Source organism: Meles meles, chromosome 11 (genome assembly GCF_922984935.1).
Source record: "Meles meles chromosome 11, mMelMel3.1 paternal haplotype, whole genome shotgun sequence".
Lineage (NCBI taxonomy): Eukaryota > Metazoa > Chordata > Mammalia > Carnivora > Mustelidae > Meles > Meles meles.
The window spans coordinates 19,094,467-19,238,645 of NC_060076.1; the positions used below are offsets into that span (position 1 = coordinate 19,094,467).

At 43.4% G+C, this 144,179-nt stretch overlaps 1 protein-coding gene, 1 long non-coding RNA gene and 1 pseudogene across 2 annotated transcripts; 2 read left to right on the forward strand and 1 right to left on the reverse strand.

The window, feature by feature from the left end:
- Window positions 1-28,675: 28,675 nt before the first annotated feature.
- On the reverse strand, window positions 28,676-60,438 carry LOC123952504. The gene is made up of 3 exons (XR_006820674.1): window positions 60,309-60,438; window positions 29,230-29,308; window positions 28,676-28,898 (listed from the first exon to the last, which is right to left on the reverse strand). It is a non-coding gene; the product is annotated as an uncharacterized LOC123952504 (long non-coding RNA).
- A 4,094-nt stretch (window positions 60,439-64,532) lies between these two features.
- On the forward strand, window positions 64,533-81,724 carry TNFSF15 (TNF superfamily member 15). Its single transcript, XM_046023555.1, has 4 exons — window positions 64,533-64,795; window positions 75,447-75,489; window positions 76,261-76,308; window positions 80,066-81,724. Exons 1-4 carry the CDS (start codon window positions 64,574-64,576, stop codon window positions 80,518-80,520), a joined length of 768 nt encoding a protein of 255 aa, XP_045879511.1. The 5' UTR covers window positions 64,533-64,573; the 3' UTR covers window positions 80,521-81,724.
- An 18,521-nt stretch (window positions 81,725-100,245) lies between these two features.
- LOC123953617 lies at window positions 100,246-100,354 on the forward strand (annotated as a pseudogene).
- The last annotated feature ends 43,825 nt before the right edge of the window (window positions 100,355-144,179 follow it).

A 144,179-nucleotide genomic window follows, 5' to 3' on the forward strand; every position in this document is an offset into this window, starting at 1 on the left:
TTCCCATTACCCTTGTTACCCTGTTCCTCTGTTACCCTTGTCACCACCTAACTCACAACCTGGATCCTCTTTTACCCCTCACAAATCCCATCCTTAGACGACACCGTCATTCTGGGTACTGAGAACAATCATGGCCACTTTGGAAGCTCTTACATGTTCTGCACTTCTCACATACTCACTCACTCATTTAATCTTAAACAGCTTGGGAGGTAGGTATTCTACTCCCCACATTGCCGACAGTGACATTGAGTCTCTGAGATGTTGAGTAGCATGGCCAACATCCCACAGCCAGTGGGTAGTAGAGCCGGAATTCAAGCCCCGCTGTGTGAACATCCCCACTCCGACATTCCATTCTCCAACCACTGTGGACCCAGCCTTCCTAAAATCTAAGCTCTCTCCTTCCCCATCAAGCTCTTTCCTTCTTCTCTTTTTCATGCCCCCCTCCTACCTTATGCCTGATATTCAAATAACATTGAATTTCTCCCAGTTCCTGAAACCTTCTGTGCTCAGCCTTGCCACTCAGTGTTTGCAGGTGCTCTTCTTTCTGCCTGGAATATTCATTTCACTCTCTTTGCCTGGTTAACTCCTGTCACTGTTCCAATCTCCTTAAAGAAGTCTTCCTGACTCTTCTGGCCTCACCTAATTCCCTGCTGTCTTCTTCCCCACTTGTCCCATTCTTTAGTACATGATGCCCTTCACTCTAGCCCTCTCTGTACTTTCTTTCCAGCATCCAAAGGCCTGGAAAGCAGGAATCCTATCAATCTTATTGAGCACTGGGTCCTCACAGCCCAGCACAGCTCCTGGGACATAATAGCCGTGCAATTATTTCTTAAATGAAAAATTAAAGAAAATCTCTTTAAACACAGGCCACATTCTAGAGGAAAGATACCAAATAAGCCATTCAAAAGAGCCCAGCACAGCTCCTGGGACATAATAGCTGTGCAACTATTTCTTAAATGAAAAATTAAAGAAAATCTCTTTAAACACAGGCCACATTCTAGAGGAAAGATACCAAATAAGCCATTCAAAAGAGAAAAAAAGGACTATGAACTCTTTAAAAAGTGTGGAAATGTGAATTGAAAGCCATCTTTTTTTCTTAGAAATGTTTTTCAGCACTCAGGAGAGTAAGACAGCTATTAAAGAAAGGGGATGTTTCCAGATGCCGGAACCCATCTGTGCCATCTGAGAATTTGAAAGGGAGAAAAAAAACAAACCTTCACTTGGTTTATTGAACTGTCTCTGTGAGCTAGGTGTAGTATATTTGCCATATAATCTATCTCCCTCTTGTCCCTATAAGACATTTCTGTGTAGTTCTAATCATTTTGTAGGTGGGTATACTCTCCCTAGAGTTTAAATCCAATTTTGGTGTACCTTAGAATCAACTGAAAGACTTTTTAATTCCTGGTCCCCAGCAAACAGCCCAGACCAATTAAATTAGGATCTCTGAGGTTCGAGCCCAGGAGTCAGGATTATGTTTAAGCTCCCCAGCTTCAAGAGTCAGTGGTTTAAATCCTCATTATCCATACTGTGTCCTGAACCCAGCAGCCCTGTCATCACCGGAGAGCCTGCTAAAAATGCAGAATCTCACATCTACCCAGACCTACTGAAACAAAATCTGCATTTTGATAAGATCTACAAGACTGAGATTCATGGACACCTAACAGTTTGAGGGCTGCTGGTTCAGATGATTTTCCCTGAAAATCATCTGATGATTTCTCTGAATCCATTATGCTTCCCTGTTTCCTCCCAGGTGACTTGGGGAAATGGATTCTCCCTCCTCTTCTACTCTTTCTGTAGATACGAGGGTCTAGACACTACCGTAAGTGTCAGTAGGTCACCATGATGGTCTTCTTTTGTAATTATCACTGAATTTTTAAAAATTGCTTTTGGTCCAGCTCTTTCCCTTGGGTATCTTGGGCAAGAGCTGGGGTAACCAATATGTTGAAGGAATATGTTGAAAGCTTGGGATGTCATCTAGAGCAAGGGATGTACTTTCCTGATGGCCAAGGAAAGAGAGAACCACGTCTGGAGGTGGCAGATGGAAATGGCTGGTGTGGAAACCTGGGTTTGAATCGTAACTCAGGCAGTGATTAACAGGAGGCTCTTTATGAGTCACGGATGCTCTAAATTTCCTCAACGGTAAAATAAGGAGTGTAATCCTTTCTAAAGCTGTGGGAAGAACATACAGTAAGCTTGAAAAGCATACAAATGTGAGGTCTTATATTTCATATCTGCAAAGGAGTTTCACTGCGGGAGAGGAGCAGAAAGAAACTCAAGGGCAAAGACGAGAGGAATGATATTTCCTCAAACTCACCGAAGCCTGCGTCATCTGCATCTGGAAAAACCGGCCATTGGACGAACAAATGTGTTCATGAGGCAAATGCCCAATGAATGCTTTCATACTTCAGGGAAAACTAGCCTGAATAAGCTTACTCAATAGCTGAGCAATGGAGTACTGGGGGGACCCTGCGTCTCCCTCATGGCCACCCTATTCACACAGTGAAATGTTGGCCTTGGCATGTCTCTTTTTCCACTTAAAGTGGTGTCCCTAGAAGCAAGAATCCACTCAGAGCCCCAGCAACCAGATTGGAGGCTGGCACAGAGTCAGCCCTCAGGAAACGTGTAGACTCACTCGCAAGCGAGGTAAGGAATTAACAGCCGAGGGTGTCCGTTAGACTAGTTAAGATCATGCTGAATTGGAGTCTGATCCCCCTTTGTCAACAAAAAGCTCCAAGGGAAAACCAGCTGAGGTATTTCATCATTCCATTCCCACTGCTGGGCGCACAGAGAACATAACTGCTGTGACCTTTCTGAGTCCTCCTTCCGCTCTCGCAACTAGTTTCATTTTAACAGCTGGCCTGGTGCAGTCAGCATCAGGCGCAGAAGCAGTCAAGGGAAAAAAGGCCATGACCCGTCATGGGATTGACACATCGCAATGAGGAGAAAGCCAGAAAATGCTAAGGAAGCTTAATTCCTATGGCCAAAATTACTTTCATACACTCAAATACACAGCCCTCGACTGAACGTGACCTTTTCATTATTGCTCCTTCATCAATTCTGGTGTGTTTACTTAAGTAGCTTTATATTACATATTTGCTAACTCTGACTGAGAGCTTCCTTACCAGGTTCCAGGCATCAGACTGAAGCCTTCAATACTGTTGTCTATTTCATCTTCAACACTGTTTTATGAGATCAAGAGTGCCATTCCCATGTAAGATGAGGAAACAAAGGTTCAGAGAAATGCATTAGCATGTCAAAGGAGCTGAGAGGCCAGGATTTAATGCCCATGGTCTGACTCCAGATTCACATCCCTAATGACGTTGCACTGTTCCCTCCAAAGCCACTTGACCTTGCACATGTTGATCCCTCTGTCTGCCCGGTCCTTGCCCTCCCTTCTCTGCTTGGTTAACCTGACCCCATTCATAAAATCTCAACTCAGACCTTATGGCTCAAGAATCATTCCCAGGCTAATTTAAGCATCCGATTTCTGCCTTGACATCTCTCTTCCATCTAAACACTTACCAAAATTGTTTTGGTAACAAAACAATTACCCTGTACCAAAATTGTTTTATTGTAAGAACAATGTTTACACATTGTTCACTTTCTGCCAGTATCTATAAAATAAAGTGATTCTCGCTTCCAAATTATTTTGATTTGGTTCTGCACCATATACACCCTATTCTGGATACTGGATGGACTATTGCTTTTTGGAGGCCAACAACTCTCTAACCCTGAGCCTTCACACTGGCTATTCCAGAAATTCTGGTTGCTTCTCCCATTGGTTGCAGGCTCCATTAAGTAAAAAATCATGAACTTGATGATACTAATCACTAGAGGCCTAACTCCACGTAGCTAAGAAATATCTCATTTCCCAGTGAGATTTAATTAAGCCTTTCTGTACTTAGGACCCAACTCTTCCCAGGCCCAAAGAGAGAAAGAAGTATGAACACCCCCAACCCAAAGTGCCAACTCATTTCCTGCCCAGAATGAACCACTTCCCAAAATGAGTGACTGTGTGAACATGAATTCCTTCCAGAAGAACCCCCCACTCCCACCAGGCTGTCATCTTACCCTATGACCTCAACCTAACAATCACCCAACAGCCTGATATTGTTACCCTTCCCAAAATTTATGTGACTCATTCTTACCTACTACCACTTCGTTGTTCTAGGGCAGTTCTGGACACACAGTGGGCATTTGATATATATTTGTTGAATAAATGAATGATTGAGCGAACACCATCTTATATGTTGGTATAGTATTTTAGATCTTACAAAAATGATGATTTCAAGTGACACGAGAGAATTAAGCTGTTTACTAGGCTGGTAAGGGGCAAAGCTGGGATCCCCTGGCATTATGATTTCTTGTCCAGACTCTACTATATTTTGGGGTCAGCAACCTATAGCCTCTGGGGTGTCTGCATGTTTTTATAAATGAGGTTTTATTGGAACACAACTGTGTCCATTCATGTACTTACAGTCTATGGATGCTTTTGTGCTATGATGACAACAAGTGAAGCAATTGTGCCAGAATTCAGAACAGTCCCCATAGCCTGCCATGCCTAAAACGTTTACTGTTTAAAATGTTGTAGACTCTGCTATATATTACTGATGGCTCCATGTATGTTCAGATGTACACACTTACATAAAATACATCCTAAACTCACCCACAAAGAGAACCATTTGGCCACTGCCTTGACCTGAACCTTTCAATGTTGTCTGTGAGGGAGGAATGTGAAGTGTTTTAAAATCATGTAAAGACCATGTCTGTAAGTGCCAAGTAATAGGTTCTATGGACACATGCATGGGCTTTGGCCCATCGTAGTATCTACCTTAACAGTATAAAGAAGTGGCACACCAAAAAAAGGTCTTAGATTCAAGTCCACCAAAAGCAATGAGAAGGTATCACTTCCAATAAAACAGGACAGAAAAACCAGGATAAAAAGAATAGTTTTAAAATCACAACTTGGGGGATGCCTGGGTGGCTCAGTGGTTTAAGCCTCTGCCTTTGGCTCAGGTCATGATCTCAGAGTCCTGGAATCGAGCCCCGCATCGGACTCTCTGCTCAGTGGGGAGCCTGTTTCTCCCTCTCTCTCTGCCTGCCTCTCTGTCTACTTGTGACCTCTCTCTCTGTCAAATAAATAAATAAAATATTAAAAAAAAAATCACAACTTGGACCCCTTAGCTCCAGGAAATTCCTGCACACCATTATAATAACCCAATGCTGTCTAATTGTACATAATAGAGTAGCTGAAATTGAAACAAGGTCTTGTATTATTATTATTATTATCATTATTATTTAATTTTGATGATTAAACCTGCCAAGAACTTCCTGATATCAGAAGTTTAAGTTAAACTTTGAGGACAAAAGGGGGTTTTTGTTGTTGTTTTTAGAAAAAAAGACAAACCTTGACAGACTCCTGACTCTAGGAAACAAACAGAGGGTTGCAGAAGGGGAGGTGCGTGGGGAGATGAAGTAACGGAGTGGTGGGCATTAAGGAGGTCACGTGATATGATGAGTACTGGGTGTTATATGCAACCGATGATTCACTGAGCACTACACCAGAAACCAATGATATACTAATAAGCTGTTGGCTAGTTGAATACAAATTTAAAAAAAAAAAAACATTATTTGACCTTTTCGTTACACAGAAACAAAGTAAAGACCATGTTTTAATTAAAAGATATGTCTCCAAAGGCCAAGGAAACAAAAGCAAAAATGAACTTTTGGGACTTAATCAAGATCAAAAGTTTCTGCACAGCAAAGGGAACAGTCAACAAAACAAAAAGGCAACCCACGGAATGGGAGAAGATATTTGCAAATGACAGTACAGACAAAAGGTTGATATCCAGGATCTATAAAGAACTTCTCAAACTCAACACACACAAAACAGATAATCATATCGAAAAATGGGCAGAAGATATGAATAGACACTTCTCCAACGAAGACATACAAATGGCTATCAGACACATGAAAAAATGTTCATCATCACTAGCCATCAGGGAGATTCAAATTAAAACAACATTGAGATACCACCTGACACCAGTCAGAATGGCCAAAATTAGCAAGACAGGAAACAACGTGTGTTGGAGAGGATGTGGAGAAAGGGGAACCCTCTTACACTGTTGGTGGGAATGCAAGTTAGTGCAACCACTTTGGAGAACAGTGTGGAGACTCCTGAAGAAATTAAGAATAGAGCTTCCCTATGACCCTGCAATTGCATTGTTGGGTATTTACCCCAAAGATACAGATGTAGTGAAAAGAAGGGCCATCTGTACCCCAATGTTTATTGCAGCAATGGCTACAGTCGCCAAACTGTGGAAAGAACCAAGATGCCATTCAACGGATGAATGGATAAGGAAGATGTGGTACATATACACAATGGAGTATTATGCTTCCATCAGAAAGGATGAATACCCAACTTTTGTAGCAACATGGACGGGACTGGAAGAGATTATGCTGAGCGAAATAAGTCAAGCAGAGAGAGTCAAGTATCATATGGTCTCACTTATTTGTGGAGCATAACAAAGAACATGGAGGACATGGGGAGATGGAGAGGAGAGGGAGTGGAGGGAAACTGGAAGGGGAGATGAACCATGAGAGACTATGGACTCTGAAAAACAACCAGAGGGTTTTGAAGGGGCGGCGGGGGGGGGGGGGGGAGGTTGAGGAACCAGGTGGTGGGTAATAGGGAGGGCACGTACTGCATGGAGCTCTGGGTGTGATGCCAAAACAATGAACACTGTTATGCTGTAAATAAACAAATAAACGAATAAAAAAAAAGTGGTTTGAGATGTGAGGAGCTGACTTCTTTGTAATAATGAAAAGATTTTTAATGAAGATGTATCTTTCTACATTATGGATTCGGAATGTACTCTTCCAGGACAATTGTCTGCCTTTAAATTTGTCTATTTTTCTTCCATCAGCCTGCCGGGGGGAGTTCGGAAGTAAAGGCAAGATGATAACTGGAGGGTCTTCCATTTACATTAGTAAAGGGGACTTAAGTGAACGCTCTTTGAATTAATGGAACCCTCTTTCTGGCTGTTTTCTAGCCTGAACAATCTATACTTCTATAAGTATGCTATCAGGCATGGGTTCTTATGCAAATATGGGGTGAAACCCAATACCATGGATGGTAGGATATTGTAAGTTCCCCTGAAAGACAAGGTACCATTATTCTTCTTTGAATCACAAAGTAGGTACTTATGAAAAATTTGTTGATTTGAATAGAAGCTAAAATCACCTTTTAAAAAAAACTTGCTATGTTGAATTTTTCCCTTGTAGTTCAGTATCTTTCAAACTGAAGATGTTCTATCCAAATACTCATTAAATGAGTTATATGTGCATGTATTTTTAAGTTAATTAATGCCAGGCTCCTGTTAAATAAAAGATTAGAAGGGATAGCATTCTGTTTGAGAAGATGTGGTATAGGGAAAAATTGTGAAAAACTGAAATTTTGAGAGACTACTGACTAGTTCATGAATTCAGATTATTTTGTTTTCATTGTGTCTGAGATATTTTACCACCCTGAAATTGGCAAAAATTGATAGTAATGCAAATAATTCTCATCCATAAATATGCAAATTGGGTCCCATGCACTGTAACTGATTATCATTCTGTGGTTATTGACCACTTTTGTAAGTTTTTCATCTATTTGTAACCCTCTCCCCCACCCAGGAGCGTCTATTAGTATCTCCAGAGAAACTTCTTTGATGAACATTGGTCTATACCCTTTTCTGCAATTAATTCAACAATGCCAGATACACACACACACACACACACACACACACACCCCACACATGTTTACAGTACAGATGTATAGTACTCTAGTGGTTCAGTCACTTTTAAGTAATGTTTTAATTGAAGAAATATTATTATTTTGGTGTTTTATTTTATTTATTTTTTTTTAGAATTTTTAGAATTTATTTATTTATTTGACAGAGAGAGAGATCACAAGTAGGCAGAGAGTCAGGCAGAGAGAGAGGGGGAAGCAGGGCCCCCGCTGAGCAGAGAGCCCGACGCGGGGCTCGATCTCAGGACCCCGAGATCATGACCTGAGTTGAAGACAGAGGCTTTAACCCACTAAGCCACGCAGGCGCCCCTATTTTGGTATTTTAATCTGAATATTGAAATATGGAAGAAAGCTCAGTGTTGCCCTAAAATGGAGGTATCACTAGGCGCATCTTATTGATACAGAGAAATTGGGACTCAGAGATGAAAATCACCTAGCTAATAAATAAATGGAAAAACCAAGACTCCAATTGAGATTTTCAGCAAACGAATTCGTTTTTATTCTATTTCTTGAAAGTATTCTTCATCTCTTTCTCTGAATACTTACAGAAAGTAAAATCTCTGCATATTAGAGACACAACTATGAGACCCAAAATATCACCACTTCAACAAAGATCAGGACAGTGCTATTTCAGAAATACACGTAGAAAAAAAAAATCCCAATACTTTGATTTTGCTGTGCTATTGCAGACGATAAATTTGATTAGCACAAAGGAAATCTGAGAAAAGCACAAGACTCGGATTTGCTTTTATAGAGCTTAAAAACTAATTTGGAAAATAAGCTGTATGTACCCAAAACATCCTGATTAAAGTATAAAATTATATATTGAAAAACCTAACAGATGCAAAAAAAAAAAAAAAACCAGCTAATTAAAGTAAAAGCTAACATATAAGAGCTAACTCTGAACCAGGCATTAGTGTTAGTGCTTTTACATTCAAATAGCTCTTTTAATCTTCACAGGTATCCAATAAGCATGGTTCTATTACTAGCTCCCACTTAAAGAGATGGAAGCAAAGCCCTGAGATGTTCATTTACCTTAAGGTCTGTCTGGGAATGCCCAAGTAAAGATGAAACACCTGAAATAACTGTGAGATTTGGCTTTGCAGAGCCTCCTCCCCCATGACCCATCAGAGGACAAGTTAGTTGCAGATACACAATGGTGCATACTCAGTGGTGAAACAGTAAACATTTGTCCACTGGTTGTTAACAAAGCAAGGAAGCCCATTATTTCCACTTCTATGGAATACTGAACTGGAGTCCTAGCCAAAGCAATAAGGGAAGAATAAAATATTTTTAATGTCTTTAAATCTTACTATTAAAATGTTTTGATAGTATAAGAAGACAGAACCATAAAAGAATGATAAATTGGCATTCATATAACTTAAGAACTTCTGTTAATGAAAAGACACCATTATGAAAGTGAATAGACACAGACCAGTGGAACAGAGTAGAGAGCCCAGATATGGACCCACAACTCCATGGTCAAATAATCTTCAACAAAGCAGGAAAAAATATACAGTGGAAAAAAGACAGTCTCTGGGAAAATTGGACAGCAATATAGAAGAATGAAATTTGACCATTCTCTTACAACATAAGATAAACTCAAAATGGATAAAATACCTCATTCTGAGGCAGGAATCTATGAAAATCCTAGAGGAGAACATACGCAGTAACCTCTTTGACATTAGCCACAGCAACTTTTTTCAGGACATGTCTCCAAAGGCAAAAGAAACAAAAGCGAAATGAACTTTTGGGACTTCATCAAGGTCAAAAGCTTCTACACAGCAAAGGAAATAGTCAACAAAACAAAGAGACAGCCCACAAAATGGAAGAAGATTCGCAAATGACACTACAAAGGGCTGATGTCCAAGATCTATAAAGAACTCCTCAAACTCAACACACACGAAACAGATAATCATGTCAAAAAATGGGCAGAAGTCATGAACAGATACCTTTCCAAAGAAGACATACAAATGGCTAACAGACACTTGAAAAAATGTTCATCATCATTAGCCATCAGGGAGATTCAAATCAAAACCACATTGAGATACCACCATACACCAATTAGAATGGCCAAAATTAACAAGACAGTAAACAACAAGTGTTGGAGAGGATGTGCAGAAAGGGGAACCCTCTTATACTGTTGGTGGGAATGCAAGTTGGTGCAGCCACTCTGGAAAACAGTGTGGAGATTCCTTAAGAAATTAAAAATAAAGCTACCCTATAACCCTGCAATTGCACTACTGGGTATTTACCCCAAAGATACAGATGTAGTGAAAAGAAGGGCCACCTGTACCCCAATGTTCATAGCAGCAATGGCCACAGTCACCAAACTGTGGAAAGAGCCTAGATGTCCTTCAACAGACGAATGGATAAAGATGATATGGTCCATACATATACGGTTCATCCATCAGAAAGGATGAATACCCAACTTTTGTATCAACATGGATGGAACTGGAGGAGATTATGCGGAGTGAAATAAGTCAAGCAGAGAGAGTCAAGTATCATATGGTTTCACTTACTTGAGGAGCATAAGGAATAACACAGAAGACAGTGGGAGAAGGAGAGGAGAAGTGAGTTGGGGGAAATCAGAGGGGGAGACAAACCATTAGAGGCTGTGGACTCTGAGAAACAAACTGAGGGTTTTGGAGGGGAAGGGGGTGGGAGATTGGGTGAGCCTGGTGGTGGGTATTAAGGAGGGCACATATTGCAAGGAGCACTGGGTGTAGTGCATAAACAATGAATTTGGAACACTGAAAAATAAAATTAAATTAAAAAGAAAAGAAAGTGAAAAGAAAAGCCACAGATATTTGGGAAGATGTTTGTTATGTATATATGACAAAGGATTCACATCCACAATATATAAAAACTTCTATAAGTCAACTGAAATAAACAAACCAATCTAATCTTTAAATGGGCAAAAAATGGAACAGAACTTCAGAAAAGAGAATATCCATATGGCCAATAAGGATATGAAAGGTGTTTGATATCATTAACAGTCAGAGAAATGGAAACTAAAACCACCACGAGATATCACTATACATGCACCAGAATTGCTAACTTTAGGATGGTGGACAACATCAAGTGTTGGTGATGGTGTGAAGTAACTGGAAATCTGATTCAGGGGGGAAGTGAAAGTGGTAAAATCACTTCGGAAAAATTATTTGGCAATATCTACGAAAGCTAAACATATGTTTGTCCTATGATCCAACCATTCTATTCTTAGGCATAGTCATTCCTAAGGGAATTAAGGTCATATAGTATGTCCAGAAAAAGGTACATGAATGTATCAACCTAATTTGTAATAGTCCCAAAAAGCAAAAATAACTCAAAAGTCTTTCAACAGAATGATGGATAAATAAATAGCAATATACTCATACAATGTAATCCTAGGCATCAACGAAAGAAAGAAAAGCTACTGCCACACAAATAACATGAATGAACCTCAAAGACATTACATTCAGCAAAAAGAAACCAGACACAAAAGAGTATATTTCATTTTATTGCATTTGATGAATGGGATGCACTCATGTATGATTGCATTTATATAATATTCAGAATTGTTGAACTAATCTGTGTGGACAGAAGACAAAATAGAGTTTGTGGAGAGAAGGGGTGAGTATTGATTGTTTGGGTATGAAAGAAACTTCTGGGGAGATGAAGATATTCTAAATCTATTCTGAGTAATGGTTACACAGGTCATATGCATCTATGAAACTCATCAAAGTGTTCAATTAAAATTTAGGCATTTTAACCACAAGTGAAAATTGTAATTAAATTTAGAAATATTTGTAAAAAGAGGAAAGGAAAAAACCCCACCTACTGTCATTTTAACCCTATCCCTAAAGATAACTCTAGCAATTATCTGATGTGTATTCTTTTTCCTATGCTTATACATTGTTATCTTTCTTTCTCTCTACTCATCTATTTAACCTGCCATATTTCATAACACTCAAATCTCTGTCATTTGTAAATTGTGCCACCAATTTCTGTACCACCAAGGAAGAAAGAAAGGAATATCACTATCAATTAAACTGTAACATAGCATACATTAAAAGATATATCTCGATTTCAGAGACATGAAAAATATGAAAAGTTAAGTCTTAGAATTGGCAATATACATATAAACATATGTATCCACATATATACATAAACACATTTATGTATATATATAGCACATACACATTTTCTTTTACAAAAATGCAATCATGCCTTACATACTGGTCTGCAATTTACTTTGTTTGCTTAAGAATATAGCAAAGACATCCTTTCACAGCAGTGCTTGCAGATCTGTCCTTGCTGTCATTGTTCTTTATTCTTGTAAATTGACTGTCTAGTATTTCTTTGTGAAAAGGTAATTTTCAAACCATTTCTCCATTGATAAATACCTTCTTTATGGCTTTTGCTATTTCAACAGACCTGCCATCAACATCCTTGAAAAATATATCACTATCTTCATAAAATACAGTGAGAATTATTTAAAGAGTTCAGTTAATTAGTTATTTGGGAGAGAGAGAAAGGGAGAGCATGAGTGAGGGGAGGGGCAGAGGGAAAATCAGACTCCCCTCTGAATGGGGAGCCAGACAGTTGAGAAAAATATAAATTACTTTAGGATCATTATCTGAACTGAAGGCAGATGCTTAACTGACCAAGCCACCCAGGTGCCCCACATAGATTAGATTCCTGAAAGTGGAATTTAATATCAATGGATATGGGCATTTAAGATTTTAAGATATCATGAATTATCATTCACAAATTTTAAACCAAACACTCTCCGCCCAATAGTATAGAGTGGTGCCCACCTCCCTCACTTACACCAGCTGCGAGTACAACCAATCTGTATTATTTTTGCTAATCTAAGAGGGTTTATATGACCTTTCACTGACATTTTATTTGGCATTTAAAAATAGCTTTGTCACATATCTATGCTAATACAAACTAGACTCTAGAAATATTACCATATTAATGAAGCATGCTTAAGCATGAGCTACTGACCATGCTATAGAGAAGGCTTCTGTTCTGAAAAGCAATTGGGATTGGATAAGGTTTTCTATGGGAATTCATTGCCCTAAGAGTATCTGTCCTGTCATTAGCCTTTGCTGAGGAACATAGTTCTTGGTAGCTTCTTAAGCACAGGAAGCCATATTCTGTACCCAGTTCATTGCCATTTGGCTTTAGGGGACTTGACTAGGGACAGGTTACCCTTTATTGAGCCAACCACGGAACAGTTGGTTACCTATGATTTGCAAGTTTAACTGGGTATACAACTCTATGCTGCTTTGTACATCTCCTAATCTCACTCAGTCCCTCCCCAACAAACTCTCCCACTACAACCCTATAAAAATCCCACTCTGGGGCCAACAAATATCTGTAAATCTCCACTTTTCTTAGTAAATTCTTTTTGCCTTTTGCCTTAGCTGAAATCAGGCTATTCTCTGAGACACCATTTCTCCTATAGCTTCTTGAAAGGAAGGTGCTTTGTTTTCTCATACCCCACACCATCAGAGTCTTAAGGTGGAATAGGTGTCCTCCTTGCTCCCCATTTCTTCTTCCATATCCTTCTTTACCCTTACTCTTATAAAACACTCAGGTTCTAGTGAACTCACACCTCCTTATTGTTGCTGACTGACCTCCTAATCACTCCCTCAATCCTTAGAGACCTGAGCTCCGAACTGCTTTCCTCTTCACACCAATTCCTATATCATTTTCACTGGTCTCAACATCCATACACGAACCCACTCAGCACTTTGGTCTCCTACAGTCCTTCACCATTTCCTCCCTTTTATCTAGTCTACCCACAGCCATGGTCACATCCTGGATTTTACCACCAACAGAAATGATACCATATGTAAAATACCAATGTATACACCCCATACCCTGGCCATCCACTTCCCAACATTCCGAATCACATTTCACAGCAGCCCCCTCCCCTCACCATAATTCTTTGAACTTATCCTTTAATCCTTACCATTTTCTCACCACCCTGACTTCTCTCTTTGCCCATCCTAGAGTACATCAACATTTGTTTTAATTACTTCCTGACAAATCTCCTCAACTCCCTTTCCCATAACCTCCTCCACTGTTCTGGCCTCCACACACCAGCCATCCCTCTCTCTATGGTGTTCCCAAGCAGCTGTATGTTGCTGGAGAAAACAATCACAAAACTGAGCTGACAGGGTTCATATTAATGTAACAATCCCAGGTATCAATAGGCTTTCACAATGGCCCAGAGGGCTGACCATTTTTCTCTCACAGTTTAACTTTCCCACTCACTGAGGTGAATGATTTATCTCTCCTCATGCTTCCCACACTTCTTCCTCAATCCACAATTTCCTCTGATGACCTTGCCTCATACTTAGTTGAGAAAAATATAAATTACCAGAAGCAAACTCCCTCAACTTCTCACCACCCATGCTCAAGCCTACAGTATTTATGGTCATTTTCTCCTTCTTTTAGCCTACCATGATGGAGGAAGTGTTCTCAAGCCTACTAAAGGCCAACCCTCCTCTTGTGTTCTGAATTCCATCTGATGGCTTATCTCTCACCTTCCATAATACCACCAATCACCTAGGTTTTTTTTCTCCCACTTCACTGGAGCCTTTTATTCAGATACCTGGTTGGATTCTCCTCACCTCCCTGAACTTGTCATTCTTCAGAAGATCTTTTTCATCTCCTATAGTCCTTCCCTCCATTATGTCTTCTATGACAATGGCTACAAGTGCCATCTATATGCTAAGACTAACTTTATATCTCCACTCTAGATAACTCCTCTGAGATCTACTCTTACAAATTCAACTGACTAGTTAACAGCTTCTCCTTGATATTTCAAATATAAAATGTACCAAATTCCTTCACATCTTCTATTCCCCACCTCAGCTCCCATTCTCTAGACTTCTTCAGTTATCCCATCAGCAAAATTGTTCAAACAAAAAAATCACCCTTTCACTAATGTCCAACATCCAAGCAACCAATAAGTGGCTCATGCTACCCACTAATCCCATAGTGAGTCCTTACATTTTTCTTCATCTCTACCGTCAGCACTGTAATCCAAGACATCATTCTCACCTGGATTATTAGAATAGGCTCATGCCTGTTCTCACTTCTTCCTTGCTGCCTCCTCCCCACCCCTGAGGCATCCTCCACTTAAGAGAAAGGATATTTTTAAGATAAAAATTGGATCTGGGGTGCCTGAGTGTCTCCATAGGTTAAGTATCCAGCTCTTGATTTTGGCTCAGGTCATAATCTCAGGGTTGTGAGAAGGAGCTCCTTAAGTTTCTCACTCTCTCTCTCCCTCTGTCCCTCCCCACCTCCCTCTCTAAAAAAAAAAAAACAAAAACAAAAACAAAAACATAATAATAAAAAATAAAATAAAATAAAAATTGGATCATGTGGGCTTACTGGTCTCTCTCTTCCTCTCTCTCTCGCACACACACACTTTAGGACCCACCACTGGCCCATTAAATTTGGAAATTCCAGAACCCAGCTCAGTACTGGCACTTAACAGGAGGACCATAAATATTGGTTAGACGAAGCAGTGAAGTGAAGCTATCAAAGAATTCTATGATCATCTGAAATCCAGGCACAGTGAGCTGAGAAATTTATAACAGAACCAGAAACCAAAGCACATATGTAAAGGAAAGTAAAATCACAGCCAAGAATGAGCAAACAAGCTGAAAAAGAGAAATAATCAGAATTAGAAAGTGTTTGGCATAGTGCCCGACCCTTAGCAGACAAGAGTATGATTAAAGAAAAATTTGTATATGGTAGCTGAAACAGCAGAGGTGGTCAAGTGCTATTCTGGGAAGCTCCTGACATTTCCAGTACTTTCATGATGAGCCAGTCTTTTAGGAGTCAGCTATGTGACTTAGATTCTATTCTTCCTGATTCCTATGCATGTTCCTATAGCAGGCTGAAGGATCTCCTGAGTTTCCTGAATTTGGGTTTTCTATCCAAGGCGTACCCTAATCTTGAATATCCCCTGAGTTGACCTGTTTTTACAGCTGGAAAAATAACACACTGATAGAGTCTATATGGTCCCTCCCTGAGTGACTGTTATATCTCATTCATAGCTCTGTCCCTGGGGCCAACACACTCCAGGATCCTGGAAAGCATATGTTGAAATGAATTCAACTGACCAGAAAGCTCCAAGGAATTGATTAGTTCTGGATTTTTGTATGATTTCCCCCTTTTTCTTAAAATAAGAGGAAATAAATTCTAGGAACATTTATTTTGTAGTTAATGAAGATTTAACTGCAAAGTATACAAATGTGAAGTCACTAGTAGAGTCTTCCTTGGACATACAAACCAAACTCATAGAAACTTAATGGGACACATTTGAGGACTGCCTCCTCCATGCAACTGCATGCTGTAACCATGACAAGAGGACTTTTCTAGCAGTAACCAGTGGTAGCCATCACATACTAGAAAAGCTGACCTGCCCAAAGTGCTTCTCATTGCCACCTTTCAGAAGGGGCCTTAAACAATCACCTATTGTTATTATCTCCTAAAGGAGAAGACTAAAGTTCCTCAAACTAAACCAAGATATACCAACCAAATCAAGGCAAATGTAATGATTTGGGTTCTTCAATTATCTCACCTCCCAATGTCTATCCTGTAACCTGTGGACTTTCAATCATGTCGCTGCCCATTTTATGGAACCAGTGTGATGGCCTGGAAGCGGCATGGGCATTACAACAAGAATTCCAATCATACACTTACTATTTTGCCTTGAGGTCTTAAAGCCACTTAACCTGGTTGAGTTTGTTTGGTCATCTGAGAAGTGGGTATAATTATGCCAAACTTGTAGTGTGTTTGAAAGGATTACAGGTGATATAGGAGAGGTCCTGCTGCCGGGCCCACAGCGGGTGATCAATACTAAGAGTGATTAGATACTTATTGTACAGTGGTAGGTGTCTTTCTCTAGTTTGACTGTAGACCTTGGGGACAGCATAGTTGTTTTTTTTTTTTTTACTTTTTTTGAATTTCTTTATTTTCTACTTTCAACTTTATTTTCTAATGTAAGTATTCAATAGCCAGATACAAATCATAGCTACTTTATTGGACAACCTTGGTCAATATTCTTTTACTTTGAAGAAATTATTAGGGTCTTTTTAGGTTTAAAATATGGTAAGTTTTGTTCCATGGATGCTTTCATAATGATTTGTCCTTTGTAGTGTTCAATACACTTGTACTAAAAATAGCTTATAAACTATGTTTACATTCTTTATCCTACCTTCGTATCTGCTGGATCTGCCCATGTTCCAAAGAGGTGTAACAATTTTTCCACTACAAATTTGATTCTGTCAGGGTCCCTCCTTTCTCCCTCCCTTCCTTCCCCTTCCTTTCCTTTCCTTCCTTCTTCTTCAACTTCTTCTGCCTCTCCCTCTCCTCTCTCTTTCTCATTCTCCTTCCCCCCTTCTTCTTTCCCCCTCCTTCTCCTTTCTTCCTCCTCCTCCTCCTCCTCTTCCTTCTCCTCCTCTTCTTCTTCTTCCTCCTCCTCCTCCTCTTTCTTCCTCTTCTTCTTCTTCCTTGTATTTTCTGAAGATTTTTCTTCCTACATCTTAGTATTATGTTCTTTGGTGCATAACTATTCATGACAATATATTCCCTTATGGACCACATACTCCATTGTTATAAAGGGTTCCTTTTTTGACCTATTCAGTATCTTTTCCCTTGAATTACACTTTCCCAATATTAATACTGAGATCCTTCTGTATTCTTTTGGATTGCCTTGGCTTGTATACCTCTACTTAGTCTTATAATTTCAATTCTCCATATTTCCTTATTTTAAATCTGTTCTCTTTAAATCACTTTAAAGTGAGCTCAGTAGGGGCACCTGGGTGGCTCAGTGGGTTAAAGCCTCTGCCTTCGGCTCAGGTCATGATCTCAGGGTCCTGGGATCAAGCCCCGCATGGGGCTCTCTGCTCAGCAGGGAGCCTACTTCTCTCTGCCTGCCTCTCTGCCTACTTGTGATCTCTGTCAAGTAAATAAATAAATAATATTTTAAAAAATAAATAAATAAATAAAGTGAGCTCAGTAGTGAATCTGTGGGCCTAGACACACTGATGAAAGAATCTTCTCTTCTATAGCCATATTATCTATTGAGCTTTGAAGAACGATGAAGTTACTCAGCATATTCCTCTTAATAACATTAATTCCCTATATATTCATAGCACTGCAACCTGAAAATCACTTTTTAATATATTATCCCTTTACACTTCACAACCACCTTTGAAATAGTAGAAGAAGATACTGTCACCCGTGGTGAATCTACGTATAAGGTAGTGCAAGCTGCTCAAGTGTTATAGTAATGGGTGTGAATTAGCCCAGGTATTTCTGGGACAAACAGACTAATTCAGCAGAGGAAGCTAGGTCAGGCAGACATGCAGATCAGCGGACCAGGGTGTCTTCTGTAGAGCTGAACCTTTGCTCTTTTTTTGGTTAAGTATAAAGGTTTGGCCTTTTATCCATTCAAAAAACATTTATTGACTACACTGTATACTAGGAACTATGTCAAGCAGTAGGAATATGAAGTTGAAAATACATAATCTCTGCTCCATGGTATTCACGGTGTAGTTTAGTTCTCAAATTTGGCCGATTATCACAATTGACTAGAAAGAAATTTATTACAGATTCCCTTGGTCCTCTTCCAGGCACACCCAACAACCATGGTCTAAGACCCAGAAATCTAAAGTACTAAAGCTCCATAGTCCCAAATGGAGTTGACACTGGACATTCAAGTAAAACAATAAACTATTGACATATTTAGCAATTCCTACAACATTTTTGCTTATACCACTCCATATAATTCTCATAACAACAGTGAGTCAGGACTTGGTTATATTCACTTCATAAATGTGAAAAATAAAAAGAAAAGTGGTTTTCCAAATGCACAACCAGTGAATGACAAAGCTCGGTCTGGAACCAAAATTCATTTCTCTAAGTTCTGCCATCTTTGCTCTCCACCCACACATCATGAAACCAAAGAAGGAATGGTAGTACCAAATAAACTCACCTGCCTTTGCCTCAGGCTTTGCTTTCAGGAAGAACCCAAACTCGAATACTAGTTTCTTGGAAAGTAGCTCTTGATCATATATAAAGATATCAACCTGTGGAAATGTACATCTTCATTAACTTCCTTACCATAAAGAAAGGACTCACATTTGTTTCTCTCTGAGACCTTCAGACAGATCCTCGTGGCTCACTGGAGACCTATAGACCACACTTCCAGAGCCACAGCCTGGGTGACAATCATGTGAAAAAGAAAATTTACTTGAGTTCTCTCATATTCCAATAGGTGGGTAAGTCATGTCACACATACCACAAATGAAAGACATCTAGGACTTTATGTGTGCAAGTGCTTTGGGACAGAAGTCGTGATTCATATCACTTCTCAGCCTTTTGGCTAAGATCAAGTGTAGAAGTAGTGATTCATAAGAACAACTCACCTTTGGCTTTTCTGAACCGTAACCTCTGAGAGTGAGGTCTGGACCTGTGTATTTTTAACAAAATAACTTCAGGTACTTCTGCACATCCAGTCTAACCTGCCCATTCATAGGTGCAGATCCTGAGTGAGGCTGATGGGCAAGAGACCCCTTCAAGGACACATGGTGAATAAGCAGCTGAAGAACTAGAACTAGATCCCAAATCTGGACTTCCAGACCTGGCAGCTGTGTTCCAGCTGTGGACTCATCACCAGCACCGTTCCTCTCCAAAGGACTGTGCTGGGCAGGTGAGAGGTGGAAGGAAAAGACTGGAAAGCTTTAATTGCTGCCTTGCTCTAGGAAGCTGCTTTGGAGAGAACCTGAATGTCCTTTAACTCATGCCAATGGTTTAAACAGAAAGTTCTTACTCAGGAAATGATGGTCATAAAGTACAGTGCTGGGGAGGGTAGGCCTTCATCCAGAAATCTGCTCCCCCATACATATCTTGAACTTTACCTCTGTCTTCGTTTGACAGAATAAAATACTGGTGGTTTGTCACCTGTTTTGACTCTTACATAGTTTTTTTTTTTTAACAATTGACCCCTTAAAAAATCTTTCCCTTAGGTGAACCAAGCCTAAATAATAACAGAATAGAAAGGCAATAAAGATACTTTAACACAATGAAGCTAGAACAGTACTAAGAGATATACCAAGGAAAGGAAAAAACACCCATGGGGACCAAAATTATAAGGGGAAAATAATGACATCAAATTTTTATTGAAATCTTAAGTTACATTATTTTATCTACTTACCAGAACAACCTCATGAGACAGATATTATTATCTTTATTCCCATTTCATGAATGAAAAAGATGAATTTCATAAGAATAATTCCCAAGCCCAAGACAATACAACCCAATAGAGTGCTGAATCAAGAAGGCCAACCCTCAGACCCTTTCTTTCTTCAGAGTATCAGACAAAGTTTCCTGAATACTAAGAGTGTTCTCTAGGTCACTGAGCAGATCCTGTTCAATCTGGCCCACATAACAAATATAGCTCTTTCTAGATGTGGTAGACCCTCTATAAACTAGGTGTCCTTTGCCTAGGAAGGTGCCAAACCAATGCCATGACAGAGTCTTGTACTTTTGCAAGGTTCCACCTAGAAGAGCTCAACAAATTGAAGCACATCTTTCTTCGAACAGATGGGGAAGCTGAGGCCCAAAGAGGGCAAGAGGCTTGCCCAAAATCCCGCAGCAAGCCAGTGCTAGACGCAACTTAAAGTTTGCATCTCCTGGTACCCAGTCCAGCCTACACGAGGAAAGACGAGTATGTTAGCAGTAGAGCCGAGTGGCCTCTGAAATGTTTTCTGGCTCTGCAACTTCACAAAACTTGGGACTCCATGATTTCATAAATGGAAAAACACGAACACTTTCCCAGTAAAAACAGAATTGATTTTCCTGTGGGATGAAATAGCACATGCTTTGAATTTACTCAGAAAGTTCTCAGTAACAATGAGAATTCTAGTGGGATTATTGTTTCTCTGCTTCCTCCTATAGGTTCCTCCTGTAGTAGAAACAAGAGGATGCTTTCCCATGTGGTCCCAGTGGGCTGCTCTTAACATTTGCTCTGACCTGAACAGGTAGTGAGAGCCCAGAATAACCATAAATGTTCTTTTCTTTTTCTCCAAAACAAGTTATGTCACTCCCCACCTACATCAGCACCAGCAATCAAACCCTTAGTTTGCAATGCCATAGTCTTTAACATCTTAGAACAAGAAAAACACTGTTAATGGAGCTAGATGTTATTTTCTTAGCTAATTCTGGGGCTATGGAGAATATGGTACAATTGAAGGAACAACTGTGGACCAAAATTGCTCATAATTGCATTCTGATTATTGTTAGTTATCTTCATTTTTATCATTTTTTAAATTAAATTAGGTCATTGTGAATAAGCCTGAGCAGTGGGCTTTTGTTGTTGTTTGGTTTGTTTGTTTGAGTTTCCCATTATGCAGCTTTAGGATTGAAACCATCAGTAATGGTCTGAGTTGTATTTCCCAAACTTACCTATAATAAAAAAAAAAGAAAAGAAAATCACCTGACATGACTTAAAGGTACAGAGCCTTAGGCCCCTCCCCAGATCAGTATAGCTTGGATGAAACCCTGAAATCTGTGTCCTTAACAAGTATTTCCAGATAATTCTGGCTATTTGGGGAAATCTAGGATCTGGCAAGTTTGGGAAACACAGAATGATGGCATGGACTTTTAATCACACCCAAGAGATACTCACTTACCAATAGTTTAGAAGACATAGGAGCTCTTTGTCAGTACAAAATAAAACTCAGTCTTGGACCAGGGGATTCTAGCCATAAGCATCTTTCTCCATGGAGGCAGGTCCTTGCCCTTCCCTACATCCTACGCAGTGAGCAATGAATGACCTAACTCCATAAGCCTGCTCATCTCTTCCCCACCCAGCCTGCCCCCTTCCACTCTACTTAGCTGTCTTAAGCACCTGTGTTTCTGGATTAAAGTCCAGTCCCAGAATCCTTTATCTTACCATCTCACACGATCGATCTCTTCTCTGAGCTCCTGCTCATGAGAATGGCTAATGGTAACATCTTAACTCCATTCACTCTGATTTGCTTAAGGATTCCATACAAGTCTCTTGCCTCCCTGAATTAAAAGCTCCTTGGGGGCTGTGCAAGGACTAAAGTGGACCCTGAGTGTAACTGCTAAAGGGAAATCTACAGGAATTAATGCCAAGGTTAGGCTCTGGGAAGGCAGGCTGTCTTGTTCCCCAATGCTTCATCCAGCATCCGGCACACAACATCTCTTCAATAAATATCCTTTGAATGCATGAATAAATAAATGAATACAGTTCAAGCTATAAATACTTCAGCACATACAGAGTTGAAATTAAGATCTTAGAAGCTAACCTAGATATAACTTATGACTTGGGTTTGTTCTCGTCTCTCTACACTAGCGATCCTCACCCTCTGGTCTCAGAACCTCTTTTTAAGGGTTTCAATTTTAAGAATGAAAATTATGGAGGATCTTAAAGAACTTTTGCTTATGTGGACTATACCTGTTGATATGGGCTGTATTAAAAATTAAAACCGATCATTTAAGAATATTTATTTCTTTTAAAATAACAGTAATAAACCCATTATGTGTTAATGGATTAACACAAATAACGTATTTCTATGAAAAGAAAGGTATTTTTCAAAAACAAAAATAATTTAATGAGATGAGTGGCACTGTTTTACATTTTGCAAATCTCTTTAATGTTCCATGTAATGGAAGTTAACTGGATTTTCAGGTCTGTTTCTGCATTCAACCTGTTGCCTCTGGAAAACTCCACTAGGTACTTGTAAGAAAATGAGAGTGACAAAGGAAAATGAAAATGACATCTTAATGCCATTATGGAAATAGTCTTGGCCTCTTGGACTCTCCGATAGTGTCTTAGGGACCCCCAGGGATCCCCAGACCATACTTGGAGAACCATTGCCCCACACATTTCATAATACAAGTTCTACACGCAGGAGGGAAAATTAATCAAAGGATCTGTTTATCCTACTAGGATAAATCCTTATATATGAGCATGTCATAGCAGAGAGATTCAAATGAACATTCTCATTAAATGACAAAAATACCATAGATGATAAAATTCACAAAAAGTTTATCTTCATGAAACAGAATATTTATAGCAGCAGCACAAAACCACAGATTCTGTAATGCCCTTCTAATTTATACTTTATCATCTTTCTGCATCTTTTCCTGGGGCTCCCAAATCAGCAGGTGTTCTAGCAAGGAAAGCAATATGGCCTAAAATGGTAAATGAATACAATTTTTCATTCCCATAGCTATAGATGAAGCCCAAAGCTTTCATCATCTAGCTCCTCTCCTTTTTGTCATCCTGTCCCTTGCAGCCGAAGGTTGTTGAAAAGGTAATTTATATTGAATGGCCTCGAACTACTTGTCTCCTTGGTAGTCAGTAAAAACACAGCTTGGAGCTCACCATGGAATGCAAGTTCAGAAATCTAACTGCCTGAATTTAAATCCTGGTTTTTCCACTTACTAACTGCTTGAATTAAAGCAAATTACTTAAGCTCTCTTGCCTCAGTTTCCCCCATCTAAGATGAAAATGGTCTTGATACCTATTTCTTAGAAGTGTTAGGAGGATTAAATAAATTAATACATGTAGAGTGCTCAGAACAGAGCATGACAAATAGCAAATTGTCAATAACTATTGGCTATTAGATGTCTTTTAAATTTTCTTAAAAAGAACAAGAAAAGTAAATTTCTGTGATTAACTTCCCTCTCCATAATTCACCGTAACTTTTTAAAAGATTTGTTTGTAGTAGTAATTTTAAGGCTGAATTCACACTTAAAATAAACTTTCCCTAAAAAGATCAATTAATTGAGGCACCATTATAGAGTCATATGCTAACAAATAAAAAAAGGGGGTTAGAAAATCCATACTACTATAAACAAACTATGGAAAAATACTGCCTTTCCCCAAAGCATCTGTGTTTACATTAACAATCAGCGTTGCTCTAGCAAATGCTAAATGGCAATTAAATTTAAGTTAGCCCTTGGGTTAATTGTACACCAAGAGGAATTGTTAATGCCAAGCATTTACTGAGCACTAACAGATTCAACAAGCACACATTGAACATCACTCCACATAAACCCCAGAAGGTGATGAAGACACCTTAGAGCAGCAGACAAGAGTCCTGTGCTTAGGAACTGGTGGAGAGCTCCATGTGTATGGAACAATGATGCAAGCAAGATGTCCTAAATACTCAAGCACAGACAACAAAACTTCTTATGAAAGAGGAAAGAGAAGGTCATTCTGACTTGAGGAATCTGGGAAGACTTTGCCAAGGTGGTAGCTTTTGAGGTGGGTGTTGAAAGATGGATGCAATTTCACCAAAAACATGTGAAAGAAAGGGAAACCATGCTAGCAGAAAGCAAGAGTGGGCATGGCAGATGATTTAATAAGAGCATAAGGCCAGAGTGAAACTGAATGGAGCAGGTGTTACGTGCTAGGCTATGAAATCTAGACTTCACTCGACAGGGAAAAAGGCAGCCTGAGCAACAATAGGTATAAAACTATGTCATCCACACCTCGGTGTTTTATCAGTAATTACTGCAGGATGGGTGAAAAGGAAGGCATTAAGGGAAAGGAAACCAATTATGAAGCCATGACAACAGTCCAAAGGGAGGAGTGTTGGAGCCATTTGTGATGGGAAGAGGAAAGGGGGGTATGACATTTATTTTAAAAGAAGAATCCGTAAGACTGGGGTCTAAGTAGATGTGGGTGGGAAGCTACTCTATGCTGGACCAGGGCTGTGTTATAAAAGGATTTTTTAGACATCTCCAAAAGGCAAATTTAGAAAGTACATTGGACTGAAGAAAAGAAAGAACTCAGGATTACCTGATTCGGAGTAAAGGAATAGGGAAGGAAAGAATTCCACTAGAAAAATAATAAACAAATTTACTGATCAATAAGAAAAAGGAATGTATCAATAGAAAAATATGCCATGGATATGAACAGGAATTCATTAAAGAAAAAATAAAAAATGGTCAAGAAATATGGAAGAAAATGTCTAGCTGGATTGAGAAGCGAACAAAAATATGAGCTCTCACTTTTTACCTCTAATATTTGGTAAGGTAGACTACACAACAGCATCCTTCCTTGCCAACAAAACTCTAGATATGTTTTCATTTATTCAGACTCTTCCAGTTAGCTCTATTTTCCTAGGTCCTAATCCAGTCCCTCTCCCCCAATAGGGAAGAACTTTGATTAGTCTGAGCCAAAATTGATGAATCCATTCTCTATTGGTGACTAGCTTGAGAGGGGATATATATTTTAATTCTAGGTAATGGTGTGTGACAGAAACATATTGAGATGGATGAGAACGGTCTTAAAAATAGTCTCTTAGATCTTAAAGAGAGAGCTGAAGGCATTTCAATCCCCACTCTATTTGCCCCTACCTGCCTGAGGATCCAACAATGGCTGGAGTTGCTGCAGCTGTGCTGAGAAAATGAGGAGACCAAACGAACATGCTGAGAAGGACATGGAGGAACCTGATATTTGCTGTCCGTTCAGCATTGGAATTAACCTATCTCAGAAATTTCTTATCTTGGGATATCTTGCAAGAATTTTTTTTTTTTTTTGGTCTTAATATTTAAGTCACTTTTATTTGGGAGTCTTTGTTTCTTGAAAAGAAACTCAGTTCTCAATGATTCTCAATACCATTTGAGCTACTTATAACAACAAATTTCTACCTACACAGTAGCTGCTTAATTAGTATTTGGTGAGTGAATGAATGAATGCCTGAAGCCTATGAGAAGGACAATAGGAAGTGCCCAGAAGGATTATAAACTTCAAATTGGGAAGGTCTTGGAGATCCCGCAGAATTTTTAGTATGTTCAAATTCACCCAAGGAATCAGTGAGAAAATGGAAACTAGAACAGTTTTGGGACTTCCAGACCAGTCTCCATCTAACTCATTACTCTCTTTCAAGACTATTGCTCCCCCAAGTCCTGTTCTCATTTAGCATGGGCTGAACCACATAAGGTTATAAAGTCAAGGTCTCCCCTAATGACTCTCAGGATTGGATCTTCACCAAAGGATGCAATGACATTAATCCTGAGAGGGGATGGATCTCCACCCATGAGAACTGAGAAATTCCCCAAATTTGGTATGCACAGGAGAATCCCTTCTTTCATTCTTCCCTGGGTGTTGCAGTAGAACATGGTGGCAGAAGTCCAAGTGGGCGAGCTTGCTGGGAGTGGCCCTGTGGATTCCTCTTTCAACACATAAGTTTGTTCAAACTAGTCCTGTTAAAAGTTGTGGATTCTACTGGTGAGATCATGAGGACATTCACTTTCTCTCACAGAAGCAGCTCCTTCTCATTCCCTCCAGATGAAGCATCAGCTCTTTTTTGTTGCTGCATCATTAATTCCCTTGGGTTCTGCAATCAGATATGAAATATGCTCTGTCTTCTCTCCAAATTTAAAATTCAAACGTTGGTTAACTGAGAAAAAAAAAAAAGGACCTTATTTCATGCCATAAGTAAAAATAAATTCCATAAGATTGAAAATTTAGATCTTAGAAAACTATAAAATCTGTGAGAAAAATAAATGAATATTCATAACATCTTAAAGTAATGAGATATTTTCTAAATATGGAACTCTTTAAAGTAGTAGCCACAAAAGAAAAGACATATGGATTTGCTGAGAAAAAAAAATTTAACTTCTGGAGTAGAAAACTGAAGTCTGAAGGCCAGGAGTAAGAATGCAAATAACTTGTAATTGTGCTTTTTTATGTCTGTAAGTTAGCTTTGGAAAGAAGAAAATAATAGTTCAAAAATTTAAACTTTTATAGTCAAAAGAATAAGATACAAATAATATGCCGAAAGGAAAATATATTTTGCAACATCTACCACACACATAACTATTGTATTTTGTTTATGAAAAGCTTATGAATATTAATAATTCCACGGAGACTTTGGCTCAAAAATGGACTTTACAGACAGAGAGGTCAAGTCAGCTCCAAGGCTGCCTCTTGCCAAATGTATGATTTGCCCCATATTCTCTCTTTGCCTCAGTTTCTTTCTCTGAAAAATGAGGATGATGCTCTTCTGTGGTATAATAAGAAAAATATTTGATCTTTGTCCCCAACTCTTGGTACAGAGCTCCTTAAAACCTTGAGTAATGAGGGCGATAGCAGCATCTTTTGTCTTAATGAGGCAACTCTTGGTGGGCTCCTCGATAGCTTCAGGATGGGAACTGATCCCTAAAAAGACCAAGTCTTGATTAAAGGTTTGGAGCTATCAGCCCCAGCCTCCAGTCTCCAGGGAGGGGAGGGAGCTGGAGCCAGAGTTAATTACCAATGTGCAGTAAGTTAATCAATCACGTGTAGTAATGAAAACTCCAAAATACAGAGTTGTGAGAGCTTCACAGTTGGTGGACACATCAAGGTGCTGGGAACCTAAAACACCCACAGGAACACCCACCTAAAAAACTCCGCAAGAACAGGGGCTCCTGCATTCCAGACCATTTTGAACCTCACCGTATGCACCTCTGTATCTGGCTGTTCTCTTATATCCTTTATAATAAACCAGTAACTGTAAGTAAAGGGCTTCCCTGAGTTTTGCGAGCCATTCTAGCAAATCATCAAACCTGAGGAAGTCATAGTGGGAGTCCCCAATTATAGCAGGTCTACCAGTTGACCCGATACTTGTGACTAGTGCTAGAAGTGAAGGCACTCACCTAGAACTAAGCTTTTAAACCTACTAAGTCTAATGCTAACTCTGATGTTTAGTGTCAGAACTGAATTGAACTTTACGACACCTGGTTGTTGTGGAAAGTTAGAGAAGTGGTGTTGTAAAAGACACTATCTGATCCCAGGAGGAAAATACCTCTTACCTCCTCCAGAGTTCTAAGAGAACTGATGTAAGACATTTAGCAAATAGTGGACCCCAATCAAATATTAGTATCATGATCGATAACTAGAGGGGAAAAAAGGTGAACCCAGCAGTTGGAAAGAAGAAAAAGATCATTTAACAGGTAAAACAGGAAAGAAGAAAAGCAAATGATCAACCAGCAAAAATAGGCTGTTGAACCTCATCAATCATCGAAGAAATGCATCTTAAAATAAGATACCATTTCTATTCATTTAACTGCCAAATATTAAAAATAATGGCAATGCCCAGTGTTGACAAGAGGTTGCTTCAAAGATAGTATAAATACTATGAACTTCCTCAATAGCAAAGAGACAAGATGTGCCAAAAATCTTAAAAATTATATGCATACTCTTTGACCCCACTATTTTATTTCTGAGAATGTATCCTAAAGAAGGAAAGAGAAACATAAACAGACACAACTATTTTTCTTTATAAATGCTCATTATGGCACTAGTCAAAATAGAAAAAAAAAAACAAAGGAAAAAAATAGAAGCATCTAAAAGATCAGCATCCAGGGGAAGCATTAAATAAATTGTAATTCATCTTTAATATAGTGCAGCTACTACAACAAAAATATTTGATACCAGGAATCATTGTCATGAACTAGCAAGGGGGATTAAAAGATTTTTCATTTGGCAGTACATACAGTACATACAGTTAACCCCAGCATAATACAGGATACTGTATCATAGGATTCTCTGTGTTGCAGACTTAACCATGTCTTCCCATGAGGGAAAGAGGGCCAGAGCTCTCTGAGATTCCTTGGGGCGCCTGGGTGGCTCAGTGGGTTAAAGCCTCTGCCTTCGGCTCAGGTCATGATCTCAGGGTCCTGGGATCGAGCCCCGCGTCGGGCTCTCTGCTCCGCGGGGAGCCTGCTTCCTCCTCTCTCTCTGCCTGCCTCTCTGCCTACTTGTGATCTCTCTCTGTCAAATAAATAAATAAAATCTTTAAAAAAAAAAAAAAAAAACACTGATCCCAATCACAAGACTCTACCCTCAGGACCCAATCACCTCCTAAAGCCTCCCCCCCTCCACCAATCATTATAGTATGGGTTAGGATTTAGGATTCCAACATGAAATTTGGAAGGACCCAAACATTCGATTCAGTCCACTGGAGATAAGTTCCCTGCAGAGGTTCCTTCGCTCTTGTAAAGATTACAAGGCATGAAGTTTTCTGTTTCGTTAAACATGCTGCACTGCCAGAGTCAGCCACTTGATCGAAAAGAGGAAAACCACAATTAGAATTTTTGGCAGAGCAGTACTGTGGTGCGTAACACTGCTTCCTACCTCCATCGCCCTTAACATGCACATTTTTATTTCAGGGGATAAAAACTCAGGGAGAGGGGATTAAAATGTGTACAGGAACCCAGAGTGGCATTCAAGGAGTCACGTCTGCTTGAAATCTCTCAGTCAAGAATGAGGAACTTTCCAGTGAGAAAGAACAAAAACCCTGTGGAGTAGCCTTCCCATGTATTTAACTTGAGCCTGGGTAGGGCTGCAGTTTTTTCCTGTGGTTGAAACCCAAAGAATAATTTTACTTTACCTCTATGCCTTGCCCTTCACTGCCAACAATGCGCCAGGCTCTGTGCCCAGCCCAGCTGAGGCTCTCTCCAAGGAGGACCCTAGAGAAATGCAGAGAATTTCAGAAAACTCCAACTGCAAGCAGTGGTCACTAATCAGTGCATTAGCAATTCAAAGGCAATGAATGACAATCCAGTCTGCCCTTTCTCAGCTCTAGGGGCCAGTACCTTGCTAGGTGGTCTGCACCTTGCTAGGTGGTCTGCAGGCTTATCTCATTTCATCCTCACAACTACGCTGGGCAGCAGGTCTGCTGCTGTTGTGGTTATTGTTATCTCCACTTCAAGATGAAAACCCAAGCCTCAGTGATGTCATTCAAGACCTCAGGATCCTTGCCACCTCCCCAGTCTCTCTTTTGGGACATTCTTCCCTACCCCCAGTCTATTTTCTAGTCTGGCTGAGCCATTTGAGTTTTTGCTGAAGACACCAGGCATTTCTTTTCTCTGTGTCTTTGTTGAAGCCGTGGACCCTGCTCAGAGAGCCCTGCCCTCCCACCCCCTTGTTGGGCTCCCTGCATTCCTGCCCATCATTTAAGGCCAGCTCAGCAGTTACTGCCTCCAGGAAAACCTCCTAAGCCTCAGGCTCTTTGGGTAAAATTAAACACAGAGATATGGTTGCCCTTCTCTGAAAGTGCCACAACCATATTTTATGAATACGGTTTTCCGTCCACTGAAAATACTCTTTATTCACAGGCACACACTCGGGCACAAACATGCATATACATAGACACTCACACGTGCACACCAATGCCTCTTTCCCCTAATCTTACTCATCCTTCAGGTATCTTAGAGGTCAAGTTTTCTAAGAAAGCTTCCCTGTTAGGTGCCTAGAGCCCCCTCCCCAGAGGGCGGCATCTCTGCTTTGTAGCCCCAACACAAGGGCTTTCTTCCTATCATACTTCATACTGGTTTGTCTTTGCTTCCACATCCTGATTAAACTTTGTTAGAGTGATAACTGTTTCACTGTCCCCTGGGTCAGAGCCAGTCACATAACAGATGTTCAATAAATACTTGTTAAATCAGTGAATGTTCACCCTGCCTGCATCCTTCTTGGCTTGTGCCCCTAGACTAAGGAACTTGAGAATTACGCGCTCTAACATCTTGTTTCAGCTTTGGTTGGTATTATCTTAAAACTGGAGGCCCCATGCTTTTATGGCAGGAAATGAAGAATCCTGGAAGAATATAAAGAAATTCTTGCCAGGGGTGCTTTTGAGAATGAAACATGCTGGCTAGAAAAATACTGTGTTTCTAACAATTAGAAGTAACTTTGGGTGGAGGGAAGCATTAGTCGAGAGGAGGAAAGAAAGCTCTTCCTGAAAATTGAAGCCCTGCTACTATACAAAGTCATCATGAGAAGTTGTTTATTTACAGGAAACTTCTGCATGAGCTACGCCCTCCACTACAATGGTTCAACAATCACCTTGACGCTGAAACACTTTGGTAGCTTTGGGAAATTGTCTTGACTCACCTTATACTTGTTAAGAGAAATTAAACTGAATTATCATGCATATAATACTTATACTCACTGACTTGAGAGCTCACATTCCTGGTCGTATTTAATTTGAGTATTTGAAATGGTTGAGAGTCTCCTTGTTCTTCCTTGACATCACAGGGTGAAAATGATGCTTTCCCTCTGTGGTCTTCCTCTTCCAAACCCATAACTCTAGGCTAATCATGAGGAAAATGTCCAACAAACTCTGACTGGGGGGTATTCCACAGAACATCTGACCAATCCACCTCAAAATTGTCAAGGTCATCAAAAACAAGAAAGCCCAAAAAACTGTCATAGCCAAGAGGAGCCTAACACAAGATGACTAAATGTAATGGGACCCCCTGGATAGGACCCTGGAAAAGAAAGAGCATGCTAGAGAAAAACTGAGGAAATCCATGAAGAATTCGATAATATTGTAACAATACTAGTTCATTAATTATGATTAATATACCATATTAATGTCAGATGTTAATAAGGGGGGGAAATTGGTTATAGGTATATGGGAACTCTCTATTCTAGCTTTGTAATTTTCCTATAAATCTAAAATCATTCTAAAATCTCTAAAATAAAAGGTTTGTTTAAAAAAAAACCCCACGTAGAATCATAACTTCTTTCCATAATATGTCCTTTCTTTCCCTCTTCTCTCAAAATGAATGCTATCCTGTTTTTTTCTCCACTCCTTTTTCCTTTCTTTGCTTTAATGAGCACAGTCTTCAAGCAACTCCTGCGAGTGATCATGCAAATGTCTTGTAGCAGAAGGATGACAGGAGAATACATATGGTAGACCAGTTGGATTCATGATCCAATTCTTCCTGCATTCATATCCTGAGCCCTTGGTCATGTGCTTCTTGGTTTATTTCCCCACCCCTTGAATTCGGGCTGGCCTAGTTACATGCTTTGGCTAAGGAGATGTTAGCAAACAGGATGCCAGCAGAGGCTTGAGAAAGGGCTTAAGCATTTCAACTTGTTTCTGTAACATCTGCTGTTGCCATGTGACCTGGTCTGAGCTGGAGGATGAAAATCATGTGGAGTGGAAGCAAGCAGAGGCACCCACCCTTGATCAACTAACAGTCGTCTTACTCCCAGACATGTGAGCAAGCTTATCCAAGATCAGCAGAGCTACTACCTGACTCACATCTGACCACAAATGTATGTGCAAGCCCAGGCAAGATCAAGTCTAACCCAGATCATCTGAATCCCATTGACTCCTGAGCTAAAGTAGTATTCAATGGTTGGTGGTTACACTGCACTTTTGTGGCAATAGAAGACAAGGGGGGTAGTACCTATCTCATAAGGTCGAGAGGTTCCAATGAGGTATAAATTGCTTTAAACAGAGGCAGGTACATACAGTAAGTATACCCTCAGTAAATGTTAACTAGTAGTTTGGGTAGTAGTAGAAATCGTAGTAGTAGTAGTAATTGTAGTCGTACTAGTGGTGGTGATGGTGGTATTCTCAGACTAACCTGTCCACCCAGAATGCTAAAAGAACTCTTCTTCACCTGGATAATTTTTAATCCTTCCTTAAGACTCTTGTTATCTCCTCTAAGGAGACTTTCTTGGCCCTAGGACAACCAATCTTTGTGTCCTTCTTTTGCACTGTTAGGACCCAGTACTTTTCCATTCCCCTCAGCTTTGGGACATGACTTTGAGATGATCTCTCTATGTAATTGCCTTTCCTTCTAGACCATAAGTTTCTTGAGGACAGAATACTTACCTTGCTGTCCTCTGAGTAACTCAAATAGCAGCTTCAGAGCTACAGGCACTATGCCTCTTAAGATCTAGATGAGATTGTCTTGACCTTCCATCACTCATCTTGAGGAAAGTGTGGGGACAATTCCCAGGAAAGTGGGAAATTGAAACCTCTGAGTCCCAGCTTCTACCAACTGAGTCAATTCCTGTTATACTTCTTCCTCTCATCTAATACATGCTTTCTCTCTTCCTTAAAATTTGGTTCAGATCTGGAATTTGACTAATCTTACTTGCAATGCATGAACTCACTTGGTACAGAAAGCCAACTTTATGAGAGATTTATGGAGATTATGGGAGTGAAGATGGTATTATAGTACAGCAGCCTAAGCATGCTAGAATTCTATAGTGGGCAACCCTGATTTTCAAAAAATTCCTCAACTGCTGCTTCTCTCCCAGCATCAGCCTTTATCCCTCTTTTCTCTACTCACCCCTCCATGCTCAAATTCCTGCTGATTTCTTACACATAAACTTTTGCTAACTTTTTTCTTATCTTTAACTAGACCCTTTGGGGAGGGTTCACTCACAACACCAAGTGATACTTCTTAAAGGGAATACCTTCCCTAGGGGAAATTTCAGGACTGGTTTTTAGTGCTTTTATACTACTAGCCAGCACAACACCCAGCTCATGACTGGTACCTGTAGGTATCAATTTAAGTAAAATTTTCAGGAGACATGTAGATAGATTTGGGTAAGAAGGAACTTCTTCAGATAAGAGATAAGAGACAGGCAATGAAGACCAAGCAATGGACTGAGAGTTTGCTTATGATTCTTATAAGCTTTGGTCTTCTTAAACTCTTCATTATGAAAAAAGAAGAAATGTCATATGTACCAAATTACAGACAATATAGAGCCATAGTTAAAAACTCTCTTTGGAGTCTAGATAACCCTGAATCAAATTCTGGCTCTGTAACTAACATTATCATCACCAAATTATTTAACTTCTTTGAGCCCAGTCTCTTTAGTCATAAAATGCAATTTATAGTACATAAGTCATAGTCTCATTGGAAGGATTAAATGAGAAGTATGTGAAATGTCTCCATAACCCTAGACCACAATAAGAGCTGCATGAGTAGTATCTTTCATCTAATGAGGATTTGGGGTCTTCATACATCCTGGGAAAGAAGGAAATCCCAAGCGATACAATAGAGAGGCTCTAAGGTATCCATTATACATAATCCATTAACTTCTCTCCCCTGCATCCAGATGGTGCTTGTAATGAAGCACCCTTGGAAGAAATGAGAAAATAGTTACTCAAATCATTTTTTGTGTTTCTTGGCTCAGATGAGGCTCCCAGTTGAGAAATAGAGAGAGGCAGAACAGAAGAGCTTCATTGCTAGATACATGGTATAAGAAGGAGGGCTTCTTGGATATTTGAGGCCTGGAAGGAAAAGAATGATCTAGAACTTTAAATAGTAGAAGATCTTTGTGGTCTCCTCACCTGACTCTCTTCTATGGTTTCTCTTCTTTCAGAAAATCACATCAAGGCCCCAGTTTCACAACGGATGCCCCCATGTAGACTCTTTGACCTTAATTCTAATTACAGTTATACATCACAGGCTGGTGCAGTAGGGATTGAAAGAAGGTGTTCATTATACAACTTTTCACTTGTGCTAGGAACCAAACCACACTTTCTAGAGAGTTTGGTGAATGCTATGTAAGTCGAAATAAAAGGCAACCATATGTACAGGGAGAAGCCCCATTTTTCCTAACAAAACACCAATAAAAATATAATTTTAGCCAAAATGAATATATAACCTTGTAGGGGTACACAAGAAAGACTTATAGTTCTGTTCTCAATATTTATTATGACAATTAAGTTATACCAATACATCTAAAATAGTCTCATATATAAAATTCTATTAATGTGGAAAAACTGCTTTCTCCCACATGCATCTTCAACATCAGTGTTTTTGTCATTATTAGACCCATTTTTTGGAGTTACCTCACTCGGTTTTCCAGAGCATATCATCTACACTTCTGTTTAAGGGCTATGAGTTAATCCATAAAGTTAATCATAGTCACATAGGAAATGTAACCACAGCAACAGTACACATGTTCCAAACATTCAAAGATTTTGTTTCTGTCGGTCTTCTGGTATGTATCTGTGTTACTCAAAGCATAACCTCTTAGTTCTATTATTTTATGAGGCCTTTTGTTTAAAGCTCATTTGCACTTTCCTCTATCATTTACACTGGGCAAACAGAATCCAAGAAAACTTTTTGAATCTGGGTTGGATTCTAACTAACTACATTAAAAGAGCTCAGTAAGCATCTGAAATCTGCATTGTTTGAGGTCATTTCAGACTAATTGTCTTCCTCCACTATTATATGGTGATGGAATAAAATACATTGTGAAAGCATCCCATAATCTGTGACACTCCATGAGGAGAGGAGTTGAGGATGAAGAAACCCCCTTTTCTTAGGGGTCATCAGGGAATGAGGAGGTAAAGACCTTGCCTTATTATCAGGACATACACAGTAACACTTTTTATAAAATCTATTTCATCCTATGAATAGCACAAACATTGTAATGTATTTGTGGCGTTACAAATTCTAAGTTGTTAAATCTTTACATTTATCTTTACATTTAAAATAACACAAATTCTGTATTTTTGTTTTTTAATCTTTAGTTGAATAGTAAATTCCCCAACATGTAAATAAAGCCTACCACATCAGCCCGTCTTCCCCATACACATCTCCATCTTTCATGTCTTAACTTTTTGCTTTCTCATTCTCTCAAGCAACACTGAAATTTATTTGTTCATTTGAGCAATACTTCATAAGTCCCTGTACTCCTTTGTATCTTATTAGCTCACAAAACTCAAAAGACAGACCAGTCTCATGTGGCCACAAGTCATGGCATATGATGCCAATTCATTCTGATCATCTTCATTAAACTTAGTTATTTCTTATTCTAATTTAAGTAGAGTTGGGTTGTTTCTCTTGCTTTCCAAATGGTGCTTAAATCAGTTTCCTTTATCAATCTCTTGACTTTTCAGATAGCTCTCAGCATGACCAAAAATGGAAAGGCTGGAATGAACTAGACACTGAAGGGGAATTCAGGAAACCGGCCTGCCCTAGCAGAAAACTCATGCCAGAAAGTGGTGCAAGAGAATGTACAAAAAGAGAACCTGACCAGATATTTGGACATTAATTTCAGGCAATGGGAAGCCTCTGAATATTTTTTAGCTGATAACAGACATTAAAAAAAAATCTACAGGCCACTTAACATGAACATTAAGAACATAGTCTTTGGAATCAGAGAAAACATTACATTAAATCTGTTTGGTTAATAACTACAGGATCTTAGGTATCTCACTTCCCATAAACTTCTGTTATTTAGGTGAATATAATAATATACACTTCAGAGATTAGAGTGAAATTTAAAAGACAATGAGTATATAATGCTTAGCATAGAACTTGGCATATAATAGGTACTCAATAAAAGGTAGCTGTCAAGTTATATTATAAAGTCATGCTTGGGTAAAAGTAATCTGTTAGAAGTGGTTACACATGATAGATTAGAGGCAAAGAGATGATTATAATATACAGGAAGTCTGGGTTAATGGCTTGGAATCCTACAAGATTTCGTGATTAAGAGATCAGTTGGGGGGGGCCTGGGTGGCTCAGTGGGTTGGAGCCTCTGCCTTCGGCTCAGGTCATAGATCTCAGGGTCCTGGGATCGAGCCCCGCATCGGGCTCTCTGCTCCGCGGGGAGCCTGCTTCCTCCTCTCTCTCTGCCTGCCTCTCTGCCTAGTTGTGATTTCTCTCTGTCAAATAAATAAAGTAAAAAAAAAAGAGAGATCAGTTGGGACAAGACAGAAGACAGACTAAACATGATCAAGATAGTTAGCCAACTAGCCGTCTAAACCAGGGAATGCTGTGCCTTCCAGAAGGAACTTTGGGACAGACAGAGAGAAAAAGGATGAAAGCGCTAAAGATAACCCAGAAAGCCCAACTAATGAGCTAAACAGCGGAACATCAGTGCTATTCTGAAGGAATGTCAGGACAGGGGAAAGAAAAGGATAAACTTGCTTGTGTTCCCTCTCTCACTGTTTCTCTCTCTATCGAATAAATAAATAAAATCTTTAAAAAAAAAAAAAACCTTGCTTTTAGACACATTGAGGTTAAAATGATGGTAGCACAGCTAAGGAAAATGTTGGCACATGTTTACTAGGAAGTTGAAAGCATGAAACTCTCAGTAGATAAGTCACAGTAAGAAAAAGAGACTTTGGAAAGTCTTCTATTGTCCACAAGGACAGGGGGCAGGGGATGGGACACATGAACCACATCACATTGAGTCCATGGGGAAGGCACTCTTACACACTGATTTTATTCTGATTTTATTTCCTTTCCTGCTCGACTCAAAGCTTCAAGAGTGCAGAGAACCTGTGAACAGGAATGCAAAGCACTGAATCTCCAAAGCCAAGCTCAGGGTTAGGCTCAGAGGAGGCTCTCCCGGAATATTGTTCTACTCATCCATCATGCTTGAGATAATCAGAGACCACAGCAATTTGGGGTTTAATGCTAAACATCCCACAGTCATTGTCTTTAAAATACACTCAACAACTCTTTGAGCTGTATATCATTATGTTGTTATTATGTTCACCTAAATAACAGAAGCTTAATTTGGAAAGAGATGCCCAAGATTTTGCAGTTATTAAGTAATGAACTTACTATGGTCAATCTGATTATCTCATGCACTTCGGAAGCTCTAATCATCCCCTCCTATGTCTTTGTTTCTTGCAAACCAGGCAAATTAATTACTAGTAGGAAATATCTTTCAAAACAGAGTTTTGTCCTGCAGCAGAATTGTAGAATGGTAAGACCACCTGTGGTGGGGAAGAAATGAAGCTGCTATGGGCAGGGCTTTCAAAGGCTTTGAAAGAATTCTGGATAACAAAAAGGTGTATGATTCAGCACCATTTGCCTGAATGGCCAAAACAGGACCCTCTTTGGGGGTTAGGGCTTGCGGGGTCCAGTGCTCTATAGAAGAGGATCTAACCATGTCCCTGATGGAAGGGAGAGGAAGGCAGTCCCAGTTGGAAGACCAGTTTGGCTCAGACTGCCCCTGTTTGTGCAGCCCCTCCCTGCCAGGTTGGGACTCTGCTTGCTGACACCTCACCAGCTCTGCTGGGTACTTTCCTCTGTTTCATTCTAGACTCGCAACCTGCCATATTCCAGTGCCTGTGTCACTCTCATCACCCAACTGGAATGAATGCCATCCTCCAGGCATGCTTTTCAAGTGGAATCAGTACTCACCTCTCTTTACAAACAGCAAGAGGGAGAGAGAAGGTAGCCATGGAAAGCCCCAAATTCAGATAACTGAAAACCAACCACATTTGAATGAGGCTATGATCAGACAGTCTTTTCAAGACATTTCTACCACCATCATGACAGAGGGAATAACTCTAGATGGCCTAAGGAAATCAACTCTACGAAGATCAAAACCACTGCACCTCTTCTATCTTCCAAAGAGTTCTATTCTGTGTTGCCAAGTCAAAAGAGGGGCTTCAGGAAATATCCCCCTTAGGCAACTTGAGTATGTCTATAGTAAAGCATTCAGAATCAGCTAACCTTGCCCTTGGAGAAACAAAAGCAAAACAAAACAAAAATCCCTAATTACTAGCTTTGCTTTCCCTCCCCCTAAAAGGAGGATGGAATAGTAATGAATCAGATATTTCCCCTCTAATATCAAAATCTATCCCATAGGGTGTGGAAGAGACCCACCCTTGTGACTGGCTGGTCTATAGCAGAGGTGACTGCCAAAAATAGGGATTTGAACCACAAACCCAAATTCAAAACCACAATTTGAGGAAACCGTGCACATACCTTTCCCCTAGTCCTCTTGCCCCTGGAAGGGGAAACCATCTATAGACAGTGTCCAAGGCTATTTTTCCTTCTCTGAAGTGGTTGGTGGCCAATCTTGTTTTACAAGAAGGAAGAGGGACTTTTGCTAACTCCAGAAGCAGAGATTGCCAAGCCTGGGCAAGGCCTGCTGATGCAGGAGAGCATATGATTATCACCAAGTTCTCTGAGCATATTAACCTCAGAATATGTTCTGGGATGCACTGGAAAGGTGTCTTATTGGTGTCACACCAGGCCTAAAATTGACCCCTTGTAGTCCCAAAGCTCCTCAAAAGCACGGATTTTATCTGTCTTGTCCCCTGATGGATAGTACCTGGCACACAATATGCACTCAAAAAAAAAAAAAAATCAGTTGAATGAATGAATAGATGCCTCGAGTTTGGTTTCTATTTAGAATTAGTGATTACTTTAAACAAAAGACACCTATCATATCACTGGTCCACACCAACAAAAGAGCTTCTGAAGGTGAGAACAGATGTGTAGGATGGCCCACAGGGTTCCAGGGAATTTCCTTCCCACTAACATTTCAGAAAAAGCACTGATTTGGGATCAGACAGACCTGGACTCAAAGCCTAGCCCTACCACTTTTTCTCTGGGTAATGTTGGGCAAGTCATTCTACTTCTTTGAGTTTTGGGTATCCATCTGTCAAATGGGAACAGTAATACTTACTTTGTATGGCTTTTGTGAGAATGAAACAAATAGGGCATGTCAAATGTCTAATACAGTACCAAGCCCATAATCTGTATGAAATGTTATAGCATTGCTGGTGTGATAATCACCATCAAGGACAAATAGTGAGTGACTTCCCAGTGTCTGTTATCTCCATCCCTTTCCAGACACCTTTTTCCCTCTGCCCAAGTTCATGCCAGCAAGAGGGAAGACCATGAAATTCAGTATTCTAGAGGTCCATTCACCACAAACCTTTTTCTATCTTAGCCAGTGTTAGGCTGCTTGATGGTAAAGGGAGGGGGAAAAGAGACTTGATTTGTAGCTTTTGCCAAATTCCATAGTGTAATCCCCCAGGGGCCAATTTCAAGCTGGTACAATGTCATGAACACAGAGGGAGTAGGAGATAAGTACTAACACATCCTCACATGTATTTTCACCATTCTGATACAATAGCTGTAAATAATCTCAATACAATAGATGTAAAGAGTAAGGAAATTATCGTAATAGTAAAATGCAGTGAAATAATTAAAAAGGATATATTGAATATTCCTTACCTTTGCTTTCATCATAGTTCATTCAACTCTAAGTTTATATAAAGTCCGATAATGGCTATGTTTCACAACCAGCTCGCAAAATTCTTGAAAATTTAACAAACAAGCTGGTATGAGCTGGTTCCAGCACACCACTGATTCTAGCTCCATCTTCCCCATTATCAGGGCCATCAGAATGGAGTCAGGCATATGCAGCAAGTGTGGACACTAAAAGACTCCAATGACTTAGAACAGGACTTCTCTAGAATTCAAGAAAAGTTTCAGGGCAATAAATTCTCCTTGGGCCTCCTCTAAACATACCTCCAGGAGAAAGAATCCTTCCTTTGTGGTCCTTCAATGAGGAGATCATTCAGTTCCCCATGTTCAGTGCAAGTCAGGACACGGGAATACCAGACACTTAACCTGTCAAGTTGGAGTGACGGAACACTATTTGGAGAGGGCACAAGCCATCACCTGCCTCTGCTGCCACGTGACTGTGTAGCTTTGGGCAAGTGACTTCATCTCCCATAGCCTCCTTTTCATCATCTGCAGGATGGGGACAGCACCTATGTATACATATGGCTGATGAGATCATGTATTCCAATTGCCCTTTTGAACTGTGAAGCATCATAAAAATGTAAGGCATTGCTCCTATGTGGGGAATGATACAGAAACCTAGAGTCAGAATGAGATGGGTGGGGAAAACAAGAGGAAGAAGGTAGCCAATTTCAAGAAGACAATGGAAGAAACCAGGAAGAAGAGTTTTGGAGTAGGAGGAGGATAAGGGAAGTGGGCGAGAGAGGGCAGTGAGTAGCCCATTGCGTCTGTAGGCATTGCCTCAGTGTTTGTCCCCTTCTGGTCACACTCACTACAGCCAGTTCTTCCTTATTTCTTAACAGTTCCTGTATCATCCTAGGACAAGATTTTTACAACATCCCTATCACCAAGAATAGATTCTCATGCCTCATTCCTCCTCAGCCTATATACCCTGTGCCCTTCCTGCCCATAGGGACTCCTCGTCACGATGGAGCCATCTCAGCTGCATTGCTGGCCTTGGAATTCTCTGGCTTCCAGCACTCAATTTTGACAAAAAAAAAAATCCTTTTGAACTCAACCATCTTTCTGTCTCTGTCTGGCATGGGGCTTGAAATACTGCTGAACCTCAAATGAGAAAAAATGAAAATCAATTTTAATCGAAGCAATGGCTTGCTTCTATAATGCCTGCATTAATCAGGCTTTTTTTTTTTTTTTTTTTTTTTTTTTTTGGTGCAAGGATTCTTGATGGTCTCTTTCGAAGACTACCTTCTCTGGTCAAGGAGGGACAGAAATGAGATAGATGGGATGAAGTTCAGTGCTGAGACTTTTCAGGAATGAGACAGGCTATACAGGAAATGGATGGCTTCTCATTACAGGAGGGATGCAGAAGAGACTGGACAATCTTTTAGTGTGCATGTTGCAGAGGTGTTAGAAGCACCCAATACACTGGTTTCTCAAGGTTCTTCCAATCCTGAGACTGTCTTGCTACTATTCACATACACCCTCCCTCAGGTCCCATCCCTCAAGTTTCATAGCAGGGTTTTTTCACCCTTTGGCAGGGCTGTTGTTAACCCTTTCCCACTCAACACACCCAGTCAATAAAATTACAGGGAGTCTACAAAACAGTATTCTTCATGAAGCTACTTCTTTCCCACAGTGTCCCCAAATCCCAGCCATAGTTACACTCCTTAGTAGTCTTTGAGACCGTCATAGAAACTTGGGTTCAGAAATATTTAACTTTATAGATAGGGAATCTGAGGCCCTGAGGATCACCTCTTAATTTTATTTGTATATGTCCCTCTATCCTATCTTGCTGGCCCTTGCCTTAATCATCTCTCAGTTGGACAAGGGCACTGGGCTTCCACTGGAGACCCTATACCAGCCTCTCTCCCCTCCAACTCATCCCCTTCACAACTCTGGAATGACTATTCTGAAATGCAAAAGTGACCATGTTCTTCCTCTGCCTACAATTTTTGCATGACTTATCATCGTCCACTGGTATGAAAATCTTAGTGAGCTTGACTTACTATGTCTTTATGATCTGTGCCCTCCCTTTCTTCACCGTATAGCCTATGCTTTAGTGGTGCATTCTCTTAGTGCCCATCTCAAACACCACCTCCCCTTAAATACCTTCCCAGAGACACTCCACCAGATTCACATTCCTCTCCCTTATGCATTCCTATAGAATCTGGTACATCCTTCATCTCAGCACTCATAACTCTCATCTTTCATTCATCAGTGTTACCTATATGCCTCTCCCAGAGCTGTGCAGATTGAGTTATATTCATCTCTATCCCCCAGGGGCATAAAACAACACATAGATCTTTTAGAAATGACTTGCCCAAGGCCACCACACTGAAAGAGGTCAAGTGTTAACTAGTTCCTAATAAACTCATTTCCTCTCTTGCTTTCCCTCAGTCCCTCAGATCTGATTGTTTTGTTTACCTTTCCTCATTTTCCTTTCCATCCTTTTGTAACACAGAGAACTGACCCCAAAAAAAAACTAATTTTCACCTTTAAGCTTCCCTGACTGAGTCATCCAAAGCAACACCAGTAACATCTGTGCTGCTCTCTCTGCCTCTCCATCTGGTTATGAACTATGATCCCAAACAAATATATCTGGAGATTCTCCCAGAGAGAGATTTCAAAGAGAGGAAAAAGACGGAAGCCAATTTTTTTCCAAAATACTTTCATATTCATTATTGAATTCAACCCTCTTCACATCCACTCATCCCACTTCATCTTCCAGACAAGTCAGTAATTCAGAGAGAATGGGGGACTTACCCAAAGTTGCATAGCTGGTCATAAATAAGACTACAGATGGCTTCAGGGTCTCCCCATGAGCCCCCACAGTTCTCTAAGAAGAGTCAACTCATTGAACCATTCATTCATTCACTCATTCAGTTCTTACCATAAACAGGGCCTATTCTAGGTCCTGAGGATACAGCAATAAAAAAATGAAGTCTCTGTCCTCATGAAGCTCACGCTGTAGTCCCTAGTCTTATTTTTTATGAATTCATCTGAATCACAGGAAAGACTTATTTTTCAAAGAAGCCTTGAGCAAAAGGAAACACAACGCATATAGAGTCAGGAAACCAGAGAATTTGATTCCAACAATTGTTCTAGGCCACACAACACGTGCTGGTGCTTTATAAAGCAAGACTTTGCTTCCCAAGGAGAATTCCTCCCAGGAAGACATAACTAGCTGGTTTGGGACAACTTCGGGAAAAGAGAGGCAGAATCTGGCTGTAAAACTCCACATGGTAAAAGTCAAGGTGTGCAATGTAAAAATAACCAAAACTCGTTTTCCTCCCAAACCACATAATTTGATTTAGGAATGTGTTGAATTTCAGCCCAAAAGAACACAAACATGAATGGATTACTGTACCGGTGCTTATTCCCCTTGATGGCTTTAGTTCCTTTCATTCTCTCATTGGTTGGGCTCCTGCCAGTCACTAAGGGCAAAAGAATAGGGCTAGATTCAGCTGTGACTAACCACACCAAGTCAGTCTTCGTCAACCAAAGGTTATGGTTATACCAGGTTATTTAAAAAACCTTATACTAGATAATATAGAATACCTGATACTGAGTCCCTGTGTCAAAATAGGCAGTCCTTCCCTTTCCCTGGGCCTCAGTTTCTCTTGCTGAGACTAGTTGGACATCAACCCAAGAAGGTTTTATGGACTCTGATAAGTTAAATATTCCTGGACCCCACATTCGCTTATTCAGTAGGGATTCATTTGACACTGTTATCATCTGGCCAAGTGATCAGGAGACTGAGGCAGACCCAGTCCCTTCCGAGACGGGTTGATTCTTACACATTTCTCTTTGAAGCATGCATTTCTTTCTTATGCATTTCTCACATGGGTTGTTCATTCTGTTCCTTAATGCAACAACTATTTATTAATCCATTCTGTATGAAGCATGGCCCCAGTGTACTGGGAATCCAAAATTGAGTCTGTTATGAGACCTCTTTCCAAGATGTTCAGATTAGTAGGAGAACATATATACACACCCAATTCATCACAACCAGGGTAGAAAGGGATAAATGGATTGAAGAGACATGACGAAAATGTCATGAGAGATCAGATCAGAGGAAAGCAACTTATGGGTCCATTGTGATTTAGCAAACATCTACTTAGCCCAAATTCAGTAGTGCAAAGTGCCTTTAAAGACATGGCCTCTTTGAATCTTCACAACAACCACATTGCTGTCCCCAGGTTGCCAATAAGGAAACCAAGTCTCAGAGAACTTCAAGGTAACTTGGTCAAGACCAGAAAGCCACTAAAGTACTGGGATTCACAGTCAAGTCTGTCTACTTCCATCACCCCTGCTTTTATACCTATGAAGTTTCCTGTTTTATCACCAGGCACCTTATTAGGGCCTACAGTTTAGGTACCCTGTTGAGCTCTTGAGATAGAGAATGAAGAGGAAATTGGTTTCCAATCTCATCAGTTTGGTCTGAAAAAAAGGTGATTCTGACCCAGACAAATTTTTCACACTTGCAGGCATAGCTTTGGAATGAAGAAATTCCAATCAGATGAAGACAGGGTTGTACTAGGCAGAGGAATGGACACATGAAAGATTAAAGGAAGCAAAGGGTCCAGAAAACTGTAATTCAAAGGGGGGACCCAAGGAAGAGAGGTTTGCTGGATGCTTTGGAAGCAAGCCATGAGCAGCTTTAATTAGATCTCAGTACAATTTGGCTGAAGACTATTCTGAAGTCCCTAAGGCTGTATTGGGTGACAAGGAAGAGAGATGAATATGAGTCTGAAGAAATTCACGAGGGATAAGCAAGAATTGACTCCAGTATCCTCAAGGCTGACTCGAACTCAGATTGTCCTCTAGGCACCAACCTCCAGGACAGGAAAAGATCTACTGAATAAGATGAAAATTAGTTTATTTTAGTCTCAAAAGATAAAAAGCATGCCAAGGAGATGTCTTGGGGCATCTGAGAATTTCTGAAGTTCATTTGTGGCTTGGAGTAGCAGAGGGGTGAACATAGCCAAAGGGGCCAGAGCTATGCCACAGCATGAATGCAAATCTTGACACTGCCTTTCTCACTGTCGGGCTCCACAGTGTCCTTTATCTCTCTGGGCCTTGATTTCTTTGGTGGAAATAGGGGGAAAATATTATTGACCTCCCTCATGTAGCTTTTGCAAAAATAAGTGAAATCGCAGGTGCCTGGGTGGCTCAGTCAGTTACGTGTCTGACTTCAGCTCAGTTCATGATCTTGGGGTCCTGGGATCAAGTCCCACATCGGACTCCCTGCTCAACAGGGAGTCTGCGTCTCCCTCTGCCCCTCTTCCCTGTTTGTGCTCTCTCTCTCTTTCTCTCTTTCGTGCACACACACACGCTCTCTCTCTCAAATAAATAATCAAATCTTAAAAAAAAAAAGCAAGTGAAATTGTGCATGTGAACTGATTTAGCAGTTTGCCCACACCCGGTTAACACTTAATAAATGGTAGTTGACATTCAACTAAAATGAGCAACTCAGGAAGACTGAGCAAGTGTTAGACACTCAGTGAGTACCAGGTGCTAAGCAGGAATTATTTTATTTAATCCTCATGATGGCTCTTCCAAGGAGTTACTAGCATCTTAATTTAGCATCCTAAGAAACTGAAATTGAGGTTATGTTATTATACCTAATCTCCCCCCCCCCATGTCATTTCACTCATTCGTAATCTGGAACTTGATTGCCTTGGGTTCAACTCCTAATTCCACTACTTTAACCTTTGTTATATAATGTAGTTTTCGTGTCTTCAGCTGAAACTCAGTGTTCCCATATAGGCTGTAGACCCTACTGCCCCTAGCTGTGTAAAGAACTGATGAGATGACATAATGTAATGTGACGCCAGCCCCCACTGACCATTCAGAAATGACGTTGGCCTGGTGGTGAATGTGCAGCGCTATGAAGTGGTGGAGCTGGAGTTTGGACCTATGTCCAAAGCTCAGGTTCTTTCCTCTAAATCACATGATGGGGAAGCAACCCCAGTGTGCAACTCTGTACCCAATGGTAGGCTACATGACCTCTAAAGATGGGGAATTTCCCAAAGGGATCTAGCTGCTCCAAAAAGTCTTTCTAAACCTATCTCAGTGCTTCAAATTCCTACTATTAGTTTCATTTCATTGGGCAGAGTTCAATGAAAAGTCAAATGTTTCCCTTGAGAGATAAGGTAAGCATATTAGCTCTGGCTAATGTGTTATGGACCTCCTTTTGCATTTGAAGGCAAAGGATTTGCATAAAGACTTCCACCACTGGTTGAACAGACATGGGGGTAGGCTCCCAGAGTGAGACAGCACAGAGCAGGAGAGAGAATATGAGACTCTTAGTCAAGAGACATGGGTCTTAACTGATAAATAAGTTCTAGAGATAAGCTATACAGCATAGTGCCATACCTAGCAACACTGTGCTGTGTACTTTAAATTTGCTAAGAGGATAGATCTTATGCTAAGTGTTCTTAACATTATTATTACTATGATGATTATAGTTATAATAATAAAGGGGATGGAAGGAAATTTTGGGACATTTTCGTGGCCTTGGTAGTGGTGATGATTTCTCAATCCCAAACTTGTTGAGTTATATACATGAAATACGTACCATTTTTCAAATGTCAATCACATCTCAATAAAGATTTTATTTTACTTATTTTAGAGAGAGAGAGGAGCGAGGGGCAGAGGTGAGCAGGGAAAGGGGAAGAGGGAAAGGATGAAGGTAAGCAGATTCCCCACTGTGCACAGAGCAGGATACAGGACTCGATTTCATGACACTGAGATCACGACCTGAGCTGAGACCAAGAGTCAGGGGCTTAACCAACTGAGCCATCCAGGCATCCTCCAGTTTTTTTTTTTTTTTTAAAAAGAAAGAAACTTGGATCAATTAGGGCTCTTACTCTAACTCACTGGGTGATCTTGCTAAGTCTATTCCCTCTTCAGGGCCTCAGTTTCCCCCTCTGTAACAAAGGGCTCAGATCAAATATTTCTAAGCACTTTCCAGCACTGACAGTCTAAGCCACTGTAGAGCAGCCAAGAGGAGACCGAATGAGGTAGATGTTCCCTGGGGTATCTTGAGAAGCTCTAAGGAGACAGCTGCGGTGGCCTCTGGAGACAGGCCTTCCTGAGCAAGCAGAGACCTGACTCTCATTGTCTGACTATAGATATGGGGCCATCAATCCCCATCCCATTTCCTGGATCACTCCTAAGATCGACACTCAACTCAGAAGTATCCAAAACATCTTGGGCTTGCATTATTCTATTACTTTGAGAAGAGAGGTCAAGCTGATTTCCCAAAGTCAAACATCCTGAAATTGAATTCATAGAGAACTTACCCCAAAAAATGTCTTTTGTCAGTTGCCAAGTTGTAGATGAACTTCAAACCCACTCTCATCCAGTGCTCCTTTGGCTTTACCAGAGAGACTCCAATTCTGATTACTCTGAAGCAGTGGTTCTCCATCTGGGCCAACTGTGTCCTAACAGGGAACATCTGGCAATGTCTGGAGACATTTTGATTGCCCCAGTTGAGGTGAGAGGAGTACTGCTCATAGTTGAGTTGAGTAGAAGCCAGGGTTGCTGCGAAATGCCCAGACATGCACAGAGTAATGCCCACAACATAGATGTCCCTGGCCCAAAACACCAGTAATGCCATGGTGGAAAAATCCTGCTCTGGTGCCCACCAAAGGCTCAGCTGGCTTCTCAAGTTACATCATCCGGAAAGCTCCTTAATAAATTCTCTAATGGCTAAGCTAAAAGGGACGTGCAGGTCATACAGCTCCTGGTTCTTTGACTCTCTTCGTTGGACATTTACATCACAAACAATATAGGCTCCTTGTTAGGTGCAAAGATGGTCTCTTCTCTACCTTAATGTCAAAGATAAAGTCACCTTGAGCCACATTTCTACTGAATCAGGTCATCTTCCTGTTGAATTCCTGGAGATTCAAGATGGAAAGATGAGCCCGAGCCAGTTTCAGGACTGGCCATGGACTGTTCATATGTCAGTTTCTTTAAGTCACTGCCTTGGTTTCTTCACACTTTCTCACATCTACTCTCTGATTGAGGCAACAAAGCATATCATTCATTGGTGCTACAAACACCTAGTGTAACAAGGTCCATGCTGGGCACTGACTGGAGGTTGCAGAAAAAGACACATTTGCTGCCCTAAAAAAAAATCATATTCTGGTGGGCGAGGTAGACCTGTCCACAGATGCTCACAGCACAGCAGAGTAACTGTCTTAGTGGGAAGCTCCAGAAGGTGCTTGACCAGGGTTAGGGATGAGAGAAGTTTCCCAGTGGGGAGAGTGAACTCTAAGCTGAAGATGCCTAGAGTTACCAAGGCCAAAGCCAAAGTGGCTGTGTTCAGAACCGGGCGAAAATATATTCAGATGGCTAAGAGAAGGGAGAGTATGGGGATTGCCTTCCAGAAATTCTGAGTGGTTCAGTATAGCCAAAACCAAGAAAAAGAAGGAAAGAGAAGCCCAAGGTGAGGAGGAAAAGAAGCTGGAGCCCAGATGAGAAATGCTCCAGGGCCGGTTAGGGAACAGGGCTTTCTCCTCCGAAGGAGGAGGTAGAGACCTGGTCAGAGGTACAGCTGAGAAGGATCATTCTGGCCTCCCTCTCTGGATGGACTGTGAAGGTCAAGAGTGGAAGCAGAGAGCATCTTTCGGCACCTGGGGGAGAGGTATGGTGACTAGCCCAGGACAAGGCAGAAGAGAGGGAGAGAAACAAACAAATGCATGGCTAGTGTAATGGCGGGCTCCTGGCTACCTCTTGGCTGTGGGAAGTGAGGAGGGAGAAGTCAAGAATGACTCCAGACACCCAGCTTGGGTGACTGGGGTCACTAAGAAAGGGGACAGAAATGTGGAGCCAATTAGGGGCAACATGTTTCAGTTCTGGTTGTACTGACTGTGGATTTTCCCACCAACCACTCTCTCTGCTGGTCTGAAGCTTAAAGAAATCCCCAGACACCCGGACAGTATGGGACATGGATGAGGTGATACACTGTGGTATGAGGTTTCCATCCACCCCGGGAGCACTACGCCACACCCAGGGCTGAGGGGAAGGAATGAAAGGCATGTCAGCAGGGTTCTTCATGTTGTCCAATGCATTATTTAGCCAGAGAAGGACTTGGTGTGCCAAGCATCTCTCTACCTCATTTTGACCTCCAGCAACTTACAAGGTTGGTATTACCTTCAATTTAACAATGCAGAAATGATGCTCAGGAGGGCACAGTGACCAGTTCATCATTGTGGAGTTGACATTCCAAAGAGGTCTGCTTGTTTTGGAGTCCTGTGTTCTCATTAAATCAACTGTACTGTTCGCTGATCAAAAGACCCCCTTGTATTTAGAAACCTTTAAAGCAGTGAGGCATTACAGGCTCTGATGTTGGGAAAACATGGGTTCAAATCCCAGCTTCATCACTTTTTAGTATCTCAACATCCCCATTTGCAAAGCAGAAGACATGCACATCCTTTGGATACTTATATGGGAATCTCTTAGCACTGTGGCTAACATAAAAAAGTACTCAATAAATGTGATCATCATTGTTATGCTTAAGTACTCTTAGGTCAATGGTTCTCACCCAGGGTGATTTTGCTCTCCCCACTCCCAGGACATCTGGCAATGTCTGGAAGCATTTTGGTTGTCACAACTTGGGTTGACACTCGCCAACCCTACACTCTACTGGATAAAGCCCAGGGCTGCTGCTAAATATTCTATAATGTATAGGACGACAAAGACTTACCCACCTATAACATCAATAATGCTAAGGTTGAGGAATTCTGCTTTAATTTAACACAAATTACCTAAACTGGGGTGGGACAAAATACATTCAATTATGAATGATCAAATCTCACTTGTGCATTTCACCAAAGAAAAACTGAAACCAGAAGGGGAAAGGGACTCATGTCCTGGAGGGGGATTGAAGGGAGATGCAGAGGGCACTGTCAACAGAGTTGGATGTCTAGAATTTTCACTGTGAGAATGTCCCCATACCTTTCCTGCCATCCTGTTTTGGGACAATTCCTTTCTAGCCTCTTCAAAAGGAGAAAGGATGGTCCAATGAGGGGTGCTTTGGTTGAGGGCATCCTGGCTCAGTCCCCCTGCTGGCCACAACCCAATCCAGCAGTGTGTGTCCCAGTTAAAGGGAGGGATCAGGGATATCTGTTATACAACATAGCCAGCACTTTAGGAGCCTTGTGTCATTGACTCTGCATAACACGTGGTCTTACTGCTGTCATCCCACTGGGGATGATGAGGACACCAACGCCTAAGGAGACAACATGGTTCACCCACAGTTACGCTACCAAGGGATACTGTGGGGACTGGCAGTTGGGCAGTGGGGCTGCTGGGTCCACACTGACCCATCTCTCAAGACTGCCACCAACAAGACCCTGGCCTGGGCCTCCAAATCCACTGAGTCCTCCACATTTATGGGAAGTTGAGCGAGCTTCTTCCAAATACATAATTTCAGTGTCACTAAAATCCCACTCAGCCCGAATCACCAGAAAGCACCTTTCACTGGAATAGTCCCTTCTTTTGCTCCACAGATGAGAACCATGGATCTGGGTGGGTTCTCAGCCAAAGAACCAAGAGGGGTTGTCTTTCCAGAGATCCAAGAGGGGTTGTGAAGGGCCTGAGATCACATGGCAAGGTCGTGGCTGGTCTCCTGACTCCTGTCTGTTTCGTATTTGGAAACAGGAAAGCAAAAGGAAAAACACCAACTCAGAAAATTGCTTTCTCCAGAGCGGGCAGAGGCCTAACCTCTGGGCAGTTTCCTTCTGAGCCAAAGATATTTGCATGAAGTGATTCCCCAAAAGACCTTGGAGAAAAGATTTTCTTGTCTCCTTCCTCTGCCAGCTAGAGCAAATGAGACTCTGGATTGTTAAAATAGCAACTTAAAAGGGGTAAGTAAAACTGCAGAATGAAAAAGAAAATCTATTTGCAGATTCCAAGCCCAAACATCAGTTTCAATTCTGCAAATTTTCAAGCCAGGACCTAAAGGTCCACTTTCCTTTTTAAAGAGGAAAAAGGACACTTAACTGGTTCCCCACTGTCCCTTTCATAGCAGCCACCTTTCAGCAAGAATGACATTGATTCATCCATTATTCCATAGCTCCCTTCCTCCCCAAAGGTATTTTGAGGCAACAGTCAAAAGTACAATATTGGGGTGGGGTGGGGAAGGAGGGGGTCAGAGTCATGTGCAAACAAGAGTAAGATAGGAAGATGAGCCAGGGAAAGTCAGCAAACAGCAATGAACAATTCTTACAATAAGCTTCCTTGTAGCCAAGCCAATGACAAAAATCAATCCCATAATGCCCATAAGGGAAAAATAAGATAAGTTGCTCAAGAGAAAAAGAGCTTTTATTGTTTGAGACTCTGAGATATGGGGAGGTTGTCTGTTGCAGCAATTAGCATGACTTACTGACAAATCCCCATCCCTCCACCAGCACCCCAGCCAACCCCTTCCCTTTATAGGCACTCACCTAATGTTGAATGAAGGAATGAGCACCAACTCTGGGTCAGGCTCTCTGATTTCTAGGTGATGTCCTGTAATCTTACCACTAGATTAGGATGTTAACACCTTTAATCCTTAGAACAGAGTTTCTCAATCTTGGTCATATGGACATTTGAGAATGGGCAATCCTTTGTTGCCGGGAGCTGTCCTGTGCCTTGTAAGATGTTTAGCAGTAACCCCGGGACCCACAAGTTACCAGTAACACCACTGCCCCCAGTTGTGACAACCAAAACTGCCTCTATCTTTGGCCAGATGTCCCCCAGTTGAAAATCACTATCCTAGACCTCTGATGGAAAAGGCAAATTATATAGCCTTCTCTCCCAGCAATCCCTACCCCCCAACACACACACACCACACATCTAAGATAGGACAGCTACAATCAACACACCCACTTAGAAATAATGGGGAACACACAAATCCTGCCAGACAGACTTTAGGAAGGCTCCTGCTCTGGGTGAGGGACTATGAATCTCTTCTCAGGGTAGCTCGTGCTTGTCCATGATTCTAATGAGCGCTGGGTCCACCCTTTGGGAGCCATGACCTTCCCTGGGCTCATAGGAAGTGGGTATCTGATATTACACCCCTCCCTGGGTGCAGTTTCCTTAGTCTACTTTCTATTCCTGCAAGTGGGCATCCCAAGAGTGTTCTGAGCCTCAAAGATTTCCTAGACAGACTCATGGTGTCTTTTGCATTGTTTCACTCAACAGCATAACAGATTTCTAATCTATTTGCAGTAACGGCCAGCAAAGTTCCCTTTAAGATTCACTTCTCAGCTCTCTTTTTCCTTGATTTTTCACTTCCTTGCTTCTTGTTCTCTTAAGCTAATGGCAGCTACCAGCAGGCTATATGGAAAAAAATCAAAGAAGAATCTGTTCTTTTCATCTGCTCTGTGCTCTGAGTCACCGTTTTTCCAACTGAGAGGTGCTACTAGGCTCTTGCCACTTAAATCCTTTGTGAATCCCATCCCTTATTGCGTAGTATCTAAAGCAGTATGCTATTTCAAAGTCAAGGCCTCACATTTATGGACTCTCTCTGTTCTATGTAACTTCTGTTTACAATCCACCTAATAATTCCCTGAGCTTATCTCCCACCTCTAATACCTTACCAAATACCTACCGTTCTCCTATCTCCGATTTTCCTACCTCTTCCCAGGGGGATGGTGAATTTCATGAACACAGAACCTTCCTTTCAAGCTGTTGCAGGCAGCAACCGTGCAAATACGTCTGCCACTACATGCCCTGGCCTCCAACTTTCAGTGCCAAGTCCAGTTTCCCATCACCAGTCTCCTGGTCGCTCTACTAACATCATATATTTGATGTTCTTGTTTTGGAGCACTCTACCTCTTGTTCCAATCTCTGCATCAAAATAATGAATAGTAGCTCTCAAAACAAACAAATTCTAAAATTTTGGTAGATCACACCCTAAAGGTTTGTTTCTCACTTATTCAAAGTCCAGTGAAGATAGGCTTCCCCTTTCTGTTTTGGAGCTGCAGATGAGCCGATTGCTTCTAGATCCCAAGCAATGAAAGACAAGATTTTTAAAAGGCATCGGGGGATAAATACCCAGTAAAACCCTGGTAGAAAGATCACACTGCTAAGTGTGTTTCCTCTTCCTCTCTCTCTTTTGTGGCCTTGGAAAACTATAGCTATAATATGGAGGAGAACCATTCGTGGGGACAGTCACCTGGTGCCCCCAGGAGCATCACCTTCCTCAACTTTCTTGTCCAGTACTAGCTCTCAGACACTGGAAGGAATATCAATAAACCACAGATAAAGGATTATCTTAGTGAAAGAGCTAGAGACAATAGTGGGAGAAGCCAGTTCTGGTGGGTTGTGTCATTGTTCACAAATATTTGCTGCCCCTTCTTGGCTGCAGAGTTCCCATGCCCATCTATTGGACATAAGACTCTGGTCAATGCAACATGATTGAAGGTGATGTGTGTCACTTCTGGTAGAAGCTTCCAAGACCAGTCCATGGAGACCCACATCCTCTTTCTTCAACTACCACGGGTCAGCCATGTTTTTTTTTTTTAATTTGTTTATTTTCAGCGTAACAGTGTTCATTGTTTTTGCACCACACCCAGTGCTCCATGCCGTACGTGCCCTCCTTATTACCCACCACCTGGTTCCTCAACCTCCCACCCCCCCACCCCTTCAAAACCCTCTGGTTGTTTTTCAGAGTCCATAGTCTCTCATGGTTCCTCTCCCCTTCCAGTTTCCCTCCACTCCCTCTCCTCTCCATCTCCCCATGTCCTCCATGTTCTTTGTTATGCTCCACAAATAAGTGAGACCATATGATACTTGACTCTCTCTGCTTGACTTATTTCGCTCAGCATAATCTTTTCCAGTCCCGTCCATGTTGCTACAAAAGGTGGGTATTCATCCTTTCTGATGGAGGCATAATACTCCATTGTGTATATGTACCACACCTTCCTTATCCATTCATCCGTTGAAGGGCATCTTGGTTCTTTCCACAGTTTGGCGACCATGGCCATTGCTGCTATAAACATTGAGGTACAGATGGCTCTTCTTTTCACTACATCTGTATCTTTGGGGTAAATACCCAGCAGTGCAATTGCAGGGTCATAGGGAAGCTCTATTTTTAATTTCTTCAGGAATCTCCACACTGTTCTCCAAAGTGGCTGCACCAACTTGCATTCCCACCAACAGTGAAAGAGGGTTCCCCTTTCTCCACATCCTCTCCAACACATGTTGTTTCCTGTCTTGCTAATTTTGGCCATTCTAACTGGTGTCAGATGGTATCTCGATGTAGTTTTAATTTGAATCTCCCTGATGGCTAGTGATGATGAACATTTTTTCATGTGTCTGATAGCCATTTGTATGTCTTCATTGGAGAAGTGTCTATTCATATCTTCTGCCCATTTTTTGATATAATTATCTGTTTTATGTGTGTTGAGTTTGAGGAGTTCTTTATAGATCCTGTTTTAAGTAGAGGCTGCTTGCTCAGCCTGGGTTCCGGGGTAAATGGGAATCAGAGCAGTGGTCCTAGCCTACAGCAGATATACAGAGTAAGCAAGTGACAGGTAAACAAGGATCTCTCTTTTGGGCCAAAATCTACTCAGGGTTCTGTGAACTCTCCTCAACTAGGCTCTGACTTTGGAGCTTTGGTGTTTGTCTCTGCACTACCCCATCTTAGCTAAAACCTGCCAAGTCAGTCTAGCCAGAATCCTCCTTCCCCTGTATCTGATCACTCTAGATATCTAGTCAGGCTCTTCATCCTCCATCCTCTCCCAGGTCACGTCTGCTTACCCTGGCCTGCCTTCAGTAAGAATCCTGTTGGGTCAGTCTAGCCAAAATCCCCCTTATTCCTGATATTGCTTCTCAGTAATATTCCATCCGGTGATCCTCACCCTACTCCTTAGCTACAGATTTTCCACTTGCCCAGCTGACCTCAGAGCCAAGTGCAATGTCTACCAGGCCCCATCGAAGTGGTCCCTACACCCACCGTGATAGCTCCCGTTCAATAAAGTCTGCCTTACCATTCTTTAGCAAGGGTCGTGAATAATTCTCTCTTTTTTTTAATATTTTATGTATTTATTTGACAGAGAGAGATCACAAGTAGGCAGAGGCAGGCAGATAGAGAGGGGGAAGCAGACTCCCCCTGCTGAGCAGAGAGCCCGATGCGGGGCTCGATCCCAGAACTCTGAGATCATGACCTGAGCTGAAGGCAGAGGCTTAACCTACTGAGCCACCCAGGTGCCCCTGAATAATCCTCTCTTTAATGTTAGAATATTAGAATATTAGAACTCAACCTTTGCTCCTGAGAGCCCCTGAGATCCTGGGATTGTCAGTTACTGCAGCATAACTTAGCCCGTGCTGCCGCTAATACCAGTGAAGGAACTGCAAGTGATCCTGAGGAAGAGAGAACGCAGAGGGAACACGGTCATTGTCATCAGCCACCCGAAGAGCTAAGCAGAAAAATAGCACTGGATTTGCTAGTGCCTTTCTCCCAAACTAGAAGACCCAGGGAGGTAGCCCAGCCCAAGGAAGAATGTTCTGAGCGTCAGTACTGAGCAGTTGGTCATTGGCTGTAACTACCAGGAGCAAGCAGTTGTCTGGGAGGGGAGGACAGGAAGAGGGCTGTGATGCCGTGAGTATAGGGAAAGTCTATACCGTAGGTGACTTTTTACCCTGGAGTTTCCACCTGCCAGTCAGAAAAACACAGAAACTTAGCACAGGCCAGTACCTCAGCTAAGCCAAAGAACACATGCTCCCAGGGAGGCCAAAAGGGCCCAGATGCAGTCCTTCTCGGGGAACTCACATGTATTTTCTCCACCAGACACAGCTACCCATTGGGTGTTTATGTCACTGTCCCCCTTCCTCTCTTTGTCCCTATCTCTCTATCTCCCTCTTTCTCTCCCCACCCTGAGTCCTGGATCTCCAGGGTGTTATCCCTCTGTGTCTCTGTCTTTGTGTTTTCCCTTTATCTTTGTGTATTTCTGCCTCCATCTCTGTCTCCCTGTGTCTATGCATCTCAACTTTCACAGCCTCCCCTCTTTCCCTCTGCAGCATGCATTGCCTCTATCGATGGACCACTCAGATGTTTGGGATGAAAAATAGCCCCCATGAAACCAGTCCTCACCACAGCTGGTACTAAAACCATCGACTTGCTCAGCCACGTCTTTAGTCTCTGATTCTTTATTAACACTTCCTTTTCACCTCTAGAATGGAGCTCCTCCCCAAACCAGGCATTATTCATCTCCAGCCTCCAAGTTTCCAGTTGAAATCTTATGCTCAACCTCTCCCTTCTAAATACGAAAATCCGGTTCCAAAATCTGGCCCTGGTTCCAGGAGAGTGCCTTGCCCTCCTTCCCCGCCTGAGCCCTCTGTCTAGCTCCAGAAACATTCCCCAGAAAGGCCATGACAAGGGTGTGGCCACTGTGAACTTTATTGGGTACAAAGGGTGGAGGTTTAAAGACTCCAAATAGAATGTCCCCGGCCAGGGACTCCCACCCTGGCCTGGGGAGCTGCCCAGTCCTCTGCCTCGCCCTCATTCCTCCTCTAACCCCACGAAGTCCCCTGGGTGCCTTCCTTAGCTCCTGCCTCCCGCCTAGGCTCTTGCCCTGACCTCCACTGGCCACACCCTCTATAGCTGGCAGTCTGACAGGAGGGCAGAGAAAACACAGCACAGACCCAGGAATGTGGAGGTCTGGGTTCAACTTAGCTTTCGCTCTTCTGCTCCCTTTTTGGGTAGTTCTGAGCACATTGTATCACTCCTCTGTTGTCTGTTTCTTATTCTTAGACATTGGAATTATAAGCCTACCTGCCACAGTTGCGTGAGAATCAAGTAAGACCGCGTACAGAAAGCTCCTGATGCAGAGCTAGAGTAAAGACGGTGACCACGCAACATTTATTCCCATCTTATCTCTTCACCCAAACCCCAGGTCCCTCCTCATCTTCCAGGCTGACCTAAACAGGGACAGCAATATGGACTTCTCGCCACCAGTCTACTCTGATGAGTCAGCGGACATGCAGTCGGTTGTTATTTACTTTGAATAGAACTCCTCCCTCCCCACCTCCATCCTCCCTTCTCTATCCATGACACTCACTCAAACCCCAAACATCAGCACTCCCTCCTCTCTGAGATCTCCTGGACCCCTCTGAACCATGGTCATCAGTCTCCACTTTGAGTCCCACTCACTGGGCACCAAAAACAAGATGTGATGAGTCCCACGGTGTTCCCCCAAACCTTCATTTAGCATCCACTCCATGCCCTGAATTTGGGAGACTTGGCAATGAAAAAGACATAGTCTCTACCCTTGTGCTGTTTCCTGGCTAGGGGGCGGGAGAGCTGTATAAATAAATCATGACAATGCAATGTGATAAGACTTCACTAATTGAGATGTGGGCTGGACATGCAGAGAGGAGGGAGCTCTACCTTGACCTGAGGCTGTTGCTAGGAATGTCACTTCAAAGCTTAGCCCTCTGCCCTTTTAGTTTAAGAACCGCTTGACTCAACCGAGCGCTAAGAGCCAATACTATCTATGTTGAGAGGTAGGGCTACAACCATGGACAGAATAATCAGGGTTTTCTGTCTCGGATCTGGGTCACGTTTATATCTTCAGTTTCTGCTTCAGCTGAGGCCACCAAGTACCTAGGGAGTGAGGGAAGGCCTACGCTCACAATCATGCCTAACAACCTAGTAGCACTCTCAGTTGAAACTAAGTAATAATAATAAGTAATAAGTAATAATGCCAGAGAAAGAACGCAAGAGACAGGGTGGTGGTTTGGCCTGGCCAAGACTTCTCCGGCTACATTTTGCTCGCTCCAAACCTGCAGGCAGGATGTCACTATCTGGTATGTCTTTCTGCCTCTGCAGTCCCTTGCTTCACTCCTGGACCTTTACCAACCCTCTGTCCACCTGGGCACTCTGCTCCCAGCTGGAGTGTGCCATCTCTCCAGAGAGAGGGCTCCCTCTATCTTCTTCCCATAACCAAATGATTAAAAAGTGCACAACCCTAACTTCAGGCCCTTTTAAGGGAATGCATAGGAGCTCTAACAGCAGAATCTGATTCAAGACCTAATTTATCTGGCAATACAGGCTGCCTGGACCAGACAGGAACACTAAAAATAAATAAATAAATAAAAACTTTCCTCTGTGAAACAGACAAAACAGACACTGAAATCTATTTTCTAACACTCGTCCATGTGGTTTGTCAGAAGTTCTTATCAGGACCACACACAGCACCCGCTGACTCTTGTTTCTTGTCTGGTTTTGGGTCTCAGAAGGACAGATCTGGGACTGTCATCATCCTTGGACCACAGCACACCATTGTCATGGCCCATGCTTGGTCTGCTTTTTATATCACCAGTTAATTATAACATGATAAATACCTATGAACCCACAACATAAAATGAAAGACAGGATATTGGGGCACCTGGGTGACTCAGTTGTTTGAGCATCTGCCTTTGGCTCAGGTCATGATCTCGGGGTCCTGGGATCCAGCCCCGCATTCCCTGCTCAGTAGGGAGCCTGCTTCTCCTCACCCCTCACCACTGCTTGAACTCATGTTTTCTCTCTCGCTCTCTTGTTCTGTCGCTTTGGAAATAATCCAAATGCACTTTAAATGGGAGTTGTTCAAATGAACTGTCATACTTCCATTTGAGAGAAGGTCTGTGCAGCCCTGAACAACTTTATTCCTGGAATGCTGCCATTCGGAGACATACACGGAAATCAAGATGGGATATACAAGGTGAGCTCTTGTTTAAAAACAAGAAAGAAAGGCATGGAAAACTAAATTGGAGGGAAATACTCCAAAAGGTCACTACCAGTTTCTAGACAGTATAGCCCAGAGGTCAGAAAACTACTGCCCACAGGTGAAAACCAGCCAGTCCTGCTTCTGTACAATCTTCACACTAAGAACGGTTTCTACCTGCAAATGGTTCTATAAACACCTATATGATATCTTCAATTTTGCCCCTCAGTTCACAAATTCTAAAATACTGACCATCTGACCCTTTGGCAAGGGGGACCGTGGGTAATTGTTTTCCTCCCCCCTCCACCTTTTTATTTTTGGTTCCTAAAGTCAAAATATGTTACTTTTATAATCAGGAAGAAAAGTTGTGTTAAAGTTGTGAATTATATTTTAGAAAGGTTTCCATTCAAAATAGTTGCCTTTTTTAGGTTGTCCCTTAGAAGGCGTGGGTCAGTCATTGGAAAGTCTTTCATCAAACAGCTCATCCGCTGATAGAACCAGAAAGGGGAGGCCCTGCCACCATCTACACCATTCCAGGAAGGTGGAATTGTGGCCTAGATTAGCCCTCTTGCCGGAAGCATGTGGATGTTGCACAAGTCAAAACACGCTTGGATGTCCAGAAGTCATTACCAAAAAAAAATAACCATTTTTCCCAATTTGGGAAGCAACGGGGAAAACGTCTGCCTCCCCACCCAGCTGCCCGTACTAGCTATTCATTGCACGTCCTGGGAAAACTGCCACATGGCACAGTCTGGAAAGGGGGTTACTCAGCAAACAAGGATATAAAGAGATAGGTGGGAGGAACAATGAGTGGATTGAGAAGCATAGAGACCCTGAAAACATCAATGCCAGCAGTGTCTTCAGCAATCAAAGTTCGGTTTCCTTGGTCCCATTTTACAGATGGGGAGAATGAGGCCAGAAATGATTTACAGTCATTTCTATCTCAGTGAGATCAAGAGCTGAAAACGATCTTAACTTTAACAATCTCACCAGTAATTGAGTTTCCTCTAAAATATCCCCAGTTCAGGGTTGTTCAGTTCCCACCTCTGGAAACAGCATGAAGAGTCATTGAATAATATTGACAGAGTCTTAAAATTGAGCAGAAACATGCTTCTCAGTACCTTCCACTCATTGGCTTTTTTTTTTTTTTTTAAGATTTATTTATTTGACAGAGAGAAATCACAAGAGAGGCAGGCAGAGAGAGAGGAAGGGAAGCAGGCTCTCCACTGAGCAGAGAGCCCGATGTGGGACTCGATCCCAGGACCCCAAGATCATGACCTGAGCTGAAGGCAGCGGCTTAACCCACTGAGCCACCCAGGCGCCCCTCATTGGCCTATTTCGACTCTCTGGATGCCACAATCCAAAATCCAAAAAGCCCTAAAAACCTGAAAGCTGGCAGCAAAAGCTAAGTTGAAAGGGTGCACGTGTGTGTGGGGGGGGGTGGTTCTTACCTGTCCGACTTAGCATGAGCGTGTTGGGCTGCAGAAATATTTCTGTGTTTGGTTATAGGACAGTGTTTCAAACCCCACTAAGAGTATTATGTAATATAAGGCAAATGGAGGGGATTATTAAAGTGACCCATATGAAATTATTATTATTTTAGGTCAAAACTGGTCAGATAATGGTGATATCATAAAGCTCAACTTAATGCTTTTCCAAAACCTGACACCAAAGATTCTGAGTGAAGAAACAAAGGACCTGTAATCGAGAGGAGCATTCACTTTGGAGCTCTGTGTGGTAGGTGCTGTGCCATGAGAGATTAATTTTGCACGCACACCTCTGCCTGGGAGCCCAGACTCATCGTTCACTGCCTTCTTGTAACGTCATTTATGCTTGATTGTCTAAAAGTCACCTTCAGTGGTGCACATCTTGATCTGAGCTCTCAAGCTTCCTTCTTTCCTTCCCTAATGGCATCTCCATCCTTCCAAGGCTCCAACCAAGAACCTTGGACCCAGACTCTTCTCTTTCTCTCTCACCTGACATCCAGCTGGATAAGAAATTACGTCTGCTCCGGGCACCTGGGTGGCTCAGTTGATTAAGCCTCTGCCTTTGTCATGATTTGGTCATGATCCCCTTTGGTCATGATCCCAAGGTCCTGGGATTGGGTCCCAGTCAGTGGAGTGTCTGCTTCTCCCTCTGCCTGTTGCTCCCTCTGCTTGTGCTCTCTCTCTCTGTGTCAAATAAATAAAATCTTAAAAAAAAAAGAAAGAAAAAGAAAAGAAATTATGTCTGCGCTACTTCAAAATATTTCTGAAACCCACCATTTCTTGTCACCCTCACCGTCACCACCTCGTCCAATCTACCATATTGCCTCACTTGGAGGATTGCGGCAGTTTCCAAACTTGTCTTCTTGATTCCACCCTCCCTTTGGGCTACTCTCAGCACAGCAGCCTGGATGATCCTTATGAAGCAGAATTAGAACCTGCCACTCCTCTGCCCTACATGCACCAGAGCCTCCCCACCACATGGAATGAGAAGCCAAGTCCTACCCATGCCCAGAAGCCCTGCATGGCCAGCCTCCTCCAATACTCCTCTGACCTCATTGCTCCTGGTCTCCTCCTCCTCATTGCTCCAGCCTTCCTAGCCATCCCAATGCTCCTGCAACACAGCTGCTTCAAAGCCAGGAGCAGTCTGCTCCCAGACACCCACAGCTTCCCTCACCTGAGGTCTTCATTCAAGCACCTCCTCTTAGCAAAGGTGGGTTTTTCTGACCATCCTGTGTTAAGATGTAACTAAACTAACTGCCTATCTCCCTACACACTTAATTTATCCTATTTGCTGGCCATCTCAATCCACTAGAATATAAGCTTCATGATGATACCGATTATTGTCTGCTCTTTTCACTGCTAGAAAGTACACAGAACCCAGTATCTAGAATGCTACCTTGCACATAGTTGGCCCTTAAATACAATAACTCATCATTTATCTGTAACCTCTTTACCTTCTGCTTTGGAATCCACTGAGAAGCTAGAAGAAAGTGAGAAATAACTTCTAGCAGCCAAAATGGATGTCTGTATCACCAAACAGCTTACAGATGGCAAAAAAAAAAAAAAAGTGCATGAAAAGCTGTTCAACATTGTTAGCCATTAGGGAAATGCAAAGTAAAACCGCAGTGAGATGTCACTATATACCTGCCAGAAGGGCTGAAATGAGAAATAGTTATAACACCAAATGCTAGAGGGAGGATGCAGAGAGGATGTTGACTTTTTCACACATTACTGGTGGGAAGTAAAATGATACCACCACTCTAGAAAAGAGAGTATGGCAGTTCCCCACAAAACTAAGAAGGTGCCTACTGTTATGACCCAGCAATTTTGCTCTGGGCATTTATACCAAAAATGAAATGAAAGCACGTTCTCACAAAAACCTATGCACTGATAGTCACGGCTGCTTTATTCATCATAAGTCAATCTTGGAAATAACCCAGGAGTCCTTCAATGGGTAACCAGTTACACCAACCATGTTACATTCACACTATGGAATACCAGTCAGCAATCAAAAGAAATGACTATTGATCATGGAATAATTTGGATGGACCTAAAGGAAATTGTGCTAAGTGAGGGGGAAGAGTCAATTTCAAAAAGATACAGACTACACGATTCCACTTATATAACATTTGTGAAATAACATGATTATTGAGTTGGAAGGCAGACTGGTGGATGCCAAATGTTAAGGGAGGACGTAAAGGAGGGTGTTAGAGGTGGCTGTGAACTGTAGCTTCGGGATCCTTGAGATGGAGCTTTTTTGTGTCTTGACTGGGATGATTGTCACATACATCTACACATGTGACAAATTGCACAGAACTAAATACGTATACACAAATGAGGGCATATAAAACTTGTAGGATCTGAATATCAATGTCAATGTCAGTTTCCTGGTTGTGATGTTATGCTCTCGTTATGCAAGATGTTGCCTTTGGGGAGAACTGAGTAAAGGGTATACAGGATCTCTCTGATTTGTTTCTTACAAGTACATGTGAATCTACTTCTACAACTATTTCAAATAAATGCTCATAGCTTCATGCCCTAAAACTCTTATTCTCTTCCCATAGGACTTTCCCCAGACACAAACTCAGAATCCATTGACACTTCCTTTAAAAAGAAGTATAACAAGGGGCGCCTGGGTGGCTCAGTGGATTAAGCCGCTGCCTTCGGCTCAGGTCATGATCTCAGGGTCCTGGGATCGAGCCCTGCATCAGGCTCTCTGCTCCACAGGGAGCCTGCTTCCTCCTCTCTCTCTGCCTGCCTCTCTGCCTACTTGTGATCTCCGTCTGTCAAATAAATAAATAAAATCTTAAAAAAATAAATAAATAAAGTTACAATGGCAAAGATTTATGTTAATCTTGAAGAAAAGTTTCATACTAGGTTTGTTAAACTGAGAATGGGTAACCAAGGGACATAAAAATCATCCTTTGCTGGATTCTTTGGAAATATTTAGATGCTTATTTCAACAGATGTCTGTTAAGATCATCATGACATTAGGAGCTACAACCATAAGGAAGGGATGGGACTTAGCACCTGCCCTCCTACATCTGATGATTTAATGGGATGATGGGAAAGTAGTCAGTCACAGTCTAGTATAAAATATTTGATGATAGGAGAAGAATAGGAATCTATAAAAATAAAGAAGATGAGCATCTCACTCAATCTTGGAGCCAGAAGATGAAAGGAAGTCTTTGATACAAAGTTTTAAAATAGAGGAGCATGGTGATATGAAGGGAAAAGCCTAGAAGCTGTCACAATGGAGGGAAACAGCATGTGCAACAGTGTAGTTAATCCATATTGCATTTGGGAGAACTGCTGGTTGGGAAAGTCATAAGAGATAAGTCATAAGGCTGGACACTGGGGAGGGGGTGATGTGGGCAGGGACCAGGTCATGAAACACTTTTCTGAGTAGACAACAAGGCTTAGGCCGTGAAATAAGCAGAAGAAACAACTGAATGGAGGTGTGAATTGGACTGGTTTCTACCACATGCTACAGGACATCCTTAAGCTTTCCCACTTTTGTTACCCATCTTTTTGCAGGGTCCTCTGCTCTTCTCTGACATTACCCTCCATAAGCTTCAAGGCCTAGTTCCAACACCACTTCTTTCTCCAGGAAGATTTCCTAACCCTTAATTGGAAAGGATGGCCTCTTCCTGGGCATACTGGGTGTGGGTATCTGTGTATGTGCATAGTAGAGTGGTGTGTGCAGTGTAGTGCAATGGTTATGACACTTCAGAGTCAGCCGACTTGAGTCGCAATCCTATGGTTCCATATCCTTATCTGTCAAGTGGGAATAAAAACATTACTACGTCAAAACATGATCTCAGGACTAAATCACTTCACTGATACATTTAACTCACTTTAGAATAGTGACCTGCACCGAGGAAATGTTTATTAAGTGTGGCCCCCATACACACCCAGCTGTGCGCAAGACCTATCACTTGTGCTCAATCAAGTTGGAACTAATCAGAGAGGAAAAGTCAATGTCCTCTTCTCATGAACAGTCACCTCTATGACCTCATGCTCTTTGCTTAGACAACTGGTCCACTCAGGCTAGGTCCTCTCCTTTCACAGGTAGATGTGTAGTAGAAGCAAAAACCCCGAATAGTGATTTAAAGGAACGAGACCATCTTCCTGGCTCCTCTGTCTTAACCCCTGGATGACTGAAGGCAAGTGCCTTCACTTTTTCCAGAACTTTGACATTTCCAGCTGTACAAGGAGAATGAGCTCCTACGAAGCTCAAAAAGACAGAGGGCCTGGCAACATTTCGCAAAGTGGTGATGCAAACGTGATTTCTATTTCCAAGCCACACCACACACCTCCCCATCCTTCACTTTCACTTCCAGAAGTAGCACACTCCCCAGACCGGCTTGGCTGGCAGGCCTCCAGGGCAGGGACAGCTATATTTTAATTTGCCCAGCCCACTGACTTGATGGATTCTTTTTCTCCTCCTCCAGGGACTTTCCTAACTTCCTTCTGTAAACGAAGGAAGGAGCACATGAGCGCACTGTATATAAGTACGCTTGGGAAAGCTTTCTTCTTCTTCTTTTTTTTTTTCCTAAACCAAACTTGGTTTCTGTTGTAGGCGGTGCATTCCCTAGTGGGGCGGGGCCCAGTGTGTTGTGGAGGGGGAGGGGAGAGGCCAGGGGGAGGAGTAGGCAGTGATTAATGCACCCACTGTGAGAGCTTGTCTTCTATTTAATGGAGGGTCTCTCTGCCCAGGGGGGAGTCAGAACAGTCTGCGGACCAGCAGGAGGATGGCAGAGAATCTGGGGCTGGGCTTCAGGGAAACGGCCAGTGTGGAAATGCTGCCGGAGGAAGGCAGCTGCACGCCCAAAGCCAGAGCCAGGCTGGCAGCCAGGAGCAGCGCACGCTGGGCCCTCACCTGCTGCCTGGTGTCGCTCCCCATCCTGGCAGGACTTACCACCTACCTGCTCGTGGGCCAGCTCCGGGCCCAAGGAGATGCCTGTGTGTTCCAGGTAAGCACTGACCCAGGGTTCTGTGGACCCACTACAGACACCTAGCAGGAAGGACAGCTCTAGACAGACGCCCTTGACCCACCTCACTCCTGCTTCCCCATGCAAAGGAAGCAGACTGTGAGGACTGGAGAGGTTCTATTTGGTGTTTATCCTCAGTAATTCCAGGGGATGAATTGTGCCCCTTTATATTTATATGGAAACAATCTCCAGTAATATATTTTTAGATAATTATAATCATCTTGAATGGATAATCTGGGAACATTCTTTTTCTTTAAAAAAAAATAATAAACCTCCTTAAATTGCATAACTAACATGTGTCATCAAAGAAAGTTAGAAAACACAGAAAAGGCAAAGAAGATAATTATCATTACCCACAACTGCAGAGAGGTGACCACTATTGACACTTTGGGGTATATGCGTCTATATTTTTTAATAAGATGAAATTATTTGGAAACTCCAAACATGTTGTCATTTTATTTGTGGTTAGTAAATTCAAAGCAGCATGATAATATAGATGGTTATATTATAGTCTTATATATGTAGGTGCTATAATTTATTTAATAAACCCCCTTTCTTGGATTTAGAAATATTCTCTTTCAATGTTCAAGAAAGAACCTCTTGCCTGGTTATCTATCTTCAGATCTTGCTGGGGGCTTAGGTAGAGGAGTTTAGTCAAAAATGAATTTAAGGACAAGTCATAAGAGACTCAACCTCAGGAAACAAACTGAACGTTGTTGGAGGGGAATCAGGTGGGAGGGATGGGCTGCCTGGGTGATGGACATTGGGGAGGGTATGTGCTATGGCGAGTGCTGTGAATTGTGTAAACCTGGCGATTCACAGACCCGTACCCCTGAAACAAATAATAAATTATATGTTAATTAAAAAATGAATATAATCTATGGGGAGAACAATGGTGCCAAGTGGGGGCTATAAGTATCAAGAGAAACTTATTCTGGACTAGGAACATCAAAAATCTTAAAGACTGAAGACAGTGCCATTCAAATAATACACACATACACACACACACACACACACACACACACACACACACACACACCTGCATGGTCTGTGATGACAGATTTCATCTGAGTCCAAAGTATTAAATTCCAGAGGAGAAAACAGACTTTCCAGTTGGTTTACCAGGAAACCTGTCTTCTAAACAATGCTGGCTGACTTCAGAGCAGAAACACCAGGAGAGAGCAAGCAAGCCACAAGCCGTGGCTGAGGCGTAACTCTCCCCACCCCCTCAGGGTCAGCAAACAGACCTTGATTCTGGTGGCAGTGTCCAGGGCCACATGCCCTCATTCAGAAAACATAGAAAGAGTCAGACAGCCCAGAAATGCCATTCACGTCAGAGAAGAAATTCAAGGCATGGCAAGTCGGGCTGTGACCTCTAGGCCACCATGGAGCTGATTTCTACCAAGTCAAACCACAGTGTCTAGTTGGTGTTCTGGGACTCTGTGCTTTAGCCAGAAAGAGACCATTATACTTGAATGAGGCATTGTGTGGCCTCCACTAACCTGAACTTCCCTGGGTTCTAGAGGGAAACACTGCTTCTGCCTAAAATGTGGTGTTGAGATCCCCAGTTTGGCTGATGCCATTAAAAAACTCCTTTCTTGATCTAGAAGACCATCAGGCTCTGGAAGCACCTGAAAACCAGTCACCACCACTTGGTAGGGGGATACCATGGTCCAAAGGAGCCGTTGATTTGCACTATCAAAAAGAGAGTTGGAGACAAAGGCTGTCACCAGAGAGGAAGCCCCACGAGGAAAGGCATAAGTGCCTGTTCTCTCATAGCTACTCAAGAAATGAAAAGGCTAATAGTGCATTCTGTGACCCTTCTATTGATCTCTCTGGAGAGCGGAAACACAGAGGTTAGTGTGGTGGCTCGGCCAGACTGTAGAACTTCTCAGTCATCAGAAGAGGAGAAAAGGAAATAGGGGTGAGGCGGAGTCACGTGGAGCAATCAGAGTCCTGAAAAGAAACCACCTGGTCCATTCAAGAGTTTAAAGACGAATGTGTAAAGAGTTTGAAAAAAGTTAAAGAACAGTCTGCTTGCTGAGATGTAGGCAAATAAAAGGGAAACCGGAGGGCTGGAAGCATCCTGGGGTTAGCAATGGTGGGAAGCCAGTCATCACCTCTTAGCCTAAAGGGCCAGATGGAGGGAGCAGTTTTAGGGGAACCCAAGGAGAAAGAAAACATAAGAGAGGGCTAGCCTGCCTGCCAAACAGCAGGGAGGAAGCAGGAAGAAGGATGGGAGAACTGGCCATGCTCTGTTTCCTGCCTCTTATCCCACTGGCCAGACTGGAAGTCAAGCTCAAAAACCAGGAGGCAAGCTGTGCCCAGAAATCAGACTCAGGGGACATAGGGCAGGGCCGAGAAGGGCAAAGAGAGGTTCCCGTGGGCAAATGGAGAATAACCAGCTCAGAAAAGATGGAAGATAGGATTCAGGAGGGGAAGCTAAGTCACCAAGGACAGCGTGAGTGGGCATAACTAAGGTATCGTGGCTCGTAGATACTGATTTCGAATCCCAGCTCAGCCACCTCGGGCTGGGTAAAAATAGCCATGTGGCTTCATTTCTTTGAACCTGTTTCCTTTTCTACTGAAAGAGGATGCTAACATTAACTCCCTGGCAGTGCTAAGACAAGTGCAGGAGCAGCTTGTCGGATAGGAACGTGGGGAGAGTTACACAGCCGGCGCCTGGGACATACTCTTCATGGTTACACCAGGCATCAGGCAACTACTACCACAAAGCAACAGTGACTGGTATAGGAATGTTCCAGGTTTTTATCAGCACCAACCAAAACAGTTAAAAGAACTGTCCAAAATATACCAGTTTTAACCTGGACACTTCCTCCAGGGGGTGTGTAAGGAAATATTCGATGTGACAAAATCCTTACCCAGGTAAGCTTGCAGAGCAGAAATCAAAATCAGATTTGAAAAGGTTTGGGATAACTACCTTTACTGGAAGTGAATCAATTAAATACAGCCAATTAAATACCTCCATGCAGTGAAAACCTGTGGCCGATATTGTTTCTAAAAAAAAAATGATGCATCTCTATGGGTAAGAATGGAGAATTTCTCAAAGATATGTCATTAAGTGGGGAAGGGAAAGGTACATAACAGTATATAGAATTGGATACATTCCTTTTATATATATGTACACACACATATATATACATTCACATTTATGAATATGTTTTTAAATGCATAGACTATCTCAGAAAAAGGACAAAGAGATTGGTTGCTTTGCTAGCATCTAGCTTGGGGGCTTGGGTGACAGGTGAAAGAGAGACATTTTTAAACTTAGCCTCCTTTGTACACAATGTGTATGTTACATCTACAAAAAAAAAAAAACAGAGAGAGAAAGAGATAGTAAAGTGTTTTAGGATCATTGGACTCCTGGAGAATGTCGCATAGAGTCACGTGTTGGAAAAATCAGTTTGAAACCTGGCCTAGCCACTTCTTAGTCATGTTACATAACCTCCCTGCACCTCAGGTTCCTTATGTATGAAAAGGAATACTTAGAAATAAAGTATTTAAAGTGTCTGGCAGAAGGTAGGAGATTAGTAAATGGTAGCAATTATTATTATTATGACTGAGGAACTTCCCTGCTCATAGCCATGACATCGTACACCATAACTTCTCCGCCTGCTCTGGAATCTGCCATCACCGGGCCAGAGAGCAGGTTTGAGCACTGGAGGGCCTTTCTTGGTCTCTGATGTTTGCAAACTATCTCCCTCCTTCCTTCTCCACCTTGGTCTTGCATCAACAACCTACACTCCAATCCATTCTTTACCCAGCTGTGCTAGACCATGGCCTGGGCCTTCTTTGGGCCCTAGTGGGTTCCCTTGCTCTCAGGCTGGGTGTGTGGGCCCCATGCTGGCTTATAGGTGCCCGGAGACCAGGCTGCATCTTCCCCAGGCACTGCCCTGGCTCACACAGGGTCTGTAGTCCAGGCAGGACATAATGCACTGAGCAGGCCCCCAGTACTGTGCAGCACATTGGTAGGGGAGTCATGAGACACAACTTCCTTGGACTGCACCCCTGTCTCTGTCCTTCTCTTCCAGTGCTGCTTCTGGAATCCCCACATGCTAACCCCAGATTCTCCTCACTTCCCTGCAATCTCCCTTCCACTTCTTCCTGAAAATCCCTGCAAGGCTCCTAGTCCTTGATCCCTGCTCGCCTCTCCCCTGAACACCTGTCCCTGAGACCCCTACCCCCACCCCAGTCTCCATCCAGAAAAATAGGACCCCATAGGGATGCCAGCTGAGGCTACAGAGGGATGAAGGGTGACCTTATAATAATAACTTATTAGACACCAGACACCGATCTAAGCATCTTCGTACCTAAGGTTTTTGGAAGACTAAATGAGATCATGCCCACAAGCCCTTAGCCTGGTATCTGGCGTATATGCCTATGTGAAACATTTGCTGTTATCACAAAATACATCATCTGGGTTAGTCCTTGAAATCACACAATGAGGAAAGTGCCACTATTATCTCCATTTTAGAGGTAATGAGCTGCAGCTTAGAAAGCCCAAGCCATGGGCCCAAAGTCACACTGAGTGTGACATTGGGATTCAAATATTCCTCCAAAGTCCACTGTGCTGGTCTGTCTATGGTGCTAACCCAGCAAATCCTTCACTTCTTGGGGTGGTCAGGAGCATCTAAGAAGGATTTCCTAAAAAGTGCCTGTCACATAGCAAATGCTCAAGAAATGCGAGTCTCTTTCCTCCCGTGGGGTCACCTTGCTGTCCCTGGCACACAAAAGGCACTCACTAAGTGTTAGTTGGGTGGCAAAGAGAGAGAGGAAGGGATACACAAGGTACCTGACCTCCTAAGCCATCTGCTCCCCATTGGTCGAAGGGAGAGGTGAACCCACTTTCTTCATAGCCCCGTGCTAAGCATTCTGCAAGACGACGTCGGCAAGCTCTTGCCATGAAGTAGATGTTCAACAGACACGATTTCCCTGCTTACTCCATCTTGGGTGTGAGCCTTTTTGTCTCACTCAGGCTGTTTCCTCTTTGGAAATGGGGACTGTTCTGACAATCCCTTTCCAGGATTGTCTAGAGAAAACAAACAGATGGCTGAGATAAAAGTGCTTTGGAAATTGCAACACACGGAGCCCTCCGTGGCTTTACCCCTGCTCTAGCCTCTGCAGGTCCTGACACACCAGGCAGAGGAGACTGCTCACTCTGAAGGTCACGCTGGAGGTAAAGGGCAGGAAGACCGGAACTGGTGAAGGGGTGTGAGGGCAGGGTGAGCCCCACCATGGGCATGAATCACAACATCTGTTACATCTCTGAGCTGATGACTCCAAGATCCATTCCTTCACCTGTTAAAATAAACACACACACGGGACACCCAGGTGACTCAGGCAGTTAAGCATCTAACTCTTGATTTCAGCTCAGGTCATGATCTTAGGGCCGTGAGATCAAGCCCTGCCTCAGAATCTATGCTCAATGTGGAACCTGCTTAATATTCTCTCTCTCCCCCTCTCCATCTGCCCCTCTTCTCCTCTCTTCCTCTCTAAGAAACATATAAATAAATAAACACACACATTACTCCATGCCCAGGACCTGTAAGAGGTCATCTCCCAGCCTGGTCTCCTTAATGAAGCCCAGCCACTGACTGCAGTAACAAAGATAGGATTTGAAATGGATGGAGGGCACATTCCATTCCCTCAAGCTCTTTGCACTGGAAGGAGCAGAAGTCCAGAAGCCAAACATAGAGGGAGGAAGCCTCTTCTGTTGGGAGAAGGAGGAGGCCATCCAGAGCTCCTAAAGGATCCAAACCTGCCGCTGGTCATAGAGAGACCAAAGGATGTCTTCTGTATACCACCAAAGTGGTGAAACCAAAGGGAGCTTATGCAGAACCAACAACATGCAACACAATGTTGACCAAGCCCAAAGAAAGAAGGAAGGTGAATTGGATATCCACTGTCTGTGTGGGCTTCCTCAGGCATCAGGATGCTCCCAGGAGGAAAGAATGATGCCTGCCTTCAGTGATGAGGAGACTGAGTCTCACCAAGGCTAGGTGACTTAGCAAAGTCAAATTGCTAGGAAACCCTAATGCTGGGATTTCCACAATTGCTCACCTGCCAACACCACCCAGAGGGGTTCTTAGCTCTGCATCCCTCTGAATGTTGGGTGTGAAGCCCTGTCCAGTGCACTGGGAAGGGTAATGAATCAAAATGACCTTGGAATAAAACATTTCCAGGTTGGATTTAGCCTTGCGCAAGTACAAATAGAAAAAAGTGAAAGGCAAAACTGAGGAGGCAATGAATGGTCTGTGTGTTTCTCCTAGAAGTGCTGGGAGGGTGTTATGGGTCATAAAACATTGATGTTTTTGCAACTGCAGCATTTATGACATCAAGAAATGGATCTCTCTTTCTGTTTACGAGTATACTAGATGGTGGGTATGGGACATGGGTGAAAGGCCAAATGGGTTGTTAGTTAAAATACACTCAAGGGATTTGTTTCTGGGGAAATGCCAATAAGAGGATCTGAAAGATCATCTTGCTTCAGGTTCCATGGTCCATGGTGTTTACTCAGCTGAAGTTTATGGGGCTCCTGATGCAACACCGAGGTCTGCCCTTGGTCTGAAAGTTCAGATCCCAGACCCTCCATCTACTCTTTGACCTTTGGCTTACAAAGCCTCTAAAAAGGTGATGCCCTCCTTTGAGAGTAATTGGAGTGGTAGCCATAAACCCCGGTATAGGACCTGGCAGCTGGGGAGCATGAGACTACATAGCAATCTCCCTCCATCCATCCTTTTCCTTCTCCGGTTGAATTATTAGAGTAATTCCAAAAATGTGTCAGGGATTGCCAATCAGCATAGCCAAAAAAAAAAAAAAAAAAGTGAGAAAAAAAAAAGAAAGAAACTCAAACAAGAGTGAAAAATCCCCTGACCTATAGAAACTAAGGGGTAGAAAGCACCGGCTTGCTTTGCTTAGGTTCGTCAATGCTGGTAGCCACAGGCACCCCACTGTACTAACACGAATCCTCACGGGCAAACACATTTGCCTTTTCTGACTCTGACTCCTGGCCAAAGCTCACAACCTTCCAGAAACATCTCTGGAGCCATGACCAACCAAAGCCTGATGAAAAACATGGAGGTGCCAGTAACTAAAAGATTATGGCCATATTAAGTTTTAATTTTTTAAAATGTAAACAAGAACTCAACAGTTGGCATGTATTCTAATATAAAAAGGTCTCTTTTTTTTTTTTCTTAGTTTTTTTCGATTGCCAAACTCAGGCAAAAGTCACTGAGGTCAAACCCACTTTCGTCTTCTGGCTCTCTTTTCTACCTGTCTTTCTGACACCTGAACGTCAGCATATTTTGTGGGTTGGATAATCCGGCAGAAGTACCAGGCACTGTCTGAGGCACCAGAAATCTGTTGGTGAGCAAGAGAGACAGACCAGGTCATCGCCCACAGGCAGCTTGGATTGTACTAGAAAGTGAAAAGCTTTGTTGCCAATGAGAGAGGGCACTGACCCAGCTCAAATGTATAAGCCTTCCCCCAAATAAGCTACTAACTCTTTCGCCTCAGATCTCCTCTTCATTCATTCTTGCTTCCCATCACAAAAATCTTCCTCCCATGAAGAGGCATTATTAAGAGAAGCAGCAAGGGAAGGCTGTCGATGTTCTTGGAAAGAGAGTCCCAGCTGATGTTCTTGGGGACTCTTGGACTGCTGAGGTCTTCAGCACCTGCTGACTGGCACTATCACAGGCTCCAGAGGAATAGCAGACTCTAGGCCCCTAAAATGTGTACACGTCCAACCACACATGAAGATAACTGTGTGCCCAAGTTACAGAAAATCCAGCAAAGAGGGAAATGTGTTCACGTCGCAGATACATGCTAATGACAGGGAGACTGAGCCAAAGGGAATGCTCCCGTCTCTTAGCTGAGTGTCTGCTTAGACAAAAATAAGCAGATGTTCAAGAAGATTTCTCAGCAGAGTACTAAATAAAGCCGAAGGCCAGCTGGGACAATACCATTTCAGACAGAAAAGGATTCAACCATGCTCTCCCCAATTCTTCCCCTTCAGTTTCAGCCTCGCCAAAGACCAGTTGTTGTTTTTTGGTTTTTTTGTTTTGGGTTTTTTTGTTTTGTTTTGTTTTTAATCAGCTCTGATAACAGCAAATAAGGAAACAGGCTACAGAATAAGCTCATTTCTAGGCTGCTTCTGCACCCCACCCCACCCCACCCCCAAAGCCCATCAAAGTTATTGATGCGGGGCAAGTAGTCACATCAATTGGGTTTAGGTTTTCCAGTGCAACTGTATTCACAACATTATGCTGAATGTATATATGGGTTCATATGGCAGCAGAAATCCTTGTAGTTTCCCAGCTGCTTCCATGCTTTTTTGGGCCTTCATACTCTTGCACAAGTTATTAGCCTTGTCTGGAAGGGTCATTACATTTTATCACCTGGCTAATACCTGTGGGACCTGTAAGACTCACTTCAGAGGTAATTTCCCCTGATTCCCCCACTTCTGGGCCGGGTTCCTGTTTTCTGAGCTCTGTGTTTCCCCTGCTGTCACGGTGCATGTAGCTGCTGGTATTCGTCCATCCACCTCACTGGAGGGGGAACTGATCCGGAAGTGAGAGGACACAGTGACTTAGGGACAGGGAGTCTAGAGTGGACTGGCCTGGGTTCAAATCCTACTTCTCCACTTTCCAGCTGTGGGACACCGGGCAAGTTACTTAACCTGATTGAGCCCCCTTTCCAATATAAGGGAATGAATAGCAGCTACCTTAAGAGTCGTCACAAAGCTGAAGGAGATGAGGCGTGCAAAAAGCGTAGCAGAGCAAGGCGCCCCTCCTGGTTCAACAGATAGTAGCTACACTTCCTGCATCTTCCAAGTCCTTCAAATCATTCTGGGGTTGCCTCTCATGGCTGCAGCACAGAGTACCCAGAGAGGAAGAGATAGTGGGTAACAAGAATGGGGTGGTCAGCTGGGACCTTGAATGCCAAGATAGGTATTTGGACCTGTGTCTAGAAGGCCATGGGGAGCCATTGAAGGTTTATGGACAGAATTGTGTCCCCATAGAGTGATGCTTTAGAAAAAGCACTCTGAGAGCAGGTGAGGAGATTTCAAGACAAGGAGAACCAGATGCTAAAGGCCCAGTTAAGAGGCTGATGGGAAAAATCCAGTAGAACAGTGTGCTGAGGCCTGTGAGAGCGGGAGAGGGGGAGGGAGGCATCAATGAGGAAAACTGCAAAATAGAAATGACAGTTTGGGTTTGTGGGAGAAGAAAGCAGCAAGTTTCAAGCCTGGAAACTGAAGGCAAGCAGTTGCCCAGCCATTCACAGAATTAGGATGTAGACGATGGAAAGACAATGGGGTCTGTTGTTCAAAGACTAGATCTCTGCCCTCAAGAAGGCTTCCAGTGGAGGTTAGGTAGCATGGCTTGGGACTAAAATGAGCCTAGCAGTCTGGCCTTTAATGAGATCACTGCAACTGCAGACCTGCTCATGGTCCTGCTGAGCAATGACACGGCTACACCCGCATGACCACACGGACATGTGTAGAGAAGGCCATGCACACAGCACCACCCCAGAAGACACATGTAGACATTCAAAACACATCAGCTTCTCCCTCCCCCACTGCTGAAGCTGTCTGCTGTCACACCCACATGGACACACAATTCCTCATTCACAAGTATGATCTCACACACACACACACACACACAGGCTCTAAGATATAGAACTGGTCACATGAGGATCCCTGTCAGTGGGAACTATGTAGTTACAAGGACCCAATCAGAACCTTCTGAATTGAATCAATATCATATCAGAGAAGGTTTTCTTGGAAACGGTAAAATGTAAGCTGGTGAGTTTATCCCTAAGCCAAGGACTTAGCTTTGCTTAGCTTTCCTCCTGAGCTTTTGTGTTCAAACACAGTGATTCCTTCATTTCCTATGCGTTCTTTGCCCTGACTCATACATCTGATTGGATCCTTATCTCAAACCCAGGGATTATCTGAGGCTAGGGATGTTATTTTTCCCATTTTTCAAATAAGGGCACCAGAGCTCAGAGAGGAAGCATGTCTTGCTCAAGATTGTATTGTTGATAAATGGTGATGGCAGGACTCAAATTCGGGTCTGTCTCCAAAGCAATTACTCTTCCACTCCTGTGCGGTATCTGAAATGGTTCACAAGCTAGGATTGCAAAAATGGACATGTCTCCATGTAATGCACAGAGAGAAGGGGCTGGTGGGAAGGAGAACAGAGCCCCTATTTCATTTTCTGTATCATTTTTTAAAAAAATAGTTCTAATTTTAAATCATGGTGGAAAAAAAGAAAATAAAGCAAGTGCCGTCATTTGTTCGAGTAATAGAAGCAGTGACAGATGTCAGAGCATCCTAGAAGAGAACAGGGAAGGCTCTCAGGACAGAAATTTACAGTTGAGCTTCCAAGATAAGTGTAGGAGAAAGAAGGTCATTGGGGTGCTGAAGGAGGAAAGGGGAGTGCTTGGACGCAAGATTCCCCTCCAATGAGTATTCTCATTGCCATGTCTGTCATCTCAGGTGCCTAGGTTGGGTAGCAGCAGCACCTTAATCATGCCCTTGTTATGGGTAGCTGTGGGGTTGGGTGACAAAAGGACCACAGGTGGGCTGAATCATATCTTTCTTTTCCAACAGACTTCAAAAGGACTAGAGTTTGGATCTTCACATCAGCGAGCTTGTAAGTGTGTTCATATTTGTTGCCTTTTCTTGTGGGGAACAGAACATTTAGTAGTTTGGGTAGGTATGTGGGAGGTTCAGAGGGATGAAAATCCAGAGGATAAGTAAGTTTGCTTCCCAGTCACTAAAGAGACAAAATGGCACTGTGGCCAAGTGCTTTGCCTATGGAGGTGATGGTCTTTGGGCAAATAATGTCACCTGTCTCTATCTCAGTTTATTCACCTATAAATTGATTATAATGGTACCTACCTTCTCAGATTAGTGTGGATTGAATCAGTTAATTCCTGTAAAAGTATTAGAACAATGCCTAATCCTACCTGCACCCTACCCCATTTCTTAAATCATCCAGATGCTTCAGTGGATATGGCTACAGGGACCCTGAATAAGGCCAAAGGCCAGTTTGCCCCCCACCCCTGAAGCAGCAGCAGGGAGGAAAGGGCAATGTGAGTTCATTGAGCATAGACCATGGGATGAGAGCACTCTCCATTCATGATAGCAATGGATGTGCCCATCTTTGAGATGAGAAAACAGTCTTGGGCAGGTTGGAAACTTGCCCTAAGTTATGGGCCAAGATTCATTTGTGTCCAAGACTCTTCCTCCTGAGGCTTCTCTGTCCCTTAAAAAAAAAAAAAAAATGACAACAATCCACGATGGACCAAGCTGCAGGAGAGGAATGTTTCTCTCCAGTTGCAGGCACCACACGACTCCAAAAATACCATCTTTACTCCAGCCACCCTGACTGACACAAAGCCTATCTCTCCTTTCCTTACAGATGCATCTTCCGGTGCTGGTGGAGATAAGCCAAGGGCACATCTGACAGGTATTTCTCCCTGGTGTGTTTTCCAGGAGATCATGTATGGGCCATGGGCCCAAGAGTTCTTTCAGCAGGTTTGCCAAAACTCATTCTAGTAGCTTCAAACCAGAAAAGACACACCTTGGTAACAGACTTTTTCTCTCAATTGAGGGTTTTTGGATGTCTTCCTCCCTTAAGGGGTCCAAAGGCCCATGTCTCTTGGGCATTCTCTTTCAGATTCTATCAGTCCTCTCCCTTTCTCTCTTGTCTCTCTCTTTCACACACACGCCCTCAGTCATTCAGAAATGGCTTCCTCAGACGTGGTGATTTGCATAATTCTGAATCTGGTCAAAGATGAAAGACCCCTTGAGTTGTTAAATGTATTGAGTCCCTCTGTACCCCATTCAAGATGAAATGATTAGACATCTGCATTCAGAGAGACATTTGTGAAGAATTTTTGTTGATGTGAGAGATTAAAAGCAGCCTCAGAATATCACCAGCTGACCGGTTTCTCAAGCCTAGTGTCGACCTTTCTGGCATCTGATGCCTGAAATTGCATATACATCTAAGACTCCAGAGAAAAGAACGAGACTGTGCACACATATGTGTTAAATACCCGTTAAAAAGCCATGGAGTTAAAAATGAGCATACTCTCCTGACCTACAGGAAAATTCGCAGCCCACAGGGGAATGTCCTTGGGGCCCAAGACATGTGACTTACATATGACCAAGAGGAAAATGTTTGTGGTGAGTCCTGAGTGAGAACTAGGACAAGACAGACACCAAGTCACCAGTCACTTATCACTTGCCTTTAAGAATGGGAGAGATTGAACAAGCTGGGCAGGAAAATCCTAATAACAGAGTGTGGGGATATCACCCCTCTTCCTACTGAGTGGGGGAGCCGGGGGAGGTAATCTAGGTTCTATTGAGCTCCTCGTGTGTACCAGGCACTGTATGAGGCATTTTACAAATATGATCTCAATTAATTCGCATGTGAGCACAACAAGGGAGGGTGACTGAGGCTCTGACAGGCCAAATCACTTGTCCCAAGTCACATACATGACTTGGAAGAGCTGAGATTCGAGTCTGACTCTTAGACGTGCTGTTTCCATTACAACCTACTTCCCATCCTAACTACCACTTGCTGCCACGTTGACACAGAGCGAATCACATGCCAGTTCAACAAAACTCACTTTGTCTGGAGATTAAATTATTATTTTTCTTGTTTTTGCTCATGTCAGAGGATTTTTTTTTAATCTACTGCGTCATCCACAAAGGCGTGGAGATGATCAAGGGTGATTCATAAAAATGTCTTTCACAGATTTTGCAAAGAAGTGACAGAGTTCTCCCAAGTTCACTGAGTGTGGGGGCCAGAGAGACGACGTGCCTTCTGAATGTATGTCACTGTTCAAAATAAGCCAGGGTCTAGTCGGCATCGGCAAAGATGTTTAAGAAAAATACAAGAACCGGGTTTCTAGGCAGCCACTGGGTCTGAAAGTTGCTAAATATTTCCTTAAAGATAACCTATCCCAGGGGCACCTGGGTGGCTCAGTGGGTTAAGCCTCATGGGTCCTGGGATCAAGCCCCACATCGGGCTCTCTGCTCAGCAGGGAGCCTGCTTCCCCCTTCTCTCTCTGCCTGCCACTCTGCCTACTTGTGATCTCTCTCTCAAATAAAAAATAAATAAAAATACTTTAAAAAAAAGATAACCTATCCCAAACGGTGGCTGATAGCACATATCAGGGATCGCTATGGACTTCTGAAGCAGTCGTAGAAAATTAAAGTACGTTTTTATTTTCCTAAAATGTATTAGTTTTACTGGATGTTATCTTATTGGAAATCAGTGGTTTGGTTCTAGTCATTTTTTCTGCTATCCACATACTTCATAAAAGCACTCATTTAGGGGCGCCTGGGTGGCTCAGTGGTTTGGGCCACTGCCTTCGGCTCGGGTTGTGATCTCGGGGTCCTGGGATCGGGTCCCGCATCGGGCTCTCTGCTCGGCGGGGAGCCTGCTTCCCTCTCACTCTCTCTGCTTGCCTCTCTGCCTACTTGTGATCTCTCTCTGTCAAATAAATAAATAAAATCTTAAAAAAAAAAAACCACTCATTTATATGCCCAAGTATATAATGTATCCTTGTAAAAATGTAAACATTAAGAACATATAAAAAGATATGCAGGGAAATAGGCTTATTTTTTAGTCTGCCAAAATGAGAGATGCTGGTTTAGTTGGGGAAAGTAAATATGTGTTGTGTACTTGCCATAGTCAGCCTCATGATAAAAATGTCCATGTCTCTTCTTTTCACTTGATTTTCCAAATGAGACTAGGAAGGGGCTTTTCTCCAGCTCACAGACAGGAAATCAAGACTCAGAGAGAAGGGACCTCCATCACTGACTAAAAACATTGCACACCATAGAGCTGAAGTGGCCCCAAGCCCTGGTCCCTTACACTCCACAAGCCAATTACATCGGCTTGTATTTTGGCGTCAGAGGAACATTTCCAGAATATTCTGGATCTCTGGTTCCAATATCTGTCCTGCATGTTGATTTTTTATTAATCACCACCTGAATTTCAATAACTTTGGACCGTATCATTGCAGGGGAGCTACAGGGAACATCTGATTCCCTAAAATGCCCTCTCTTTGTAGTAGGGTATGTCTGAAACAAAAGGCTAATGAAAGTGAATGCAGTTTAGAGGGTATTCCTAATAGTTGGGGATTTTATATACACCATCCCTTTTCATCCTTTCCATGGATATTTTTATATCCTTGTTTAAAAAAGAAGGGAGGCGCCTGGGTGGCTCAGTGGGTTAAGCCTCTGCCTTCAGCTCAGGTCATGATCTCAGGGTCCTGGGATCGAGTCCTGCATCAGGCTCTCTCTCTGCCTGCCTCTCTACCTACTTGTGATCTCTCTTTGTCAAATAAATAAATGAAATCTTAAAAAAATTAAAAATTAAAAAAAAAGAGGAAAGATATGGCATATGAAAAGAAAATCCTGACTTAGTAAGGAGAGCGTTTTTGCAAAAGGATTATTGCACAGTGGGAGAAAGGAGAAGGATGATCAGCGGCAATAGGGGAACGCTCTGGCCAGGTCGTCTGCGAGTGTCTGAAGGGTCAAGCTAAAAGGGGCTTTCTTTTACAGAAAAGAGTGAACAGAGCTAGAAAGAACAAGGAAAGAAGTGGGATAAAGGTTGGCATGTTAGCATCAGAAAATGCTTTACCCAAAGGCCAGCCTATTCTCAGGAGAGGGTAGGCCAAACCTCGGGGGCCTGGAGGCAGGAGAGAAGCTGAACCAAAGTTTGGTTGACAAACATTATGTTCCCATGGATCATTGAGGACAGTACAGTTCTGCTAATCATTTATGAGGCAGAGAATGGCAATTTGGAGATTCTGGTGTCTGGTCTTGCCAAAGGTACCCAGGGAGGGGAAAGGGGACCCATCAGTTTCATTTAAGTCATTTGGAGAAGAGGTTTTTCTGTTTTCTGAAATACAAAAGAGTAAGATTTCTTAACCTTCAGTATTTCCCAGAATCCCAGAGCTCAGGTAAAATTCTAAATTATCAGGAAAGAAAATTCTGGCTCAGAGAGGCAAAGTCATTTGTCCCTAGGATGCTACTCTCTGAACAAAAATATGTTTCTTCTTACATCTCCTCCACTCATTGCTCCTCAAGAAGCTTGTTAGCTGTTGGTTTCATTCAATCACTTTACTCTGAAAATAATATGAGACTCTTTTTGGCAAAGTCCACAGATTCTGACACGAGCAAATTTAACCTCTCTCTTGTCTTTGCAGTTGTCAGACAAAGTCCCACGCAGTCCTTGAAAAATCAGTTTCCGGCTCTGCACTGGGAACATGAACTTGGCTTGGCCTTTACCAAGAACCGGATGAACTATACAAATAAATTCCTGGTGATCCCAGAGTCGGGAGACTACTTTGTTTACTCCCAGGTCACGTTCCGGGGGATCACATCTGAGTGTGGTGAAATCCGCCAAGGGAGCCGACCAAACAAGCCAGACTCCATCATCGTAGTCATCACCAAGGTAACAGACAGCTACCCCGAGCCGACCCAGCTCCTAATGGGGACCAAGTCAGTGTGTGAAGTAGGCAGCAACTGGTTCCAACCCATCTACCTAGGGGCCATGTTCTCCTTGCAGGAAGGGGACAAGCTGATGGTGAACGTCAGTGACATCTCTTTGGTGGATTACACAAAAGAAGATAAAACTTTCTTTGGAGCCTTCTTGCTGTAGGGGTGAGGCAAGCATCCTCGTGTGAAGGTCCTCTGCCTCCTAGTTCTTAATTTTCCTTCACTCATATGTAACTATAACAAGGTTTTTGTTTTTGTTTTTGTTTTGGAGCATTCCACAGAAACAGTGGCTTAGCTATGAAATTTGAAGCCCAAAATTTCGTACTCTATATGCCTTACTGATGAGAATCTTAACCAGAAAACGACAGAACAGAGCTGACATATGACTGTGGTTGCTTGGAAAAGGGGTGAGTTTCTAAACACTGAGACATGACCACCAAATGAACGGAGGTCTACTCGGAACATTTCCACCCCATTCGTACCACACACTGGTCACCAGTGGGCCCAATTATTGTGGGATTTGATCATGAAACATTTGCTTCAGTTCAGGAGCCCTTGACGAAAATCCAAAGCCCTGGAAAACAGTGTAAACCCTAGGGCAAAATCCTTCAACAGTTTCTCCAAACACATACTTTAAATCCTTGTCTTAAAAAAAAAAATGAGAAGGGAGCTGGTATTTCCCATGAAAATTCAAAAGGAAGGAAGGAAGGAAAAAATTGAGAAGAGCAACCCCTCCTTTTATTATGTACACAGGCATGAAAATAAGCAAGTGTGAGTTCCACGTGCATATCAAATATACAACAATAGCATTTACTCGACACTGCGTTCTTGAGCACTACCTTAACCCAGAAGATATTATGAAGAATAAGACAGACTGTTCAAAACTTAAATGAATTCCAGTCCCTGGTTCCTGATTAAATATCATTCAACGTCCTCCAAGTCCTAAAACAATATCTCATCCGACACTAGTATGTAAGATTTCTGAAGCTCTCCAGACTGCATAAGATATCCAGCTGATTAGGTCACCCAAGAAACTCTAGCCAACTAGACTGGCTCTGCAACAAACCAGATCAATGCCCAGAGACAGCAGACTCATTCTCTGGTAGATGGGTGCGGGGACAGTCAATCACCAGATCTAGAGACGTTAACTTAGATCATCTTCGAGGTGTGACTCACAATTTTATCAGGGTATTTTTCTCTTAAAATCTTCAAGGGATTTCAATATGGGCTGAGCTAATCAGCCCAGCCAAGACTTCTCCCTGTAAGAAAGGCTGGACATTAAGAAGGTCCCTCCTGCCTGTCAGTGACTTCGTACTCTCTAATCTGTATGATTTTTCCTGCACTGATATGCCAAGGGTAGGAGGAACATCTCGGCTCTTCACCTCCATTGACTCGTCTATAAAGTAGGAATCCACCAGTTTGTTCCCAGGATCAAATGAGCTCCTGGGGGAGGAAACACGTTCGCTCTGAGCATTCTGTGCAGTCAAAGAGCAGGTCGGTATGACATGGACCATGACCTCCAGCACGCTGGCTCCAATTATCAACACTACCCATTGCAGGAGACCTTCACGAATGGGTCTAAAAGCCAACTGGGCACCCAAATCACTCTAACACTTGTTGCCAGGAGACTACAGAGGCATGAAGGTGTGTGATGGGGCTTCTGAGCGGGATGATTGGTGTTGCAGTACTTGATCGATATTTGTTGAGTTATATAAAATAAAAATTGATTTCTGGCTTCTCTGTGAGATTAGGGCTCTCGAGCCTTCTCAGCGCAGTGAGCCCAGGGCTCTGCAGGAGCAGAGAGAAGGGTGTGGTGACCTCCACCTGATTCAGAAGAGTCTCCATAAAGGAAGTGAAGCCTGAACCCGTCCTGAAAGAGGGTGGGCGGACAACAGATGGCCTCAGAGAAAGGGCATCTGAGACGGAGGAATTACCCTTTACTTAAAGCAGAAAGGAAAGGTTTCTCAGTAACTATAAAACCAGCTTGATAAGACAATGCTCCTTCAACCTACTCCTAGAACAATGTTTGCTGGCAGATCGGGATAATTTTTATCAACGACTCCAGGGTGCCTCCAGGATCAGAACTCCCATCCCATGGAGAACATAAAATGGTCTGGCTGGGTTTGCCTGCATCCCAAACGTGGGATGCAGGACAGGATGTGCATGGAAGAGTCCAGAGTGACCCCGCTCACCTTCTCCACTACAAGGAACTCTGGTAACCAAGGGTCTTCAGACCCACCCACTGCACCTATAGAGATCTGGCGGATTTGGAAGTTCATCCAAGAAACAGAAGTTTCCTGCTATCCTAAAAGACTCGACCACTTGCAGAAACTGTCACTTACTTATTTTGGTCCCATCATAAGCTGGTTTATTGAAAGGTGTGTTGTGCTGAACTAATCCCACCTAAATTTGTTAAATCCTTATATCTTGTACCGTTCAGAAAGGACCAGCCAAGCATTTCCAGTAGGACTCGAGTCAAAACTTCTGTTTGCTAGGCATTCTTTCTGTGGCCAAAGTTAGTGCACTAGTTTTAAAAAACAAGGCAAGAGAATGCTTGAGAACATGCTGGTCTCCTAAGAGGAGTAAATGAGATACAGTCAAACACAAGGCAAGGGAAGAAAGAGCAGCCTATGTGCTTCAGAAAATAGTGAATTTGGGGGGAAAATGCTCTGCTGGTCCAGTGTGTCTCAAAAGGCTGAATTCCAATCAATTCCACATTTACTGCGTGCCTACTCGCTCTGGGGACACAGAGAGAAATTATTTTAGTCTCAGACGGGTTCATTCTAACCGCTCAGCCCCTCCATGGTCTGCAGACCCTTTCATTTATATGGGTAGTATTAGCTAAATAATTAGCCAACTTTAGGCGTGTGGGTATTTTCTCATTCAGAAAATGAGTGCCATCTGATGAAGGGTGATCATTAACAAAGTGATTTGTGTTTATGCTAAGTGGTTTTTCAAATCGCTGCTCATAGAGTTTTCCGTTAATAAAAGGGGATACGATAAAGATAGCATTTTAGAGTAGAATCCATCATTTAAGCCACACGTGCAGATAGGTTATCCTCTCCTGGATAGAGAGAATGCCTAGCAAGGCCCTGGACACCCTTGAAAATATGAGAACCTGCGGATGAGCCAGGAAAAGATGAGAACCCGAGAGGTGTTCTGAAAGGGCCATGTGCCTTCAGAAAATGCAGGAACCATGATCAAAATGCAGGGGGTACTCGCATTTTGACCCTAGCCCAGTTTAGATCTGTTTGGCAGAACTGCGTGGCTTCGGCCACGAAAATTCCTAAATGTTTTGACTCGGGTACAGTAGGACTTTCACATCCTGAAAATGTCTGGTTCCGTTCAACAACAGGGCATACCGGGTCCCTTGGCTCCGTTTCAGCCTAAGCTACGTCACCCCAGAGGAAGTTCCACCTCCGCGCTCGTCAGTAACCCCTCTGGATTATAAAAGTTTGGCAAGCTTACTGTGCATGAAGCACGGCCCTTGCCAACATTCTCTTGCAAGGTATTTTCCCCAGTCCTTCCCCAGTCATGTTCCCCTGATTGCGACACTGAGGCTTAATTCTTCAGGAGAGGATTGTGCATTATACTCTGCACCTTTGCAAAACACAGGCAGCAGTTTCTTGTCTCAAGCTGTCTTGCTGTCCAAGGGCTCAGAGTCCTGAAAGCGTTTTGCCGTGTGCAGCGGAAATTTTTTTTCCGTGTGCACCCCTCTCCTGGATATTCGATGTGATTGCATCATCGTGGCAGCTGGGCCTGGGGAGAAGACAGTGGACAGCTAACCCCTGAATCCTTCTGCTCTGATGGTGAAGGAGAGGGTGATCAGAGTCATCACACCTGTGCCCTGCCCCGCACTGACCACCATATTCAGATCTTCCCAAGCTCTGACACAAATTTGGCCCCCATCCCTTCCATAGCCCCATTTTAAGAAGAGAACACCAGCCCAGGTGGAAGTTCCTTGTTCTGGGCCACACAGTGAGTTCATGGCAAATCTGGGGCTGAGATACCGTCTTTGAGAATCATAATCCTGGGCTCATCCAGTTACCCTCTGCTCTTAGCAAATAGTGTTTATGTTAATAAGTGGAGGAGAGATTGGAGGAAGATGTGAGAAGTATTATCGAATACCTATGAGGGATATGGAAGGGGGGAGGGGACTGCTTCCATGTCCCTTAGAGAAAGCCCTGGGGCTAAGGAGTGGCCATTTACAAGGTCATCATTTCTGGCCCGATACCCAGAGAAGCTTTTTACCACCAAAATAGGATGTCCCCAAATAGTGATTTCTCAGTCCCTGGATATATTCAAGCAAAGGGCTTATCTCAAGGTTCTGGAGAAGCCATTCCTTCATTGAGATGACAGGAAGAGATAGCACAAAAGGAGGTCTGAAGTCTTTTCCAAATCTATGATTATGTGGCCGTTTTTTTGTTTTTTGTTTTTTTACCATGAGCATTTTTAAATTGACTTCCGTGTGTTCTATTGGATCATGAAGGCAGGCCTTGTCAAGAGTCCCGCAGCTCTCAGCCTGCAAGTGGCTGCCATTTCCTACTTGTTCCAAGAGTATCCAACACAGAATGACTGTTTGATCTTGACCAACAGAGAATGTCAGGGAAGTTTACAACCAATATGATCCACAGAGTTTATCTACTCCAAGTAACATCATTTTAATGATGAAGAAACCTGGGCTTGGGAAGATGAGATAAACAGTCCAATGTCAGCCAGTAGCTAGAAGCTGGGCTGAGACTAGAATTTGTAGCTCCTAACACCCAGCCCAGCAGTCCTTTCGTTTCCTCCATGAATCCGTTTCGTTTTGTGTTTTGAACATTTGTCACATGACAGCACTTATCTAGTCCTGGGGAGCAAGACAAGAAGGAACAGGACAGGCAAGACCCGCTCTCCTGTTGCGAACCTTCAGGAGGAGGGAGAAACACGATGTTGAACAAATGAGGTAGCTGAACTTACTCAGATGACTTTGTTCATAAAGTCACTAAAATATGTAACTGCCCCCGCTTTTGTCCCAGGGGTATACAGATTGAACAAGTGTAGGTATTTATGTGGTTTTACTGATAAACCCCGAGCGCTTTCATTGATTCTATGTTTTATGTTAAAACGTCATGATCCCAAGGTAAAGTGCATATTGTATGAGTTGGATACTGGTAACTGGTAATCATCTTATGTCTTCGGGCACTACTGTGTGAATTCTAATCACTGTGAATGAAATGTTGTATGTGTTAATGTATTTAACAGATGTAACTTAATAAATCGGCATCGAAAGCTGCAGAAACTTAATAATTAGGTCGATTCTTTTGTGAATCTGTTCGTTTCATTTTCTTTCCAGATGAAGATCTAAGGATAAGATCTTGGGATTTTTTTTTTAAAGTGCATCTAATTCTCCATGTACTTGAATGCAAAATGGCAACTGATTTTTCGCAAGTTATAATAAATCTTAACAAAAATTGTGAAGTCCCACAAATCGTGCCACTCTGGTCGAACGGCGTGGGGGGAGACAAGGAGGGAACCCATTGAGCTTCTGTGAATTAGAAGATTCTGTGGGTAAGTGGCAAATCCAACAACCCTAAGAGAAAGAGAAAGAGAAGCCAGAGGGCGTTGTGTTAGTGCTCCTGGAGCTCAAATCTGAAGCCAGGATTCTGACGCAATACCCCACCACCTCTTACAAAAACAGCAATTGGCAAGAATCCAAAAAGGGTTCAACTCAGCCATCTCTTTCCCTTTTCCAGAGCAGTCACTGGAGTCCTCATGGGCGCCCAGCCAATATTACGCTGGGACCATATTAAATTGCCATTTCTGTCGGTCAAAATGGTCACACAGAAATGTCGTTGGTTTCCAGCTAATCTTGTGGATAAAGTCGGACACGGATTAAGGGCGAAGAATAAAGGCTCTCCTCCAAACCTTCAGTCTCGAAAATTTCCCTCCCAGTGGGAAAACCTGTGAATGCAGGGGTACCCCACAGAAACCCCCTTCTCACATTCAGCTTGCACCCACTCCTGGAAGTGATGAGGGCAGAACGTGTTTTACTCTTACGGAGAGAAATGAATTTTTTGCCCTCAACTTATTAAAAGCCAAATATCTACAAAAGTCTTGATGCCAGTTCTCCGGCTGAGAAAAATCATTTGTCTAATCTAGCTCACCGAGGTCGACATTTTCAATCAGTTCTCAAAAGAACTCTCCATCTCTAGGAACTTGGGAGCACAAAGATAAAACTAACCAATGGCTAAGGTATTTTTACTACCATCCCTGTTTCCATTGCTCACAGTCACCTACGCACATATCATAATAACAATAATTAGTAATAATAATTAGTAAAAATAATAACAGTAATGCCCAAGGGTGGAAATGGAGGAAATAGATCTAGCGTCAACAGACCCGTGTTCCAGCCCCACATCTGCCAGCTGGCACATTCTGAAGCCTTGGGCCAACCAACGACTTCATTTCTGCAGATCTCAGTTTCTTTCTCTGAGAATCCTGAGTGGAGGCGGATGAGGGAAGCTCAAATCCCTTCTCCAAGCAATTTACAAACAGGTCTCAAGAATTCTGTGCGTATAATGCCTGGCTTCCCAATGAGCTTCCCTTTTTCAGGAGTTAAGAGGTTTTCTCCAAGAGAAAGCAAAATTCCCCTTGCACCTTAGGCTACAAAACTCTCCAACTTGCATGCGGGGACTTTTCACCCCATCAGGGCAGGACACAGAAAGGTAATAACTGGAATCGGGATGTAAAGTCCGGGGTTGGTGAATATAGTTCCATTTTGACAGCAATCTCCATTCCCCCTCTGGCTTACAATCTGTGTCTGAGGCACACTCACCATTCCATGTAACCCAGCCTTCAACACCAGCCTTAGGGCAGACATTTCCTCTGTTCTTACCTTATTTCAGACACTGAGCTCAACTTCTGATAGTTCATCTTACTTCAAACATGGGATGGGATCATACTCTCGACCCATTTTACAGAGGAGGGAAATGAGGCCCAAGAGATGAAATCCACTCATCCAAATTACTCAGCCAAGCCACAGTTTGAACCCAGGCAGAATAAAAGTGCCCAACACTCAGAGGTTATTGTTAGTAGCTAATATTTACTGGACTCAGAGTGCTGAACGTTTCACCTGAGCTATCCCCTTTAATCCTCAGTCAGAGCCTGGTTCCCTAGCCTCAAGTCAATAAAACTCATCTTTGTGCCCAGTGACTGGTACTCCTGGGAATGGGTGTCCAAATCCTCAAAGGATGACAGGGTCTTTCATTCAGTACAATAAGCATAGACTGAGCAACAACTTTCACCCCAGGGAGGATCCGAGTCTGCTGTGCCTTCCTGTATACCATGTGTCACCTGAAGTCTCATTGCTGGTCCCTACAATAGGAACACTGGCACTGCTCCTATTTCCTATCAACCCAACCTTACCCACACCAAGGGGCAGGAGGGGGGACCCTAACTCTGGCTGCATGGAGGCTTCATGCAACAGCCCCAGCTCCCAACCATAGGATCACTTGGGTAACTTCTCCACTGGCCCCAGGTCCTTTGCAATGTCACCGCCCATCCAGGGTGATGTCTGGGGCCCCATTTTGTCCTTGTGTGTATTCTCTATTCTGCTTTTATCAACCACAGAAAGATTGGTGCACCCCCCATTTGCTAAGCACTGGCTAAACACATTGCAAACATACTTTCCTTTTGATCTCACAGAACCCTGGAGACAGTTGTACTCTGTACAACAGAGTACGTATAGAGACTTGCTGAGAGCCACAAAGCCCAGAGTGATAAATCTGGAACCGGCCCCAGCAGTCAGTCTAATTTCAGCTTCTCATTCACTGTCTTGTTCTGTGTCTCTGCCTCTTGCTCACTGTGTGGGCTTAGGCAACTCGTCTAACGTCTTTGGACCTCAGTGAGAAATCCTAAGTTCACTTCCAGCCCTAAGAGTCTAGGATCCCAGCCAAGCAATACCAGAATTCTCAGCATCTCCACACTACAGGTGAATAACATTAGGTCTCACCTTTTTGGGCGACATCCTACAAGAGTCTTCTCTGATCTGGGCTGTGCATTCGTCACAGGAAGCCACGAGGCACCATCACAAAGCCCTTCCCAGCAAGCCCTATCTGGACTTGCCCCTGAACAAAGCTGTTTGACCGGTTCCATGTTTACCTCATGCTTTCCAGGGCAATCATTTTCTTTTTTTTTTTTTTTCATTTTCCATTTTTGACTGCATGTTGATGGGTGTAGGAAATAGGGATAGATTTTAAAACCCCAATATCCCAAGCCATACCCTTGACTAACTAAATCAGAAACCTCAATACTGGGAGACAAGCAGCCATATATATATATATATATATATATATATATATTAATGCTCAGATAATGCTAGTGTACAGCTAGAGTTGAGAGCCAGGATTTTCAAAGCACTGGCATATGAAACAAAAAGCAAGACCCCAAAGCTAGACATATCTGTGCACTCTTCTCAGTTCTATAACATTCCAGCTATGAGACCTCAGAAAGCTGAGCTAGCCTAATTGAGCCTTACTTTCCTCATCAGCAAAATGGACATAATGATGGACCATGCCTGCCGGTGCCCTTGTTCTGATAAAAAGAGATAATGCCCATGAAGTTTCATGACCCCTGGTCATTGCTCAACCAATGGCCATTGTCACTCTGCCAGTAAGTCACCTGGAAACTCTGTTCTCTATATTTCTTCCCTTCCACAGTTTAAGGAAACAAAACCAGATTATGGAAACAATAAGATTGTCATAAAGGGGGGTAGGGTAAATGATGGGCTGGGGACTTGCCTAATTCATTCATCAATTGATATTTCATAAGCCACCTCAGTGCATGGCCCCCTGCTGGGTGCTGGGAATGAAACAAACACAGCTATTGGGCTCACAAGTTTCCACACTATGGAGATGAAACTGTGAGGGGATACAATGAAGAAATTAACTAAGAAGACTGTATTTTGGTAAGTGATCCTAAAGGAAACAAACAAGTTCTGAAGACGGAAAACAAGCGGGCTCACATTCCATATGGATGATTCTGTTTGTTCAGTTTAGGTAATATTTGCACCTGGGACTTCACAGCACAATCGCTAATCGACAGCAAGCATGACCCACTCGATGGGGACTGCTAATGACTAAGACCTTCAGGGGCAAAGAACAGGAAGGCTGAGAGCTGGCCAGCTGCCAGCTATCCTGGAGCCAAAAGCACACAGGTCGCACCTTGGACTCCTCCCAAGTGGTTGCCGATAACTACCCTCCCAGTCCCTTGCACTCTACTCCACACTCTCGGATGGGAAACATTTCTCCTGCAGCTATGGCGTGGGGGTCCCAGAGTGCCTCCTGGCATTCCCTGCTGTTTTTCTAGAATGACACCTAACTAGACTTTGCTTCTCTCTGTGCTAGGAACTTTCCCAGCTTTTACTCTGGCCCTGGGGAAAACCATCTGACACTGCTAGAAAAATCACTGGCACATGCTCCTTCTCCCAAGAGTTCCATGGGGAGGAGAATAGGGTGTGGGTGACAATACCCATTTTACAGAGAAGTAAACTGAGGCTCAGGTAGGACACCATCATGCCCAAGGAGTCATTGGAACAAAGGGAGCCGGGTCCCATCAATCCCAGTACATGTTCCCAGGCCCATGGTGTGTCTCTAGAGGATTCAGTCCACTGGCAAAAGGCCAGAGTTACCCAACTTTACACAGAGAAAGTAAATCCCTGTAAGTGCTTCCAGTTTTGATGCAGGCCAGAACAGAAGAGTAAGGCCCCACTGCACGGGGATGTTCTCATGAGTCTGGACACTCTCCCTATCCAGTAATCCTTCGGAGGTCCTGCCATCTTCTACCAAATGTCCCAAGGCAGGAGGTGGGGCTGTCTTAGATTGGTCACGCTCCCTAACTCCCAACATTTAATCACTAAAGCCAACCCCCATCTTTTCTTCTTTATTTCAACAGCCTGCTCACTGGTATCCCTGTCCCATGTGCAGCCCACTCCAGTCCACCCCCCACACAGCAGCCTGAGGGGTCTTTCTATAACAAATCGAATCATATAGCTTATAGTTTCAGCAGCTTCCTGTCCCCTCTAGAGGGAAATCCAAGCTCCAAAACTTGACATCCAAGTCTCCTCTTGGTTCAGCCTCTCTCTGCTTCAGCTGGTGCCCCCTTCCCCTAAGGTGCAGGCAGTGGTATGCTAATAAATGTTTAACAACCAGCTCTCCAAAATAAAGCCCTGATCTGTACCATTTGCCGGTATCCGTGGTGTAGATATCCGGACCATGATCACGTCCAAGCAGCTGACGTATAACCACGGAATGGGGAACTGGGGGAGAAAAGTACTGGCACACCATTATATCATATTTCCACCTTGCAGATTTGGTAGAAATAAGTAACCACAAGAGGCTAGAGGTCAGTAAAATGTAGTAGCAGTTAAGAAGTGACCTGTTTTTGAGTATTTATTACCTTTAAGTATAGTGTTACCTTTAATATAATGTATTTAAATGGAAGCTGATGTAATCATGATTTTTTAATCATGGCTGTGTTTAACGACTGGCTCACAAAATTCTGCAAAGTTAACATCCCGCTCTTGCAAATTGCTCCACATTGTCTTCTGCCCCCCTGGCTAATGTGCTGCTTTTTCTCATTTCTTGGCCTACTTTATACTCTGGGGGGAACACCTGCCTTCCCCACTACCTCAAGGGGAAGACCCGGCTCAACTGTCGCTTCCTATCTAGAACCTTCCCTGGATGACCCTGCACAGGGGCTCCCTCGGGCCCCCACCCTAACTCCCTCCTCCATCACAGCTCATTGCTTTTCTGTCTTTTCCCCATGAGATGGTGTCTTAAGTCCCTCTTGGGAACTAGCATCACGGGGAGCCTGAATAATGTTCGTGAAGCAAACTATGACACAGAGTCCCTCTCTGTTCATGGTTGTCTTCCCATTCCCAGCGAGTTGTTGTTTATTGTTTTAATATTATTTGTTATTATTAATTTTATTATCCGTTATTCATTATTGTTATGATTTTTATTACTACTTATTTTTAATTAGAAATTATTATAGGGTTTATCCCATCCCGGAGGATCTCGCTCAGAGTGAAAACATGTGTTACATGGGGGCAGAAAGCAGGTTAGGTAAGTGGACAGGGACATTTCCAACCCAAAACCACAAAATAAATTTTTATCATGGATGTTTTGGCAGAGATATAAGTTCAGAAGTGACCTTCATCCCCACTCCAGACCAACTCTCCCCAGCAAGAAGACAGGAGACAGAGTCAGGACAGGAGGAAACTCAACCAACCCAGCAGCTCATCCCGGAGTCGGCTCTGGAACGGGTCCAGAGCAAACTGGGAGCGAGAACTTGAGCACCTGCCAGAGCAGCACAGGTGGCTGCTTCCCAGTTGCTCCATTTTTATTCAATTCTCAAAATAATATCCATCCAGAGTTACTACCTCCATCCCACAGCTGAATAAACTGAGGCTGGAAGAGGTACTGGGACTCTTGCGAAGTCTTCCCAGTTGGGAGCTTCGGAGCTAAGATTTGAGCTGAGGGCTGGCTCAGTTCTACGGTTTTAAAAGTTCTACAGCTTTTAAAAACCACAACGGAGTGGTTTTCATTAAGTACTCTTAATCACTTAACAAAACATACTTCTCCTTTGTCCCCTTCCTTCCAGAAGCCAGGGGAAGGAAGGAAGGGAGGGAGGTAGGAAAGTGAGACTGGAGAACGTAAGAAAACTGAGCAGTGCTGCTATCTCGCAAGCAGAGCTCAGCACCCAGAGGCCCCCCTCCTGCTGTGCCCCACCATTCCGACCTGCCAGGCTTCCAGCCCCGCTTCTGCCTGCAGCCACTCCCAGAAAAGGGCAACAGTACAAATCAGTATCTGAGCATCAGCTCCGAGGAATGGAAATCAACACACAGTTGCTCCAGAAAGACAGGCTCAGCATCAGGATTATTCAAGAAGACAGGAAAATAGCCCGTGATTGCATCAGACAGATACTCTAAGCAGTGCCCCATGGCTTTGTGAACTGAAGAAGAAAGCTAAGAAGAGAGTACTGAAAAACTTGCTGGACATTTCCCTGTGCTTCCCCAATAGTCTCCCTGAAATGAATCCTGAAAGGTTAAATGTGGTTTCATCACAAGTGTGGGTGTCAATCTCATACAGGAGAGAAGAAATCATTATACGCTTCTTCAGCCTTTTTTACACAAAGGTCTGTTGCATGAACTCTGGGCCCCAGCGCAGAACCACAGAGGGAAAATGAAGCCCCACACAATACAGTATGGAAAAGCCCAGACGGAAAGACCAGAGACCCGGATTCTCTATGTGGCTCTCCCAAGCACCCTGAGCCAGGTCCCACAACAAAGTTATTGTGCATGGCACACTGCAGAGGGAGCCACCGGGGCCCCAAGAGCAGAATGGAGATCACAGAGGTCACACACTGGGGGCTCCCATGGGGTTCTGACCAACCAGAGTAGAAACAGATGACTGGAAACCCAGGCATTCCATCGTAACCCCAGAAAGGCCGTTTTTAGGAGGAAGCTATACCACATCCCATGTGTCTCATCCTGACAAGCCCTTAAAACAAGCTTTGGTGGGATCAAGCTTGCCAGGAAAACAAAAACCCAACACCCACAACAACAACTCAACGCCTTTCAAAGGAAAAGCACAAAAATCTACACTCTCAACAACATAGCATCTAGATATGCAACATATGATAAAAAAAATTATGAGACATGGGGGGAAAATTAGGGGAAATGTGACATGCAACCAGGAAAAAAAGAAAAGCAATAGAAACATAACCAGAAATGGCAGAGTTGTTAGAATCAGGAAGCCATGTCTTTAAAATAGCATTTATAAATATATTCACAGTTTTCAGTGAAAACAACAGGCACAACCAGTGAACACCTACGGACTCTCTGTAAACAACTGGAAGCTATGGAAACAATCAAAAGCAAATTCTAGCAAAAAATTCTAGCAAATTCTAGCAAAGTCTAGCAAAAAAAAACACTCACCATATCAGAAATTTTAAAATTCACTTCATGGGCTAAACAGCACAATGTACGTTGCAGAAGAAGAAACAAACATACTGATGAACTCAGGGACAGGTGAATAGAAATGAACCAAACTAAGGCATACAGAAAAAAAAAAAAATACTGAAGCAGAACTTCAGGGACGTGAGGGAAAAAATCAGGTCCAACATATATTTCATTGGAGTCCCAGGAACAGAGGGAAAAAAGATTTAAAGCAGGAAAAATAGAGAAATAATGGCCAAATTTTTCCAAATTTGATTTAAAACAAAAACAAAAACAAAAACCATGGACTCAAGAAACTCGATAAGTCACAAACAGGATATATTTTAGAAAGAAAGAGAGAGGAAGGAAGGAAGGAATCTAGCAAGCCAGCCAAACAAAGGTTATCATATTCTAATTAATGAAGAAAAGACAAATCTTAAAAAAGTCAGAGAGGGGAACCAGGGTTAAGTGCCTGCCTTTGGCTTGGGTCATGATCCCAGGGTCCTGGGATCGAGCCCCACATTGGGGTCCCTGCTCAGCAGGAAGCTTGCTTCTCCCTCTGCTTCTGCCTGCCGCTCCCCCTGCTTGTGCTCATGCTCGCTCTCTCTCTCTGTCAAATAAATACATAAATAAATAAATAATATTTATTTTTTAAAAAAGAGCGAGAGAAGAAAGACATTACATTCAGGCAAACAATGACAAGAGTTGTATCCAGCTTCTCAACCGAGACAAGACAATAGAATAAAACCTTCAAACTGCAGAAGGAAAAAATAGATCAACACACAATTCTATATTGAGTGAAACTCTCCTTCAAAAATGAAGGCAAAATAAAGACAAGATGGTGGCCTGGGAGACAGGAGGACAGGGCAATAGTCTAGACTTTTTGAGGGGTGAAATAAATCATGTGTCTCCAGCCCTCCGCCTGGAATCTTGGGGGATGAGGGAGAAGACTGCAATTTTCCTGACACCCCCCCTTCCCTCCTGCCCCCAGAAGGGCAATTTCTTCCTGTTACTCATCCAGAAATAGCTTTGGCCCACCAAAACTTTTGAAAACTTTCTCTGGGCAAAATTTCTTTGGGACTCTGGGAGAGGGTGGTGGGGTTATAGACACTGTGAAGTGCGTACACCTGGTGATTCACAGACCTGTACCCCTGGGGCTAAGAATACATTATATGTTAATAAAAAAAATTCTTTGGGAATCTTGTCAAAAGATAGACAAAAAGGCATATTTCTTGGGGGGTCATGAATGGAGAGAGAATGCATGGGAAACTTCCCATCATTCTGTGCTCCACCTTGTGATGGTAAGGAGAAAATCTGGACAGGGTTTTCATTAACCCAATGAAGTTACTGTGACACCATCTCCATGATCAGAAAGCATTGTGTGAACTGAGTAAGTAGGATTCCCTTCTTCTTTCAGGAGGGGAATTTTCTGGTGACGGATAAAACATATATCAACAAAAGGACCAATGGGCCTGATGTCCTGTTAGGAGGTCAATGCATTGTGTCATTCATTCACCCAACATTTGGTGAGCACTCACCCTGTGCCAGGCTGTGTTCTATCTGCATTAAGTTATGCCATTAAGAACATAAGCAGGGTCAGGGCGCCTGGGTGGCCCAGTCAGTTAAGCATCTGCCTTCAGCTCAGGTCATGATCCCGGGGTACTGGGATGGGGAACCTGCTTCTCCATCTCCCTCTGCCCCTCCCCCTTGCTCGTGCATGCAGTCTCGCTCTCTCTCTCTCTCTCTCTCAAATAAATGAAAAAAAATCTTAAGAAAAAATTTTTTAAAAAGGAAAAAAAATTTTTTTAAAAAAGGAAAAAAAATAATTTTTAAAGGGGAGGGGGCGCCTGGGTGGCTCAGTGTGTTAAAGCCTCTGCCTTCAGCTCAGGTCATGATCCCGGGGCATGTCCCTTCAGGGCAGCTGAGCACTAACAAGTCTGCTGTTAAGGCAGTTCAGGGGTCCCCAGATGCGATTGCCCCAGCTCAGCAGCCACATAGAGAAACTAAGACTGGATGGAAGGAAACTGACAACCTGAGACGAGTCTACTGTTGTCACAGATGGCCCATGGAGAAGCCCCCATCCACACTTTTATCAGTAGTTATCCAAAGTCTTGCAATTCATTGATGACCTCAGTAATGAAGGTTTCCCTGATCACTCTCCATAGAGCCCGCCCATCTCTCATTTCCTTTATGGTGCCTTATGGAGTCTATTTTCATGCATTCATAAGGCAGTAGCTACATCTGCATTTTACTGCTGGATCCCAGTACCTAGCACAGTGCCTGGAAGATACTGGGTACTCAGTGAAAATGTGTTGAATGAAGGAATACTCAACTGGGAAATCATTACTGAAAGGAAGAACTGTAGGGACGCCTGGGTGGCTCAGTGGGTTAAATCGAGCCCCACATCAGGCTCTGCTCAGCAGGGAGCCTGCTTCCTCCTCTCTCTCTGCCTGCCTCTCTGCCTACTTGAGATCTCTGTCTGTCAAATAAATAAAAAAATCTTTAAAAAAAAAAAAGAAAGGAAGAACTATAGACTTACACACCCTTAAACATGTGCATTGAGTAGGGTTAGGGTGTTTAACTATAGTGAGTCAAAGACTTGAAATTTTAAGTTGAAATTAAAGTCTAAAATCATAAACATCCTTAAGAAGGATATTAACTCTATTCCTGAGACATATTAATGCTAGGAAACGTAAAAATATTGCAGCTTAAACATCATCATAAAAAAAGTCTTTAAAGCCAGAATATACCTACAATTATTCCTTAATAGAAGAGTTCCCCATGTGCTGAATTCTAAGCACACACAAATTTGATTTTGGTAACCTTAAGAATTCCAATTTTCATCTAACTGAGTAACACCTGTTGGGTGAAAGTTACAGAAACGAGTTTAAACTGGGCACCTGGGTGGCTCAGTGGATTAGGCCTCTGCCTTCAGCTCGGGTCATGGTCTCAGGGTCCTGGGATTGAGCCCCGCATTGGGCTCTCTGCTCAGTAGGGACCCTGATTCCTCCAGCCCCTGCCTACCTCTCTGCCTACTTGTGATCTCTCTGTGAAATAAATAAATAAATAATCTTAAAAAAAAAAAGAGTTTAAACTGAGAGCCAAGGAATAGGATGCTTTGAAATGAAAATAAACCTTAGCTTTTGCAAAGCCTTGGTTAAGATGGACAGAACAGAAAGGGTGTTCACACAGAATGCAAGAAACATGCAATGCACAGAGAATACAGGAGGCCCTGGAGAAAAGAACTGCAGATTTTCTTGACACACCCTTGAGGACCAAGACACACACACACACACACACACACACACACACACACACACACACACCCAGGAGCCTCTTGAGATATACAGTATTAAAACAACCAAATTTACAAAATTTACGAGCATTCCAAAACACAAATCCCTAGAAAATGAGGGTCCTTGAGGGTTTCTCTGTAAAGAAAAATTTCCACACCAGTCCATTAGGAAGCAGAGAAGTTAGCCTCTCCCCAAATGAAGCCCCATCATGATAAACCTTGGAAAACAGTCAATAAAGAGTAAACCTTGAGAGAGGGTGTTCTGCGTGACTAGGCGGCTCTGTGCTCCCCACAGGGCTCCTGACCTGCTGAGTGACCGTGGGCATGAGACGTAGGGCCTAGAAGTTTCTCCAGTTGCCCAGCCACGGGCTTTGCCCTCTTCATCAGCAAAGTGAGGATGGTAGAGACACCTCCTCATTCAGCTGTCGTGCGCGTGACATGAGACCCCGTGTCTGCACTGCTCGGCGCCCTCTCCATTCTCCAGAGAACATTATCTACTACTCTTTTTATCTCAGATTTCTATTTCTGCAAAATATTCAAGAAGGAAAAGTCAGAATTCTCTTGGAAGCGATCAGCTCACGAACGGTTTGAGTCAGCGGTAGTGGGCAAGCCTGCGTCCTTTTTCTTTTTTCTTTCTGCTAATGTGAGCACATTTCTATCTTGTGCAGTCTGCCATTTGCAGTCCAGACCATCAAAGCAAGTTAATTTGAATGTTACTACAAGGGTGAAACAGGAATCCTGGGGAGAGTGAGATAAGCTGCCAACAGCTTCTCCAGCCAAAAGACACAAGTTTTGTGAATCAGGATTAACCCCTCAGCTCCTGCAACGATGTGGGACTTCAGAAAAGGTGCTCGTTATCTTCTCATTGTGTTGGTTCCCAGCCCTTCCCCTACTCTCATTCCAACGGCAGGCACACGACACACACATTTAAACACAATTCACTGACGTATACACATGCAGTCACACAATTTGGCCCCATGTGTGCATACACACACACACACACACACACACACACGAACTGCCTCATGCATACATTGTCTCTCCTGCTTGAACACACACACACATAGTCATCCCCACGTATGTGTACACACTTTGACACACACATTCCACACCCTGTATACCTGCGTGCACACAGACACTCAGAGTCTCTGGGTCCCTTCGCCCTTCCTCCAACACCAGTGGCTTCCCTGTCCTATGCATTTGAGAGGGAGTAGAAGGACCCTTACCTGGACAGTCTTGTTGCATTTTCCCTCGCCTTGGAGGTTCAAAGGATGCCATGAGATGGTGCCAACCGAGTGGAAGAGTAAGACTAACTTGAAAGTTGGATCTAAGCATCTTCGTCCTCAACCCCAGCAATTCTAATATAATAGAACCCGGAGTTAGAACGGAGGGGCACAGAAGTACCTGGGTGGCTCAATTGGTTAAACATCCAACTCTTTCTCTTTTTTTTTAAAGATTTTATTTATTTATTTATTTGAGAGAGAAAGAGATCACAAGTAGGCAGAGAGCAGGCAGAAGCAGGCCTCCTGCTGAGCAGAGAGCCTGATGCAGGGCTCAATCCCAGGATCCTAAAATCATGACCTGAGCTGAAGGTAGAGGCTTAACCCACTGAGCCACCCAGGTGCCCCAAGCACCCAACTCCTGACTTTGATTCAGGTCATGATCTCAGGATCATGAGATCGATCCTGCTTAAGGTTCTCTTTCTTTCCTCGCCCTCTCCCCACCCAGCCCCCACTAATTCCCTCTCTCTCTCAAAAAAAAAAAAAAAAAAAAAAAGAATGGAAGGGCATAGCCCTTCTTCCTACATAGCCCTTTGTCCTATGTTCTCAGAACATCTACTCACTCTGAACCACTCAAAGCTCTCCCTACAACTCTTTGGCAACTCAGTGCATTTGCACAGGATCTTCTAAAGATCTGAGAAGCCTTTTCTCTTCTGCTGTTCCCTGCCCTTTCTCAGTCTCCTCGGCTCACTCCTACTCATTATTTGGGACCACATCAAATGTCCCTTCATCCAGGAAGCCTTCTCTGACTGCACACAGCATCTCCCTGTTGTCTCCCCTGCAGGGCTGAGCTCACCCCTAGAACTTACCCACTCTGCTGTGTCACCTCCATTGGCCTCTTCTACTGGACTGTGAGCTCTGTGAGAGCAGGGGTGGCTCTTGCTTCATCTGGGAATCCCATGTCCGTCACATGGCAGGAACCCACTGTTTATGTGTGCGTGCATCTCGTTATTCACAAAGGTAAACAGGAAATGGAGAACTACTGGTGCGTGACCACTTTCTGGCCAAATTGGTTCTGATGTGTTTGTACCGAAAAACATGAGGATATCGGGGCTACAGACCCAGAGACACTAAGAGGCCCCACCTGAGGACATCCCTGTGGGTTCAATCTTAAACCATTACATCTCAACCGTTACATGTCTAGCACCTAAATTTCACTTAATAAATAGTTGTCTCATGAGTAGATCAATGAATGAAGTGAATAACATTGCCAGGGGGTGAAGAAGTCTATGGAAAGCTCTGGCCAATAGGAATAAGGTATCCAGGGTTCCAGTTTTATCTGGATTGTGGGATTCACTGTTTGAACCTGGGCAAGTTCCCTCCCTTGCCTGAGTCTTAGCCTTCCCTCTGTACAATTAAAGGATTGGACCAGAGCACTGGTTCTCAGACTAGGTTCCATGCAGACCCGGGTGGCCACTGAACACTTTCTTGGCCTCTACAGAACAGGAGGGGACTCTGCACTACCTGAACGGGAGGCTTCCTTGGCCACACCAAAGAGTTTGGGTAGATGAGCTAAAGGGCCAGATCTTTGTAAGTAACGTAAAGGAGCAAGAAGCCCAGCCTGGTGGAATATGTCTAGAATTTTCCATGTCAACAGAAATAAAACTGAAGCTCTAAAAGGAACAAAATTTAAGTCGAGGACAGTATCCCTTGACAAGTGGTTTTGAAGACTTCATTCATTTAGCTCACAAGAGAAAGTTCTCCCAGACGGCAGTGATAGCTTCAGGAAGTGGGAGAAGATGTTCTTTACCTGCCATAGATTCAGGAAGAAGAGTGAAGCCTTACATCAGGGCCTGGGTGTGGTTTGGAAGCTCAGTCACTTCCCCCATTGAAAAGGTTAAAGAAGTTACCCAAAGCATTACGGAAGCTAAAAATTTTAAAGGACTTTTGGGTGAATGCACTAATTTCCCTTGTAGGTGATGAAGGCACCCCAGCCCTCCCCCACAGGAAATGAAATCTGCAAGGTATGGAATTTGGAAATTGTACAGTCATACACTGATATCAATTTAGACCAGCTACAAAAAGAGGGAAACTTTTTTTTTCCTATTTGATTATTGCCAAAGAATGTACAAGAGATCCTAAATTCAAGATGCAATGGGGAAATGTTAGAGAACTCCGTGTAAGAGGAGGGAAACGCCCAGTCCTGTCTGATGTTCCATTTCTGCAACAATTTTCTTCTGACCTGGAGTCTCAACCAAACACTTTCTGGCCATGAACTCAGACTTTATCTCCCTCTCACATGCTTCTCACAAGGTGTAAATAGGACATAAACCCCTAACCCAGTGCCTGAGATGCAGTAGGTGCTCAATAAAAAAAAAAAAAAGGGATAGTAACAGCTTTGCGCAGTGGCAGTATCATAGCCAATGAGGTTTATCTGAGGCGCAATTATTGCTAATTGAAAAAAAGGATAGTAACATTCAGTTTCTGACACAATTTCTGAATTCAGCCATACTGTTGTATTTGTTTAATTGTAAGCTTCATTCCCATCTAAGCAGGAAAATTCATAATTAATAACATGATCATCATTTCCCAACTTTGAGGGGAACTCAACCACAACAGCAAGCCAGAAACCTCAAAGAAGGTGCCAACATGCCAATTTGGGAAAGCCTCATAAATCAGGCTCTCTAGGTCAGGCCTGGACAGGTATTACTTTAAATATTTCTATGTGGTATATGATTCAGTACCTCTAGTCTATTCCTTCTGGAGGCGAGTAGATAGATGCAGCAAACGAAACATGAAGAATCCCATTCTCTCTCTCTTGAAACCCTCCAATGGTTTCCCATTACAACTAGAATCATGTGGTCTTCCAGGTCCTACATAACCAGGACCCCTCCTGCCTTTGACTGTTATTCCTACCACCAGGGATACCCAGAGACTTGGTACCAAATGCCCCCCTGCTCATAAGGTTTTTCCAAGAATTCTGTGTGGTTTACTGCTTCCCATCAGTTATTCTTAGATCAAACGCCACCTTCTTGGAGAAGCCTTCCCAACCGTAGCAAACCCGATCCCCACCTGTGACTGCTACTTTCTCCCACTATCTGTGCACACCACCTCACACTACCTCAAATCATGTTTGCTTGTTTTTATTGTCTATCTCTCTCTGCCCCCATTAGGATGTCAGTTCCTTGAGAACAGAGACCCTGCATACATTGCTCGTGGTTCCGGCCCGATGCCTGCAGAACACGGCGTGACACAAGGCAGGCACTCAACAAACACTGATTGAATAAACGAACTGAGTTCTTTTTTTTTTTTTAATGAACTGAGTTCTTTGGCCTCCTAAAGTGATGTTAAGTCCCTAGGTCCTCTCTGTTGATATGTTGTGAATCTCAGGGAAATTCCCCTCCTGAAATTCACTGGATTATTTTAACAAGGGATTGGAAATCCTAATTACTCAGTTCACACAATGCTTAATGAAGCTGCTTTCAGTTTATTCAATTAAAAACCTTTCCTTCTCTTGACCTTGTTGTTTAATAGCCTTAAACTCTAAGAAGTGAGAATAAGAAGGGGAGCGGGGGTGGGGGAAAAAGCACCTCATAGCCTTCTTTTTCACCAAAGCAGCTTGATTTAATCCTACAGATCCACATTTCTCATGATTGTATTTACAGCGCAAGGTGAATTCCTGGCTCCTGAAACTTCAAAGCTATAATTACACCGCCAGTCTCGGGTCCTCCCCAAGACATATTGCACATGCATATGACATGATGCGAATTCAGCAATTCGCTGAAGTCTGGAGACAGTGTATAGAGCTGTGGTTGTAACATGTTAAGAGCAGAGTCTCTTCATTTAAATGAAATGTGGGATGCTTTGAAAATGAAACACTCAGGGGACAGGACCCTGAGCTACTATGGTTACTGCCTGTGAACACAGATCAGCAAGTCAGATCACGTGGGGGTTCTGCTGGTCATTCCACTAGGTGAGCAGGTGTGATGCAGGTGTCTCAGCCCATGTGTCCATTAAGAATGTGAGAGGAAGTTGGGTCCCTCATTTCAAGGTATGCCTATGTGTTATCCCGACAACAGACCCAGCACTTGGAGGGCAGTGTTGCTCAGCTGAAGGTACAGCAACTCCACTTAGAGATAAAACCGGCTATAATGTGCACGTTCAGAGTCCTGCCTTCCAAAGCCTCTCTACAGCCTCTCGGAGCTGTGCTTTCCAAAGGGGTTTTCACAGGCTGCCTTTAAAATCTCACCCTGGCTAGAAAGGGATTCCATCAGGTGAAAACAGAGTAACGCTGCCCTAATGAAGTTAGGTGGGAGAAATTCCAAGAACCTTCTCCTCCCTAGTGCAGTCTCCTCTGTCTCTCTTCACCTGTCTAGAGACTGAGGCCAGAGCTCTCTGTAAGATGTGCGCCAGGTGTGGCACTTGCCACTGGGAGGGCTGCGGGGGATCACGTGACTAAACAGGCCCAACTTGTAGCCAGAGCTCGATCAAGGTGTGCCAGCCTGTTGGGAGAGGGCTGGGGTGGATTATGAAGGATCTGTCAAGACAAAAAGAACAGGCACTTTGATGGTAGAATCAATGTGAAAAATAGAGGAATGAAGAGAAGAGTTGATATTTAGGGAGGAAGATGGAGAAGGAGATTGGCACAGAGCAAGGAGACCAGATAAGACCAAAGCAGCCTGGAGCTGGTGTGGACCTCCTGAGCTGGGCTTTATTCAGAATCATGAGTGTCACCGATGATGTAAAGCAAGATGGTAGGAGACCACTTTCCTCTTCCTGCCTGGGTGGCTTGCTGGCGTTTCTCACTTTTAATGGAATTTTATTTATTTATGGCTCAAAGGAAGCAGAAGAAAACGAGGAAGTGACCACGAAGGATTAGTAATTATTCCTTTCAATTCCTATCTGTTGAGTATCTACTACACATTGGACATTATTAGCATATCCAACTAAATAATTAAATAATAATGTCTGGACATTACATAATTAAATAATAATGTCCAGACAGTATCGCCAGAGACACCATCATGAGTAGGACAGGCAAGACCTGTGCTCTCACGGAAATGATATTCTAATGGAGGAAACGTAACAAGACAATCACTACCTAGAGGACGAAAATATGGTGATGGACCCAGGAGTGGTTGGGTGAGCAGAAAGGAACCAACAGCTATTGATCAAAAGAGGGACAATTCTAGGTACAGAGAGTAACTAGTGCAAAGGCTCTGAAGTGTGATGAGCTTGAAGCATTCAAGGAACCAACAGAAAGCCAGTGTGGTCTAAGAAGAGGAGGTGGGAGTAAGCAATGCAGTGAGAGATGAGGTTAGAGTGGAAAATCAGGGCCTGACCATGTAGGGCTCTATATAAGGAGAAAGAGTAGGGCTCTAATCCACAGGCAATCAGAATCCATTATAAGTAAGCAAGATGGTGGGGCATTTAGGTGGCTCAGTCAGTTAAGTGTCTGCCTCTGGCTCAGGTGATGATCTCAGTGTCCTGGGATGGAGCCCTACCTCAGGCTCCTTGCTCAGCAGGAAGGCTGCTTGTCCCTCTCCCTCTACCCCTCTCCCCTTTCCTCCTCCCTCTCCTACTGCCTCTCCCCCATTGCCCCTCTCATGGGCACATATTCTCTCTCTCTCTCTCAGTAAATAAATAAAATCTTTAATTAAAAAAAAAGTAAGCAAGATAGTGACATAACCTGAGTTATATTTTCAAAGAGCCATCTGCCTGTGGTTTAGAAATAGATTGCAAAGGTGCAAGAGTAGAAAGAAAAACACCAAGTAGGGGATCATTTGGATGATCCAAGGCGACAAAATAGGGCTATCGTCTATAGATGTAGATTCAAAAGAAGTGGATTGATTTGGATTACGTTTTTCAAAAAGATTCCACATGATTTAATACTGGAGTGATATGGGGATTGAGGGGAAGAGAGAAGTCAAGGCAACACCTAGTTGTCTGGGCTTTAGCATCTGGGGGGGGTGCTGCTACTATTTACTAAAGTTGACTTCACTTGGCCTTGGGTGTGGGGAGAATCCAGAGTTGTACTTTCACTATGCAAGTCTTGTGATGCCTTTTGAACAACCAAGTGGAGATGTCAGACAAGTAATAAGCAATACAAATGTACAGTCACAGGGGAACACAACACTAACCAATATATTTGTGTATCATCAATGCAGAGATTTTTTTAACTGAAGGATAGTTGGTACAGAGATATTTTTAAAGCCACAGGCTGAGTGATGTCAGCTAGAAAAGCCACACAGATACAGATGAAGAAAGAGACCCAAGAGCATCCCAAGACATCCAAAGATTTATAGGTTGAATACAAGAGAAAGCAAAAGAAACTGAGAAGTGTCAGCCAGTGAGGTAAAAGAAAATCCAGGAGGGGAGGGCATAGAGGCTGAGAGAAAGGAGCTTTTTAAGAAGCAATAAATACTGCTGAAAACCACACGAGGTAAGACCCAAGAAGTGACCACTGGACTGGACATCACAAAGATCACTGCCGCCTTTGATAAGCAGTGTTTCAGTATGGTGGTGAGTATCTGTTTCTGTCACCCATCACTGATCAACAAGTCACCAAGTACTTAATGCTTAATAGAACAAGTTATAAATTCTCACAATTCTCTGGATTGACGGGCAGCTCCTCTGCACTTGACAAAGGGTGAGCTGGGATGGTTACAGTCATCTGGAATCAATGGTCTGGAACACCCAGCATGGTTCCCTCAATGGCTAGAATTTGATCCTGGCTGTTGGCTGGGAGCTCCACTTGGGCTGTGGACCAGAGAGCTACACCTGGCTTAGGTTCCTCACATCTCAGTTCTGAGAACAAGTGTCTCAAAAGGGACCAGTCCATGAGACCCGCCCAGGCAGACGCTGCAGGGATTCTATGAGCTAGCTTCCCAAGTCATGGAGCGCTGCTTCTGTCATGTTCTATTGATCAGAGTAAGCCCAGAATCAAGGGAAGGGGAAATAGACTATTCTTTTTTCTTTTTTTATTAAAGTATAGTTGACACACAACGTTACATTAGCCTCAGGTATACAATGTACTGATTTGACAAGTCCATCTGTCACCCTACAACACTATTACAATACCATTGGCTATATTCCCTATGCTGTACTTTTTATCCCAAGACATTCCTTCCATAACTGGAAGCCTGCACCTCCCACCACCCTCCCTTCATTTAATCCATCCCCCCAACTGGTGGTTACCAGTTGGTTCTCTATTTTATGGGGGTCTATTTCTAGATTTCACCTTTCAACAGATTAGCAAAGAATATGTAGCTATATTTAATCTTCCATCAGACCATAGCCTAATGGAAGTAAGTTGAAAGGGGAATTTGAGGTGGGGAAGGGGAGCAAGAAACCACAGATAACTCAAATTCCCTACACACAAACTCATGAACTTGGCTAAAACAAAACAAGGTCCTTATTCCGATCCTACTAGTAATACCTCCAAGCTTAACTCAGTTTACAACCTACAAAAACTGAGAAATATGAAATTAAACAGGAATTAAAAATCAGGGGTGTCTGGATGGCTCAATCACTTAAGCATCTGCCTTCAGCTCAGGTCATGATTTCTAGGTCCTGGGATGGAGCCCTGCACTCAGCTCCCTGCTCAGCACCCCTACTCTGCTCATGTGCTCTCCTTCTCTCAAATAAATAAATAAGTCTTTTTAAAAAATCAAACAGTAACTGTACTGGAAGAAAATAATGATAAAATTATACATAAAAAGGTAGAGGACACCTAAGAGCTCTGACAGTAGAAGCCAAGAAGTAAAAGACATTTGGACTAGATGAGTATTAAAATGTATACCAATCATCTTCCTTATCCATTCGTCCGTTGAAGGGCATCTTGGTTCTTTCCACAGTTTGGTGACTGTGGCCATTGCTGCTATAAACATTGGGGTACAGATGGCCCTTCTTTTCACTACATCTGTATCTTTGGGGTAAATACCCAGCAGTGCAATTGCAGGGTCATAGGGAAGCTCTATTTTTAATTTCTTGAGGAATCTCCACACTGTTCTCCAAAGTGGCTGCACTAACTTGCATTCCCACCAACAGTGGAAGAGGGTTCCCCTTTCTCCACATCCTCTCCAATACATGTTGTTTCCTGTCTTACTAATTTTGGCCATTCTAACTGGTGTAAGGTGATATCTCAATGTGGTTTTAATTTGAATCTCCCTGATGGCTAGTGATGATAAGCATTTTTTCATGTGTCTGATAGCCATTTGTATGTCTTCATTGGAGAAGTGTCTGTGCATATCTTCTGCCCATTTTTTGATATGATTATCTGTTTTGTGTGTGTTGAGTTTGAGGAGTTCTTTATAGATCCTGAATATCAACCTTTTGTCTGTACTGTCATTTGCAAATATCTTCTCCCATTCCGTGGGTTGCCTTTTTGTTTTGTTGACTGTTTCCTTTGCTGTGTAGAAGCTTTTGATCTTGATGAAGTCCCAAAAGTTCATTTTTGCTTTTGTTTCCTTTGCCTTTGGAGACATATCTTGAAAGAAGTTGCTGTGGCTGATATCGAAGAGATTACTGCCTATGTTCTCCTCTACGGTTCTGATGGATTCCTGTCTCACGTTGAGGTCTTTTATCCATTTCGAATTTATCTTTGTGTATGGTGTAAGAGAATGGTCGAGTTTCATTCTTCTACATATTGCTGTCCAGTTTTCCCAGCACCATTTATTGAAGATAAATTCCCACTGTATATTTTTTCCTGTTTTGTCGAAGATTATTTGACCATAGAGTTGAGGGTCCATATCTGGGCTCTCTACTCTGTTCCACTGGTCTATGTGTCTGTTTTTATGCCAGTACCACGCTGTCTTGGTGATCACAGCTTTGTAGTAAAGCTTGAAATCAGGAAACGTGATGCCGCCAGTTTTGTTTTTGTTTTTCAACATTTCCTTAGCAATTCAGGGTCTCTTCTGATTCCATACAAATTTTAGGATTATTTGCTCCAGCTCTTTGAAAAATACCAGTGGAATTTTGATCAGAATGGCATTAGAAGTATAGATTGCTCTAGGCAGTATAGACATTTTAACAATGTTTATTCTTCTGATCCAAGAGCATGGAATGGTCTTCCATCTTTTTGTGTCTTCTTCAATTTCTTTCATGAGTATTCTGTAGTTCTCAAGTACAGATCCTTTACCTCTTTGGTTAGGTTTATTCCCAGGTATCTTATGGTTATTGGTGCTACAGTAAATGGAATCAATTCTCTAATTTCCCTTTCTGTATTTTCATTGTTAGTTCATAAGAAAGCCACTGATTTCTGTACATTGACTTTGTATCCTGCCACATTACTGAATTGCTGTATGAGTTCTAGTAGTTTGGGGGTGGAGTCTTTGGGGTTTTCCATATAAAGAATCATGTCATCTGTGAAGAGAGAGAGTTTGACTTCTTCCTTGCCAATTTGGATACCATTTATTTCTCTTTGTTGTCTGATTGCCGTTGCTAGGACTTCTAATACTATGTTGAACAAGAGTGGTGAGAGTGGACATCCTTGTCGTGTTCCTGATCTCAACGGGAAGGCTGCAAGCTTTTTCCCATTGAGGATGATATTTGCTGTGGGTCTTTCCATTTTATTTATTTTTTCAGTGTAACAGTATTCATTCTTTTTGCACAACACCCAGTGCTCCATGCAAAACGTGCCCTCCCCATTACCCACCACCTGTTCCCCCAACCTCCCACCCTTGACCCTTCAAAACCCTCAGGTTGCCCCAACCTCCCACCCCTGACCCTTCAAAACCCTCAGGTTGTTTTTCAGAGTCCATAGTCTCTTATGGTTCGCCTCCCCTCCCCAATGTCCATAGCCCGCTCCCCCTCTCCCAATCCCACCTCCCCCCAGGAACCCCCAGTTTGTTTTGTGAGATTAAGAGTCATTTATGGTTTGTCTCCCTCCCAATCCCATCTTGTTTCATTTATTCTTCTCCTATCCCCCTACCCCCCCATGTTGCTTCTCCATGTCCTCATATCAGGGAGATCATATGATAGTTGTCTTTCTCCGATTGACTTATTTCACTAAGCATGATACGCTCTAGTTCCATCCACGTCGTCGCAAATGGCAAGATTTCATTTCTTTTGATAGCTGCATAGTATTCCATTGTGTATATATACCACCTCTTCTTTATCCATTCATCTGTTGATGGACATCTAGGTTCTTTCCATAGTCTGGCTATTGTAGACATTGCTGCTATAAACATTTGGGTACACGTGCCCCTTCGGATCACTATGTTTGTATCTTTAGGGTAAATACCCAGTAGTGCAATTGCTGGGTCATAGGGTAGTTCTATTTTCAACATTTTGAGGAACCTCCATGCTGTTTTCCAGAGTGGTTGGACCAGCTTGCATTCCCACCAACAGTGGAGGAGGGTTCCCCTTTCTCCGCATCCTCGCCAGCATCTGTCATTTCCTGACTTGTTAATTTTAGCCATTCTGACTGGTGTGAGGTGATATCTCATTGTGGTTTTGATTTGTATTTCCCTGATGCCGAGTGACGTGGAGCACTTTTTCATGTGTCTGTTGGCCATCTGGATGTCTTCTTTGCAGAAATGTCTGTTCATGTCCTCTGCCCATTTCTTGATTGGATTGTTTGTTCTTTGGGTGTTGAGTTTGCTAAGTTCCTTATAGATTTTGGATACTAGCCCTTTATCTGATATGTCGTTTGCAAATATCTTCTCCCATTCTGTCAGTTGTCTTTTGGTTTTGTGAACTGTTTCCTTTGCTGTGCAAAAGCTTTTGATCTTGATGAAATCCCAATAGTTCATTTTTGCCCTTGCTTCCCTTGCCTTTGCTGTTGTTCCTAGGAAGATGTTGCTATGGCTGAGGTCGAAGAGGTTGCTGCCTGCATTCTCCTCAAGGATTTTGATGGATTCCTTTCTCACATTGAGGTCCTTCATCCATTTGGAATCTATTTTCATGTGTGGTGTAAGGAAGTGGTCCAATTTCATTTTTCTGCATGTGGCTGTCCAATTTTCCCAGCACCATTTATTGAAGAGGCTGTCTTTTTTCCATTGGACATTCTTTCCCGCTTTGTCGAAGATTAGTTGACCACAGAGTTGAGGGTCGATTTCTGGGCTCTCTATTCTGTTCCACTGATCTATGTGTCTGTTTTTGTGCCAGTACCATGCTGTCTTGATGATGACAGCTTTGTAATAGAGCTTGAAGTCCGGAATTGTGATGCCACCAACTTTGGCTTTGTTCTTCAATATTCCTTTGGCTATTCGAGGTCTTTTCTGGTTCCATATAAATTTTAGGATAATTTGTTCCATTTCTTTGAAAAAAATGGATGGTATTTTGATAGGGATTGCATTAAATGTGTAGATTGCTTTAGGTAGCATAGACATTTTCACAATATTTATTCTTCCAATCCAGGAGCATGGAACATTTTTCCATTTTTTTGTGTCTTCCTCAATTTCTTTCATGAGTACTTTATAATTTTCTGTGTATAGATTCTTAGTCTCTTTGGTTAGGTTTATTCCTAGGTATCTTATAGTTTTGGGTACAATTGTAAATGGGATTGACTCCTTAATTTCTCTTTCTTCAGTCGTGTTGTTGGTGTACAGAAATGCAACTGATTTCTGTGCATTGATTTTATATCCTGACACTTTACTGAATTCCTGTACAAGTTCTAGCAGTTTTGGAGTGGAGTCTTTTGGGTTTTCCACATATAGTATCATATCATCTGCGAAGAGTGATAGTTTGACTTCTTCTTTACCGATTTGGATGCCTTTAATTTCTTTTTGTTGTCTGATTGCTGAGGCTAGGACTTCTAATACTATGTTGAATAGCAGTGGTGATAATGGACATTCCTGCCGTGTTCCTGACCTTAACGGAAAAGCTTTCAGTTTTTCTCCATTGAGAATGATATTTGCGGTGGGTTTTTCATAGATGGCTTTGATAATATTGAGGTATGTGCCCTCTATCCCTACACTTTGAAGAGTTTTGATCAGGAAGGGATGCTGTACTTTGTCAAATGCTTTTTCAGCATCTATTGAGAGTATCATATGGTTCTTGTTCTTTCTTTTATTAATGTGTTCTATCACATTGATTGATTTGTGGATGTTGAACCAACCCTGCAGCCCTGGAATAAATCCCACTTGATCGTGGTGAATAATCCTTTTAATGTACTGTTGAATCCTATTGGCTAGTATTTTGGCAAGAATTTTTGCGTCTGTGTTCATCAAGGATATTGGTCTGTAGTTCTCTTTTTTGGTGGGATCCTTGTCTGGTTTTGGGATCAAGGTGATGCTGGCCTCATAAAATGAGTTTGGAAGTTTTCCTTCCATTTCTATTTTTTGGAACACTTTCAGGAGAATAGGAATTAGTTCTTCTTTAAATGTTTGGTAGAATTCCCCTGGGAAGCCGTCTGGCCCTGGGCTTTTGTTTGTTTGGAGATTTTTGATGACTGTTTCAATCTCCTTACTGGTTATGGGCCTGTTCAGGTTTTCTATTTCTTCCTGGTTCAGTTGTGGTAGTTTATATGTCTCTAAGAATGCATCCATTTCTTCCAGATTGTCCAATTTGTTGGCGTAGAGTTGCTCATAGTATGTTCTTATAATTGTCTGTATTTCTTTGGTGTTAGTTGTGATCTCTCCTCTTTCATCATGATTTTATTTATTTCGGTCCTTTCTCTTTTCTTTTTGATGAGTCTGGCCAGGGGTTTATCAATCTTATTGATTCTTTCAAAGAACCAGCTCCTAGTTTCATTGATTTTTTTCTATTGTTTTTTTGGTTTCTATTTCATTGATTTCTGCTCTGATCTTTATGATTTCTCTTCTCCTGCTGGGTTTAGGGTTTCTTTCTTGTTCTTTCTCCAGCTCCTTTACGCGTAGGGTTAGGTTGTGTACTTGGGACCTTTCTTGTTTCTTGAGAAAGGCTTGTAGCGCTATATATTTTCCTCTCAGGACTGCCTTTGCTGTGTCCCACAGATTTTGAACTGTTGTGTTTTCATTATCATTTGTTTCCATGAATTTTTTCAATTCTTCTTTAATTTCCTGGTTAACCCATTCATTCTTTAGAAGGATGCTGTTTAGTCTCCAGGTATTTGGGTTCTTTCCAGCTTTCCTCTTGTGATTGAGTTCTAGCTTCAGAGCATTGTGGTCTGAAAATATGCAGGGAATAATCCTAATCTTTTGATACCGGTTGAGACCTGATTTGTGACCCAGGATGTGATCTATTCTGGAGAAGGTTCCATGTGCACTAGAGAAGAATGTGTATTCTGTTGCTTTGGGATGAAATGTTCTGAATATATCTGTGATGTCCATCTGGTCCAGTGTGTCATTTAAGGCCTTTATTTCCTTGTTGATCTTTTGCTTGGATGATCTGTCCATTTCAGTGAGGGGAGTGTTAAAGTCCCCTACTATTATTGTATTATTATTGATGTGTTTCTTTGATTTTGTTATTAATTGGTTGATATAGTTGGCTGCTCCCACGTTAGGGGCATAGATATTTAAAATTGTTAGATCTTCTTGTTGGACAGACCCTTTGAGTAGGATATAGTGTCCTTCCTCATCTCTTATTATAGTCTTTGGCTTAAAATCTAATTGATCTGATATAAGGATTGCCACCCCAGCTTTCTTCTGATGCCCATTAGCATGGTAAATTGTTTTCCACCCCCTCACTTTCAATCTGGAGGTGTCTTTGCGTCTAAAATGAGTTTCTTGTAGGCAACATACTGATGGGTTTTGTTTTTTTATCCATTCTGATACCCTGTGTCTTTTGATTGGGGCATTTAGCCCATTAACATTCAGGGTAACTATTGAGAGATATGAATTTAGTGCCATTATTAGCCTGTAAGGTGACCGTTACTGTATATTGTCTCTGTACCTTTCTGATCTACTACTTTTAGGCTCTCTCTTTGCTTAGAGGACCCCTTTCAATATTTCCTGTAGAGCTGGTTTGGTGTTTGCAAATTCTTTCAGTTTTTGTTTGTCCTGGAAGCTTTTGATCTCTCCTTCTATTTTCAATGATAGCCTAGCTGGATAGAGTATTCTTGGCTGCATGTTTTTCTCGTTTAGTGCTCTGAATATATCATGCCAACTCTTTCTGGCCTGCCAGGTCTCTGTGGATAAGTCTGCCGCCAATCTAATATTTTTACCATTGTATGTTACAGACTTCTTTTCTCGGGCTGCTTTCAGGATTTTCTCTTTGTCACTAAGACTTGTAAATTTTACTATTAGGTGACGGGGTGTGGACCTATTCTTGTTGACTTTGAGGGGGGTTCTCTGCATCTCCTGGATTTTAATGCTTGTTCCCTTTGCCATATTAGGGAAATTCTCTCCAATGATTCTCTCCAATAGACCTTCTGCTCCCCTCTCTGTTTCTTCTTCTTCTGGAATCCCAATTATTCTAATGTTGTTTCATCTTATGGTGTCACTTATCTCTCGAATTCTCCCCTCATGGTCCAGTAGCTGTTTGTCCCTCTTTTGCTCGGCTTCTTTATTCTCTGTCATTTGGTCTTCTATATCACTAATTCTTTCTTCTGCCTCATTTATCCTAGCAGTGAGAGCCTCCATTTTTGATTGCACCTCATTAATAGCTTTTTTGATTTCAACTTGGTTAGATTTTAGTTCTTTAATTTCTCCAGAAAGGGCTTTAATATCTCCAGAGAGGGTTTCTCTAATATCTTCCATGCCTTTTTCGAGCCCGGCTAGAATGTTCAGAATCATCATTCTGAACTCTTGATCTGACATATTACCAATGTCTGTGTTGATTAGGTCCCTAGCCTTTGGTACTGTGTCTTGTTCTTTGTTTGTGGTGATTTTTTCTGCCTTGTCATTTTGTCCAGATAAGAGGGTATGAAGGAGCAAATAAACTACTAAAAGGGTGGCAAAGACCCTGGAAAAATGCGCTGTAACCAAATCAGAAGAGACCCCAAATTGTGGGGGGGAGAAAGGGGATAAAAACAGGTTCTGAAAAAAAAAAAATTTAAAAAATAAAACAAATAAAAAAATATAAAAAAGAAAGAAAAAATATATATATTCAGATGAACTAGTCAAAAAACGTTAAAAAAGAAAAGGGTAAAAGTTTTAAAAAATTTAGCAGAAGAAGAAAAAAGACAAAAGAAAAAAAATTGAAAAAAGAAAAAAAAATTGAAAAAAGAAAAAAAAATTGAAGTAGCCACAAGACTAAAGAATCATGGGGAGAAAGCCATGAGTTCCGTGCTTTGCTTTCTCCTCCTCTGGAATTGCTCTGCTGTCTTAGGAATTGAATCTGCTTTCTCCTTGATAGATGAACTTCGTCCTGGCTGGATATTTTGTTGATCTTCTGGGGGAGGGGCCTGTTGTAGTAACTCTCAAGTGTCTTTGCCTGAGGTGGGATTGCACCACCCTTACCAGCGGCCGGACTAAGTAATCGGCTCGGGTTCGCTTTTGGGAGCTTCTGTTCCCTGAACGCTTTCCGTAGAGTTCCAGAGGACGGGAATGAAAAAGGCGGCCTCCCAGTCTCCGGCCCGGAGGAGCCGAGAGCCTGGGGCCCCACTCCTCAGTGCACCCCCAGAGGACAGCACCCAATCACTCCCGTATCCCCAGCCTCTAGCCGCGCTCCGAGCTCACCCAGCCCGCGACCAGTTCAAGGTAACCCCGAGCTAAGAGTTCAGTCCTCGGCTCTGTCTCTGCAGCCGGCTTCTCCGTTCTAATACCTGCGAGCTCTCCGACACTCCGACACCCTCGACCCTTCTGTGACCCTGCGGAGCCTGGGGCCACGCTGGCCCCGCATGGGCTTCACCCTGGTTTAGCCTCTGGAGACTTTTAAAAGCCTCAGGACTTTTAAAAGTCCTGATTTTGTGCTCCGTTCCTCCGCCGCTTGCCGGGAGCCGGCCCCTCCCCCCGCGGTCTATCTTCCCGTCGTTTTAGATTCACTTCTCCGCCAGTCCTACCTTTCAGAAAGTGGTTGATCTTCTGTTTCTAGAGTTGCTGTTCTTCTTCTCTTCGCTCTCCCGTTGGATTTGTAGGTGTTTGCAATGTTTAGATAAGCTATCGAGCTGATCTCCTGTTACCTGATGTAGTCTCAGGCTGCTACTTCTCCGCCATCTTAACTCCTCCCCCCTGCTGTGGGTCTTTCATAGATAGATTTTATGAAGTTCAGGAATGTACCCTCTGTCCCTATACTTTGAAGCATTTTAATCAGGAACGGATGCTGGATTTTGTCAAATGCTTTTTCTGCATCAATTGAGAGGACCATGTGGTTCTTCTCTCTTCTCTTATTGATTTGTTCTATCACATTGATTGATTTGCAAATGCTGAACCATCCTTGTAACCCAGGGATGAATCCCACTTGGTCATGGTGGATAATCTTTTTAATGTGTTGCTGGATCCTGTTTGCTAGGATCTTGTTGAGAATCTTAGCATCCATATTCATCAGTGATATTGTTCTGAAATTCTCCTTTTTGGTAGGATCTTGGCCTGGTTTGGGGATCAGGGTAATGCTGGCTTCATAAAAAGAGTCTGGAAGTTTTCCTTCTGCTTCAATTTTTTGAAACAGCTTCAGGAGAACTGGTGTTATTTCTTCTTTGAAAGTTTGGTAGAATTCCCCAGGGAATCCGTCAGGTCCTGGGCTCTTGTTTTTTTTGGGAGGTTTTTGATCACTGTTTCAATCTCGTTACTAGATATCGGTCTATTCAGGTTGTCAATTTCTTCCTGGTTCAATTTATAGTTTTCCAGAAATGCATCCATTTCATCTAGGTTGCTTAGCTTATTGGCATATAACTGTTGGTAATAATTTCAGAAAGGATGAATACCCAACTTTTGTAGCAACATGGACAGGACTGGAAGAGATTATGCTGAGCGAAATAAGTCAAGCAGAGAGAGTCAAGTATCATATGGTCTCACTTATTTGTGGAGCATAACAAAGAACATGGAGGACATGGGGAGATGGAGAGGAGAGGGAGTGGAGGGAAACTGGAAGGGGAGATGAACCATGAGAGACTATGGAATCTGAAAAACAACCTGAGGGTTTTGAAGGGGCGGGGGGTGGAAGGTTGGGGAACCAGGTGGTGGGTAATAGGGAGGGCACGTATTGCATGGAGCACTGGGTGTGATGCAAAAACAATGAATACTGTTACACTGAAAATTAATTAATTAATTAATTAATTATTAAAAATGTATATAAATCAAAAAGTAGGATTTTAAAAATCGCCAAAACTAACTATATAAATAATTTAAAAATCACAATTTAATTAAAATTAACGATAAACTATGAAACATTAATAAAATGACTTACGAATTCTTAAAAATCAAGAAGAAAAACAAACACCCCAATGGAAATGGGCAAAAAAACCAAACAGCCAATAAATAGATAACAAAACACTGAAGCTTCACTGGCAATCAAAAAATGCTAAATAAAATGTTGACGTGGCATTTTCTGAAAATTTAATGTGCAATTGTTTTTAAGTCAGCACTCAAGGTAGGCAAGTTTCAAGGAAAATGGCACCATCAAATACTGCCAGAAATATTATGAATCAGAACATGCCTTCAGGAGGAGAATTCAGCATTCTTTACCAAAATTTCCAGGTGGATACAGGGTACTATTGCTCTACAAACACAGATTGTTCTTCCATATCATCAGGACTTTGCCAGACCCTTCCCCTTCTCTGAGATTCCTTATCCCATGCTCCATTGGTAGGAAAATCCTATTTGTCACTTTAAACCCAGCTTGGCTCTGAATTCCTCCAACAGGACTTCTATAAACCCAAGAGGGATTTAAGTAGAAGAATGAGCCCAGGCAAAGGCCTGGAGGTACAGGAAGACTGCTGTGTTTGGGAAACTGGAGGGGATTTAATATGATTGAGAGAAAAGAACTGGGAGTGAAGGGGAGATTAAGGAGCACAGAGAGAGATGAGGCCAAAGACATAGCCAGAGCTAGGGATGAGTTTCACTATAGGCCATGTTAATGATTTTGGACTTTCTCTGGAGGGTGCTGGGGAGCCATGAATGAACTAAAAACAGGAGAGTGACCTGATAAAATTTCTAGTTTGGAAAGATTATTCTGCTCCCACTCAGGGGAAAAAAAAAAAAAAAACTGGTCAGGGGCAAGATTGGAGTCAGGAAGATATATGAGGCTGCTGTTGCTGTTGTCCAAGGAAGAGGTGACAGTGGCCGGGACTAAAGCATAGGCAGAGGGATGGAGAGACAAGTGAAGACCAGAGATGTTGAGGCACACCCAGCAGCCCCCAACAACTGATAGAATGTAGTGGTTGAAAGAGAAGGAAACAAGTACAATGCCCATGTTTCTGGTGTGAGTCATGGAGTGTGTGATAGTGTTACTCTCAAAGCTGGAAGACCCCAGGGAAAAACAGGTTTGATGCAGAGGATAGGAAGGTGGTGTATTTAATAGTGGACATGGTTTGCATATGCCTTTCAACAACCCTGTAGGATAGATAACAATCTTTGCATCTCAGAAACAGAGACACTAACAGCCTGGGAGGTGAGAGCTCAATAAAACCAGGAAGAAGAGGAGTTGGGGCAGAACTCCTCTTGACCATAGGGCCCTGAGCAACAAGGGGACCCCAACAGGCCAAATTCCCAAGACCAGCTTAGAGTTGACTATTGTTAATATCATCCTGGAAGCTCACTCTTCCTGTTTAAAGGGAAAAGGCAGAAAATCCAAGAGATATCCCCCACAGTCATTTCTGTCTATTTCAAATTCCCCACCTATTCCAGGGGCTCATTTAGCATATCCATGGTTCCTTGGCTACTGTGGTCTTGGTGTCACTGCAGTGTCTACTCCCCTCGAGTCTTCAGGCAATCATGCAAAAAGGAAGTCATGAGCTACCACAGCTATTAACCACTTCTCTCTTCTCAGAGATGAGCCTCAGTCCACCCTTGCTTTCTGACATCTCTAACTTCTGGACCTCTGGAGCATGCAGACCTCAACCTTCTCCCTTCCCAGCAGCCCCCAACAGTCAGCCATCAGATCCGTATCAGGAACCATCTCTGAGCCAGTCATCACGTCTAGCACTATGGAAAGCTCAGTTATGAAGACTCATTATAAGCCAGGACAGCTTTGTGTATAAGACCCAAATTAAAGTCATAGATTAACAATACTGTTGGGCACCTACTAAATGCCAGGTACCCTATTAGTGCTTTCCATATGGTAACTCTTTCTATCCTCATAAAAAGCCAAGAAGTAGAAATATTTTCCACACCTTATGTACTGTGGGAGATGAAATTCAATGTAGCAAAGACTAGATAAACCCCAAATAAACTCATTTCTCTTCTTCCTATTCATACACACAGACTCTATTTCCCAAACTCCCTTATAGGTATCACTGTGGGTATAAGTCATGACTGATAGAAGTTACACATGTCACTTCTGGACCTGGTCCATAAAATCTCTGTGTGACAATAGCTAGAGGAGCAAGATGGCAGAGAAGTATCAGACTGAAACAACATTAGGTCGCAGGAGTTCAGCTAGATAGTTATCAAACCATTCTGAACACCAACAAACTCAACAGGAGAGAGAAGAGAAGAAGAGGAGGAATTCTAGGAACATAAAAGAGACCATTTTCCAGAAGGTAGGACATGCGGAGAAGTGAATCCAAGGCAACATTCGGGAAGACAGACTGAGGGGGGAGGGGCTGGCAGGTGGCAGAGCAGTGGAGCACAAAATTGGAACTTTTAGAAGTCGGATCCACTGAGGGACATCACTCCAGAGGCTAATCAGGGAGTGGAACCCTCGTGGGGACAGTGTGGTCTCAGGTCCTGCAGGGTCACAGAAGGATCGGGGGTGTCTGAGTGTGGCAGAGCTCCAAGGTATCAGAGAGGGGAAGCCGGCTACAGAGACGGAACTGAGGAGGGGCTCTCAGCTCGGGGCTACCTTAAAACATGATCTGAGGCACAGTCGGCCACTGCTCTTCAGGCAGGGATGCCAAAAGCGGCAGATCTGGGGAGACTCACCTTCCTCCCCCATAGGGAGCGACCCATGAATGCACAGCAGGAGTCTGCTGGGTTTGGAGACTCCAAACGGGGTGTGCGCCAGAGATAGAAATGCTCCATCATAGGTCGGGTGAGCTCAGAGTGCGGCCGGAGACAGGAGATGGGAGGGATTGAGTGCTTTTCTCTGAGGGCACACTAAGGAGTGGGGCCCGAGCTCTTGGCTCCTCCTGGCCAGAGATTGGGATGTTGCCATCTTCATTCCCATCCTCTGAAACTCTACGGAAAGCAGTCAGGGAACAAAAGCTCCCAAAAGTGAACCGAGCAGATTACTTAGCCCGGCCCCTGGCAAAGGCTGGGCAATTCCGCCTCGGGCAAATACTTTTGGGAATCACTGTAGCAGGCCCTTCCCCAAGAAGATCAGCAAGAATAGCCAGCTAAGACCGAATTTGTGGATCAATGAGAATTGTGGAATTCCTACGGGAATGCTACAGGAATACAACACAAAGAATTCATGGCTTTTCCCCACGATTCTTTAGTCTTTCAAGGTTAAACTTTTTAAATTTTATTTTTCTCTTATTCTATTTTTTAAATTTTTCCTCTTTCTTATTTCAAAATTTTTTAACTATTTTATCTTATCAATCTTATCAATACCTTTTTTAAAAAATTCTTTTTAAAAAGAATTTTTTTAAAATTCTTTTTAAATTTTCATTGTTATAATCATATTCTATCCTTTCATTGTATTTAACCTTTTTTTTTAAGACTTTATTTATTTATTTGACAGAGAGAGAAATCACAAGTAGGCAGAGAGGCAGCCAGAGAGAGAGGGGAAGCAGGCTCCCTGCTCAGCAGAAAGCCCAATGCAGGGCTCGATCCCAAGACCCCGAGATCATGACCTGAGCTGAAGGCAGAGGCTTAACCCACTGAGCCACTCAGGCTCCCCTAACCTTATTTTTTGTATACATAGAGGTCTCTCTTTCTTTAAAATTTTAAGATACAGTTTCTTCTAACAGATCAAAATATACCCTAAATCTAGTGCATGGCTTTATTTTAGTCTCCAACCTGATCAAATTTTTTCCTCTTTTTTTTTTTTCTTTTTTCAACCAACTTCTTATCAGTTCTTTTTTAGAATCTTTTTTTTTTTCATCTTTATGGTCATATTCCATCCCTTCATCATGCTTATCCTTGTTTTTGTATATATATGTTTTTCTTTCTTTAAAATTTTGGGAGACAGTTTCTTCTCTTCTAACAGACCAAAATACACGCAGAATCTAGTGTGTGGCTCTGTTCTATTCACTTAAAGAATCTGTCCAAAAAGAAGATCTAACAATTTTAAATATCTATGCCTCTAACATAGGAGCAGCCAATTATATAAACCAATTAGTAACAAAATCAAAGAAACACATCGACAATAATACAACAATAGTAGGGAACTTTAACACTCCCCTCCCTGAAATGGACAGATCACCTAAGAAAAAGATCAACAAGGAAATAAAGGCTTTAAATGACACACTGGACCAGGTATACATCGCAGATATATTCAGAACATTTCATCCCAAAGCAACAAAATACACACTCTTCTCTAGTGCACATGGAACATTCTCCAGAATAGATCACATCTATTAACATCACAAATCAGGTCTCAACTGTTACCAAAACCAATACTAAAAGATTGGGATGAATTCCTCGCACATTTTCAGACCACAATGCTTTGAAACTAGAACTCAACCACAAGAGGAAAGTTGGAAGGAACTCAAATACATGAAGGCTGTAGAGCATCTTACTAAAAACAAATGGGTCAACCAGGAAATCAAAGAAGAATTTTAAAAATTCATGGAAACAAATGAAAATGAAAACACAACTGTTCAAAATCTTTGGGACACAGCAAAGGTGGTCCTGAGAGGAAGGTATATAGCAATACAAGCCTTTCTCAAGAAATAAGAAAGGTCTCAAGTACACAACCTAACCCTACACCTAAAGGATCTGGAGAAAGAACAGCAAAGCAAGCCTAAACCCAGCAGGAGATGAGAAATGATAAATATCAGAACAGAAATCAATGAAATAGAAACCAAAAGAACAGTAGAACAAATCAACAAAACTAGGAGCTGGTTTTTTGAAAGAATTAATAAGATTGATAAACCCCTGGCCAGACTTATCAAAAAGAAAAGAGAAAGGACACAAATCAATAAAATCATGAATGAAAGAGGAGAGATCACAACCAACACCAAAGAAATACAAACAATTATAAGAACATATTATTAGCAACTATACACCAGCAAATTTGACAATCTGGAAGAAATGGACGCATTCCTAGAGACATATAAACTACCAAAACTGAACAGACCCATAACCAGTAAGGAGATTGAAGCAGTAATCAAAAATTTCCCAACAAACAAGAGCTCAGGGCTAGACAGCTTCCCAGAGGAATTCTACCAAACATTTAAAGAAGTAATACCTACTTTCCTGAAACTGTTCCAAAAAATAGAAATGGAAGGGAAACTTCCAAATTCATTTTATGAGGTCAGCATTACCTTGATCCCAAAACCAGACAAAGACTCCATCAAAAAGGAGAATTACAGACCAATATCCTTGATAAATACAGATGCAAAAATTCTCATCAAAATACTAGCCAATAGGTTCCAACAGTACATTAAAGGGATTATTCACCATGACCAAGTGTGATTTATTCCTGGGCTGCAAGGTTGGTTCAACATCTGCAAATCAAAGAATGGGATACGACACATCAATAAAGGAAAGAACAAGAACCATATGCAACTCTCAATAGATGCTGAAAAAGCATTTGACAAAGTACAGCATCTTTTCTTAATCAAAACTCTTCACTCTGTGGGGACAGAGGGTACATACCTCAATATCGTAAAAGCCATCTATGAAAAACCCACAGCTAATATCATTCTCGATGGGGAAAAATTGAGAGCTTCTCCCCTAAGGTCAGGAACCTGGCAGGGATGTCCACTATCACCACTGCTATTCAACATAGCACTAGAAGTCCTAGCCTCAGTAGTCAGACAACAAAATAAAATAAAATAAAATAAAATAAAATAAAATAAAGGCATCCGAATCAGCAAAGAAGTCAAACTCTCACTCTTTGCAGATGATATGATACTTTATGTGGAAAACCCAAAGGACTCCACTCCAAAACTGCTAGAACTCATACAGGAATTCAGTAAAGTGTCAGGATATAAAATCAATGCACATAAATCAGTTGCATTTCTATACACCAACAGCAAGACAGAAGAAAAAGAAATTAAGGAGTTGATCCCATTTACAATTGCACCCAAAGCCATAAGATACTTAGGAATAAACCTAACTAAAGAGTCATAGAATCTGTACTCTGAAAACTATAAAGTATTCATGAAAGAAATTGAGGAAGACACAAAGAAATGGAAAAATGTTCCATGCTCATGGGTTGGAAGAACAAATATTGTGAAAATGTCTAAGCTACCTAAAGCAATCTACACATTTAATGCCATCTCCATCAAAATACCACCAATGGAACAAATAATCCTAAATTTTATATGGAACAAGAAAAGACCCTGAATAGCCAGAAGAATGTTAAAAAAGAAAACCAAAGTTGGTGGCATCACAATTCCAGACCTCAAGCTCTATTACAAAGCTATAATCATCAAGACAGTATTGTACTGGCACAAAAACAGATACATAGATCAATGGAGCAGAATAGAGAGCCCAAGAACAGACCATCAACTCTATGGTCAACTAATCTTCAACAAAGCAGGAAAGAATGTCCAATGGAAAAAAAGACAGTCTCTTCAACAAATGGTGTTGGGAAAATTGGACAGCCACGTGCAGAAGAATGAAACTGGACCATTTCCTTACACCACACACAAAAATAGATTCAAAATGGTTGAAAGACCTCAAAGTGAGACAGGAACCAATCAAAATTCTTGGGAACACGGGTAGCAACCTCTTCGAACTCAGCCACAGCAGCTTCTTCCTAGAAACATCACCAAAGTCAAGGGAAGCAAGGGCAACACGAACTATTAGAACTTCACCAAGATCAAAAGCTTTTGCACAGCAAAGGAAACAGTCAACAAAATCAAAAGACAACAGACAGAACAGGAGAACATATTTGCAAATGACATATCAGATAAAGGGCTAGTATCTAAAATCTATAAAGAACTTATCAAACTCAACACCCAAAGAACAAAGAATCCAGTCAAGAAATGGGCAGAGGACATGAACAGACATTTCTGCAAAGAAGACATCCAAATGGACAACAGACACATGGGAAAGTGCTCAACATCACTCAGCATCAGGGAAATGCAAATCAAAACCTCAGTGAGACACCACCTCACACGAGTCAGAATGGACAAAATTAACAAGTCATGAAATGACAGATGTTGGCAAGGATGTGGAGAAAGGGGAAATACACCACTGGTAGGAATGCAAGCTGGTGCAGCCACTCTGGAAAACAGAATGGAGGTTCCTCAAAATGTTTAAAATAGAGCTACTCTATAACACAGCAATCACACTCCTCGGTATTTACCCTAAAGATACAAATGTAGTGATCCAAAGGGGCACATGCACCTGAATGTTTATAGCAGCAATATCCACAATAGCCAAACTATGGGAAGAGCCTAGATGTCCATCAACAGATGAGTGGATAAAGAAGATGTGGTATATATACAAAATGGGACACTATGCAGCCATCAAAATACTGCAATCTTACCATTTGCAATAATGTGGATGGAACTAGAGGGTATTATGCTAAGCAAAATAAGTCAGCCAGAGAAAGACAATTATCCTATGATCTCTTTGATATGAGGAATCTTAGAGGCAGGGCGGGGGTTTGTGGGGGGTGGGGAGGGGGAAAAGTGAAACAAGATGGGACCAGGAAGGGAGAAAAACCATAAGAGACTCTTAATCTTGGGAAACAAACTGAAGGTTGCTGGGCGGGGAGGTTGTGGGGGGGGGAATAGGGTGGCTGGGTTATGGACATTGGGGAGGGTATGTGCTATGGTGAGTGCTGTGAGTTGTGTTAAGACTAATGATTCACAGACCTATACCCCTGAAGCAAATAATACATTATATGTTAATTTTAAAAAAAAAAGTTCTGTGTGACCCTTCACCTCCCTCTTCTCTATCACATCCAGGAGAGTCCTATAAGTCACATGTAGAAGATGACTGAGATTCTTTTGGCCTGATTAACAAAGATCTGGAAATATTTGGTAAGCGGTACTAATGGTAACAATCAGGTCAAAATGGGACAGTCCTGGAAATCAAAGTAAAGAAACACACATGCCTTTGAGAAATATTTCTATTAGAGGGTTAACCTTCTAACCCTTCTCAAAAACAGGAATTCTTTTTTTTTTTTTCTTCCAAGATCTGGAACAGAATTACAGGCTGAAGAACCACATACAGCTTTTGGAAAGGGATATATATATATACATTGGGAATACATACTGGGATATTTATTGGGAATTTTAAGAAATTTTGACCCTCGAATTACCTTTAAATACAATAATTGCATAATATTTATGTTCTTTTGTTCTGGAGTCAACCATATCTGAAATTCAAATCCAGACAGCCACCTACCGTGTGTGTGATATGGAGAAGCTGTCCAGCCTAACTTAGCTTTTCTCATCTGTAAAGTGAGAATGATAGCAGCAGCTATCCCATAAATATGAGGGTTCCATGTAAAAGCCCCTTATAAATTCTTTTTGAAGTATTAGCCACTGTTCAACACCCAAGAATTCACTATGGCATACACATTCTTCATAGTACTGCTTGTAATAGTAGAAAATTTGAAATTCTCTAAAGTGCCAGTCATGCAAAATTTATTCCATGTATGTGCAAAGGAACACAGAGAGAGAAAAAGAATACTAGATAGTTATTTTGTTTAATATGATAGAATCAGATACATCGATCTGGAAAGATATCCATAATATATTGTGGGGTTGGGGAAAGCAATTTGCAGAACACAGTGAACAGTTGATTTCAAGTGTGTGTGCATACATATGGGACAGGATAAGTATAAGTCATAATAAGTCATATAAAAATATTTTAAAGAGTATGTCACAGGCAGCAATTAATTGGGGATGGGGTACCATTTGAAAACAGGTGATCAAAATGGCCTTTTGAAGTTGAATTGTATGGAAGTAGAATGAGGAAAAAAAAGAAAAGGAAGAATAGGAGATTTCCAACTGGGTAAGAACTTGCTTGTTTATTTTTAGAAGGAGGATGGTGGCTGTCATATCACGGTGGCATTCATGTTCCACTAGATATATTTTTTAAGGTGATACAATAGTTTTATTGTTTCATGTCACTATAAAAATGGATGAGAAATTGTCTCCTTCGTCATATACACCTATGACTTAAAAAAAAAAATTCAGGGACATCTAAAAATGCACAAGGTGGTCAGTAAGTTTTCAAAATTCTGTGGAGGCGTATGCAAGCAAAAATGTTTGAAGACCCTAACCCTATCCAGTACACATTTTTTTCTTCTTTCTTTTACTCCTTAAGCCAGATCTGCAGGCATTGTACCCAGCTGGTGTCCAGCTGAAAATCTACCCTCTGGTTCTCTTTGCAGATACATTTGGCCAGGGGACTAAGTGGGAAGGACACCCTCATTTTTGCCACCCCTCCTTTCCACATGGGATACGAAGACATGGCTAGAGCGCCAGCAGCCACTTTGACCATGCATGAAGAATAGCGCTGCCAAAGGACAAAGGTTCCAGATGACTCAACCCCCAAATGCTACCTCCAGAATTCCTTCCGGTAGAGAAAAATAAACCCATACATGTTTAAGTCGCTGTTATTTGGGGGTTTCTGTTACACACAGCCAAATCTAATGCGGACTGGTAGTGTGGCTACAGCATTCTTAGTACAAGCAATCAACTGTTGAACATTTAGATTTTCTCCAGATTTTGCTACTTATTATAACCAGCATGGTGATCCTTAGTGGCTGTATCTTCAGGCAGATTTATAGCTATTTTTCTTGGAGGTGGTCTAGGAAGTTAATTCCGGGGGAAGAATGTTTTCATACATATTGCAAATTTTTCCTACGCAAAGGTTAATTCACAGTCACATCAACGGCATTTGACACTTCAGAATTCCCCATGCCTCGTCACCATGGAGAAGTCTTCTTTCTGAAATATTGCAATTTGATAGAAAGGGGGGGGAAGGCTCATTTGTACATTGGGTGCTTAAAAAGTCAGCATTTTTTCTTCTTTATGTGCCATTGGCTATTCTGTCTTTTTATTATTTTTAAAAATCAGGAAAAAGAGCCGGGATCCTTCTGCTCCAGATGGAGCCACAGCTGGAGAACTAGAGGCAAGGGTATGTGTGGGGCCCACACTCACTGAAAGCTCCCGGGGCAGCGACGAAATTGTTTGTCTCAACCTTTGTGCAGTGTCCAGCATACAGCAGGTGCTCACTAAATAATGTTTCATGTATGAAAGCCACTCTCTTGAGATATGACTTTGAGCAAGCAATCTCCTGCTCTGGCCTCAGTTTCTGGTTTATAAACTAACAGGACTGGATGAGTCTATGCCATTGGTCTTTTCCAAGTTCAAGGACTTCTTATCTGGAGAGAGCCAAATCTGACTAACACCGGCAAAGTGTCAGGCGGGAAGGACTCTCTTCCTTCAGGGCTAAATCTACTGTGGGGTGTGGGAGTGGCGGGGGCGGGGGGGAGGGGCCGCCAGAGCCACAAGAAGACAAAATAAACAGAAAAGTAGAATTTAACATTCTTTCTTGTTCCACGGCTTCCCCTTAGCTAGAAATCAAAGGCGTGACAAAGGCAGTAAGAAACACCCAGAAAGCCCCTCCTCTCTTGAAATTGCCCTCTGAGGACAAGGCCAGTGTCTATCGGAGCCTGGATTTAATCGTGAAAAAATCTGTCAGTGAGGGATGGTGAGTGATAAGGATCCCGCAGGATCAGGTGAGATAAGGAAGGTGTTCAACATGCCGGAGGGGTTCCATCACGAGTAGATCCGTGGGGACCCAGTCCCCAAGGCTTGTAAGTGTCAGGCAGCTGCGGCAGCGTTTTTTTTTCCTAGAAAAGTCCCCACAGTGGGACTGGACACAGTTTCCAGCTACATCATTTCAGACTCTCACCCTCAGGCCCTCCTGGAGATTCTGAGAGTTTCCCGATCCCTTTTCAAAAATTCCTTTGCCACTCCAATGAGCCTGGGTAGATTCTGCTATCAGCGGGACCAGGACCGTAATAGCTCCCATCAGCCACCTCATTTGACAGACGATTTGGTCTCAATCCCAAAAGCAGAGCTTTGCTGGAAAGAAGTTTTAATTAGTCTACCCACGCAGCTCAGCATCTGCTCCTGACTCAACCCACCATGCACTCAAATTTTGTTCCAATCACCCTATGAGCAACGTCTTCGGGACTCAACAGAAGCCCCTTAGAAACAGAGGTGGCCCCTCCACATCCAGTGGGAAATGGTCAAAGGAGTAAGAGGGAGTGAGGAGGTAAGGTCCCACATGGTCCAAAACAGGACCTTGGGCCCCATAACATGGGAAAGGAGCATCCGGCCCAGGCAACTGGCGTGAGATCAGAATGACAATGGATATGAAGACCCCTTGTCAACTGTAGACCTAAGGGACCACTTCAGCCGTGTGTTTTTTCCATCTACCACCCCTGGAAAGCAGGGACTGGGTCCTTCTCTTCCCTCTTGCAGGACACTTACCAGAGTGAGCTGGTCTCTCTGCCCAGGGGCACAGTCAAAACAGGGGACATGGCGCCCTCTGGTGGACTTAAATGGAAAGGGTATGGGTTTTAAACTGGTTAGAAAGCCCCAAAGACCAAGCTCGGAATCCTGGAATTCCAGAAGTGGAAGGAAGTTTTGAGATTATTCAGTCTAACCTCCTCATTTACAGTTGGGACGATGACAAAGGGCCTAAGAGGGAGGGTGACTTGCCTGAGGTCATACCGAGAACAAACGTCAGCGCCAGATCCCAGTCCCTGATGCCCATCCAGAGCCAAGGTCATGGTCTGGGACGCTAAGCATAGAAGCCCTCACTTCTCGGTTTTCACGTATCCCTGGACTCTTGGCACAGCTCAGCCATGCCCTCAGGGGACTGGGGCGTTCCCCCTCCCTGTTATGTTGTCAAAAGTTACATTATTTCTATTTTAAACCTACCATGTTAATGTTCTAATTTTGATACAAGCAAACCTAGCAGTAACTATGGCAACCTCTTGGGCCTTAAGAAGAAAATACTCTCAAGCATGACTAGATAATTCTAAGAAAGAAGAACAACAGAAGGACTGATTTTTCCATGAACTAGAGAAGTCCGTTATCTGAGACACCAGTCCCTCCCATCGGTGGTTATCTCGGAAGCTGTATCAGAGTCCAGAGGAACTGAAAGCAGATCTCCCTCACATGGACCCAGCCGCCAACCTGAGAGTGACTTACATAAGACCCACATTCTAATGGTGTCCAGTTAGCCATCTTAATAAACGCCAAACGAGATTTTTAGAAGCATTTTCGTTAGCCCCTAAATCTTTTTAGAACCTGGAAAGGTCATGGGGAAGACTTCATCCAAGGGAAGAATCGAATAAGTCACCTGGCTCTGTCCCGGGAGATGGCAGGTGGAATCTGGAGTGAATCATTTCCCCCCCAACACCAGCTCCCAGCAGATGCTGCTGGCATTATAGGGTCACTGAGAATAATTAGTGGGCTTTACCCCAGGATCAGAAACACCACAAACACACAGCCTCTTAGTCACCCAAGAAGGTATAGCCTGAATATTTCTCTCATTCCTTGACAGCACCCCAAAGCTTGGCTTCATTCACTCCTCTGTTTATTATTATTACTCGACAAAAACAATGGTTTACAGTACCACTATTCCAAGAGTTACATAGCTTAATTCAATCCCCACCAGAATTCAATAAAGAAGGCAAAATTATCCCCACTTACAGATGGAAACACTGAGCTTCAGAGAGGGGAAGTCACTCACCCAAGATCAAACAGCTCGTAAGTGAAAGAGTCAGAATTTGAAGCCAAACCCACCCAACTTCCGAGTCATGGCTCAGCCCCACGTTGAAAGTTATCCTTGCAGATGCAAACCAACTTCTTCACCATCCCTCATCCCAGTAGGGAGTACTGGGATATCCCAGCAGGATGTTAGTCAGGGGTTGAAGGTCAAAATCGCAAAAGGTTCTGTTGGCCTCCCCAAGGCATCTCTCGATTGGCTTTTCATGCTCATTCTAAGCACATCTGCCCTCACTCTGCCTCCTTCTAGCAACACAGGTGTGTACACACCATCAAAGAGAGGAAGTGATACCACCTTGGGGGCACATTTGGTGTTTCCTTCTTCTGAAGGTAATACGATATTTTCAGAAAGAATGAAGGCTTTGGGGTAAGACAGACCGGGATTGGAAACCCAACTCTGCTGTCTTGGCTAGCTCTTTGTCCTTGGATATTTACTCACTCTGGACATCCTTCTCCGCATCTTAGAAAACATGGACAATAACGCCAACATGATACAGTCATTTTGACAATTAATTGAGACCCGTTGTGAGTGTCCAGCAGTGGCCGGCAGGCGGGCATGCAGTAGGCGGTCAGGAAATGGTAGCAATTAGACCATCAGCCTGCTCTCACTCTCCTGGGAGAGGGAGAAGCTGGGGAAGGACAGCATGTGTTTTGAAGGGATGTTTTGAGCCACGAGGATGCTCCAAAAATTCCTGGGATTGAGACAAGAAAGTGCTGGGGTTCACATGCAGGAAACACTTGAGCAATCTATCAATGTGTCCTAGGCCACAAAAGCAGAGAGGAAGACCAGGCCTGTGGTCATAGGCAGGAGCACCGGAATCCGTGGGCCCCTGTGCAAATTCTGGCTCCTCTCAGCAGCCATGCGATCTGGTAGCAAACCACTCAGCCTCCCTGTGCCTTACCTTCCCAACAGTGGAAGGGACGATGGTAGCATCTGCGTGATAGGGTTGTACAAGGCTTACAAAGCAAATTCCACGAACTGTGACCGTAAGGGTACCTAGCACATAGCAATGGCTTTGGGAGAAGCCGGCTCTCGCTGGCCCCGTGCCGCCACGGGAAGCCGGACTCTGTGTGGCCATCTGGGTTCATGCACAGGCCCAGCTCCCGCCCTTGGAGCCCCTGTTTTTAATTTGAAGTTTCTCAAGCACAGGAAATATTTGCCATGTCGCAACACCCCATGGACTTGGAGATCCTTAGATCCGTGTGTCGGGGAGGAAGCTGACTTGGGAACTCGTGCAGGTTCTCAGACAAGGCGAGGACTTGAAGCAGGTTTTCTGCCTCCAGTCGTCAGGGATCTTATCCTAGCGCGATCATCCTGCAGAATAATCTTTTTAGGGGGGAATCTGTGTCCTTGGAAGGAAAAGTTTGTTCTTTTAGAAACGCACAACAGACATTCGAAGTCAAGATCGGCAAGGGAGGGGCGCCTGGGTGGCTCAGTGGGTTAAAGCCTCTGCCTTCAGCTCAGGTCATGGTCCCAGGGTCCTGGGATCGAGCCCCGCATCGGGCTCTCTGCTTGGCAGGGAGCCTGCTTCCTCCTCTCTCTCTGCCTGCCTCTCTGCCTAGTTGTGATTTCTCTCTGTCAAAGAAATAAAAAATTAAAAAAAAAAAAAAAAAAAGATCGGCAAGGGAGGTAGATTTGCAAGGAGCCCCCATAGGAATGTGACCCTGAAAGAGGAGAACAGACTTTGGGATTTGGGCAAGATGTATTGCTAAACTGGGCCTCCATTTCCCAGCTGTAAAATGAGTTTGTTGGACACTGTGACCTTGAAGAGACCTTTAGGAAAGGTTTGAACTATACCAATCCCCGTGGCCTCATGCTTGATGCTGGATGCATGTTTAGCTAAATTATTGGGTAGGGGCTTCCAAAATAACGAGCACAATCACTTTATTTTATAGGCAAAAAGGTATTCAGTCTTGCTGAGGAAAAACAGCCCCCAACCATCTCCCGCCTCATCGCCAGTGATACTCCCTGAATTTATTTGTTGTGCGACATAATCTCTAACATCTGAAATTAACAACCAAGTTTCTCCCCTCTCCCACTTCATCATCTCTGAGAGGTCTATAGATTGGGGAATTGCTTATAAGGATGACAGAATAACTCATTTTAAAAGTTACAAACTGAGAATACAAGTTTCCTGCCTTATCTTTGAGCCTGAAAGGAAAACTCTATCACCAAATAAAGGGGGGAAAGCAATTATCTGAGCTGAAAACCCCCAGCCCATCACTATGCGTCTAGAAGATGGAATTCATTGATCAGAGTCAGGGTTCTGGGTCTAGGTAGAAAAAACTAAGGTCCCTGCATCATTAATTTCAATAGAATCTAAAATAATAGGATACAGCCAGGCCAAAATAGCAATGAAATCTAATGTTCCCTGTTCCCTAAGTCACCTGCTCTCGGGGCACAGGCAGATGGGAGGCACACGCTCACACTCAGAGCTGCTCGGAAACGGGTTTCAAAGCCACGAGGCTTTCTTCTCTTTTAATTATGATAGATTTCAAATATTTAGAAAAATGGAGAGAATCGTACCAATAAATACACGCTAACCCAGATTTAATAAGTGCTGACATTTTGCCATATACACTGCAGGGTGTTTTTAGGCAATAAAACGTTACAGATGCCATTGAAACTTCAGGGCACGTCCCACCTCCCATTCATTTTACTACTTCCCCTGAATCACCACTATTCTGATAGGGGGCTCTGCAGCTCCGAACAGCTTTTCACACACATGCATACGTGTGTCCTGCTTTGTTTTTTATAACTGTGGCAAGGCAGGCATAATAAAAATTTACCACTTTAATCACTGAAGAGCATAAAATCCAATGTGCCTTCACAATGTTGGGTAACCATGACCACTACTGAAGTCCAGAACATTTCATCCTCACAAAAGGAAACCTTTTCCCCATTTAACAATCCCGTCCTCCTCTCCCCAGCCCCTGGCAACCACAGGTCTTACTGATACTTCTATAGATGGGCGTATTCTGGACATTTTCCTATAAATGGAATTACACAACCTGTGGTGTTTTGAGTCTGGCTTCTTCTACGTAGCCTGGCTCATCCATATGGTAGCATGTGGGAGCCCTCTGTTCTTTTTCATGGCTGAGTAATATTCCCCCTTGTGGCTAGACCACGTCTCTTGTATCCACTCAACTGTTGTTGGGCCCTTTGCCTGCCTTCACTTTTTGGCTAGTGTGAATAATTCTGTTATGACTATTCATACACAAGTTGTGTGAACAAATGGTTTGGAGTCTCTTGGGTAGACATCTGGGAGTACGTTGCTGGGTCATATGGTAACTCCATGTTCAACGTTTCGAGGAATTGCCTACCTGTTTCCAAGACTCTGCATGTTCTTTTTTTGGTATCCTCTAGCATCTGCCTTCTCCATTCACCATGATGTTTTGGGGAGTTTTCCAAGTTTGTGGTTAGCTGTAGTTCACCCAGATGCCGTTGCACAAACAAAACCACTGTCCACTTGCCGTTCTCCTATTGCTGGATATTTAGGTTGCCCCCAGTCTTCCACTGCCAGAAATCACACTGCCCTGAAGGGAGTTTCAAAGTCCTTCGTCTGTGGGCCAGATCTGTAAAGCTAGAGACCCTCCCAGACCACTCACTGTCCTATTCTTATTTGACAGCTGCCTGCCAAGTCTCTTTGGGTCATGGTTCTGGGTTGTGGGTGGAGACGTCAAGCAAGCAAGCCAAAGGAACACACCAGACCATGCCCCCCAAATACCTGAAGTTCTCAGAGCAGAGGGCAGTCCTGGTATTATCTCCAATTCTTGGCTGTCCTCCTTGGAAGGGGATTATCCAGCCCCTCTCAGTGCTCTGTGACCTGCAGTGCATCCTCAGAAGAGGACCATCCAGCCCCTGTCCCCACCCCACTCCAGACATCAGGTGTGGCCCTATGACTGCGGTGGCCTCAGGCTGCAAGCAACGACGGTGTAAGCAAGACAGGAGCAGGAGTTTGGGGATCAGTCTGCTGCCTTTCCCAAGGCTGGAGGAATGGTATCTTCCAGAGGAAGGCTTCTTCCTCAGCCTGGACCCCCGCATGAAGTCAAAGCATGTGGAACAGAGCCAAACTGGCCCCCAGGGACCTACAGAGTCAACAAGACAGCTTCTCCTTGGTGCAAGCCTCTGACTTGGTGGTAGCATTCCTCCCCAAAGAAGAACTCAGCATGAGCGAATGCAAAACCTCTCTTCTTTAACCTATCCCCCAGACTTCTCTGCCATTGTGACCTGGAGGTCCACCGGTCTGATGTTTAAACCGTTGGAGGCATCCAAAGGTTTAAACATCCAATTAAAATGTAAAATAAAAAACAGTCCAATTAAAATGCATTTACCAAGTTTGGACCCTTCCTCGGGCCCCGCGCAGAGCTTGGGCTTGCCCAGCACGGGACGACAGTCCTCACAGACAATGTCCACGAGAATCGGCTCCAGGCCAGGCATACTCGTGCGGACAGTGTGTCATTTGCCTTCATGTTGCCCAAATGAGGCAAACATCGTGATTATCCCCATTTTACTGAGGAGGAAACTGATGCTTCAAAATATTAAGCGAGTGTCCTCAGGGGACCTTTGATGTGCTCCCATCACACCAGCTGTCTGTCTGTGCCTGGAACTTGGCAAAGGTAAATGGGCCGAGGGGCACAATTCTTACCCCAGAGGAGATGATCACAGAGAAGAAAAGTTTTTTAATGCTAATTTCTTTCCATGAACATGAACTAGGCAGACAGGCAAATCCATAGAGACAGAAAGCAGATCGGGGGGTTGGGGGTTGAGGGACAGGGACCAGCTGCTGAAGGTGTGTGCAGAGATAGTGAAAAGTATCTGGAACCAGGCGGTAGTGGCCGTCCAGCAATACCGTGAAGGTACTAAATGTCACTAAGGTAAGTTTTACATGATGCGTATTTTATCACAGCGAAAATAACGCCAACCACACAAGTGTGTATAATTGCATCGAGACCTGTAGAGAAAGCATTCGGGGAGCCATCAACCCACAGGAAAGGGAGGCATGCCTCGGTCTGGGGGGCCAGGGATGCTTCTCAGAGGAAGCCCGTGTCCTGAGTGCCTCAGTGGAGAAGGGACCTCCCTCTTTGCAGCAGCCACATTGCATGAATATTTACTCATTTCCCCACCGGAAGCAGACTTACTCGTTCGCTCACCAGGTATATTTCGAGTACAGAGACTGTGTAAACCCCCGACCCCCATGGTAAACAACAAAGACCCTGCCCTCGGCAGGATTCGGGTTGTTGACTTTCCTTCCAGTCCTGAATAAACACACTGAAATCAGATGCAGACCAAGTCTTCCACCAAAATGTATGAATGAGCAAGAAGGCTGCCCGGCATCTTCTCCCTCCGTTCCTCCCTCCCTCCCTCTCTGCAGCAACGCTGAGAGACACCCAGTCCTGGACGGTAGGCGTTGGTGACGGCAAGACCCAAATCACTAGAAGTGTCAGATCCGTGAAGCCGCACCCCCGGTGAGCAACAGCAGTGCACTTGGACCAGGAAAGCATCTTCTGTCTGAGGCTCTTTGCACTTCCCTTTCATGGCCTTAGCCCGTGGCTGACTCCAGACACCCATGTTGGCATTTTGCAGACCATGAAACTTGGACGCCATGACAAATGCTTTAGGAACGCAAAAGTGATTCTAGCAGTCAGTTCCAAACCTCAAGCCCAGCTCACCCACGCCTGTGATCTCCCTCAGCAAGCTCCTAATCTCCCTGAGCCTCAGTTTCTCCATCAGAGGTCACCGACGGGACCTAGAGGGCAGAGCAAATGTACGTCGAGGCCTTGGGAGAAAGTGGGAACAGAACTTGGCCTTGTGGCTTCAGCCTGCTTCCTGGCTCCTCAGGGCCAGGCCTCCCCAAGACCAAGCAAAAGGACAGCTCAAAAGAACAAGGAAGCATACGCGTGTTTCTACAGCGGCTGGTTCCTGGGAAGCCCTGGGATGGCCTGTTCCAGCTGCCTCACCCACAAGGTTTCCGATTCACTGGGTCCAGGTGGAGCCCGAGAATCTGCATTGCTGGTCATTCTTGAGAGACGCCGGTGCCGCAGGGCCGCCGGCCAGGGAACCATGCTTTATTGAACATCCTTCACCGCTTTCCTGAAAACCCTTTGAGGACACGGAAGGAGATTGACAGCTCCTCACACACACCAAAGTTCCTAAAAATACTCCAACATTCCTCCCTCCTGCGAAGTTCTTTCCCTCATGGTGCCTGCTCACAGGGTCCTCTTCCCCAGTCTTTCTCACTTCGTTCAAATTCTAGAAACTTTTCCCTCTCCCCTGCCCTGGAGACTTCCACCTTGTCCCTCTCCACACCCCAATGGGCAACGTCAACCAAGGGCACTTCTTGCAAGATGGAGGAGGGATAACCAGGTCAAGCAAGGTTCCTGCCATCCCTTCTGCTCACTTGTATAATGTCACCTTCAGACGGATCCAGTCCATAAAAGTGTGTGAGGCGCATGGTGTGTATCAGACATTAGCTGAGAGTCCAACTCCTGCCCTCAGTGAACTCATGTCTAATGACTTTTAGGGGGACAGAAAGACCCCTACCATGCCATAGCCATCTCTGTGGTAGGACCTGTGGGGGCCCAGAAACTAGGACAAAGTCAGGGTTCTCAGAGAAGACAGCACTTTAGGCTGACACCTGAGGGACAAGTAGGAGTTGGTCAGGCAAAGAGGCTGGAAGAGAAGCTTCCAAGCCAAGGGAAAAGCATGTGTAGGGGCATTGAAGCAAGAGAGGAGTAAAGTATTCAAGTTACCAAATCAAAGAGGTGAGACGTTGTAGGGACCGGGAGAATGTGAGAGTGAAGAGCCTGGTTTTCAAAACTCCAGGGAGGACGACCGGTAGGCATCAGACCGGGTTCTGTGAGGACAAAGAGAGTAAAGAAAGCAGGGTCAGCCAGGCCTGATGTCCAGGAAACGGAAGACAAGGGGGAGCCTCCTCAGGCTTCCCCAAAGGTGTCCAGATCTCCAGACCTCTCAGCACAGGGGGCCCCTCCGTGGATGGGCTCTCCCCCCACTTCCCCACCTGGAACAGGGACCTGGGGGCAGCTTTAGGAACACGGACTCGCCTGTCCTCCCCACAGTCTCAGGAGAGGGGCTCTGTGAGTACAGCCTCCCTTATGGATGAGGACCTTGAGCACCCAGAGGTCACACAACCTGTCCTAGGTCACACAGCTGGTGATGACAAAGCCAAGATTCGAATCCCAACAGGACTTGAGTGTCCTAACTGCTTTGCCTTAGCGGCTCCAGAGAGGAAGAAACACACCCTTTCTCATTCTCCTCACCCCAAGCCCAGCATTCCCAAACAATTCCTGACAAGCATGGCTCCAGGGAACAAAGTGCCCTTCCAGGCCCCAGAGAGTCCGGACCTTGCAGGGGGTGCATTTTCATGAGAAACTGCCCTTGACATCAGGGGTGTGTGTGTGTGTGTGTGTGTGTGTGTGTGTGTGGTTCTTTCTGAGTTGGTTGGTGACTCAGTTCTGGAGCCAAGCAAAGCCTGGTTCATGCTCTACCTCTAGTCCCTACAAGCTGTGTTGTAGGGCAAGTTGTAGGGGAACTCCCGGAGCCTCCATGTCCCCATTTGTAAAGTGAAAAGAGGCTAGTACTTGCCCCACAGGGCTGCTTGGGTACAGCACGAAGGAGGCACCTGGCACAGGGGCAGAGAGCCATCAAGAGCGACTGGTGATTTCCATTCTGGGTGGGCTGACCCCGGGGTTTCTGAACTTGCAGAACAGAGGGCCGCCAAGATGGAGATCCCACCAGGGTACCTGCCATTTTGTGGGCGTGGTCTGGTCAGCAGGTCTCCCAGGCAACCTCATAAGGCCCATTCCTCCCGCACTCCTGCCTTCTCTGCACACCCCCGGGATTAGAAACCCTGTTCCCAACTCAGAAAGCAGCAGATGTTGGAGAGGATACAGAAGAAGGTGAACCATCTTACACTGTTGGTGGGAATGCAAGCTGGTGCAGACACTCTGGAAAATAGAATGGAGGTTCCTCAAAAAGTTAAAAATAGAGCTACCCTACTACCCAGGAGGTGCTCTACTAGGTATCTATCTGAAGGATACTGAGTGATTTGAAGGGGCACATGCACCCCAATGTTTATAGCAGCCATGTCTACAGTAGCCAAACTATGGAAGGAGCCTAGATGTCCATCGACAGATGAATGGATAAAGAAGATGTGGCATATATACACGATGGAATACTACGCAGCCATCAAAAAGAATGAAATCTTGCCTTTTGCAATGTCATGGGTGGAAGTGGAGGGTATTATGCTGAGTGAAATAAGTCAAAGAAAAACGAATACCATAGGATTTCCCTCATATGTGGAATTTAAGAAACAAAACGGGTGACCATAGGGGAAGGAAAGGAAAAATATAGTGAGATGGAAACAGAGAGGGAGACAAACCATAAGGGTTGCTGAACTCTAGGAAACAAACTGCGGGTTGCCAGAGGGGAGATGGTGGGTGGAGGGATGAGGTCACTGGGTGATGGGCCTTAAGGAGGGCAACTGATGTAATGAGCACGAGGTGTTATATGCAACTGATGAATCACTAAAGTCTACCTCTGAAACTAAAAAAAGAAAAGAGAGAGAGAGACCAAAATGCCTGTAACAACCAAAGGAGACCAGGTATGAGCTTGCTGGGATGGCCATAACTAAGTGCCACAGACCAGGCTTAAACAACAGGCATTTTTTTCCCTATAGCTCCAGAGACTGGAAGTCCAAGATCAAGGTGTCAACAGGGTTGGTTTCTTCTGAGGAAGAAACCCTCCCCTCACCTTGCAAATGGCGGTCTTCTCCCTCTGTCCTCACATGGTTTCCATCCCAAGTGTCCATGTCCTAACTTCCTCTTCCTATAAGGTATTCAGTCATACTGAATTAGGGTCCGCCCTAATGACCTCATTTTTTATTTAATTATCTCTTTTTAAATCCTATCTTTAAGGTGCCTGGGTCGCTAAGTTGGTTAAGCAACGACCTTTGGCTCAGGTCACAATCCTGAAGCCCTGGGATCGGGTCCTGCATCAGGCTCCCTGCTCAGTGGGGAGTCTCCTTCTCCCTCTGACCCTCCCCTCTCTTATCCTCTCTCTCTCTCATCCTCTGTCTCTCAAATACATAAATAAATAAAATCTTTAAAAAAAATAAACCCTGTATTTAAATATAGCCATAATCTGAGGTATTGGGGGTGAGGACTTCGACACATGAATTTCCAGGGGGAACACAACTCAGCCTAGAATGTCCGTTATGTCATGCATCTGGTGTAGTCTTGGGCATTTGTAAGCGCCCAGGAAGTGGTTCCCAAGGTAAGGGTGATGACAGAGACAATGACTCCCTCCAGACTGGGAAACGCTAAGACAGGGTGACAAGCCACAGCTCAGGAGCCCCTGGGAAGTCCTTCCGGGTCAAAGGGGGTCCTGGGAGCTGGGAGGCCATGCACCTAATGAATTTGTGCATCCATGGATTTTGGAGTCAGAGTCACAAAGGTCCTGGACCTCATGATAGCACTCAGCCACAGAACACCCTGAGCAAACCGTCGCATGTAGCTAAACCTCGACTTCCCTCATGCGTCGAAGTGACACCTGACAGAGGCTGGCGGCGGGGAGGGAAGGAAGACCAGCCTGGCCATCTGCCCGTCAGGACCCAAGCCCCTCTCAGGGGCTCAGAGTCTGCAGGCCTTGACCGGGAATAATCATCCCAGCCCCTTGGGGTTGTCGTCAGGTGGAAATGAGTCAAGGTGTGTGAAAGCATTTTGTCATCCACAGAGTGCTCCGTACAGGTCAGCTGCTAGCCTCCTTTCAGGATGCACCGCCTCAGAGGTCTTCGTGAGAGGATGTTCACACCCACGCACCCGATTCCAAGAAAAAACACAAGAGGTGGGGGCCGCAGGGTTTCACCCCTCATGACTCACACAGGCCACTCCTGCCGGCTATTCAAATCCTGTGGCTAGAGCAGCCGTGCTTTTTGACTCTTCCACCGAGTTTGCTAACCCCTTCCTAAGGCTGCGCCTCGCGCCCACGCTTCTCTGGTCCAGAGGGAGGGAGGGGAGGGGCCGAGGTGACAGGGAAACTCATCCCAAGACCCGAGCGACCCTGACAGGGGAGGGGTGCCAACAGCAGGGAAGCCGGGAGGGGGCGCGAATCTTCCAGTCCGGGAGCGGATGCTCGCCTCTGACAGCAGGAGGTCCAAGGAGGGAAGTCCAGGAGATGGCAGGAGATCCCAGGTCGGGATGGGGAGGGAATGATAATCGGGGATGCCACCTGCGGTAAGGCTAGAATTGCAGAAATGAGAGTCAGAGCACAGAAAAGAGAAGAAAGAGAGGGAACAGGAGAAGAGGAGGGAAAGGACAGGGAGTGAAGGGGGAAACCTCAGAGAATACCGACATTCTGGATCTTAGGAAGAAAGGGAGCCAACGCGCTGGTAGGTGAAGCGGCCCAGGACGACGAGGAGGCGAGCAGAGCCACGAGGGGCTGGAAGGGGTCTCTGGATTGCTGTCTTGCCCTGGAACAAAGACCGCAGGCCGGGAGGGTGAAAGAACAAAGTTTGTTTTCTCATCGCTGTGGAAGCTCGTCATCTGAGGGCTTCTGAGAACCCCAGCAGGGCAGGGCTCTGGAGGGGGGGCTCCCCTCCTGGCTTGCAGATGGGCCACATTCCTGCTGTGTCCTCACGTGGTGGGCTTTGGAGCGTCCCTTCTCATAAGGACACTAAGGTGATGGGGACAAGGCTCCACCCTTACCGAGCAGATAACCTCATCACCCCTCTAAGGGCCCTGGCTCCAAATATGGTCACAATGGGGATGAGGGCTTCAATATATGGAACAGAGTCGGAGAGTTTTCAAATGGGCCCATTTGAGGCAAAAAGAAGGAGAGAGAGGTAGTACAAAGGTTAGAAGCTTGAGGGTCTCCTTAAGAGCGAGGGAGTCTGGCTCAGCCCGCCCCTGGAGCCCTCTGGAAGAAGTTGCCTCTGGAAGGCTCTGTGCTTTGAGGGAGAGGGTGTGGGAAGCTGCATTTCCCCACCCACCCAACTCCTTACTGCAAAACTGGTGGCGATAAGCTTTAGATTAATTTTGAGAGCCATCGTTTTCTCAAAAATAGGTTTAGCTTCAGAGCAAACACTGAGGCCCATTTCTTTGCATGTTTAATTAGGGGAAAGCTGTTTCCCAGATGTGACTCTGCATGACGATGAGAGACCCAGGCCCCGGGAGGGCTCCCAGCAACGGAACAGACAGGATAGGGAGCACTGAGGTTGGGGGAAGCAGGGACATCCGGAGGAGCACAGTAGAAGGGCATTTAATTGAGCTGGGAGGTGGAGGGGAGAGAGGCAGGTCTGGAAGCTTTCCTGGAGGAGGTGATACCTGAATTAGGAACTCCAGGCAGAGTTTTACAAGTGAGAGTATGAGGAGGGAAGGGCAGCCTTCTAAGCCAAAGCCTAGGAGCGAGAGAAAAGCTCATGCATTTGAGCCTGCCCCTGGTTCAGAGAGGAGGAGGGGACAGGCTGGCAGTGTCAGCAGCCCAAGAACCAGGAAGTTCTCTAGTAGAGTGGATTCTTTCCCGAGAGCAATGGGGAGCCACTGAAGAGTTCGAGAGGGAGCATGGCTTGATCCAACTTGATTTGTTCCTTCCTTTGTATGTTTTGAGGAAGTGGGAACTGGACCTTGGAAGCAGGCACCATACTCCCGGGGTGTTTCCTCAGCCACCTTTACAAAGGCCCCCCTGCTTCGTGTCCCCCATTGATTTCCTTTTTCTTGAGGCAATAGATTTTTACCATTTGGTTTCACCAAGCCTTCGAGGCACACATGAGATGAAATGACAACAGTTGCTTTGCGGAATATAATGAAGAGAAAAATTGCCTAGCCCATTTTATAAAGCTATTATAACCTTGATGCTGAAACCTGATAGAGATGGCACCATGTAATAAAATGTAAGTCACATTTAAATATGGCCCTAGACTCTCTAAAATCTTCGATGAACTGCTAGCAACTTGAACTTGGTAATGTGTAAAATATCTTCTGGTCCAATATTACCACAAACATATCCCTCCAGATAATCCATTCATGCAATTTAGCTGTTAGGAGCTGAACTGGGTCTCCCCCACCCCCAAATTCACATGTTGAAGCTCTAACCTCCCCAGGGGCCTCAGAATGTGACTGGATTTCACAATAAGGTCTTTAAAGAGATAATTTAGCTAAAATAAGGTCATCAGAGTAAGTCCTAATCTTGGACTTCCGACTGCTAAAAATCAAGAGAAAATAAATTTCTGTGGTTTAAGTCACCCAGCCCATGGTACTTCAGCGTGGCTAAACCCTAGCAAACTAACACAGAACCACAGTATAAGAGCAAAGTAGAACATCCCTAGGAACATATCAGCAAATACAGTAAAAGAAGTTAGTAAAATTCTTTCCTACTTTCAAAATTTTCTTTGAGGAGTAATGTACCTATGGGGAAATATGCAAACCCTAACTGTACAGTCAATGAATTTTCTATTTATTTATTATATGACAGACAGAGATCACAAGTAGGCAGAGAGGCAGGCAGAGAGAGGGGGGAAGCAGGCTCCCTACTAAGCAGAGAACCCGATGCAGGACTCCATCCGGGGACCCTGGGATCATAACCTGAGCTGAAGACAGAGGCTTTAACCCACTGAGCCACCCAGGCACTCCCAGTCAATGAATTTTCATCCCCGACACACAGCTCTGTGACTAGCACTGGGATCAGCAAACAGAAGGAGCAAGGATCCCAGGGGCCTCCTCATGCCCCCTTTGAAATCAACGGGCCTGTTAGCTTCTGAATTGCTTCCCCCACCCATCGATATGCTGACGTCCATGCAGTATTATTGCATTTGGAAATAGGACCTTTAAGAAGGTCATTAATGTTCAGTGAGGTCATAAAGTCGGGCCCTCATCCAACAGGCCTGGTGTTCTTATAAAAAGAAGAAGGGAAACTGGGGGGGCATGCATCAGAGAAAAGGCCATGTGAGGAGAGAGCAGGAAGGAGGCCCCCCCGCAAACCACGGAGATCTCGGGAGAAATCACGCCTGCCCACACCTTCGCCTTGAACTTCCAGCCTCCAGAAGCATGAGCAAATACATTTTGTTGTTGAAACCACCCAGTCTGTGGTATTTGGTTATGACAGCCTAAGAAGACTCATTATTGCAACACCTCCCTCCTGTTTTTTTTTTTTTTTGTTACTTTTTATTATGATACCCACTTGATATATATCCAACTCTAAAATAATGACTTCCAGTGGCACGAGCAGAGTAATAAGAACAACAGTGCCTGACGCGCCGTCAGCTCAGAAGCAGCAACCCCCTATATGCCGTAGTGCTGAGCAAACAGAGCAAGGCAGAGAATGGATTCTGGGGCATGGAAAGCACACGTGTGCGTGTTTGGGTAAAAATGTGTGCACACACGTGTTTTCAATTTGCCTACACCGCCTTTGCAAAGATAGCATTCATAGCTAAATGTGTTCTCATTTATTTCTAATCTTTTTCAAGTAATTCTTACAATTGTTTAAAATCCACCCACGCTGGTGTACGTAGAACTGGTTTGAGGGTTCTTCTTTCTCACGCACCTGCGCCATATTTGATTTTTCCATTCCATTCCATGGTGTGCCCCGGAGAGCCGCAGTCATCCTGCTAACAAAGGCAATGCTGCAGGGAACACGTTGGAACATGGCCCCTTAAGGATCTGTGCAGAGGACCTGAGGCCTCACCGGGGCATATGGATATATCACCTTGTCTGCATTCTGCCTGGTGGCTCCGTCCAGTCATGACATCAGTCTACACCCCACCAACAGTGCACAAGAGTCCCAGGTTCCCCACATCCCTGGGACCACTTGACTTTATCCAACTGCCCACGTTTTCCAGTCCACGGAGTGTAACATAACAGTTCGCTGTTATGTTCATTTATAACGGTTCCCTGTTGTGTTAATTTGTATTTAATCCTTGGGGACTTTGAGGGACTCTTCATGTATTTATGAGCCAGTAAGTTTTCCTTCTCTGTGAATTGCTTATTTGTCAATGTTCTGTTGGGTTCCTTGTCTTTTCCTTGACGATGTATAGGACTTCCTGAATATTCTGGGTTTTAGTCACACGTGGGTTGTAGATGTGACATCTGTTTGTGACACTTGTCTACAGCAGGATTGCGCAATCTCAGCACTATTGACATTTTGACTGGATACTTCTTCATCCAGGGTTTGTCCTCTGCGTTGAAGGATGTTTACCAACACCCACGACCTCCACCCACTAGATGCTAGTAACAACTCCCAACCAGCTGTGACAACCAAAAAAAAAAAATCTCTCTAGACATTGCCAAATGTCCTGGGGTAGGGAACAAAATCACCCCCACTCCCCCACCCCCGTTAAGAACCTCTGGTCTAGAGGTCGTCTCTCCACTGGATGCTGCTCCCATTGATTATAAACTCATAATTTTTGTTAAAGAAATAAAATTCATTCATTTTTCATGTTATTCTTCGTGGGTTTTGTTTGAAAAGACTTCATCACTCTTAGTTATAAAAATCTTCCCCTACTTTTATCCAATCAGCTTTATTGTTTAACTTTTGACATTTAAGTCTTTATTGGGAGTCCACTTTTGTTTTCCAGTTAAAGTGATGATCCAGTTTTATCCCGATATTTGTAGTCAGTCAGTTTTCCAAAGCCATCTAAAGTTCACTGGAAGCTTTGCTGTCGAACTGTGAGGCTGTGTTCCTTACGTGTCAAGCTCCCTTCTAGGCCTGGTCTGTCTCTGAGCTCCCTGCCCTCTTCCATTGGTCTGTTTCCCTCTTCTTCCATCGGAATCATGTAATTCTTCTATCATATAACCATCACAGAAGCAAGGACAGCCACGGACTCTCCTGGCTCTTGAGCAGAACTGGTCCCTGATACCTTACACCTAAGAGACTCCAAGCCATTTGCTGGGGGGGGGGGGGGGGGGGTGTGGAGTTAAGCACAGAAACTCCAGGGGGGATGGGGAACTTCCTGCTCATCGGGGCAAGGAGAGCTCATGCAATTCATTCAAAAGAAATTACAAACAACCCAAGCGTCCAGCCACAAAAGAACAAAGAAATGAATTGTGGTACATACACATGGTGAAATGGTATACAGCAGTGAAGAAATGGGTGAACACAGGGATTCCTTCATAAAATAGCATGTTCGATGAAAACACAAACTGCAGAGAAACCCATGCAGGGTGACATAATTTAATAGAGTTTAAAAGCCCACAAAGCAACGCGACACAGACACATGCACTCTGGGGCAGTAAGACTAGAGGAGAAAGGACAGGGACCGATGAAGACCTTATTCTAGGAACTGGTTCCTTGTAAGGTGAGGAGGTGGTGGGGAAGGCATAATAGGGAATAGATACCCAGGGGTTTCCACAAGATCGGGAATGTTTTTTTCTTTCTTAGGAGAAGTTGGGGACACCCATCTCCCTTGATTCTCTAGGCCCTTCCACCTTTAAGATATATTTCCTAATAACTTCCTGCAACCATGTTTAGCCCCAGAGCTGCAAACACAAATCACAGGTGCTGTATTTGTGAACAAATCTTCCTCCTTCGCATGGCATGGTGAGGCACGCAGACACACACCCTCAACCCAGCTAGAGGGGCCCCTGGATCCCCAACCCACTGGGTTTGGGAGTCATTTTGTTACACAGAAACAGAAAAACGATGTCAAGGAAGCACTCGGTATTCTTGAGCCAAGCAGGGACATCATGAAAGTGGAATTTTGACCAGGCTACCTCGTGGCCCCTGAAGACCGAAGAGCTAAACTGATTGGTGATCTGCAAACCTTTGGTGGTTAGCACACGCGCGCATGAGCCTGCAGCCCCAGACTTTGTGGGCGGGGCCGGCGCAAATTAGTAATTTCAGTGAGGCCACCATGCTTGGTGAACTCTGGACTTTTTTCGACCAAATCTGCTTATCTCAAAGGGACACCCCCTGAGGACAAAACGTCAACCTCGGACTGCTCTGGAAACCTCCAGAACCCAGTTGGTCATAGAGAAGGAGCAGCTGATCTAGGCTGGAAGACACCGTCCCCATCCCGGCCAGGAGATGCCCTGCAGCCATAAAGGACCAAGTGGCCAAGAATGGAACCACACCCCCCTAACCTTGCAGCCTGGTAAGACAATACTCAAGTTCGACGTCCCATTTCCCATCTTAGACCCGTGCTTACAGTTAGCGCACAGGTGACGGGTGGGGTTGTGCAGGCCAAGGGAAGCTTTCCAAGCCACACCCTTTAGGGAAAGGACCAAGTGTATGTCAAAGAAAGCCGTCTTTTCCCCCTGGTCTGTAGTTTCCAAAGCTGATTCAAAGACCAAGCTCTGCTGGCAGGTAGAAAATGGGATTTTCCCTAAAATCAGCTCTCGAAATTGTTCACAGATTAAACCCTCAGGGAGAAGGAGAGGACAAGGTTGGTGAAAGAAACAGGTTCTGTCCCTTGGGTGGAAAATGTGTGTGTCTTCCTTCCCAGTGCTGTTAGGAGCTCAGCTTGTGCCCAGG

Excerpts from the sequence above, each read along its gene's own strand:
- TNFSF15 (XM_046023555.1), top strand. The coding sequence starts at position 64,574 with ATGGCAGAGAATCTGGGGCTGGGCTTCAGGGAAACGGCCAGTGTGGAA. Across the intron at positions 75,490-76,260 it reads ATCTTCACATCAGCGAGCTT|ATGCATCTTCCGGTGCTGGT; the intron begins GTAAGTGTGTTC and ends CTTTCCTTACAG. Across the intron at positions 76,309-80,065 it reads GCCAAGGGCACATCTGACAG|TTGTCAGACAAAGTCCCACG; the intron begins GTATTTCTCCCT and ends TTGTCTTTGCAG.